A 144179-nucleotide genomic window follows, 5' to 3' on the forward strand; every position below is an offset into this window, starting at 1 on the left:
TTCCCCTGGTGCTCAACTCACGAAACGATCCATCGCCCCCTCTTCTCTCCCTCCTCCTGCTAAATAACCTTGAGGAGATTTTGATCGGCAGCTTGCTTCAGTCTTCCCACACAGTACGTGGAGCTCCCACCTCCACCCCTAAAATACACTTCCTCAGCCCCTGTGTTCCATAGATCTATTTCCCGTTGCTTGCTCACATTGAGATGGGAGTTTTGTCAGTCCCTAAAGGACCTCGTCTTTGTTCTTTTCCTTTATAACATCTGGCACTGTGACGATCAAAAGCTGAGGATGAAGGGAAAGTAGCATGACACAAGGCCAGAAGACAGCCTCAGTAATCAAAATTCAGTCTTTATATTTAAAAAGAAAAATGCAGTACTGTTAAATATATCAGGTGAAAGGAAAGACTGCACACCATTTTCTTTCTCCCGAGCATTTCTTCCAAAGTGGGACCCCTGTGAAGTGCAGCGTGGATGGGGATGGATGGATGGGGACTTGGACTGACCAGTAAGGCTGTGTGTGCTCCTTAGACCGGTGACACAGGTCCAGCAGCTGGATGGGGAGCTCCCTGGGTGAGGCCCGCGGGCGAGATTTTGCTGATGCCTTAACGTAGGTAATTGCAAGTGCCTCGCCTGGTATTCTCCCTTCTTCCCTGCCCAGTTCCGATGAACATCCAGTCCTTTGACTGTTCCGGCTCTTCCTCCCCACTTTCCTCAGCCACCACACAGGAGATACTGTGGTCTGATGGCACTGGCCTGCCACCTGGGTGGAACCGCCCCAGGCCTTAAGCCCAGCCGGAGAGAAGCTTAGAATTGGAATTCGGGGATGATGACTTTTGTCCTGAGGCTTTCCACTAGCACTCATTAGGGACTGGACACCAATGATTTGCAACTTAGCGCCCTGAGCAAAGGTTACCTGGTTTTGCATATTGACCATTGGATCCCAGGGCCTGTGTTGAGCCAAGGATTCTGAAACTGGGTGTGGGGGCTGATTTGGTTCCCAGAGGTCTTCTAATGACCTTGGAGCTAGGGGCTCAACTTCAAAGAGTAGCCCCTGGAGGAGCCCAAGTTCAGTGGTGAGAGAGGGGGCCATGCTTGTCATGCCAGTCCATGCAGCGCTAATTGCTTTGCATCCAGATGTTTTCTTCCTCAATGCCAGTAGTGAAGTGCCTAAGAGATCACGTTACAGATGAGATGTGAAGGAACTCGTCCAAGTTCATACAGCAAGTGAGTGGCAGAGGTGAAGATGATGCCACATCCAAACTTCACTCATTACAGCACTTTCGTTCCACTCGTTTCCAAAAATAAGTATAAATAAGCCAACTCTGTTCTCAACATGAAAATATGAACCTTTTCATATGAATAGGCCTTATATCCCCAGTTAGATTACCGTCAGGTAGTAAATCTAATATTGTGTTCTATTGTTGCAAACAAGAAGTGCTTTCTGAATAAATGCTGATTATTATAACAGCAAAGTGGTTTCAAGGATATGTTTTCAGTCCCGGCCACCTTCTAACTTTTTCTCCATTTTTCTACTTGAAAAAATTACGATGCCTGTACCTTATCATTGTGACAAGACACGGTTTATGAAATAATTGTCTCCCTGCCTCAGCTCTGCTCCATTTATTCCAAATAATCAGTGTTGTTAGTTAAGTAGTCTTCCACACTTATTTCCTATTTATCCAAGTGTATTCAAATGTATGGACAGATACACCATTTTCTGCTTTCTTATTTTTAAAGCAAGAAAAATAGCATTGTTATCCCATATGCAGTACTCTGTAGCTTTGTTTACTCCCTGTGATGTGGGCAAACGGGATATGTAACATCATGGAGAGTGTGATCCCGTTTTGGTTACAGATATCACACATATCTTCCCAAGTCAGTAAATACAAGCTTATGCTAATAGAATTCTATTAGCTCCTGGCTGCATAATAGTTTCCCTAATGAGTGAATCATAATTTACTCAATTATTCCCATATTCATAGATGTTCCAGTTCCCACTGTCTTCTCAATAGCTTCCGCTTGATCAACATGATGTGTGGCCTCTTCACACCTCCACGCCTGCTTTTACACCTGGGGTCAATTCATGTCTAAAAGGTTGTCATTTACTCTTTGGGCAAATGCCTCCTGAGCTCTAGGGAATTTGTTTTCTATAATTAAAATATATGAAGGTATCTCTTCTATTCCGTAACTAAGGTTAGAGAATGTCTTTTCCGTACACTCTGATCTTGTAGGTAATGTTTAGTATACAGAGCATGTGATCTTTAGAAAATGGAAAATTTTGAGTTTACAAAGGAATCTTACGTCTTGTGTGATCGTTTCATGTATTTGTAGCGTGTGACTTCCATCCCACTTGACTTGCAACAACAACAAGGATTTGAGGCTGCTTTTTGCTTTTCTTGGCTTTTCAAAATTGTTAAACTGTCAAAAAATGTAAGCTCCGTGAGGAAGAGCCTAAGCTCAAGCTGGTCTAGTTCTCTAACGTATCCCTAGCGTGGAGCCTGATGCCTGGCGTACACGTGGGCTGTACCAGTATTAGTCGAGTGAGTGACAATCCACTCAGAAATTTCACATACTCTGAAACTCACTGTGTTGGGTCAGTAACAAGTCATGTCCTAATTCATGTTGTAGTTCTCCTCTTCCGAATGACAACGGGGGACTTACTTAGTTGCCTGAGCTCAATTAACCCCTGAATCAACCGGGAGTCTCCCCCTGGGGACTGACCACGAGGGAGCCGGGAGCGGAGGAACACATTCAGATACCAGCTGAGAATACAGCTTCCAGAATAGCCAAGAGGGACAGGTGGTTTAAAAGCTGAAGCTCTCAAGGCATCATTTATCTCAAGGCCACAAACATATGCTTCTATTGGTTAAATCAAGCATAATATAGTGGAATACTATGCTGCCATTAAAAATGATGATGCAGGGGGCGCCTGGGTGGCTCAGTCGGTTAAGCGTCTGCCTTCGGCTCAGGTCATGATCCCAGGGTCCTGGAATCGAGCCCCGCATCGGGCTCCCTGCTCAGCGGGGGGCCTGCTTCTCCCTCTCTCTCTGCTGCTCCCCCTGCTTGTGCTCTATCCCTCTCTCTCAAATCAATAATAAAATCTTAAAAAAAAATTTAAAAAAAAATGATGATGCAGGAAAACATTGAGTGGCGTGGGCAAACGGGATATGTAACATCATGGAGAGTGTGATCCCGTTTTGGTTACAGGAAGTAAGTAGGTGTCTGGTGTATATGTATAAAACCAGAGGGTAGACACTAAAATGTTAACGGTATTTCTAGAGGGAGGTGTTTGTAAGTTTTAAAAAGTTTTGCTTCTCTTTGCTTCTCTGTCAAAAAATTTCTAAAAGGAAAACAAGCCCTGGAAAAAATTGTTTCTGTGAATACTACATCACTCTTATTTGCCGTCTTATGAAATCATAGCAGTTTTTTCTTTTACCTAAAACTCTTTCAACAAAATAATGCTTTGAAAAGAAATAGGGAGGGGTGATATATGTCCCCAAAGCCGGAGAACTAGCGAGCAAGATTCTAATTACTAAAGGAACTGGTAAACAGACCAGGTAAAAGTTCCCTCCACAAAAGTGTTGATAACTGTGATCTACCTGGTTATTATGCTGACAAGTTCTAGTTGCAGAAAAATAGGTGCAATTATAATAATTTTTGACAATTGTAAAGTAGTTTCCTTCACAAATCTGACAAGTCTTGGGGAGAAATATCTTACTTGCTTAGAAGTCCCCCACTGGCACAAAGGAGCTGCCGCGCACTTCAGGAGCGTTCAGATCAGGGCTCAGCAGCCTGGAAACATATTTTGCAGTGATTTGAGATTACACATGTCTCAAATGGGACGAGTATACTTGACGCCAAGTGGCTTTCCCGGGACCAGCCACCAGGTCGTTGTGCTGTTGCAGGATCCACAGTCCTCGCCGTTTGCACGAGTAACCAAACCTTGAGTTGTTCCTTCCTTCGTGATCCTTACAAGCTGGGAAACATTATATTCTGGAACGTCTGGTTTGGCGTCAAGTGTCAGATTAGTCCCAGATGGTGACACTTCATTGGAGAGGGCAGGAAAGCAGCTGGGAAAATGGCTTTGTGCTTTTACAGCTCTTGCTTAGGAGACCAGCTGCAATTAATGGCTTGGTGAAGATCCACGCCTCTGGTCTAGTCCTGGCACCCAGGCGTAGCTCAGTTCCGGCACGGGAAAGCTTCCCAATCAATATTTGTTAAATGAATAAATTTACTGTATAGATGTCCACATATAAGTCACACTGCGAATTCAGACTTTCAATCTCCCCTAGCCCATTTGCTTCGTGCGAATGCACTAAAATTGAGCCACCTCTTTGGGTGGTTCCTATAGAGTTCTGCCTAGAAAGGTCTCAAGTTGTTCTTGATCTCTAGAAAAATGCCCATGGATTTTGTCTCTGGGTTTTATTTCCTTAACTCTATTAACAAAATAAAAATGAATTAACACAAGTCAACATGACACACATGCGCACAACCTTGTGCAGTTAAACAACCTGCCAACATTATAATCCTTGCAGAAAGGCACACACACATACACAACATTAACTGGCAACTAGACATAAATAGCAAACCTCTAGAGTCTGTAATAATCTGTCAGTTCATTGGGAGATTTTTATAACGTCTGAACTCACTAAAATAATCCTCTTTGTTCTCTTCCTCCTTCTCCTCTACTTTCTCACTCTTTCAAAGCAACTAATAAGTAGAACTAAGAGAAGGTGGTAAAAGAAGACAAGTGGAAAGGTTCTATTATTAAGCATCTATTGTATGCCAGGCATCATGCCAGGCATTTTACATATAATGTGTCTTTTAATCCTCACAAACCCCTTACCAAGTAGATATTATTAACACTATTTTTTGCCTCAGAAAACAGAATCAGAGAGGAGAGGAGACTTGCATAAACTCAGACAACTAATAAATGAAGTGGAAGGGGACCCAAGTCTTTTTGTCTTAAAAACTTGAAGTCTTTGCTGTCCACTGCCAACAATGTAGAAATCTTCCGGCTCCCTAAGTGTGGTCTCCTTGGAAGATTATTGGAGACTCAGAAGGCTCAGCGTAAGAGTCATTTAACCGGTGCTATCTTTCCTTAGCCTCCTCCTCTCTGACTGCGGCGTCTAATTTTGAACAAGTGGCCCCGGAGCTTGAGCAATAAAATCCTGTGGTATGGGAGGCCCACACGGGTTGACTCAACCCTCGTCTGGGTCCGCGTCTCACTTAGTTCCCTTCCTCTTTTCACTTTCAGGCCCCAGCCCATGTCTGTGTCCTTTGCACAAGGAACAAGTGGCCTTCCATGCTTCCACGGGATGACAGCGCACGGTGTTTATGGTGATTTGTCTCACGATGTACGGTACATTTTTTATGGCACCAAAGATTAGCAGGAACTTGAGTTTTGTACATAGAAGTGAAAGATCGCTCCTGCAAGAACTGGCACACTCTGGGCATTTCCTTTAGCCTGGTTGCATTTTTATGTGTGTTCCTAACAGATGTCCTAGATTTAAATAACTGGTTTATTTTTCAGTTAGACTTCGTAATTGTTCTTCTGGTACAAATTAATTTGGATCAGGTGATGATGTCAGGAGTACACTGGGCTATTCTTTTATGTCCCCCTTTTTGCAAATATTTTATGAACTTTTACTCATCTATTTACTTGGGAGCTAAGAAGGTGGTACTTACTGATATATTCATTTGGTATCTGCAAAAATATATAGTCTTTCCGATATTCATGTTCCTGGTGTTCAGGAACAGTCTGAAAAGGGAAATGGGACCTCTTTAATGGCTCATGACCATCCTCATCTTCATCTTGTTTTAGTCGAACAAACTGTGGACGTCAGGGCCCATCTTTCAGGGGTATGGAGGGTGCAGTCCTAATGTTTCTATCATATCCATATTTACATATGGATGTTACAAAATTGATATCATACAGCGTATGCTCTTCTGCATCTTACATTATTCCCTTAAATACATTTCATAGCTATTTCCCCCAACTCAATGAATTTTTTCCCAAAGCACAATTTTTCTGGGTTGTGCACTATTCCTTTTCAGGATATGACAATTTATTTAACGCATCTCCTATCATTAGAAATTCTATTTGTTTCCAATTTCTCCTCATTATAAAAAATGCTAGAACTATATTTTTGTGTGTGGATTGGTTTACATAGCCATTCTGATTATAAATTTTTATAAGTATGGAACTGCTGAGTCAGGGGTCCACACTTTTAAGATTCTGAGATATTGTGAAAAACTGTGATTTTTGTCAGTTTTTACTCTCCCCACCAGTTTTATTTCCCCTCCATCTATGTTGACCTCATATCCTAGCACATGATTTGGGCTCATTTTGAAGCTGGGAACATTTTGTGTTCATTTTCTCCACTCTGCTGAACACCCACTTCTGTAACTTCCCCAAAATAAGCATTTGTGGAGTTGTAATGACTATGTATCTTTCATTTCACTTACTAAAATCTGTACTGAAAGTGAGATGATCCCACATGTGTCAAATTAATTGTTTACAGCTCTTTGTGAAGCCCAGTAACATGCCAGAGAGATTCTGTGGTTGATCGTAGATAAGTTTTCTCCTTCAGGTAATTTTCTTATTCTTCTATAGCATGGATGCTGTACTTTTCTTCAGATAAAATGGCTTAAACAAGGCATATAGAATTATGTTTTGGGATATATATACTCAGTATTCATCAGTAATGGTTTTAGACTTATTTTTTTTTCACCTGGAAATATATCGTATCGCTCTTACACCCATTTATCAGCTGGGATGCCTCTGCATTTAAGGATAATATCATTCATTTCTTTGTACTAGAATTCTTGTCTCTTTATTTCTTGGCCAGGTTAAAGAAATTCAAATAATGTTGGTATTGGGAATACAGTGAGACAAGTTTGGCATCCCACTAAGAAAATAAGTCTTCTCATTTGGTGCATACACAATGTTCTGAATGGCTATTATGATTAATTAACTTTTCCATGTTGATCTAGGAAGTTTTACTAGCTCTGAGAAAACTAGCTCCAACTAGCTTTTAGTCTGATCACATACAGAGAACAAGTCAAGTGAAAATGGAAAAAGCCAAGCAACTAATCTTTTAAGGAGCAATAGTGACTTTTTTTTAAAAGGCATCTCAGTCTAGTTAATAAATTGTTACCTCTCTTCCTGAACAGGATGTTATTCTATATGGGAATTACAAATATACATTTGAATATTAACTTTTCGCCTGCCATATTTGCTACTGTTTGTTCAGCTGGTTCAATCTCTGCTACAAATAATCCTTTTTTGAGCTCTTTCTGGAGGTGTGGCTTGGGAGTTGTTCACTTTTAGCTATGCCGTTGTGTTAGGGCAGAATCTAACCTCACAGAACTTGATTTTTCACTCAGTTAAAAACTCAATTCTATCTATGCAAGGTGGCTTAATGCTAGTGGACGGAGGTGGAGTTTCACAACGATAAACACTTCAATTTTGCAAGCATCTACTATGTACCAATACTTCATGTTTGTTATCCAATTCTCATGACACTGCTGCAGCTATTTGACAGATGGTAAAATAGGCTTAACGAGGCTAAGTCTCTAACTCAAGGTCACACAGCTAGTAGGTGGCAGTTGGGATATTCCAACCCAGCTCCTTTTAATTCCAAAGCCACGTCCTTTCTTCAGTAGGACACTTCTGAATCTTTTCTTACATCTGTTTATGCTGTTGTTCTGTGAGATGCAATGGAAGAAATCGCAGGTAAAAAGAGTATGGAGAGCTCATCTAGCATAGTCATTTCACACCGTGCTTCTGGAAACACTCCCTGCCAACAAGTGGCAGCCTTGGGTAGCACACCTGATTCTCCCCCTTTCAAACCAAATTTGAAGAAGGAGCAGAGCCTGAATGTAGGGTAATTTTGCTTTTCATTCCACACAGGTACCTTTTTCAGTATTCCCGAGGTACACGGCATAGAAAACTGGGAAACTACAGGGAAATTAAAAATAGCACAAACATTAATACTCACATATATGTGCCTCAGCAGCACACATGGAAAATACATTTGTCTTGTGTGGCACAGTTAATGGTAGCAAGGATGATGAATAAAAATGGTCTGTTTTAAAATTCAGACACTCTAAAATCTACCCGTGGTTTGTTAAGAATGCTGGAAACGTGATGTGTCCTCGTAAGAAGAACAATGGCCAAAACATATGGGCATTGAGAAGAACATTTCTTTTGCCACTGACTCTTTAAAATTCTGGGCAAATTGCTCATTTTTCTATATTTTAAAATAGTTGGGGGAAGCATTACAAAGACTATTTTTAAGTTAAATATTTACTATCAGTAATACATTTCTTGTAACTGCTGGTTCTCGGTTGCCTGTCCCTAGCAAGAGATATTTCAGATACAGTCTTTCCTAAGGGAGTCGTGATGGGCTAAAATACTCCAAGTTTCCCTGAGATAATAGTGCTCCTCTGTGCTAAGCAGAGGGCTAAACACTTTCATTTTCACACAACACCCCTTTGAGGTAGGTAATATTATTGCACTCGAGTTTCAGATGAGGAAACTGAGACCCAAAGGAGATTAAGTAACTTGCCCACTAATGCAGTAGGGAAATAGTGGAATCAGGATTCAGACTCTGGTGGTTGGGTGTCAGCATCCGGGGACAACTCAGGGAGAGCCAGGCTACTGTTTAGGAAGTTGATTTTTCAGTGAATACTGCTTTGTGTTCAAAGTGACAGAAAGGGTTCTAACCAGGGCTTTACAGACCACCTTCAGCAAGACGCTGAGAGCATAATGACCGAAGGGAGAAAAGGAAGGATCCTGCTTAGGATCCAGGCCTGAGGACGGCCAAACTCTTGAAGACTTACTGGGATTGAGAGGCCCTCTTAGGGATCATTTCTTGCACAGAGTCAAGGGAGAAGAAGGAAAAAAAAAAAAGGTCTTTAGCTGGAAAATTACTTTAGGCTTCATGAAAGGTTCACATTGTGAGAAGGAGGACTATTGTACACCATTCTGTCTTTGGAGTTCATGCCTAGGGTTTCAAAGATTTTTTTTTTTTAATTTATTTGACAGAGAGAGACACAGCGAGAGAGGGAACACAAGCAGGGGGAGTGGGAGAGGGAGAAGCAGGCTTCCCGAGGAACAGGGAGCCCGATGCGGGGCTCCATCCCAGGACCCCGGGATCATGACCTGAGCTGAAGGCAGATGCTTAACGACTGAGCCACCCAGGCGCCCCCTGCCTAGGGTTTCAAATGATTCTTGACTTTGGCTTCTGGCAGAGGCAGAGCCAAGCAGCAGACTCTCTTTGCCCCCAGCAGGGATCTTTCCCACACACTGTCCCGCCATATGGGGCCACACCCACATGGCGCTCCAGTGCTTTTCCCTTTAAAAACATGTAGGGGTTCACAGTTCCTTGGTCTTGCTTGGCCTATCCCCTGGGTGGGGCTGTTTGCTTCTCAAAGCAAAATGGCTTCTATCTTTAGGAAGCTCATCTAACGCAGGCAAAGCTGCTTTATTTAGAGGCTGATCATTAAGACCATAATTGGATCAGGTCTATGTGCCAGTCACCCTGACATATTTATGGCATGTACTTTCTCCAGATTTGTCCCCTTCCATTGTCCAGGTCACAGGGAAAGTAAGAGAAAAGGAGATTAAGTTTCAGGGTATTGCTTAGAGGTGATTTGCCCACAGGTACATTTTAGCATTGGCTAGGATACAGAGAGTCTTTACAAAAATAAAAAATAAAAAAAAAGTAGAATTTGTGCTGGGAATCAAGTACAATCAATCCTTTCTGGTTTGCTATTGCTTCTGATCTAATTTAAGGATTCTCTGGATTATGTATGTGCTTTTTTTTTTCCTCTTTTCATTTTGTCTCAATTCGGGGTTTATTTGTTTCAGTTTATGGCTATTTTTTGTTTTATTGTTTTTTTCATAGGATTATTTTTACTAAGGGGAACCACCACAGACAAAGATTCTTTAGAAAGCTTGACCTAGATCTTAGTCTTTGCTGTTGAGCAGAGTGACCCTGGATGAGTCACATAACTTTTGCATTTGTAAAATGTATTGTGTCATGTCAGTGATTCCCAAGCATGGCTCTCCATCACAATTACCTGGGGAGTGTTTTAAAATGAGATGCCTGGGGTCACCTGGGTGGCTTAGTCAGTGAAGTGTCTGCCTTCGGCTCAGGTCATGATCCCAGGGTCCTAGGATCGAGCCCCACATCGGCTCCCTGCTCCGCGGGAAGCCTGCTTCTCCCTCTCCCACTCCCCCTACTTGTGCTCCCTCTCTCGCTGTGTCTCTGTCTGTCAAATAAAGAAAATCTTAAAAAAACAAATAAAATGAGATGCCTGGTATAAAGCGGGGGGTGGGGGTGCAGATTTTGGGAGATGATGGAATTTTTCTATATCTCGATTATGATGATGGTTGCATGGCTACATATGTTTATCAAATTCTGAGAATGGCACACTAAGAAGGGTGAATTTTACACTCTGTGGGTTATTTTCATTTTTAAGTTTAAAAATAATTTTTAAATCCCCTGAGTATTGACATATTTAAAAACAATGCTTAGGCCCCACCCTGAACCAATTGCTTACTGAAGGTTATCTCTTCTTCTAAGCATCTCTGTACTTGTGAATCTAATGGGAACCAACCCAAATGTACTGCTGTAATGATCCCAGGTTTAGGTGTTTGTCATCTGTAGGCGTGACGTCAAGAGTAACCCGGGTGACCAAGCAACGTGGGTGCCTACAGTCATAGCATGTCTGGACAGGCCACTTAAATCACATGGGTAATGGAGGAAAACATGTGGCTAAGCTCTGTGTTTAATACTCAATTAGAGCATCCTTTATGATCACTGAGCCGATAACGTGAGAGCAGCCAACTTCCGATCCCATATTAGAAATCAGTGGAAAAAAAAAAAATCAGTGTAAAGATAGAGGATCTTGAACTTAGAACTGTGTATCAATGAAAACTATTGATTTTTTCTTAGCATTAAAAGAAACAATGCTCTGGAATGAGTCTAACACCAATCACGTAACTGTAGGTAAGTGTCCAGCAGAAAAAGGCTCACTGAGTTGAACTATGTGGATTTTAAGAGAGAAAAGAATGTTTATTAGGGCCAACTGATATTTTAAGCTCAGTGTCAACCTCTGAGAGAATTCTGCCCTAATATTAAGGAAATAGATATATGAAACCCTCAGAATTAAAAGTGTTTACTGACAGCATTGGGAATACATATGCTAGACTCCTAATAGGAAAACAAAATGTTGAACATATTTTGCCTTGTTTAAAGTCATGGAAGAATGCAGTAGGTATGTTTTAGGATGTGTCTCATCCAAAATACACTTCCTTAGGACCACCCCTCACCAGCAGGCCCTTCTGAAGCTGAGGGCTTAGGTGACCACATTTCTGTAGCGTAGCCTGGCTATTGCTAATGGAACTGTGGCAGGAACCAAGGTCAGCTTGATGGGGGATACTGACTACAGTAAGACCCAGATGGCTCTTTGGGGGGAAACCAGATCTCAAGGTGGCAGAGGAAAGGGGCTGCAGCTGTGTATGGCAAGCTAAAGCCGTGGGCAAATATGGAATCAGAGGGAAGCAGTAACCACAAGTAGTAATAACAGCAACAGCAACAATAATAATCATGGCTAATGCTTAGGAAATGCTTCTGGGCCAAGCATCCGGCTCATCCTAGCCCCTGGGAAATATCACTGTCTTGATGATAAAAGAGGAAACCAAGACTTGAATGTGATCACTTTCCTAGGGTCACGCAGCTGGTGAGTGGCACAGCTAGGAGGCAACTCAGGTAAGGCAATTCTCAAGCTAGTTCACGAAGTCTCCAAGAGTGCTCTTCTGCCTCTTAGGAAGTCCAGGAGGCAACTGCAGTGAGGAGAGTGGGAGGGATGTGCAGAAGCTGACCCATGAGGCACAGGGGAGCAAGGAGAAAGGGCAGAGCAATGGCCCCATTCTTGAGAACTTGTGGGCTTCCAGCTGCAGTCTGCATGTGACTTTTCTGTGTTTGGTGGAAGAGCTAAATTTTACATAATCCTGTCCTCCCTGCCTTTATGAAGAACTAGTTTCACAGGGATCCTCTGTTCCTTGAAATCAAAGAATGCTAAACTAGAAAGAAGAAGTATCTTAAGGGAGGATGAGGTCGGGAGGATATCTCTTATGTAGAGGATAGGGCAGAGAGAATTTTCATGACTCTCTGGTTGTGATACTATTTTTCAGGCATCTCAGGTTTAGGAAGATGAGTACCTGCAGTTCATTAAGGAAACATCTTATCAAGGAAAACTCCACAACAGGATACTAGGCTGCTGAGCAAGCTTAGACTTTCTCAGCAATATACTCAGTGTCTTGAATTACAGCTGTTGAATCTAGTTCCTTAAGATGTTTTCTTTTAGGACCTTTGCCCCAATTACTTTAATGGAATTATTTGTCCGTTTTTCAAAGGTTTTACCTGCTACGAGGTCCCTCATGCCACTCATCTCCTTTCTCTGATGTGAGACACGATTTATAAGGGCTGTGTGGTATTGTGACTCAGAGTAAGAAATACATATTTGATCTTTGTCCTAAGTGATGAGCGCAATAAAGATGTCTTTTGTTATGTTAAATAGGTGACTTTTTTGGAAAGCACCTAAGGATAGAGACTGGTTGCTAGGGAAACAACCTTGTGATTCTGAGGGTTGGAACATTCAGTCCCCCCCCAACCCCAACCTCAAGGGAGAGGAGGGGGCTGGTGATTGAGTTCAATCTCCAATGGTCAACAATTCAATCAATCATGCCTGTGTAATTAGGTCTGCATAAAAAAACCCAAAAGGATGGGGTTCAGAGCATTTCTGGGTTGGTGAACCCATGGAGATGTGAGGAGAGTGACCTTTAGGAGAAGACATGGAAGCTCCACACCCTTTCCCCATAACCTGCCCTGTGCATCTCTCCATCTGGTTGTTCCTGAGTTATATCCTTTTATAATAAACCAGTGATCTAGTAAGTAAAATATTTCTCTGAGTGCTATGAGCCACTCTAGCAAATCAATAGAACCCAAGGAGGGGGTTATCTGAACCCCCAATCTACAACCAGTTGGTTAGAAGCACAGGTGACAATCCGGACTTGTGATTGGTGTCGAAGTCTGTGTGTGTGTGTGTGTGTGTGTATGTCTGTGTGTGTGAGAGAGAGAGAGAGCCGTCTTGTGGACCAAGCCCTTAACCTGTGGGATCTAATGCTATCTCCAGGTGGATAGTGTCAGACTTGAGTTGAATTATAAAAATCCACACATTGTAATTGGACCAGACTGCCACTCTCCCTAAGAATAAAAATTTGGACTCCTCAACAATGTGCTAGGACTCCTAAACTTTTATGAGGCAGCTGTCCTATTGTGGAAACAAAATAAGCTGGCAACCTAGGTTAGTCATTTGTGTTTTCCGGGGAGGAGCAGACTAGGGGGTCATCCAGGAGCCCAAGAGCAGACACACTAGGAGCGAGCTTTTCTCTCTGATGCTCCAATAGAGGTCAGCCGGACAGACACAGAGGCATCCAGGAGGGGAGGTGCTCAAACGAGATGGGAAGCCGGCCACTGTGCAAATTTCAGAGTTGTGGGCACATGGGGGGTCAGTCTTTAGTTTTCAGGGACTTGAGAGATGGCTCCGTTTTTGTTTTTGTTTTTTCAATTATACTGAAACACATCAGCAAGGGAAAAATCCACTCTGGCTCACCTGTTTGTTTATTCTGCTCTCTTGTGATTTCCCAAAGGGCTTTATTATTACTGTATGATTTTAGCTCTTTGCTCCCCTGAAGAGAGGCTCGGGAACTGACAACCTTTCCCTCTAATCTTACCTTAGTGTTCTTTCTGAGTTGAGCCACTAAAGACTTTCTGTGTGAGGCTGAAAAATATTTAAGCAAGCAAAATATGTAAGTTCCAGCCAGTTTAACATGGCATCAGAGCTGTTGCTAGGCAGGGCATTTTAATACACGAGCATCAGCCTGGGTTGCCAGGTTGGCACCAAGTCATAGGTTACCTCACCTGTCCTCCTAGTTAATCTTGTTATGTTAATGGGTGCGATTTCCCCACCGTGGAGACTCAATGTTCTTGGCACCTGGACAGCGCCCTACGGCTTGACCCAGAGGTGTATAAGAACTTGTCAAGAACTTGGTTGTTGCCAGTCGAGGCTGCAGGCACTCCCTGACCAGTGAGTGGTCCCAGATCCACTGGAATGTGCACACAAGTGGACCGTGAAAGACTCCCTCCAGGAAAGCAACCTTGGAAGAAAGGGAGGGACTTCGGGAATTCCTTTGGTCCTCAGAGCATACTTCACAGGTTTTTATGGCATCTTTATGGTTCTTTTCCTTTCTCAGGGGAAGCATACGTTTTCACATTTGCCTGGTGCCCTGGATATGACATCCCAGCTTAAGCACTACTACATTCCTGCCCATCTGAAGAAGCTTGCTTCTGTAACGGGAACTTGATTCATAGCACACTTCCGGAACACCTAGTCTAACCAGTACATTCGTTATGTGAGAGGTCTGGAGAGCCAGATTTAGGGCCCCCCGTAATTATGTGGATGGAGCAGCTCCCAATTACGCTACCGTGTATTTACGAATTTTCTTGTTGCCTTGATGGGTGATCTTTACCTTTGGAGGGTGGTGGGCCTCACCTAGCAATTCCACACTGCTGGAAAGCCTGGGGATTTGCTGTTACCTCTTCTAGAGGTGGTCTGCCAAGAGCTGGAAAAATCCATTATTATTATTCTTGGCCTCATTTATAATCCACAATGTGCCTCGCAGAAAACTCACCTGTTAATGAAGTTTTATTTTTTGATTTAGGGTAAAAAAAGAATAAAGAAAGTTTGAAGCCTGTTTTTGAATTGTGTTGAAAAGTCAGATCATTGCTAAAACTTTGAACAGAGTTTTTATCAAATGGCGGGGGTGCGGGGGGGGGGGGGGTAGAAACTGGAAACTGACCAGCCCAGCCTGGCACACAGTAGGCTGAGAGGGGTCCTGCCCAGTCTTTTCGGTTGGAAGTTTTTAGCCATTCTTCTAAAGGAGGCATTGCAGAATCAGAATCAGTTTCCAGATCTTTCCAAAGAAGCCACTAAAAGAGAGTAAGACCTTTCAACCCTTTACATTAGGCGTACTTAAAATAAACTTAACATAATAAAACTCCTTTTTTTTTTTTCTTTTTTACATATTTTGCCTATTATGGGCTCTCCTGTCAAAGTTATGGGAACTGTATCAGGATAAAGGCACACACTCAAAACCCGGAATTTGTTGTTTCTCAAAATATCTTCGAGGAGGGAATTTATGGGGAGCCTGCACATGGTCACAGACTCATGACGTCACAGAACAAGAATCATGGTCATTCTGGGCCACTCCCCAGTTGGGAGAGGCATCACTCCTGTCACATTTGAGTGACAGCTATTTGACTAGAGCACAGATGATCAATACATTCATACCTATGGAAATGTACATGTCCATTAAAATCTTTGGGTGTACCTATTTTTGTTTAAAAACTTTTTCAGTTTACTTTTTTAAAAAAATAAATGGGATTTTCCTCTGTGTCCCCTAGGCTAACTATACGTCCCCTTCAAGTACCATGATTGACTCAGGACTAACCCCGATTCTAATGTATCTCCCACTAGGCTCTGCACTGATCAAGAGCACTGGGTTTAACTCTTCAGTTACTTCTTTTATTAGATGTGCAAGCTTGAGCATTATTCAGCCACCTTAGCCTTTGTTTCTTTTCTTCATCTATAAAACGGTGACAATATTAGTATTCATTCTCTGTTGTAGGTTTTTTGGTGAAGATTTAAATGACAGTAGAGAGCTTAGTACGGTACCTGGCATATAGAGAGAGCCCTATAATGGTTACTGTTATTATTATTGTGATGCCAGTATCTAGTGTGGTTGTTGACTCACATGAGACTCAAAATGCTTTTAAAAATTGATTTATTGTGGTTACACTGAGTCGTGCTTATCTAGCTCTCTGCTCACTCTGTGCTTTGGTCTACAGGGCTGAATGTGGCTGGAGAAGAGCAACAACTGTGTTGACTGGCTTCACTTTACATTCCTGACCCTTAATCTCAAGTGGGCACTTCACACTGCCCAGCACTCATACCGGGACTCTAACTCAGTCATCCTCTTACTGATGGAGGTGAGTAGTTCATACTTTCTTCTCCAGCGTCAAACCTCCCCCATTCCCACTCTTAGCTAATAATCATGCTTCTATTTCAATGCGAAAAAAAAAATGCTCCCATCAACCCCATACCTTCTCCCCTTCTAGAAGCCTGTGTGTTCTGTATTCTGCCCTATAACCATGGAGGGTGCTGTGTCCTTGGCTGAAACCACCCCCTTCACTAAGCACTATAATCTCCCCACCTTGCTCACTCAAGCACATTGCTCTAGCATTCTCCTCTCTCGGCATCATTGATTTTTCTCTTTCTACTGATTATTATCATTATAATACAGATATTTTATTTTTTCTCCCACCCTTAAAGATCTTATTTTGACTTTCTTCTGACCTTCTTTTCTCCTTCAATTATACCCCCATCTCTCTCATTCCCTTTAGTGCGAAGCTCCATGAAAGAGCTGACCATATAAGCTGTCTTCAGTTTCTCTTCTCAGTCTCCTTTTGCTGATTCCCAACCTCTAAATGTTAGAGAACCTCAGGATTCAGACTATACATCTCTTTTCTTCACTATCTACACTCACCTCTTATGTCCTTCCTAGTCAACCCTGGGAACCAGCAAAGTCAACTTCACCTGGTAGGGTGTTAGAAATGTCCCACCCCAGACTTGCTGAATCAGAATCTGAATTTAACAAGATCCAAAAGTGATCTGTTGCACTTTATTTAATATCTAGGATCACCCCAAGTGAGCCTGTCTAATGGCTTTAAATGGCATGTATTTGATAAGTTGACTCCCAAATTTGTATCTCGAGCAAAGAAATCTCCAGTGAAAATCAAAGTCATTCACCCAACTGCCTATCAACTTTTCCTCATGGGTGTTTTATAGTCATTACCAACTTAACTTGTCCAAAACCGAGCTCTGATCTTCCCACTAAAACTGCTTCTCCAGTTTATTCCCTTTCTTCATTAATCATGACTCCATTCTTTCATTGCTCAGGTCAAAGTCCTTGGAACTGTTCTTGCCTCTTTCCCATTACTGGTCTGTCAGGGATCCCATCAACTCTACATTTTCAATGTAGTCAGAATGTAATCATTCTCATCACCCCACTATCTTGGACCAGCCCTGCTTCTACTCCTTCCACTAGTCTATGCTGAACAGGACAGCCAGAACATATTTTAATAGATTATGCCCCTTCCAACATTCCCACCTTACCTTAAGGTATGACCCATGAGACCCCACGTGGTCTGTTTCCCCCACTACCTCTACTATATTCTTCCGCTATTTTTCTCTTTATTTGACTGCGCTCCAACCTCATGGCCTTTTTCCCTGTTCCTCAAACTCAGCGGACACGCTCATGCCTCAGGGCCTTTTTGTACTTTCAGTTCTCTCTGCCTGAATGCTCTTCCTCCAGATATCAGTGTAGCTCCCACCCTCCCTCCCTCCCTCCCTCCCTTCAAGCCTCTACTCAAAAGTCACCTTCTCCTGAAGCTTTTCCTGGCCTTGCTACCCACAATCTTAGCCTCAACCCCCTCCTTCCGCTAGACGCCCTTTCCCTTATTTATGTACTCATTTATCTATTAGCACATCTAACATTCTTTCCTCTCTCTCTTTCTCTCTGTATTAGAGTTCTCCAGAGAAACAGTACCAGTAGGATTTATATGGATATAGAGGAAAAGATTTATTATGAGTGGTTGGCTTACACGATTATGGAGCTTAAGTAGTTCCTTGGTCTGCCATCTGCAAGCTGGAGGCCCAGGGAAGCTGGTGGTGTAAGCCCAGTCCAAGCCCAAAGGCCTGAGAACCAGAGGAATCAATGGTGTAAATCCCAGTCTGAGTCTGAAGGTCCAAGAACCAGGAGATCTGATTCCCGAGACAAGAGAAGATGGATGGCCCAGCTCAAGCAAAGAGAAAGCAAATTTACCCTTCCTCTGCCATTTTGTTTTATTCAGGCCCTCATTGGATTGGATGATGCCCACTCACACTGATGTGGATGATCTTCACTCAGTCTATGGATTCAAATGCTAATCTTTTCTGGAGACATCCTCACAGACACACACCCAAAATTAACATTTTATCATCTATCTGGATATCCCTTAGCCCAGTCAAATTAACACATAAAATTAACCATCTCTCTCTCTCTCTCTCTAGATATAGATACAGATACACATATTTGTTTGTTTCTGGGCTTTTATCATGTTCCACTGGTTTTGTCAGTATTTGTGAAAATATCATGTTGTTTTTATTACTATAGGTTTATGGTAACTCTGTTCTTCTTTGACATTGGAATTAGCTTTTCTTTCTTTCTTTCTTTCTTTTAATTTATGTCAGAGAGAGAGAGAGAGCACAAGCACGGGTTGGGGTAGGCAGAGAGGGAAGCAGGCTCCCCGCTCAGCAGGGAGCCCGATGCAGGATTCAATCCCAGGACTGTGGGATCATGACCTAAATGGAAGGCAGATGCTTAACCAACTGAGCCACCCAGGTGCCCTGGAATTAGCTTTTCTTGTCCCTTTGCTGTTTCATATACATTTTAGAATCTGTTTCTTGAGGTCCATGAAAAATTTTGCCAGCATTTGGGTTGAAATTACATTGAACAGATTTATTAACTTAGGGAGAATTAACATCCTTATTACATTCAAATTTCGTGTGCATGAAATGGAATTTCTCTGTTTATTTAGGTCTCCTTTAATATTGTTTAATAAAAGCTTTATATTTTCTCTTAACGGTCATGCAGTTTTGTTATGTTTATTTCTATGTAGTATATTTTTTAATGTAGACGTTACATTACGAATTCTTTAATGATATTTTTTCTTTGGGGGTGATTTTTAGATTTACAGAAAAGTTGTAAAGATAGTACAAAAAATTCTCATATACTCCTTATTCAGTTTCAGTTTCCACTAAGTGTTATCACCTCTCATTATTGTGGAATGTTTGTCCAAGCTAATAAATCAACACTGGTACAATACTATTAACTACACTCCAAACTTTATTTGAATTTCCCTGGTTCTTCTACTCATGTCTTTTTTCTGTTCCAGAGTCATCCAGCATTCCACATCACATTCAGTTGTCATGTTTCCTTAGTCTCCTTTGAGCTGAGACAATTTCTCAGTCTTTCCTTATTTTTCATGACATTGACAGTTTTAAGGAATATTAGATATTTTGTAGAACATCTTTCAATGTGGGTTTCAATTTTTCTCATAATGAAACTGGGGTTATGGATTTAGGGAAGAATAGCACAGAGGTTACGTGAGCTTTCTCATTACATCATAGCACGGCATGCCTGCTAACCACGTGACATCGTTGGTGCTTTTCACCTGATCACTTGTTTAACATATACATTTTATTCAGTTTTTTTAAAGATTTATTTATTTGACAGAGAGAGAGAGAACAAGCAGGGGGAGCATCAGGCGGAGGGGGAGGGAAAAGCAGGCTCCCCTCTGAGCAGAGAGCCCGAGGTGGGGCTGGAGGATCATGACCCAAGAGGAAGGCAGACACTTAACTGACTGAGCCACCAAGGCACCCCCATTTTATTTATTTTATCTTGGCTTTTTTGTTTGTGTGTGTGTTTCGTTTTTTGTCTTTTTTTTATCTTTTTAGAAAGTGAAGTCCATAATTTCAATCTTTTTTATTCACTGATGATTCTCTGGTACTAGAACAGAGTCTGATGGATAGTAGGCCTTCAGTAAATATTTGCTGGATTTTTTCTTTTTCTGTTTTGTATTTATGATTCATAATATTCAATAAAATGTCAAACATTTCACATGAATATAAGACATAGGAAGTCATCATAACTGATAGTTGATCAATTGCTCCAACATGTTAATAGAAGTGGGTTAAATTAAACAAAAACAAACCAAAATGCCAATGGACAGCACACCAAAATCTCAAGACACAAATCAGAATATTATTAAGAAAAACTAGGTATATTTTAAATATCTTATTTTCACAGAAGTACAATGAAGCTATTCTCATTCTTGACATCTTGAGATTAAAAAAAAAAAAAAGAAAGTCTATTGGATGACTCAGACAATACCCTAAGTGTGTTGCTCAAAAGCCAAACATGAATGTATAATTTAAATTGGATACCACTAGTTTCATTTCTCAGCCTTCTCTCCCCTCCGGCTGCGTTCCTGGCATATGTACACAAGTGTTCTTCCCTCAGTGTGCCTTCCCTTATCTTCTCCCTTTTGTTTGCAGTCCTCCAACCCTCTTCTTGAACACGCCTCTTCCCATCCTCATTTCTTCACATGACTAATATCTACTCAGACGAACGACACTTCCTCCAAGATGACTTCCCTAAAACCCCTAGACAAGGTCAGGTGCCTCCTGAATTCACTTGCCTGGGGTCATCACTAGATTGGAATCTTGTTCACTTTAACTGTTGAACAAATGATTTGCTTATTCTCTTGAGTAAGGATCTTGTATATTGTGCCAAATACCAAATGTCAAGTAAATTGCCAGGACCCCAAAGATTTATTTATAATAAGTAAGCTTATGCATTATTTGGATTAAAACCAATTGTCTCATCATGCCACCTGATAGCAGCTTTGATATTATGTATAATTTTTTATTTTTTATTTTTTAATTTTTTTTTAAAGATTTTATTTATTTATTTGACAGAGAGAGACACAGCAAGAGAGGGAACACAAGCAGGGGAAGTGAGGGAAGGAGAAGCAGTCTTCCCGCCAAGCAGAGAGCCCGATGTGGGGCTCGATCCCAGGACACTGGGATCATGACCTGAGCTGAAGGCAGACGCTTAACGACTGAGCCACCCAGGCACCCCACGTATAATTTTTTAAAGCAGCATCTAATTTTGTAATGAAAAAAGACTTCAGGGATCAAGATGTGTATGTGGTCAAATTGTGTCTTCATACTTAGCTCATTGGATCTAGTCTCTTGGTGTCTGGAAACATTCTTGTCCAGATCCTTTTTCATTATCCATCACATTTATGGGTGTAATGTAAAACTGGTCAATATTTTCTATCTTAAACAATCTAACAATTTAGGCAAAAATATTTTTATCTCAGGATCAAATATTTTTTACCTCAGTATCTGCATAATGCATATGTTACACTATGACTGTTCAAAAGAGTGTTATAATATATTGTTATGAACTGAATGTCTGTGGCCCCCCAAAATGCATATATTGAAGACCTAACCACCAGTGTGATGGTTTGGAGGCAGGGGGTTTGGGAGGTAATTCGGTTAAGATGAGGTCACGGGGATGGGCCCTTCGTGTTGGGATTGGTACCCTTATAAGAAGAGGAAGGCGGAGATCTCTCTCTCTCTCTCTCTCTGCACATGCACAGAAAGCTATGTGAACACACAGCTGGATAGCAGCTGTCTCCAAGCCAGATAGCTCTTGCCAGAACCCAATCCTGACAGCACCTTAATCTTGGACTTCCCAGCCTGCAGAACTGTGAGAAATAAGCGTCTGTTGTTTAAGCCAACCAGTCTATGGTATTTTTTAGAGTAGCCTGAGATGACTAAGACACATATTATATGTTCTTCAAGGTGCTGAAGAATGTCCTTCAATATTTCTAGAAAAATGTAGCTAATGTAATTATTTGAAGAATAATATGGGCATACTGAAGATTCTGTCAGTAACTGGGGAAAGTTTTATTCACTTGAGTGTTCCATTATTTATCATTTTTGCCCACATACATAATTCCCTTAGATGGTAATAGGTCAGAAGGTGAAGTGTTGAAAGGATGGCCTCACCATGCCACCTGATAGCAGCTTTTATTTATTTATTTTTTATTTTTAGATTTATTTATTTATTTGACAGAGTGAGAGAGACAGCGAGAGAGGGAACACAAGCAGGGGGAGGGGGAGAGGGAGAAGCAGGCTTCCCGCTGAACAGGGAGCCCGATGCGGGGCTCGATCCCAGAACCCTGGGACCATGACCTGAGCCGAAGGCAGCCGCTTAACCGACTGAGCCACCCAGGCGCCCCAGCAGCTTTTATTTTTAAAAATTCCTATGCATGAGTATTATATGGAAACTCTTGGGAAAATCTATTTTAATGTAAATTACTAGTCAATATTTTTCAGCGTCAATATTGCCCGAAGTTACCCAGATTAGTAAGAAATTGACAACAGCAACTTACTATAAAAGGGTAATGTTTAATAAATAATAGAGATAATAGAGATAATAGAAGAATTACATTAAAGTTATTTTCTTATAACTTTTCCCATACCTCGGCCCTACCACCACCAAGGAGCCAAATGTTTTACTATGTCCTTCAACCAATCTTGCACATTTAGATGGTATCTTGAAGATTTTATGTCCTCTTGATAGCTCAAAGGATGTTCAAAAGTGGTTTCAAGTGTCCTGTGTACTTGGCATATGTTTTAAAAATGAAACTGAAAGAAATAATTTTAAACCAACTATTGATCTCCCTTTTGTTGAGGAGGAAGTCTCCAGCTTCTACCTGGGATTAGTATGTGAGACTTGGAGAGTATATTCATCCACGGTGCTTAGTTAACTTAGGTATCCAAGATCAACGTTCAGATATTACTCAGTTCACACAAGGGGAGACATAATCTTGAGGAGACTTACTCTTATATCACCTGGAATTTTTTTTTTTTTTTTGCAGTTGTATCAGTTAGGATGGGCTAGGTAATGTTATGATAGCAGCAAAAAAGATTCAATGACTTTACGTAACAAAAATTCATTTCTTCCCCATATTCATTCTTAATGTATGTCTGAAGGGAGCTCTGTACCCTACGGTCATTCAGGGACCAAGAATCATGGTAAAGGGAAAAGAACTTGGTAAATGATGCAATTGCTCTTAATGCTTTCATGCAAAATTTATATGTTCCACTTCTCTTCACATTTTATTGACCAAAGCAAGAAAAATGACCATCTTTTAGGATACAGAAGCATGGTTCAATTGTATCATGTATTCAGAAGGACAACAGGAATATTTGCAGAAGTTCATATATGGCATTACAACAATGTTGAAGAAAAACTCTCCTGTGTTCCTTCTCTACACTCACAGCAATATGTATGGGTGTTCTCTCTTCCAAATGTACGGGTGTTTTCCCCACACCAAGCAATTCTTAAATTTTCCAGACAGAAACCCTGGGTGTCTTATAACTCAATTCTGACACTGTCTACATGAAGATAGGGTCAGATCCCACAGGGTAAGGGCTCAGTCCCACAGGACTGCCATCACTTGTACCCACTTCAGATGCCAATTGCAAATCCAGGTTGTTACTTGTGTTTCTGACCAATCAGCTCTCAGTTGGAGGTTCGACAACCCACTCCTGGGATTCCATTAATTTGCTATAGAGGCTCACAGAACTCAGGAAAACATTTTACTTACTAGATTAGCAGTTTATTATAAAAGAGTATAACTTCGGAGCAGCCAGATGGAAGAGATTCACAGGGTAATGTTTGGGGAAAGGAAGTGGAGCTTTTGTGCCCTTTCCAGGCATGTTACTGTCCCAGCAACTCCATGTGTTCACCAGCTTGGACGCTCTCTGAACCTGTAGTTCAGGGATTTTTATGAAGGCTTCATCATGTAGGCAGGATTTATTGAATTGTTGCCCCTTCCTAATCAAGTCAATCTCCAGCCCCTCTCCCCTTCCTGAAGGTTGGGAGATGGGGCTGAAAGTTTCAACCCCATCATAGGGTTGGTTCCCCTGACAACAAACCCCAATCCTTAGGGGCTTTTCTAAAGTCACCTCATTAACATAAACGCAGGTGTGGTTGAAAGGAACTTGTTATGAATAACAAAAAGACACCTGTCTCACTTTTATTGCTCTGGAGCTATTTCAGGAATAGAGGACAAAAACTAAATATAACAAAAGGTGCCCCTGTTGCTCTAATTACTTAGGAGATTCCAAGGGTTTGGGGAGCTGTGAGTCAGGAATAGGAATGAAAACCAAATATATATTTCTTATAAATCATAATATCACAAACAATAACAGAAAATTAGAACTGGTATAGGGGAGATTACAACTATGTCAAATACAAATTTGAATAGATATCCGTAAAAAGAGACAATGTATCAGGTTGTTTTTTTTTTTTTTTTAAACCTCTTTCTGTTGAATCCCAGGAGATAAAGCTTAGATAAATCTTAGACCCATTGCAGAGCATCTGCAGTTAAGGAAAGTTGAGTAGTGGGTTGAAGTAGAATTCTGTGGAACACCGATGTTTGGATGAGCAAAGGAAGCAATGAGGGAGACTGAAGAGAAAATATATGAAAACTGGAAAACCAGAAGAGTTTGAGCCAATATAATAGAAAATTTGCAGAAATAAGGAGTAGTTGGTGTCAAATGCAACAGAACACTTCAGGAAACTAAGGTCTGAAAGAAACCATTGGCATAGGCACCATGGAGGTCTTTGGTGGAATAACCACAAAGGACTTCAGTGGACCTCAAATTCTGCCACAATTCTGAGTTAATTGTTCTTCTCTCCAATCATACTCTTCCTCCTGCATTTTCTATTTTAATTTTTGGCATCTGGCCACCAAAGCTAGAAAGCCAAGAATAATTATATGCTTCTGGAACACCCACATCCACTCAATTTCATGCACATTTATATTCCTGAATATTTCTCAGATCCTACTCTTCTATCCATCTGCACCCCACAGCCCAAATTAAGGCCCTCATTAGCATTTGCCTGGACTATTTTATGATCTCCTACGCGGTCTCTTTGCCTCTGGTCCTGTTTCTGTACATCCATCTGTATTGGTTATCTATGGCTGCATATCAAATTATCCTAAAGTTTGTGACTTAAAACAACAGTAAACATTTATCTCTCACAGCTCCTGTGGGTCAGGAATTTGGGAGAAGCTTAGCTGTGTAGTTCTGTCGGGGGGCCTCTTATGAAGCTGTAGTCAGGGTGTTGTCTGGGGTTGCAGTTTTCTGAAAGCTTGACTGGGGCTGGAGGATCCACTTGCAAGGTGGATCTTGCACATGGTTTACTGGTATGGGTTGCTGGTGGGAGACATCAGTTTCTCTCTGGTAGTCCTCCCCACAGAGTGGCTTGAATCACCTCATGGCCTAGCAATTCACCTTCCACCAGAGCAAGTAATACAGGCAGAGGCTGTAATTATTTTTATGATCTGGCCTCAAAAGTCACATGTTTTCACGTGCACCGTACTCTGTTGATTACGCAAAATCTGTTGGAGAGAGGAGACCACACAGGCCATGACAATCAGAAGGCATGGAGAGTTTAGGTAACTACCCCATGGTATTGCTGCCTTGGTATCCGTTTTGTGGCCAAGAGGCCTGCAGGGATCTTAAACTGACACCAGCAACTCCCATGAGCACATGTCCTAGACAGCAACCCCAGAGTCACAAGCAAATCTAAGTTCCTGATAGGACTTCCCCAACAGCCCTCATGATCAGCAGTCTCCCCTTCCTTTCAGTGTTTGTATATCTTATGTACCACTTAGATAAGACCCTCATGGGACTTAACAAAACTCCACTCTTTTGGTTTAAATTAAACAATCTGGTCCTAGCCTGGAAACCCCAAGCACTCCACCCATGGATCCTAATAAAGGCATCTGCCCCAGGTCCTGCTTTTCTCTCTGTCTGCACTCTGTCTTGACCTCCCCATGTGGTTCCTTAAGGCATGCAGTGTACTTTCTCCAGCACCTGAGACGAATAAACTCTATTTCAATTTCTTTTGTTGTCTGTTGTTGAATTTTGGTTCACCATCCTCCACTCTGCGCTTTACTTAACACATGTTAACTTAACAGCATCCTAATGGAAGGCCAGGATCATCCAGATCATCTTGGAGGCTGCCTACCTTCTCACATCCTGCTCATTGCTATCAGACTGTGATCACTTAAATTTGTACATGACAACTGAAAGTGGAAGTGGTACAGGTGCAGTGGGGGTAGGGACACTACTCAGAATGGTGAAGGTTTGGCCCAGTTGCAGGGAATGGGAAAAGAGCCACTCAGATTACTGTGAACAAGCAAGAAGTTTGTTGAGTGGCATTGAGTTCAGCTGAAGACCATTGAGACTTTAGCTGTAGTAGCAACAATCTGATTATTCAGACATTTTCTTTAGCAATGCTAAACATTCTAGCTGTGGAAGAATGGAGCACAGATTTTGGGTGTGATGTGGTTTTGGAACTTTAGCAGGAACATGCTGTATAAGAAGGGTAGGTAGCTGGGAGTTGGATTGTTGATGAAGAATTCAACTCATCTGCTGTGGTGCCAAGACTAGGTATGGAAATAAGTGAATTGAAGAAGAAACTGAGAAGTTGAGAGAAAATGGAGTTATCAGGAAGAATTGGGGTAATTGGGGGACCTGAAAGAGACACAGAGCACTAAAAGTAGATTTAAAGGCATCAGTGGATGTGAAATACTTCAAAAGATAGGAGAGAGATCAGAGTGGGCATTGGAGTTTAAGGTGTCACATTAGGATGATCTGGCTTATAACATGTCCATGATATGGCCATGGATGCAGGATGTAGAAGGTAGAGTGTTGGAAAAGTCATCTCTGTGGACATTGATGGATGTCAGTGTTATTCAGTATGATAGAAGAACATGGAATAGAGAAGTAAGCTATAAGTAGGGTACCAGGATGTAAGTTAAATATCAAGTGGCTGGTAGGGGCCAGCAATCAGGAGCATAGAAGGCAGAGTAGTCAGATGCCATGGAGGTTTGTATGCAAAGTTGGAGGAACAAGAGTTTAGAAGAAGCACTGAGCAGCTGTGAGAATCCCAGTACCATCTTGTGGCCACATGGTTGACTGATGGCATTGATATTTGGCCAGACTCTGCTGATGTAGAGCAAGGAAAAATTAACATCTTTCACTTAAGGTTTTCTGGGGAGAGAGATTGTAACTTTGTGAAGTCTATCCTTACTTAAGATAAAAAGATGAAGTCATTCTGAGAAGGTATGTTTAGGTTTGTGCTTATAGGAGAATTTAATTACCATGAAACAGGAATTTCAGAAAGTGTAGTTGAAAAATGTTGAAGAAAGAAAAGGGGTGGGAAAGTGGGCTGGTGAAAAGGATGTAGCTCTGAGATATCTGAAGGTGAGAGCATGGGAAAACAGAAAAAGCTTGCATTTCAGACAGTGACATGGGGGGACAGGATTTCACACAAGGTGGAAATAACTGTCCTTGTGGTTTCAAATGAAATCTGGCATGACATTTTGGCAGAGACACAGCAGAACTGACTTTGAGATTGTGAATTTGTGACAACAGCATTTAAGTGGAATATCTCTGATGGGGGGGGGTGGGTGGAGAGGAGGGTCTGAAAAGTTCCAGGTGAGTCCTAGAGGGCTCAACTTCAGGTTTCCAAGAGAAGAGAAACTCTCTCCTATCTAGAAAGGTATTGAAAGGTCGGGGAGCTGAGGAAAATTTAAATCAATGGGCAAGGAGTGTGGGTTTAAATCTGAATATGGTCTGCAGTCCAGTTAACTAGATTGTACAATGTTAAATTCCTGGTTTTGATATTGTATTATAGTTACATAAGATTTTTACCATAGGAGGAAGCTGAGTGAAGGGTACACAGGACTCTCTGTATTATTTTTTATAATTGTGAGTTGATAATTATTTCAAAATAAAAAAGTTAACAAAAAAGGAGGATGTAAGGCATAGTCTGAGGAGATCTAAGCCCCAAGAGGGAGGAAATATAGAGCAATAGACATTGTGGGACCCAATGGAAGTCTATGGGTGATTGAGGGAGATGTCTTCATGATTTTTTCCCAAATGACTGGAGACTAGAGGAATCTCATTCAAATGTCTGAAGATAGGACACATAGGAAGCTGATTCTAAATTTCATTAAATGTAGAACCGAAGGTCCTTGTGGACAGTGACTTTTTTGCCTACTTGGGCAACTGCTGAACTTCCAACACTTAAGACAGTAGGTATTTGGTGCATATAGGTGCTCTTTGGTTGAATGACTGATTGAATGAATGAATTATATCTCAGGAGCTAAGATACTGTGGTCTAGGTTCTGGAGGGTTATTTATGTATTTATTCATGTTTTCCAAAAACTTAAATTTACCTAACACAACCTTCATTCTTTCAAGAGAGATGAATAAATGACTTTTGGAACCCATCCTCAATATTTTAGAGAAATAATTGAAAAGAATACATGTGGGCAATAAGATTTTTCTTAAAAAGTAAAGGAGATGCCCTCTCTTTATGGGGCTCTAGTGTTTCTAATAAGCTCTTTAATAAAACTTCAACTTCTTATTTAAAAGAGAAAATTCACACAGTTCTATCTAGAAACCTATGCCCTAACAACCTCTTAGCTCTTTAATGGGAGGATAAAAATAACAGCTGCTATTTATTGAGCACTTGTATGGCCTGGCATTGTGATAAACAATTACATACATCATTTTATTTAATTTTCTCAACAACCCTCTGCAGTTATTAGCTCTGTTTTACAAGTTAAGAAAATGAGACACAGAAAGGTTATGTAACTTTCACATAGCTGAAATGTGGAGGAGCCAGGGTTTAGATACAGTCTGATTCCAAAGCCAGGGCTTTGAAAAAAAATTTTTTCCTATTAAGGTATAATTTACATACAGAATAACTCATCACTTTAAGTGTCCAGTTCTGTGAGTTTTGACTAATGCATACAGTAGGGTAATTACCATCGCAATCAAGATGTAGATATTTCCATCACTCCAAAAAGTTTTCTCAAGACCCTTTGTAGGCAACCTCTCCTTCCACATCCAGCCCCTAGAAACTACTGATCTATTCTGTCTCCATAGCTTTGCTTTTTTCTGGGTGTCATATAAATGGAGTCATAGAGTACATAGCTTTTTAAGTCTGGCTTCTTTCACTTAACATAATGCATATGTAAGCTTTCTCCATGTTGAGCCAGTAATTTTTTCTTTCCATTGCTGACTTTCCATTGCTGAATCCATTGTATGAATGTATAATAGTTTACGCATCTGTTCACTAGTTGAAGGACAGTTGAGTTACTTCTAGTTTTTAGCCCTTACAAACAAAGCTGTAATAAACACTCATGTTTAGGATTTGTGTGAACATAGTTTTCATTTCTCTAAGGTGGGTTTGGGAGTGGATTGCTGGCTCATATGGTCAGTGTGTGTTTAATTTCATAAGAAAGCCTGCACTTATGACCACCACAGTGATTCAAGTCATTCTTCTATAACTGTTCTGGAAAGAGCTAATCAGATCAGTATTAGACAGGTTGGAGGCAGAAAGATTAAATACTGAACTCCAGAAACCTGGTATAAATCTTGTATCTTATTATATTGTGCCTCATTCTAAGGAGTAATATTAGAAGAATCCATACCACATGGGTGTTTCATAAAATGAAATAGAAAATATATTGATGAAGCTTCCTGAATGATGCATCTCTGCTGACCCCAGACCTCTGCTTGAAGGGTGGTCTGCTCAGTGAATAAATTTACATGATGTAACTGCTCATGAAGGGGTTGTCTGGCACAGGACATGAGGAAAAAGTGTCATTCCTGCAGAACATTTCTTTTCATGACAGATGCTATAAGACTATGTTTATAGTTGTTCTCTTTTCAATTCTATTTCCTTTCTGTCCTTTAACAAATTAAATAAAAATAATAAATTAGATGTGATTATATAAAACAAAAAATCCAAAGAAAATTAAAATGAAAATGATTATGAAAGAAATGATTATGAAAAGTGATTATGGAAAAAGGAAAGGGGAAATAATATAAAGTGATAGAAAACTAGAAAAAATAAAACAAGAAAGAAAACAAACAATTCAAGAGTACAATGAATATATGTTATTGTTTTAAGCAGAAAAAATTGATAGGTTACTTTTAGGGACTCTAGGAGGTTCAGGAACAAAGCCAGATTTTATTTTTATTGCAATACGGAAACAGAGCAAGCTGAAAGTTTACTATGTCTGTATTATTTTGACCTTTTGCCATTCTTACCTTCTTCAAGACTTGAGATTTCTTGCAAGTACTCTCAGGGTAGAGCTCCTCCAATCTGAGAACCAGGCAAAGAAAAGACTCCTGACTTCTTCTAGAATATTCTGGTCACCTTTAATATTTCTCCCGTTTTAAGGTGTCTGTGTTGCAGATATAATGTGTCCACTTAGAGTTTGTTAAACTAGGCCTCACATCCTACCTACTTTGGCCTCTTTGTATTTTCAAATTCACCTGAGAATATAATCACAAGGTATCAGAATAGACATACTGCTTCTTGATCTGAATGGAAGGTTGTGGCAGTCCACAGACTTTTGAGTCAGATAAATGTGGATTTAATGTCTAGCTCCACCAGTTAAATACACTGTAGTTTTGATTTAGGCCTTGGTAATATGGATTAGAGATCCACCCAGGCTAGCTCAAATCAAGAGGGTTTATAGTAGAGATTTGCTGGGAGTCAAATCTCAGGAGAAAGCCAGAGGCAAACTCCACATGGTGCTGGGTCTTGTTGAGGCTGGCACTGAAGCTGTGTTGGATTTGGACCAGCTCAAGAGACCCTCTGGTTTGTGAACCTACCATTTTGTGATTAATGTGGCTCTGGTCCATTCCCCAGGTCTACTCTAATTACCTCTCTGATTTCTCATTGATTAAAATTGTCTTTGTTCCCATTTCAATTTTTCTAAAAGAAATGATCAGGTTGGCCCAAGTCATTTTGTTTTTAATACCAGTCCCTAAGTCAGCTTGCTTTCCTTTTATCCATCCTTGGTCTAATCATCTATGGCCAGACAAAAAGGGCCAGGGAGGAAACGGATCATGTGACACAAAATATGGCCGTATAGACTGCAGTGGCTCTAGGAGTGTTTGACAGAAAAGTTGTGGCAAATATATCTGTTACCCTGAGTCTCAGTTTTCTCATCTGTAAAATAAACATATTGACTTCTGGTTTCTGTTATGGCTTATAATCAGCTTGGAAGTTACCACTTGGTCATAACAAATAAAAAGCTGAACAAACTGAAAAATCAACAACTCCTTTCAGTTCTGTAAAAAAAAAAAGAGGGGTCACATGGCAAACTGCTGCCCCTAAAATTGGACAGGCAGATACAGAGAATCACACCTTATCAGAGAAGGCAAGTCACAGACTGGCAGAAAATATTTGCAGAAAATATATCCAATAAAGGACTGTTATCAAAAACATACAAAGAACTCTTAAAACTCAACAAAAAGAAAACAATCTGGTTAAAAATTAGGCAAAAACTTTAATATGTACTCCACTGAAGAAGATATACAGATGGCAAATAAACATATGAAAAATGTTCCATGTCATATGTCATGAAAAAGAAAAGCAATTAAAACAACAATGAGAAACCACCACACACTTATTAGAATGGCCAGAATCCAGGGGCGCCTGGGTGGCTCAGTTGGTTAAGCGACTGCCTTCAGCTCAGGTCATGATCCTGGAGTCCCGGGATCGAGTCCCACATCGGGCTCCCTGCTCAGCAGGAAGTCTGCTTCTCCCTCTGATGCTCCCCCCCTCATGCTCTCTCTGTCTCTATCTCATTCTCTCTCTCAAATAAATAAATAAAATCTTTAAAAAAAAAAAAAAAAAAAGCATGGCCAGAATCCAGAACTCTGACAGCACCAAATGCTGATGAGGATATGGAGTAACAGGAACTCTCATTCGTTGCTCTGAGAATGCAAAATGGTACAGACAGTTTGAAAGACAGTTTGATACTTTTTTACAAAACTGAACATACTCTTACCATATGATCCAGAAATCACTCTCCTTGGTATTTACCAAAAGGAGTTGAAAACCAATGTCCACACAGAAACCTGCCCATGGGGTGTTTATTGCAGCTTTATTTATAATTGCTAAAACTTGGAAGCAACCAAGATATCCTTTGGTAGGTGAATGGGTAAATAAGCTATGGCACATCCAGACAGTGGAATATTACTGTGTTATTACAGAGAGAAAGAGAGAAAACAAGCTCTCAAGCCATGAAAAGACTGGAGGAAACTTAAATACACATTACTAAGTGAAAGAGGCCAGTCTGAAAAGGCTACATACTGTATAATTCCAACTATATGACATTCTGGAAAAGGCAAAATTGTGGTTGCCAGGGGTTAAGGAGGAGGGAGGGATGAATAGGTAGAGCATGAAGATTTTTAGAGCAATAAAACCACTCTGTATGATACCATAAGGACACATACACACGCGTCCTTATACATTTGTACAAACCCATAGAATGTACACACCAAAAGTAAACACTAATGTAAACTATGGACTTAGGTAATAATGATCTGTCAATGTAAGTTCATCAGTTGTAACAAATGTACCGCTCTGGTGGGGGATGTTTATAATGGGAGAAGCTGTGCATGTGTGGGGGCAAGGGGTAGATGGGGAATTTCTGTCTTCTGTTCAATTTTGCTGTGAATTAAAACTGCTCTAAAAAATAAAGTCTATTAAAAAAATTCCTAAGCAAATCGAAAAAAACCAAACAAACATACTATCCCACTATTCAAGAGGCACTAGCGCTTCATGGCTAAGAGCAATCTCTGGTACCAGATTATCTGGGTTTGACCCTGGCTCTGCTGTTTACTGGCTGCAAAATGATGGGCACTTTCCTAACTTCTCTGTTGCTCAACTTCTTCATTTATAAACATTACTTAAAGTAGTGATGATGGTTACTATTGAGTAAATATCTGTCAACAACTTGGAATTGTGCCATTTAAAGTTTACCTGTTATTGTTATTTCCTTTCAGGATTGTTGTGAAAATTAAATGAGATAAATTAAGCAAAAGCACCCAGTATACAGTACGTGCACCATTGATGTACGCTTCCAAATGCGCTGCCTGCCTGCAAACCTGGGTCTTACACTCTGCTTTCAAGGGAACTCAGATGCAACCAGGCACCTAGTATTTGCCATCACTGTGCCTTCATGGAAGAGAAATTGAAGAAATGAAAACCCAATAGAAATGCATAGCGGTCTACTCCAGACAGAGACACTGATGACAGAATGAAATGTTGTAGTCTTAGTTACAGCTTTGTTTCTTTTTTAAATACAAGACTTCTTCATCTTCAACACTTGACCTTAGGATTAATAGCTCATAACTCTCGGTGCAAACAAGTATAATGCCTTCTACTATTGATAGAGTACAGTCTCCTTTGGTGCAAATATTGGAAAAGTCCCCAATAGAGCTTGTATGAATAGATGGCAATATACTGGCAAAGAGAAGAATTGTCCACACATAAAAGGTATATGGTGGACAAAGTGGGGCTGGGAGAATGAGAAAATTCTAAGTTCTCTTCTAATAAGTTAAAGTTAAAAAAAAAAAAAATCTTAGAATTTTGCCAAGTCCCCAAATCAGTGATACTCACTCAGCAAACCCTGTTGATTTGAAATTGATCTGAGAGTGTTCCTGTTTCTGCACAGCCAGTGGTGAATCCATGTGTTACTCTAAACAGTCAATAGAAGTATCTGTCAAATGGGCGCCTGGGTGGCTCAGTTGGTTAAGCGACTGCCTTCGGCTCAGGTCATGATCCTGGAGTCCCGGGATCGAGTCCCACATCGGGCTCCCTGCTCAGCAGGGAGTCTGCTTCTCCCTCTGACCCTCCTCCCTCTCGTGCTCTCTGTCTCTCATTCTCTCTCTCGCAAATAAATAAAATCTTAAAAAAAAAAAAAAAAAAGAAGTATCTGTCAAAGACCCCTATGGCAAATGACTCAGAAATAGCCAAGGGCTTAGGACAAGCTCTAAATCCAGAGGCCTACGTTAGAATGTCAGGCCCTGGCAGGCAGTGCATCACAGAGGCGTGGGGTTCCTTCTCACTCAGTGCCACAGTCAGTTTGGAGAAGTCCTTGGGGGTTTGAGGGGGGTGCTGCAAGATGAATTATCATCAGAGGCCCTCTGGCTTTCCAAACAAATTGACCTGTGTGTAAGGCTTAAGGCATGCATCAGAATCTGAGCAGGACGTTTCACTGCTAGAATACATCCCTCCTTGGGGGCCATACTAGAAGCTGCCCTTCCAATGTTATCAATCCCACTGCCTTCCTATCCAATGTGGCAGATGTTCCCATTCCCAAGGAGGTCAATCATGCCTGTTCTTGGGCTCCCAGCCAGAAGAAGACAGCAATGAAAACTGGAAAGCCAGCCCTTCAGTAAAAGAAAACTCACGTCTTATACTGCCCCCACTGACATCTCTTCTTCCTGACCCATACGGGTTGAGGCCTCTGTGTCCCAGTAGAACTAAGAGTCTCATGTATTCCCTTCCAATTCTGATCTTGGGACCATTTGGTAATTTATTTATTTTTCTTAAAGATTTTATTTACTTATTTGACAGAGAGAGCACAAGTAGGCAGAGCGGCAGGCAGACGGAGAGGGAGAAGCAGGCTCCCCGCTGAGCAGAGAGCCCGACATGGGGCTCCATCCAAGGACCCCGGGATCATGACCTGAGTCGAAGGCAGATGCTTAACTGACTGAGGCACCCAGGTCCTCCACCATTTGGTAATTTAGAAGTCAGAGTCCTGGTTCAGCAGACTCGGGATTATCTCCCTCTGATAGCTCCTTTTCGGGGGACTCATCCATTAAATGACGCTCAAAGTACCTGGGTAAGCTGAGCAGGGTCCCCAGTCTGAGAAGCTGGTGTCTGCCATCAGTGTCTCACTGTCCCCTACCTGGCCTTCTCCTCCCTCATCACCTGGAGCAATGTCCCCTTACTGCTTACATGACATTCTACCCACAGACCTGGCAGGTCTTTGTATGCGTGTTGTTGACTCTATGGGAAGAGGTCTTGCAGAGAGGACACATGGGGCCATGAACCAGCCCCTGCTTTCCCAGCCAAGATTGTTTCCACCTGGCAGTGTCATCACCTTCCAAAAGCTTTACAGCCAGAGCACTGTTTACGATTTCAGATAACACCTGCACCTCTGCTTTGCCTGGCCTGCCAAGCCCTGCCCTTGCCACCCCAGCCCCTAGTCCCAGCCCAGGCAGCCAGAGAGTCAGGTCTGTGGTGGGAGCACCAGACTCCTCCATAACTACCCCAGCATGGGAGAAAAGGGTGTCATGAGAACCCACCTTCAAGAAACTTGTTTTGGATTTCTATTTTTAGCCAAATTCGTATTTTAACTGTGTCCCATTTTCTTTTCTTTTCTTTACCTTAACACTGTATTTTTCAACTTTATTCAATACTACTGAATTCCTGTTATAGACAAAGATCTCAGCTAAGCCCTATGGATAATACAAATACAGAGAAGGTAGATATAGTGTCCTAGGAACTAGCTAACTGATGTTTCTGAAAAGTTAAATAAAAATGCAACTTTTTCCACATTGATAAACCTGATTTGGAGGCCGATTTATTAGGCTGGACTAGAGTTTGAGGTTGACTATGAATCAAGCAGGTTCTTGAACACCCAAATTAATCTTCTATGAGGAAAGAGAAGTTTTGGCACTACAAGGCCAACTGAATTACACAAAATAAATTATAAGTTGTCTGATTTTTATTCATTTAAACAGAAAAATAGTACCAGAATTTTGAAAAGGGAGAAATAATGCAGAAACAGGAAAATATTAAGAGGACAAAAAAAATTATAGTGGGGAAAAGGGATGCATGGAATTTTCAAGACTTTGAACTCTCCAGTGATAGATTGAGGTCTCTTGACATACAAAGGAATCTTACCTAAAGCAAACTAAGCCAATTTAACAATGAAAAAGATAATTACAATGTCTAACTAGAAAAGGCTCCTTTGTACCGTCCAGTCCTCTCACGTTTTCCCAGCGTGTGTAGGCCTGACCCAGTGCAGTCAGACCCAAGGTAGCAGTCTGTCCTTCCACACTTACTCCCACCTACGTCTTGGCTCACAGTCACTGAGGTGGGTCAGAACTGACTGATGTGGCATTATCTGCTTCATGCCGGTTTTTCTAGATTCTTCCATTCTCTCTTGGGATGAGCAGTGGGCTCTATGTATTGATTCTGATTCACAAAGAAAGGAACCGCCTGTGTCTCCCTGCTGAGACTGACCTCACAAATGTTTACTCATGAGGCTGCGTGGGCAGGACTCCAGCGCCCTTCTATTGCTTGTTTGTATGGGATAGTCCAGAATGTCCTTTTTTGACAAGAACATTACTCATGCTTTTCATCTCCCTGACGTAAATTCTGCCAATTTAGCGATCACTTGTATGAGTTGGTACTGAGCACTCCTACACGTTTTGGTCCTAGCCCCTAGTCTCCTGTGCCTTTTGCCACAGAACATTTTTTTGAAGTAGTGGTAAGTGTACTTCTCCTCCTGTCTTTATCTGTAGCAAAACCGAACTTGAGCTTGACTTGTGAAGTTGGGAAGAATAACAAGTCTCATTTAATCACTTGTGATTTAAACACACACACACACACACACACACACACACACACACACACACAGAAAAGAAGCCAGATGTATCGTCCATTTATCTCTCTGGGGTTGACAGGTTGCAGTGATGATCTCAGCATGATGACATTTTACAAATAACACATGACCTCCACCTCCTGAGACACTGCCGCTTTGTGATTTATTAACCAGCACGGTCTCTCTCACCTGTTATTACTCTCTCTTTCATGAAGAAATTTCATTTTTAAGACATGTGATGCATAAAATTAAGAGCAGCAACTTTCATTTTTTCTTTTATGCGTGGAGGTCTTTAGATGCCTGAGGCATCATCATTTCAGAGTGTGGCGTCAGGAGAGCCGGAAGGGGAAGGATGAAGCCCAGCATGGTGCCTGGAGCTCCACTTTCTGCTCCTTGGTGTGAAAACTGCTGAGCAGGGCTCTGCAAACCTCCTCCCCAGGCCCTAGCAGGAGCTGCAGGTCATGAGTTCAGACGCCAGGAGCGCCTGGGTAGCTCAGTCAGTTGAGCGTCAGGCTCTTGGTCTCAGCTCAGGTCATGATCTCAGGGTCATGAGATTTGAGCTCAAGGTCATGAGATTGAGCCCAGGAGTCGGGAGTCGGGCTCCGTCCTCAGCAGGGAGTCTGCCTGGGATTCTCTTGTCTCCTTTTCTTTCTCTCTACCCCTCCCCCTGCTCTCTCTCTCTCTCTCTCAATAAATAAAATCTTAAAAAAAAAAAAAAAGGGTTCAGACACTGAATGTTTTTCCAAGGAATAAACTACTGTTATCACCTCAACTTTCAGCTGGGTAACACAGAAGAGTAGGAGGAATCTGACTCTTCCGTGGCGGAAATGGTAATTGGAAATCTTAGCAACAGGGGATTGTTCAACTAGATTGTAGTATATCTGCTTGGTGGACTATTATGTAAGCTTTTAAAGGGAAAATTTGAAGACTGTGAAGTAACCTGGGAAATATTAGTAATAAAATTTTAGTATAAAAGTCAGAATGCCCAATTTTATCAAACTCTGATTGCAGCAAGTAGGAAGGCATAAGGGGTAAAAAAGGAAAAATGGGCAGTTTGTTATATATCTGGAACTGGGCGTTTGTTTCTTTTCATATACTTGCAATATTTGGTATAGTACAATTGCATTGCTTTTTAAAATGGAGCCTAGGCATGAATGAGTGTATCATTACATACTTGATTTTTTTTTAAAGCAGTGTTTTTGATAGAAGGCAAGATCCCTGAAAAATGTAATCCCTTTCCACTTCTTATTTCCCTCTTTTTTTTTTTAACCTCCAGAACTTCTGAGCAAGTGAGTTTATGAAGCATTGTAACTCCACATAATTTATAAGAGAATCTTTAAGTGCAACCATAACAGATCAAAACTACTATATTAAATTTTTTCATTAAAACAAACAAAAAGAATGTTTTATGTTCCTTTAAATAGTATTGATTTTTTAAAATAGATTTTACTTTTTTAGAACAGCTTCAGATTTATAGAATAATTGGGAAGATAGTATAGAGAGTTCTGATGTATCCTATAACCAGTTTTCCCTATTATTAACATCCTACATTAACATGGTTACAATTATAACAATGTTACAATTATCAAACTAATATTGATACATTATTATTAACTGAAGTTCATATTTCCTTAGTTCATACTCCCTTAGTTTTATTCATATTTCCTTCGTTTTATTCTTATTTCCTTTGCTTTTACCTAGTATCCTTTTTCTGTTCCAGGATCCCATCCAGGATATCACATTATATTTAGTTAGCTTGTCTCCTTAGGCTGTCATGGCTGTGACAGTGACCTTGATTTTTTTTTTTTTTAGTAGTATTGGCCAGGTATTTTTTAGAATGTTCCTCAAAGGTGATTTGTTTGATGTCTGTCTAGTGATTACTCTGGGGTTATGCATTTTTTGGGGAAAGACCACAAAGGTAAAGTGTCATTTTTACCACATCATATCAAGGGTATGTACTATCAACATGACTTACACTGTTGTTGTTAACCTTGATCACCTGGCTGAGATAGTGAAAGATCTTTTTATTTTTTTTTTTATTTTTTTTATTTTTATTTTTATTTTTTTTTAAAGATTTTATTTATTTATTTGACAGAGAGAGACACAGCGAGAGAGGGAACACAAGCAGGGGGAGTGGGAGAGGGAGAAGCAGGCTTCCCGCTGAGCAGGGAGCCCGATGCGGGGCTCGATCCCAGGACCCTGGGATCATGACCTGAGCCGAAGGCAGACGCTTAACGACTGAGCCACCCAGGCGCCCCAGTGAAAGATCTTTTTAAAGCATTGAGTGTCTGCCAAGAAAAAAGAGTTAAAATAAACTTAGCAAAAAAATACATAAACAAACAAATATGGCAAGACTGTACTCTGTGACTCCCAGACATTATTAAATAAGAAAACATCGTTCTTCACGTGGGTCTCCCTTCTTACCTTCCCCATACACCATTGCCTCCATCACCTCAGCTGTCCCTGCTTTGGCACCTCTATTTTCTTTTATTTATGCCTCGGTGAGATACTTATATTTATATCCTTTCAGAGAGTACAATGCCATACTCCTCCAGAACGATTTGGAGGCTCCAATCTTGAATTTTGTGCTGTGAAGACACAAACCCAGTTTTTATGTAAAGGTGGAGATTATGCATACAAAGTCATCTTTCCTTCACCCTGACTGAATAAATAAATTTCATAGACTTGTCAAATCAAAACCGTGCTTTCAGTGATGAGTGCCAACCATAGGCGCCTCCACAGGTCTGCAGGGGATGAGGCTTATGGTGAAAGGGGTCACTGGGAACAGGTGCTTTTAAGCAGCCTCAAACTGTCATTTCTCCCCATATCTGTCTGACCCACTGAGAATACTTAATAAAAATGTTGAATAAATAATTGCATATTTTCACAATGAGCCAAGATGATATTAGAAATGAAGTGTCCTAGAGTTATTGGTCACTGTCAGCCCTGCTGCAGGCCTTTCTAAGGAAGGTGCTCCCTTTATAGTCCTTGCTCCGTGAAGTCTTAAGTCATTCCAGGAGCTGCAGCCCACACACGCTCGGAGATTGGACAAGCTTGACCCGAGGAGAGCACGTTCATAGATTTACCATCAGGGGCTGGCATGCAGAGATGAGCTGGACCAACTAGAATCTTCCCCTTGGAAATCTGGAGTAAGAAACAAGGAACGAATTCCCAGGAAGCAATTTTACTGGAGTTGTCAGGTCGCCACAGGCCTGAGTACGTCAAAGGCACATGCAAGATGAAGTTATGAAGCGACATAGAGAAGAGAGAAAAAGCCGGTAGAGGAAGAATGACCTTGAGAGAGACTGAGTCAAAGAGAAGCCCTGAGAGGGTATGACCTTGATCTGTTCTGATGTGTTTGAATATTTTCAGGTAATACCACCCTTCTTCCCAGATGTCAAGTGAGTCTCTGTTTTTTGAAGTTCGAAGAGCACTGCCTAAAACAGTAAAGTTCTGTAGACCTCTGCTCACCAACAAATTTCTGAAAGATTTTTTCAAATTTGAATAATTCTCCTTGCAAAAAAATACTTTTAATGTCTTATAATGGTGTATCCTACCATCAAAATTTCCATTTACTGTTTCTTGAGAGGCTTTTTAGACATAGTGCAGGACAGAAGAAAAAATGGAAAGCGAACAGTATTCACACTCCCACCTTCCCCAAGGCTAACCTAGGCCTCTTTTTTCCAGATCACACTCATACTCTTCTGCCTCCTGGAGGGAGCCCATTGCAAAAGCTCTGAAGTCCATCTTTACAAATGCACATAATGATACATAAATCTCCTTTTTCCTGGAAGCTACCGGGCTGCTACCCTTAGTCATAGTATAGGCATGCATCTTTCCCATCACTAATGATGTTTTTATAAGATCAGTTATGTTATGTGTTTGTTGAGAAATAACACTGTATTTGTTTTTTTTATAACTGCAAAAACATGACCAAGGAATGTATTAAAACACGCCACAAGTAGAATGCTATGCATAGCAACAGATTTATAAAACACTAATTAAAAGATGATTGCTATTCCGACCAACAAAATATTTACAAATAATATTTGAATAATTATGCTTTCTTTGAACATCATCTCTGCTTCTTTTTCATAGTAATTTATTTGTTTCTTTTAAAGTAAGCTTACTGATACTTTTTTGGCATTCAATTTTCTCGTTTGGGAAAAAATTTTAAAAATCAACTTATTGAAAAGTATAATTGTGGAGTCTTCAATGAATTTTTAAAAACAACTCTTCTTTTTAGTAATGGACAAAGGTTGACACTTCTTGTGCTTCATGAATTTATTGAGTATGAAATTTGAAAAGGTTTTATTAGGTCATAGCTTTGCCTGAGAAGTAGAATTATATAATTGTATTAGAATTAGATTTATATAACTATATCAATTATATAATTGCATGGAATTAGAGTTTTTCTTAAGATCAATAACATATAAACAAATAGGGGCTAAGTGTGGTTGGCATTGAAATGGATTTTTAATTCAATTTTGGTTTTAAGTAAAGCCCGACCAAGGACCAGACCAAGATGTCAACAGATGGAGGGAGAAACTGGTAAAAGTAGATTATTAAGGGGCACCTGGGTGGCTCAGTCATTAGGCGTCTGCCTTCGGCTCGGGTCGTGATCCCAGGGTCCTGGGATCGAGCCCCACATCAGGCTCCCTGCTAGGCGGGAAGACTGCTTCTCCCTCTCCCTCTCCCCCTGCTTGTGTCTCTATCAAATAAATAAATAAAATCTAAAAAAAAAAAAAAGTAGATTATTAAGGTGAATTTCTTTCCATGTTTGAGGTTGAGGCTTTACTTAAACTGAAAACAAACTTCGTATTTTAACCACTAAAGTCTAAAAGAGTATTATTACATCTAAAAGCACAAAACATTTACATATTTTACTAGGATAACTCCTGGGATGGCTGGTAGTGTTGAGTGGAACATTCACTTTACATTGCACATGGATTAAGAAATGTAGGGGGAGTAGAATAGCAGCAAAGGAAGGTAGGGCTAGGTGTGTGAAATTTACAAACCATCAAAGCCAACAGCCATAATGTATTCACTGCTTTAATTATGTATTCAATAGTTCCCTTATAAAGAGATTGTAAACATTTAACTTGAGTTATTCCTGTGACTCCAATAACAGGGTCTGATAACAGCTCAAACTCCTTTCATCCAGAGAATGCCTTAGTCTGTATTTGCTTCGCTACACAAAGACTGACAGACACTTTATTTATAGGGGTGTGTGTAAGCCTACCTATTTCAACTGGTGAGGGTTACACCTGCTGGATATTGAAGTACTAAGTGAATAGACCCAAGCTCTATAGTTCCTTTCTTACATATATAAATAATCATATTACCAAAACAAACCTCTGTCCTCAGCTGTTATACATACCCACTGTATTTCCAGGCATTGTAATTTATGTTCGTTTCATCTGTGCCATTTTCTTGGAAGCTGCTAATGGGTTAAAAGTATGTCTTCTCCTTTCCTTGGAAGCTGCCCACAGTGCTCGAGATAATGTTGTGCCCACAGAGATGGTTCAGTGAGCACTGTGGTCCCTTGAGAGATGATTAAGTTGTTTCTACCCTTATAAGAATATGAGAAGAATGATAATTTTTAAAAACTTGTTTCAAATCAAGAGGTTGGTAGGTTGCTTTTGTTCCTACTTTGTGTAAGATGCATTATTTATGGCTCTCACCTCAGCAGCTTCTTTCCTATTTGCACCATTTAATTCTTGGAGCCATTCCTTTAAATTATAAAAATGATGAAAATCATTATGAATATTTCCGTGAAAAAGAAGATAAAAAGTCTTGCAAAACTTTACTTATGCACAAATAGCACTTGTGTTTTCTTCTTTAGTGCTTCTTAGACTTTGCCACCCAAGTAGCCCCAAATGGCAGGAGGTCATGAACACAAACCCAGAAACCCTCAATCTTTATGTAGAACTTGAAGCAAGCTGCTATAAGCTCAACACTTCTCCGACATCTTCTATTTTATCTTACTGATTTTTCTTTCTGCTTTATAATAAATATTCACATTTGATTTAATATAATTTCCTTCAAATCTTCACATAAATGTGAATACTCCCAGGAGGTATATTTTGTACTTCTTGTGAACTGTTGGCTGAAGTTTCATGTTGATGTGCATATCCAGTTTAAGGACAGCAGAAGATGGACTCTTTCGCTACGTTTTAAAGAATAAGTTATTTTACTTATGCTTTAAAGCATTAACTACATGTGGTTTTAAATATATAAACAATGATCAAGTTTATGGCATCCTATAATAAAAGCTTATGACTGAATTTTTGTTGAGAAATATATGATTTGTTTTTATAAGCTTTGCCTAGAAGTTTATTAGAAATAATAATAATTTAAAAAATCATCATAACGGCAACACTATGAGTGACTAAGGGCGGCCTCTGGGGGCAGGTTTGAGTCCTGGCTTTACCATTTACCTATCATGTGACCTGCACATGTCACTTTCACCTCTTGTGCTTAGTTTCCTCATCTATAAAATGGGATCAACAATACTACTTACAACGTCAGGTCGTAAGAATGACTCAATGGGCAAATATACGTAAGGCACTTTGAATGTTGTCTAGTGCTACAAAACCATTGGAAAAAATTTATATGTGTAAGTGAAGTTGATAATATATTGAGATTTGTTTTATAAAAGGAGTGGCATCAATGCAAGGTTAACTTCGGAGGACTGGTGGGTGGAACTCGGGCCCTGCACTCCCATAGGAGTTCGAAAACCAAAAGTTGACCTGTACCCCTCCTCCCACCATCGAACTGCCACAACAGCTCACAGCAGGCTACCTCCCCTAACTCTCTGGCTCAAAAGATAAGCCATGAAGCCATTGGAAAGAGGCCATCCATCATGACATCACTTGATATAATTATTCTTTAGAAACTCGGTCCTCTGCCTGAGGTGGAAGTGTGCTGGGCAGGGCTCTCAGGAAACACAGCTGAACTGGCTTTGTCTTTCTGGCGCTGTCTTGTCTCTGCAGATTATTGTTTCAGGGTATACATTTTTTTGTTTGTTCCCACATTTGGACTAGGAACCTTTAACCTTTTCAAAAAGACAATGATGAAGATGCTCGTTGACATTGACCTCGGAGACCACCTCTCAGTGGAACCACTGGCAATTGCTTTTTTTTTTTTTCCATCACCTTGGTCCTTTATAATAAACCTTATGTGAATATTTTTCATTGTGTTGAAAGCCTAGCAACCAGGCTTTGGATTTTGCATGTTTTACACTGTTTATACCAAGCCCAGTTTTCAGTTGAATCTGCTCGCACTATGGCCCTGGGATAATACTTCAGAATGGAAAGGGCCTCATTGTGGCTGTAAGAACATACAATAGAAATAGGTTTCATAAACAAGAGCAAAATATAGGTATTGTGTATGGAAAAGAACAATGAGAACAAAGCTCTCTTGATGATGTTTACACACTTGAATCTCTAAAGAGTGAGAAGAATTGTGATCATTCAGAGTTTGCAGAGCTCACTGGCACAAGAATGCGATTCCCATCTGAGCAGAAGATCACTGTGCTGTTTTTGACCACTGACTGACTATCTGCCTGAGCTCCAGAAACTGTAAGCCAAGAAGGGTCCATCTCTTAGAGTGCTTGAAGTACTTCTTTTCCCATTGAGCCCAGAGAGGTAAAGCCATAACAAAGAATTTATAAAATGGTGGTTGAATGACCCATTCATGAAAAAGAGAGCTGAGCAGTCTTTTACTGCAGAGGATCAATGTTTGTTAACATTAACAAACACATGAATTTATATTGAGCTGCTTGAAGTGTTAGATTGCTATTGCTCAAAGTTAAGGTATGTTGGGGGAAATGAGAAAGAAGAGAGCTGACAAAAACTATTTGAATTTAAGTACTGAAGAAGCAGGTGTTTCAAGCGTGTTGAAACTAATATGCGGCAATGAGTAAGACTGTAGGCTTCATTCCCAAACAGACCAGAGTTCAAATCCTAGCTCTGCTACTTAACATGTAAGACTTACGAAGTTTCTTCCAGTCTTGGTGTTGTCCTGTACAAAATGAGGAACTTTATAAGACTGTTGTAATGTTTTAAAAACTGATGTATATAAGGTTCCTGCATGATAGATTTTGAATAAATGATGGTTATTATTTAGCTATTAATTGAAGAGGATAGATAATAATTTACATTGTGATTTGATAGTAACTATAGATATAGGTTATATTTGGTAGAACTCTCCTTAATCAATTAATTTAAGTAAGCATTTCTAAAACCTCCACTATGTGCTACATCCTTTGCTAGATATTGCGGTAGAGACAGGAAGAAGCCATAACAGGCCAAGTTAAAACTTGGCACGTGTTCTCTTGGGGTTGTATCTGTTTTATTTTCATAATTACAGTTCCTAACATGTAGAGGACAATTAATGAATATTTGTGGTAAGTAAATTAGTGAATGGATAAATGAATTTATAATTTCAGATATGGTTTTTGCTCTGAAAGCAGCATATAGTTCTGGAGAAAGAAATACGTGTACACAAGTAATAATAGGGAGAAAAACAAGAAAGGGATTTTATCCCACCTCCAAGATTCTAACCCAAATGATGTTTTAAAAGCTTTAACTCAGTGGAGTGATGATGCTTGTGAATCCTTAAGAGAAGGCCAGCTAAAATATCAAATCAAGATAGTCTTACTTACGCCTATTACATCCTAAGCCCAGGGCTAGGCAGAAGAAACACAGAAGTGACGACTACTTAATTGGGATTCTTGAGGAACTCACAGTGTACTGGGATGGTATTGCTAACATCTTTATACTGCTGCACTGGGTTCGACCTAAGCCTTACTGGATAGAGGGCTTGCTTTGTATTTTACCAAATATAAACAAAGTCATGTCATATGCCAAAAGATGTTTAATGACTATGGTTGATAAAAACTAATTTTAGGAATGCACCATATCAGGATGTTACTCAAAGAAATATATGATGATGAAGTTATGTTTAGTAAAATTGAAATTATACCTTTTCTCATTTTAAATCACAGTGAACTCTGCATATTCAAAGTTAAATAAAAAGAGACACTTCTAATCTTTTTTCCTAATAATTCTTTTCATTTTTAATTATTGGTAACTATCACAACCATTCCCCATGATTCAGAGCTCATCCATATAGAATCTTCATTTTGGTCATTTCACTGGGGTCTAGCACCTTTAGGACAAATTTATAGTAAAGGGGGCAGAAGAGAAACTCAAATCAGTAATTTGTCATATCCATTAGCTGGTAACCTTAAAGGTTATATACAGGGAAGAAAAGTGAAATTGTTAATCACTTTGGTTGTATTTTTTTTTAAAGATCTTATTTATTCATTTGAGACACAGAGATACAGAGAGAGAGAGAGCATGAGCAGGGGAAGAGGGAGAAGCAGGCTTCCCACTGAGCCAGGAGCCCGATGTGGGGCTCGATTCTAGAACCCTGGGATCATGACCTGAGCCGAAGGCAGACGCTTAACCATCTGAGCCACCCAGGCGCCCCACTTGGGTTGTATTTTGAATAGTCAAAATGTGACCTTCCTGGACCTTTGGGGATCTATCTATTCCCCTTGTAAGGCCACATGACTCCATACTCATCTCCCACAGCGACCACAAACCCAAGCCTATTGACATATCTCATCCTCCTCAGTTATTATTTCAGGGATTGGCCCATGACCCAGGTAAAGCCAAGGAGATTTTTCTAGGACTTCTGGAAAAAACATCCTAGACCTTCCTTACTGGGCATGGATCTAAGAGGATAAAGCAGAAGACTCCACTGTTATTTCATGGGTTAGCTGAGACTGCAGGAATATAGCTGAAGGCAAAGGTGAGGTTTCCATGGTGTCATTTCAGGCCTGACTGCAGACATGCTGAAGCCGTCCCCTAAAACTAAAAATTGCAGGAATATTATCAGTTTCTTTTTGCCTAAGCTATTTTAGCCAGGATTTTGTGTCACTTTCAACCAAGAGTCTGCACACATCCTGATTTTCCAGAATAGTTTCTTCTTTGCAATATAGACGACTAGTTAAGTGTTCACTAACTGTAAAACTCAGTGTGCATTAATTTTTATACTATTGTAGAAATTTTCATATAAAGGGCTTTCCAACAAAATCTCCTCCCACCTTTTTGCATAATTTCATTCTCTTTTTGGTACAGAAAATATTGTTTCTTTATCTGTGGATATCAAAAATGATTCTGTGTTTTTCCATACGTGGGGATTTTTAAGACATTCAAGAAAAGCAAAAACACCAGATAGGAACTCCCTGAATTTCCCCCTACCAAACTACCAATCACGTCACATTTGTATGCATCTCCTCTGTTTTTCCTATTAAGAAGAGGCACGCCCTCCTATGAAAGGCCAATCCCTCTGCCCTTGCTTTGATTCTCATCCTTTCCTTTAACAAAAAGTTACAAAATCAACTTTCTCTTTTTCTCAGCCTCTGCCTCTCAATTTTGTCTAATCTTTCTCCCTGTGGGGGGGGAAAAAAAAACAAGGGGAAAAAAAAGACAACAAGAAAACCTATAACCGTATCTAAACAATAAATGAATAAATGAGTGAATGAATGAATAAAACCTCTCCCTCAGCTCCTCATACTTCTCTTTTTCAGTCAAACTTATAAAAATAATTATCTTTACTTATCATCTACATGTCTTAATTTTTCCATTCATTCCTTTATCCACTCCGAGCTTCTACCCCTTTCCTTCCATCAGATTCCTCTCATCAAGGTCATTAATGACCTCACTGTCAAGAAATCCTGTCATTTTTTAGTTCTAGTCTTCATTGTCCTTTCAGCAGCATTCACTTTGGGATCCTCATTCTTTTTGAAATACCCTATGCTTTTAATGTCCATGTCACATGCACTTAACTTTTCTCTAACATATTTGACCACTTCTTCATTTTCCCCAATAGACTGTCCTTTCTCTACACAGACATCAAATGTCAGAATTCCTCAAAGTTCAAGCCTACAATTAAAAACTTTATGTGTCAATATACTCTCTTCTTGGCAGACTCATTGAAACCCATTGCTTCAATTACCACGTATATGTAGATGACTCCATATCTGTATTTCTAACCTTTCACCTCATATATCCAACTACACATTTGACATTGCTCTTGAATATTTTAACTTGACCAAAGTCCAGCTCATTTTCTTTTCCATTCCTCCACGTAAACCTTCTCTTTCCCAGTGGTCCCTATTTCAGTGGATATCACAACCCTAATCTTTGATAATGTTATTTACCACAAACCCCTTATCCGATTGTCTAATTGTTCTATCAGTTGTGGAGAGAGAGGTGTTGAAGGCTGTAACTATACTTGTAGATTTTTCTATTTCTTCTTTCAGTTCTATCAATTTTTATTTCATGTATTTTGCAGCTTTGTCATTTAGTGTGTACACATTTAAGATTGCTGTGTCTTCTTGGTAGATTGACTCTTTCATCATTATTTAATGTCCCTCTCTGATCTAGGTAACTTCTCTGCTTTGAAATCTGATATTAATGTATTCTTTCTTTCTTGGTTAATGTTTTCATGGTATATCTTTTTTCCATCTTTTTTTCTTTCAACCTTCCTATATACAGTTAGGATTTTTAACATCTATTCCACCAATCTCTGTCTTTTACTTAATATATCTAGACAATTTACATTTAATACAATTACTAATAGGCTAGGGCTTATATCTTTCATTTCATTTTTTTGTTCTCTGTTTCCTTTGTTCTTTCTCTGCTTTATTTTTCCTGCCTTTTTGTGGGTTACTTGAATGTATTTTAGAACTCGATTTTAATTTATCTATAGTGTTTTTGAGTGTATCCCTTTGTATAGATTTTGTTTTAGTGTTTGCTCTTGGTAATTTATTTTATATAGTTATTACAGTCTACTATTGTCATTTTGCCAGTTTGAATAAAATATAAGAACATCATCTCCCTTTAAGTACCTTTCTATTCCCCTGCTTATAATATCCATCCATTTTGCTCATCAAAGTTTAGAGTTAGGGTCATACTTTCCTGAAGGACTATGTATTAGGCTAGCAAACTGCTCCGCGTCCTGTCCTTCTTGCTACTTTTCAGTGGGCAGTTAGTGGAAAACAGTGGTAGTGTCTGGCCAGGAGAACCTGACATCTTGGGATTCTATGTGCTCAGTGGAAGTAACCCCAACTTGCTCAAAGGAGACACTACTCTTGGCCAAGGCCATTACATAAATTCACCTTTCCATTTTGAATAAAGGAATAATTTGTCATACCAGGGAGTAATATTATGATAGTTAATTTTTAAAAATTAGGAATATTTTGGGTTCTCAAGATAAATTTGTTTTCTGAAGAGCTTCAAGTACTTTCCAGATACTTCTGTCTGCCATAACTTACCCAGAAAAATAAAAAGCTGATGGAGTTTGTGCAGAGTCTAGGAAAAAGAAACAGAAAAGGAAAGGAAGAGAGGAGAGAAGTGGGGGAGGAAAAAGGATAGAAATAAGAGAGGAAAAAAAAAGGTTTTCTGATAAACTTTCTTTCCAAAGTTCTAAAACCTTTGCCTGGGTCTCACAAGACTGATCTAAATGAGTAGCTTTTCCTTTCTCTCTCGCTCTCTCTCTCTTTTTTAGATTAGATTGATTGATTTGAGAGAGAGAGAGAGAGTGCACAAGTAGGGGGAGAGGAGCAGAAGGAGGGGGAGAGAGAGAATCTCAAGTAGACTCCCCGCTGAGCTCAGGGTTCCATCTCAGGACGCTGAGATTATGACCTGAGCTGAAACCAAGAGTCAGAAGCTCAACAAACTGAGCCACCCAGGTGCCCCCCCTTTCTCTCGTTTTTTGACTAGCTCATGGGCATGCTTAGGATTTGAGAATGATTGTATTTTAAAAGGTTCTTGACAAGGAAGTTTCTGGGAAATGTGTAAATCAAACTGCTGCAGCAATCTAGACAGTCTCTCTTCAGTGTCTCCCATTAATTCCATTTCTACAGGTCAATGTAGAAAACCTCAGTGCTTGAATGGGATGAAAAAAAAAAGATCTCAATCCTTTAATCTATTCCTAGTAGATCACTATCATTATCTACAATCAGTTCTATATATAATTAGAGGGTTTATTTTTGCATTACAAAAACTATCCCTAATTATGTGTTATTTGCAAATTGCTGTGCATCGACATTTATCTTTATGATGAAATGAGGGTCTTGCTCCTCACTGTATTACTATCACTTCTATGCTCTTTTTCTCCTACCCCAAATCTTCGATTTAGTGACCAGTTAAGTTCAAAATGTTTTTTTTTAAAACAGTCACCTGTCTTTCCAGCATCCATACAACATCCATCTTTCTGTGTCAAAACACCCTTCTGCATTTATCTGTCCTCTGGCAGAAGCAGATAGAGGTAAGTCATGATGGGTAAAAGCAGACACTGGAACAGGCTTTATACAAATGCTGCATTTGCTACCTTGAGGTTCTGACATAGATGCTTACTATAAGCATTTTCTTGTTCCTTTGCTTAAAAATGCCCAGCGAAGTTATAATAAGGGATATCCTTTTGGGGTGGACCTCCTTCTAGGGAAAAGAGATTCTTTTACACTAAACAAATTGGTCAAGGTTATCCTGTGGCTGAGTAGAGACAAGATAATGAAAAAGAAGTTGATTATTTCTTCAAACTTTAAGCACACCTGGGGATTCATGGACCCACAAGGTGAAAGAAATTTTTTTTTGAGAAAGAATAGTTTAGAAAACTAATGAATGCACAATTGGAGCAAATGATTTCATAGTCTTCAAAATTTATTTCAATGATTGACTAAATTATTGCTAGAAAATTGTCCTATAGACTAAATATAAGTCCTTTATTTTGTATTTCCTAACGTGTAAACAACAAAATCCTTCCAGCACCATTAGATTCTGCTCACTTAAATGTAGAAGGAAACTCAAGGTGTTAAACTGTGTCCCTATGATTATGCAAGGATTGTGGACACCAAGACTTAGTAAGTTTCTAGTATTTGCAAGTATCAAAACCATTTTCATTTTCAAGTCTGAGATCAAACTGAGACATTGAAGATGAATTGTGCAAAAAAGACCAGAATTTAAAATCTGCATTCTGATGCTTATTCTCCTTGGAACTAGCATTAAAAGCAGTTCTTCATATGGGAATCCATTATTTAACATTTACCTGTAAATCATATTTATTTTAAAAAATCTCAGTGTCTTCCATTGTCAGCAATGTAAAAAATCCAGGAGAGCTGAAATATTATGAAGAAACACCGCATTTTGTCATTAAATGATAACTTGGTGAAGTAGTCCTTCAGGACTTAAGTTCCCATCATCAATATTATTACAAAGAATATTTATTAAGAACTTCCCTGCATTTGCATTCTCTGTGTTAAGAAAACCTGGCACTCCTTAAAGAAACTGGGATGGGTTCAAATACTTGCCAGTCTCATTTAATCCTATACCTTTATCTGCTACTCATGCTTGTTGTTCTCCAGGATTCAGTATTTGGCCCGTAGACATGACACCTTCTTGGGCAATCTCACCCCCTTTGCCACTAGTAACTACTCTCAACAAGTATTACAGAAATGGGAGGACTAGACTAGCATTATGGTTAAGAACACAGGTTCTGGCCATGAATATAGGCTGCCTGAGTTCAGCCTCCTCTCTCACACTCACAAACCTCTTCAAAGTTCAGTTCTTCAATCTGTAATAATACCTATTTGATAAAGGTGTGAGGTTTATACATGTTAAGATAGTAAAGTGCTTAGAACAGTTTGTCACACTGCAAGTGGTCAGTGTTGGTTATTATTATCTTTATGTCATTGATTCTCAAATCTATATTTCCAATCTGTCACCAAAACTTTAGAGCTAAATGAATTCTCTCTCTCTCAAAAAAAAAAAAAAAAATTGTCCTAATAGCCTATACTAGTATCACCTGGGATGCTTATTTAAAATGCAGATTCCTGGACTTCATCCCATGTTGCATGAATCAGAATATCTGGGGATTGCACTCAGGAGTCTGTATTTTAACAAATGTCCTAGGCATTCTGATATAAAGTAAAATTTATAACCACTTTTTCTAGGTTTCTATTTATTGCCTCTGAGTCATCTGTACCAGGCTGACCCCCGAGCACCCAGAGCTGAACTTAACCCAAACTTGCTTCATTATCTCAGCCTCCGATGGTCATCCTTTGTCACTGGCATCATCTGTCCCATACTCACTAAGACATCCTAGAATTATCCTTGACTTCTGACCCTGTCAATTCCACATTTGATTCCTATGATTTCCATCTCTCCTAAATATATCCTCCTCTCCATTCTTATTGTTATTGACTTTAGTCATCCATTCAATTATTAGAGATTGAGCACCTACTATGTGGTAGGCAAGGGATACAACCATGTGTGTGTTGAGATTTCAATTTATTTTAGCTCAGGCCCTTATCATTGTTCTCCTGTATTGTAACAACTGCCTACTAGTTCTTTGGGTCTTTAGTCTTCAGTGCTTTCCAAATAACCCTTCACATTGCTAACTAAAATTAAGTCAGTCATATCAGTCTGTGTTTAAAGCTCTTTCACTTCTAAAATAAGGTTAACCTCCACATTGTCAGAAACAACCTATTCCAAGATGTGTTGACATCTCTGCTCTACTTCATATTACTCTCTCCATGTAGGACTTTTGCTCCAAAAACACTAAAAAATGTATAAGCCTCTCTCCCACACCATAACTGTGTCAAATGCTCGTATATTTAGCTTCTACTCTTTTCCAGATGTGTGTACAGAATTTTTTGTGAGATATGAGAGCATCGCTCAGTCTTGCAGAATTTCCTGCTTCATGCCTCAGTGTCTTTCCTAGTAGTGTTCTTTCTTGCAACTTCTACAATCCCCCTGTCCCTCTCACCCCAATTCCCTCGTTGTTAGCTTACCTTATTCATGCTTCAATATTCATCCTTCCCGGTCAATCCTTACATCCTCATGCCTAGCTTAAGTGGCCTTCCTGTGGTATTTTAAAAGAATCCTAAGCATTGTGTTCACCATGTTGGACTGTTATTTATTTGTGTGCTAGTCTTTCTAACCAGACTGAAAACTCCTTGAGAGCATAAAGCTTGATCATCCTTGAATTCCTGGCAGCCCAGTGTCAAGGCAACCATAGGAATAGAGGCACCCTCCCACCCTGACCCTCTGCTCTTCTTATCCCCTAGTTCCTTCATTCTTTTTTTTTTTTAAGATTTTATTTATTTATTTGAGAGAGAGAATGAGAGACAGAGAGCACGAGAGGGACGAGGGTCAGAGGGAGAAGCAGACCCCCCGCTGAGCAGGGAGCCCGATGTGGGACTCGATCCTGGGACTCCAGGATCATGACCTGAGCCGAAGGCAGTTGCTTAACCAACTGAGCCACCCAGGCGCCCTAGTTCCTTCATTCTTTATGAAAGCACATCCAAACTCTGTCCAAAATCCAGCCTCCTCCCTTTTAACTGAAATCAGTTACCCCTTGGCTGTCCCTTGGACAAAAAAGCTGACATTCCAGAGATGCTACCCAGACTTTGGATAGTAGTAGACCTCAGAGAGGCTGCACTGTCCCTAGAAGAAGGCTCAGGTCATCAGGGCAGGGAATTCCAGGTCCCAAGTGATAGGAGCATGGTCTGATTTGGGGATGGGACCTGGGTAGACATGTTCCCTTTACCTGATGGAGAGGGATGAGGCTGAAGGAGGGGATTCTCTAAAGCACAGGGTCCTGGGGAGGGACCCTAGTTATTTGGGTCTAAAGGCAGAACTGATCCTATGCTGAATATAGAACAATGGTGCACAACAGGTGCTCAATACATGTAGTCAAAATGGAACCTTGAATTATCATCTGACATAATTTTCTAACCTGCCAACCCCAATGTCATGACACACTCCCATGTTGCCATCAACTGTGAGATAATATGTACCAAGAAAATTTTGGATTTTGTTTTCATAAACAAATTATCACAAATTCAGAGCTGTCACTCTATTGATGTCACTCCCATTTGCAACTGGAGTGGCTTTATGGTAGGAGAGAAAATGGTGGTGGTGGTGGTGGGAGGGTTGAGAGCTGCTGGGGTGTTTGCTCCACAGCCTCAGCATGAGGACTCGGGAGTGGATTTCAGTTTCTATTTGTGCAGATTATAAATTATACTTTTACTTTTCTATAATTTTATTTTGGTGGGGGACTTATTCAAAATTTTAGTTTTCTCATGAACTAGATTGCCTACAAAATAAAGGTGCTTAAAAATACCAATGTTTTAAAGTTGCAAATACCTCTAAAGAGAGATGAATTTCTCTTAATTGGAGAAGTACATAGTAAAATGTCATGGACATTGAAGTTTCAGGTGTGGATCCCAATTCCAACTCTACCACATATAGGTTGTGTTTTGTTGAAAAAGTAGCTCAGCTTTCTGAGATTTAGTCTTTCCATAAAACAATGGACTAATGATACCCACCTCTCAGGTCTATGGTGAGGTACAAAAAACCTAATATATCTCAACTGCCTATACTCTGCCTAACATGGGCTCTCATTGGTATGTAAGGGGTGACGTGTAATAGATTTTTATTTTGATCTAAGGTCAGGGGATGAGGAAGCAATAAAAGCAGAACACAGATAGAACTAGGTGGAAAAATAGAAAGTTGACGCACAACAGAACTAAAATCCTGTTAGAGACATTCTTTTGACATTCCTGATAGATAAACACAACAGAAGACAAAACAACAACTAAACTATTCTATCTGCCTTTTCCAGAATTCTTTAGTGAATCAGGGATTAGAGAGAGAGAGAGAGAACCTGCACCTAGGAGAAGGGGACAGCCAGATTGGAGAAGAGCAGCCCTCGGGGCACAACCACTGCATACACAGCCAGGCCAGACATTCCTGGCTCAGGTAAGCAGGTGTCACAGCATAGTGACGGGCCCTTTGGAAGCCCAGTCACAAAGACTGTTTAAGAACAGTGCCAAGTCTCAGGGACGGGGAGGGCTCACCTGGAACTCAGAAGAATAACTCAGAGTGGGCCCAACCCAGAGATAGGTGCCTATGAGATCGGAGATCTGCTGCAAAGGGGCCCAGTGTCAGCAGTGTCCGAGGTCAGGCCAACTTGGCAGAAAGGAGAACTGAGGCTTGCAAATAAGAGCTGAAATTCACTTTCTGGGTCTCAAGGAGTCATTAAGTACTAAGACCTAAGAGTTTAAGTGGAACTGAAGAGTTTCCTGGGAGCTTGGGGAGGTAGAGAAGCAAAGGAGTGAAGCAAAAGGCAGCTGGTAGCTGATGTGCATAAATACTGATGTATATCAGTTTGCTGAATCATTTACCCTTCTTAGCTGTTACTAAACTTAGTCTCCTCCATCTTTTGTGCAGTTAGTTTTCCTAAATTCACTTTTCTGCTGTTTTTCCAGAATCTTTTGGACTCTGACAAGTAAAAATACCAATCATCTGGCACTTTCTTCCTACCCTTACAAAATGGCATCCAAACAGAAACCAGACCAGACCAGGAGAGTAGTTAAAGACCATCTTGTCCACTGATTTGGAAACTTCTTTTAGCCATGGGCAAACACAGTTTGGTACAGAGACACTGTATGTAAAAAAGACACAAGGGGAGCTGCTTTGGGTGCAGAAAGGGAATGTTTGTTGGGCACGGGAGCAGAGACCCTGGAGCTCTGCCAGATGGCTTGTCTCCCTTCCAGCACCCACATCCTGCTCAGAGAGCAGAGTTTGAAAAATGCCAATCTAGTCCAGCTCCCAATTCCTTATCCCCTTCTTTAAAATCCATGTCACATAGCTGCCCACGTGCAGGGAAAAAATCCCTCACTCTCTAAAGCAGCATGTTCTATCTTTGGCTAGTTCTTCCTTTTTTTGTACCACCACGCTTTGTTTTTCTGAAATGTCCACACATAAGCACTCTTTGGTACCACACTAAGACATTTTATCCTGAGATCCCTTGACTTAAATCAAGGATTTCACAAAACTCCCAACTTACATCTTTGGAGTATATCTGTGTTTCATTTTTATTGCAAATACTATACTGAAAACAGAAAAAGGAGTATTATTTTTGGAAAAAGGAGGGTCTGCTGGGAAGCAATCTCAACAGGATGTGGGAAATAAAGAGCATATAAATTAACCACGTATATATATAAACAAAAGCACAGTCCCTAAAACGAAATATCTAATCAATGTTGGAATGTCAAAATAAAAACAACTGAGTAACAAAACTCCTCAGTAATAAAGTCTTCTTGATTAAAGGGGGGAAAAAAGCAAAGTAAATTTATGTCACAAAAGCAGATCAAAGGCATACTTATATAAAAGAAGTGATGCATTGTTGACCTACAAAGAAATAGTATATATGGCAGGCATCATTTTAACTTATAATTCTGAGATAATATGTATCATTTAACCTCAAAAACAACTATTAAAGTGAAGAGCACTTTGCATATCATGACTTATATGTGGCACAGTTTTTGTATTCAGAACCTGTCAATATTAAACTTATGATTGAAAGCGGGTATACCAGGTGACATTAGGCTACACCGAGTTTCATTGTCATGAGGAAAAGAACTCTCTAGTTGTAGCTGACCAGCATGTGAATGCAGCCACCAAAAATGCTAATATGATTTTAAACTGTAAATAGAAATATTGGTCTGGACAGCAGAATCTAAGTTTGATATTTAAGACAAAGGGTTGGAGTTGCAATCTGCCTTGGACAGCTGGGATATCTCCAAATGTTGTGTATTCTTTTATTTTTTATTTTTTATTTTTTAAGATTTTATTCATTTATTTGACAGAGAGAGACCCAATGAGAGAGAAGGAACACAAGCAGGGGGAGTGGGAGAGGGAGAGGGAGAAGCAGGCTTCCCGCCGAGCAGGGAGCCCGATGAGGGGCTCGATCCCAGGACACTGGGATCATGACCTGAGCCGAAGGCAGATGCTTAATGACTGAGCCACCCAGGCGCCCCAAATGTTGTGCATTCTGAGTGGACAAAATGGAAACTACATCATTCAAGGAACAAAAAAAGTGGGCATATCCAAACTGGAGAAGAGATGACTCCTGAGGAATTTGATGGTTATTTCCAGGATCTGGAAGGCTATCATAGAAATAGCAGAGACATATCTCTACACATAGAAATGTTCAGAAATAAAATAGATAGTAATGGAAGAATTCAGACACCTGTAGGAGGGGTAATTAAAAAAAGCCAGGAGTCATTTGGTGGAGATGTTTTAGTTAAATGTTTTTCAAATATGGTTCAAGACCTATTTGAAAGTCATAAAATGAAACCAATTTAGTGGATTATTACATTTTTTTCCTTTAAAGAGAATAAAATAGGAAATATTCATGTTCTGGAACTGCTGAAAATGTGTATAAAGGCACATATTATCTTGTTATTATTTCATGAAACTTTTGCTATGCACACTTATGAGTTGTATTCGAGGTCTCAGTATAAAATTCAAGTAAGCTCTACGCCCAATGCGGGGCTTGAATTCTTAACCCTGAGATCGAGAGTGGCATGGTCCACCGACTGAGCCAACCAGGTGTCCCCTAAAATGAATTTCTTCTTCTGAACTGCAGTCAAGAAAAGTACAAAAATCACCGTTTCAGTTAACTTCATAATTCCCAGGAGAAAAATCAGGAACCAGACACACCTGGAGTAGCATCTTAGTCACAAAACTTATTTAGCCTCTCTGTGGTTAAGTTCCCCATTTAAAAATGGAAGAAACAATGACAGTTACCTCTGAAATTTACATACATGTATATATTACATGTTAAAAAGATACATCTAAATGCTTTTTATAGATTACGTAAATCATCATTTCTGCCTTTAGCTTCTTCAGAATTACTTTAAAGAAAATCAGAGGTTTTGTTTGTTTTCTTCATGTGCTGGCCCTGACATGCACTAATACAGGTGGCCTTGAGAAGAGAAGTCAATAGGACAACATCCCTGGAAGCAGGTTGTGGTGGCAGGGAAGGGTAGCAGAGTGTGTGCCCATCTCCTTAATACAATAACATGATTCATTCCCAGACACCCAGATGTGGCTCCTTTGCTTTCCGCCATGGCCTTGGAGGGAAAGGAAGCCTTTCCATTTTTCTTCAATGGCTCTTTTGCAACTGTTAACTTTGGCTGTGGGTGTCTTCCCAGCTGGGACTGAACATTCACGTTATCAGAGAACTGAACATCTTGGCCCCTCGTGTGTGAGCCCCATTGTCCGACAAGGGCTGTGGGGCAGGGTGCTGTACCAATGGTGTTTATTGCTGTTTGGGTAACAGGAAGAAACCTGGTACTTTTGTACTGTTCAAACACTCATCCTATTCATGGCCATTGTTTATGCCAGAGGAAAATGTTCTCACAGAGAAACCAATAATTTAGCAAATATTTGAGCGGGAGGTTGAATAGTTTCTATTGGTGTCTTTATTAGTGATCTCTATTTCTGAATACAATGCGACTCTGTTATAAAAGTGTTCTCTACTACAGATTTGGTTTATTGCAAGCCAAATCTTGTTCCCCATGTACAGAGTAAAATCTTTATCACCACAAGACAAAAAGCCTAATATGTGGAATTCTTGTTCCTGACTTCTAGGATAATAGGATGAACTGCAATAATATATATCGCTATATTTTTATATATGCATATATACATACAGCTCTTGTTTTAGAAGATGAACAAAGTAAATAAAATAAAACATGAGATGTCATTGTAGATATTTCAGAAAGTGTACAAGTGCTACCATTCATTTTCTTTAAACCAACAAAGTTTTCCAAATTAGAGTAGTGAATTGGGTAGATGAAAGAGAGTTTTGAGATTCTGAGGAATATCTAGAGGTTCATGACCTACTGACTCATCTTTCCAACTTTTGATTAGAATAAACCAGGACAACTGAGGAAGACCCAATTTTCTGAAATGTTACTTGTGGCCTTTAGTAGGTTAAAAGTCCTCAAAGTCAAGTGTGTAGAAATAACTTTATTTATCTGTAAATTGACTTAAGTTTTATTTCTAGCCTGCATTCTTCTTGGTTGTGCATATGTTCTGGGAGGGCCTAGCTCTGGCCAACTCTTCAAGAGCATAGTGGCATCTGGTCCTCAGATCATCTTTTCATGCAGGCATCCCCTGAAATATCCTTGGTCCTACTGACCTTTCATCATTGTTCCATGCAGATCCATGCTGGGTTGTCCTATGTTCCCAAATGTAAAGCCACGGGGCATTCAGCAATCTCTTAGATCCTACCAAGTCCCTCTAGGGGGCACAGGAGTCATTCAACTGCTGCTGGGTCATGCTGAGCCACGGAAAGCTCCCTGAGCCTGCCTGAGGTCAACCCACCTCAGTGCTCACCCTCATGTGCAGAGGAGACCTTTTCAGTCACAAACCACTTGGGGATGTGAAGGGACTATGAGGCTCCCTAAGGCCTGAACTCTTTTTAGATTCTGTTGCTCCACCCGCACTAGACCCAGGATGCCTGGAGGTCTAGGGCCTTCTCTTCCTATGCACACTGTGGATCTGTATCTTCTCTGGTCTTGCTCCTTCCCTGGGGCTATGCCAAAGAAGAAATCATAGGTCCCTCTAATCTCAGAAACCACATGCCCATCTGAGGCCTTGCTCTCATTCTTCCCAAAGTTTGGCCTTCAGTAGGGGACAAGGCATAGGATTTATCTTTCTCAGGGATACACAGTGCCTTCATGGCTCTCCTCTCCTTCTCTCAACCAGAGGTCTTGTCCAGAACCCTAAGAATTGGGAAAACTTTATTCTTATGCACTAAATATTCTCCCAGATATACTGTCTAATTTTTGAAACCCCAAAGCCAAGAACTGACTCATTTGCTCTCTGCTTTCTGTTGTGTTATCAATTCCTAGAGAAGATCTAACTGATTAAAAGGGAAGTGGTCAAGGGTTACAAGAAATAGGGAGAAAAAAACATAGCTTTCTCTTTTAAACAATTTCTTTTCACCATAGTAACTGTTTTTATTGGTTTTGTCGGCATAGCCGCCATTGTTTGAGGAGCCATGGGGCACTCAGAACTATGAGAATGATCAATGGATTGTACTAGCCTTGCTCTTTTTCTTCCATTGGAAGAATACTTAGGCAAAGTATAGTGAAAAACTTGGATCATTAGACCAGACAGAGGTATTTTAAAAATATTGTCTTGGGTCAACAGCCTATCTACCTTAGTAGTCACTTTTAACAGGAGTACCCAGGATCATATTATAAATATAATTTCTATGACCTCAAAAAATGAAAGCATCATCTCTAACTTCCTTCATAATTTATGAGTAAATTCATTCGTGAATTTATTGTTTTCTTTTGAAACAAGTTTATATGTCTTATTTGTCTATTATTCTAGGCTAACATATTCCAAATTCTTATTGTTATACAAAGTTGAATTTTATTTCCATTTTAGTAAGCGTCAAGATTTACCTTTAGTATAAAGAAATTAGGGAAATAATCCCCTCATTATAATATCTGTAGGAACTGATCATCCCCTTGTCTATTTTTGTGATTTGGATCTTAGAAGTTTCTGTTATGTTTTTCGTGAAGAATGGATGAAATATAATTCATAATGAGTAGACTTTTCAGTACCCTTTCAAATAAAGCCAAAGCCAAAATAGATAGATCATTTTGTTTCTAGGAGGATAAAGGACTACACACACACACACACCACACACACACACACACACACACACACACACACACACACACAGGTTGTGTTGATTCTAAAATACCTTCCTAGACATGGCCTGAATCTACATGTTATGAGAACCACTTGGGCAATTTTTGTGACAATCTCGAGTTGGGAGTTTAAAGTACATCTGTGGCTTTTCTGTTTACTCCCACAACTCTGAGATCAGGCAGGGTGTTAGAGAAAGACAATGGGATTTGGAGCCAAGAGACTGAGTTCTAATAAGCTCTCCATCCTTACTATCTGTGTGATCTGGGAAAATATTTCACTTCTCTGAGTTCTAATTTCTGAGGTATAAAAAAACAATAATACTTAGCTCTCAGGTTTGGTGGTAAAGAATTCTCTGCTGAGTAAAATGTAAACATTAATTGGTGGTGTTATCGGTATTACATTGAAGCCATTGACTTTTGGGGGTAGCCATGGAAAACCAATCCCTTCACCCCTGCTTTAAATGAAGAGTTTCTTTCCACCTAGGTAATATCAAATTGGGTTGGGTTTAATGACATATGTTAGTGACACAGAACAGTATCCTCAATTGCAGAGATCAGGTTGGGTAGTTGGAAGATTTTTACAAGAACCCATGTATGGCTACTGGACTCACAGGAGTTCCACTAATTCATCCACTCACTGGTACATTTATTGAGCACCAACTAAGTACCAAGCATTGCACTAAGCACTGAGGAATAGATCTGAATAAGATATGGTCCTTGCTTTCATGGTCTAGTTGGAGGTGAAGGTGAACAGTAATATAAGCATGTAATTATAATATAAAAATATAAGTTCCACATTAGAGGTATGTCTGAAGAATGAAGCACAGAGGAAGGAACGACAAATTCTGCCTGGGGGTTGTGAGGGCAAGTTTCACAAACAGTCATCTCAGCTCTTTTGACCAAAGAAGATTGAAAAATGGCGTGGGTGTGGGTGTGTGTATGTGTGTGTGATGGGGTTTCAATGTACACTCATTTGTAAAAATAAAATTGACCATATATGATCCCATTTCTATAAAATGCAGTGAGTGCCTCTGACCTCCTAAATCCTTTACACCTTCCCTTTTCCAGAAGATGTATTCATTTTTTTTAACAGGCCATATACTCTTAGAAGGGATTCATCAAGTTGATTAATGGACAGGCTATTTAATGTATTCAGAGGAATAATATGTCAGTAACTTCAATTCTGTTTTTGACATGAATTAATCATTTTCCCCCTTGAGTTCCTCTCCCACATAGTTCAGTTCTCTCCACCCATTCTGGTAAAGATTTTACATCAGTGGTTATCTGAGACTGGGGCAGATTATCTCTGAGGTGGTTTGTCTCTCCAAAGTGTCTAAAGGGGACTCAAAATTTCAGAAAACAAAAAGCATACATTCTCATGTAAAAGATGTAAGAAGGAGAACAAACTGGGATGAGCTGATAACTTAGACATCTCCTTGGTATGCTGAACAATTAGTGGTTACCCAATGGCTTTGGGACTAGTCTTAAATAGGTTTCACACCTCAATTTCCCAACGTTCTCTGGAATGAAAACTACCAAAGCAGATTTCTTAGCAGTTAACTCTTTCTGGAATCTATATGAAACACCAAAGGTGGGTTCTAAGAAGTGTATCAGGAATCAAATAAAAACATCTACATTCACAAATATATTTTTATAAAAATTTTAATTTAATACTCATCTTTTAAAAGTGCAGGAGGATGTAGTAAGCTAAGAATTGCATCCTGAATGCCACAGGCAAATTTATTTTTTAAGAGTATAAAAAAAGAAGACACACAGATATTCAGAAACAGATGAACCAAAAAAAAAAAAAAAAAAAAAAAGCCTAATGACTCAACGTTAACTTAACAGTGGGTTGACTTGGTTTTAGTTCCATGCATGGGCAAAGGTTCAAGTTGGATCTCGTTTTATTCAAACTGGTTTTCCCACCATCTTTAGTTACATCGTGACAGAACTCCCACTACTATGCCTCAAATACCAAACACTTTGCCAATACTTTTATTGGATTAAAGAAAAGAGATCTCAAGTAAACATGTTTTGATACCCCCAAAGAGCATGAATATCTTTTTCGCTTAGTGTCCCTTGTTTCTTATTTTTTTTCTAGATTCTTTCACCACACCTCTTTGCTGCCAGCTATTTTTGTAGAGAAGGAATCTGTAAAGGGCAAACGCACTCTGTTCATTGCTCAGTCAACCTCCAACAAGGCCCAAACCTGTTTAGCTGCAAATACAATATCATTATTTTGCACAAAACTTCTAGCCACTCTCCTTTAAAGTGGACTGCAGTTCTTAAAATTTGCATAATCCAAGGAATGCCTCAGTTTATTTGTCATAAAAAGAAAGAAAAGTGGCTTCATCTCATCTAAGAGCCCTAAGATATTTTACAAAGGCTACTGGATCCAGCAGGTGGGATTGCCGATAGATTAAAGCCACGAACTGCTCTGGTCTCCACAGTAATGACATGTACGACATCCCACAAGGTCTGGCAAACTGCATAAAGCAAACTGGGGTTGTTCCCATTTTCTTAGGCCTATGGGCTCAGTTTTTGATTAGCAAAAGTCCACTTTCAGAGAAAAATGTAAATGTGCCTATTTCCAAAATACTTCAGAAAATATTTACTTTTGCCTCCAGAGTGCCTTAAAGGCACCTCCATTCCCACCTCTGTCACCTACTTCTGTGCTCAGTGTGAACCATTTCTTCAAAATGGGAGGACTTAGATTCTCTTTTCCATTCCATAACATCAATTGACCTGAACAAATCATGTTTTTTTCTTAGCTCAACAGTAGCTTACCTCCCCCAGGATGCCTTCAAACAGTTACTTAAAAGGTTTTCATGGTTGGATTGGTCTCAGCCTAGAATAATTTAAGAGTCAATGGTAAAGGGCACAGGAATAAAGAGAGCCCCGGGCAGCTGGTACACTTGATTGAAAAGGAGTCCTACTTTGGGCCAGAAATTACTGTTTATGCTTGGGATACAATAGGTACTACAGTAAGTTATTAGCAATGTGTCTTATTTAAGACCAAAGGCCAGATCATAATCACAAAAACGTGCAGAGATTTTTAAAAAGAACATGGAATAATTTAGATCTTTTTGATAGCTTATCACCAAGTATTATACTGAATAAAGTGAATCCAGTAAAGAAAACATGAGACATCAGGTTCAATCAATGGTTGGTTATAATTATGTTCTGTGTGTGGCCTTGGAAGGCAAAGAATAGGATTTTGCCAGTAGCATGTCATTTCCTGCCCATTTATGCCCAGAAGGCCAAATGGGTTTGTATGTTGGTGGAAGAATACAAAAGTTTATTCTAACAATAAGCTTTAGTTTGAGAATGGGGACCAATTATATGAAGCAGTTTCCTTCTAAATAAGCATTCTGGAGATTATTACATCACTTAAAAGTGAAGTACTGCAATGTGTTAGTTTCATATTGATGAATTCTGCCTGAATCTGGAAAGGTTGCACAGTGCTCCTATTGGGCTCTCTATGACCTATAGCTGGTCTCAGCTTCAGTTCTTATCTGTATTATGGCCACAATGACACATGGATATTAGTTGTCTCTATATTCAATATACAGGGTTATACCTTTTGTTATTTTAAAGTACCAGAAAGATATCATGGAAAGGTTATATGGTGGGTGTGGGTAGGAGGCAGAGAGGTGGGAGGAAGGGAGTATTCCCTAGTAAAGCCAATTTACACCTTAAGTACATAAGAAAACCATCTAAAAAATATTCTGACCATTGCTTTAACTAGTCGTTGATTATAGAGTTTTCATCTTCAAGAAATGTGGATGTGCTTACATGGCAATCAGAATGACAGAGTCATCATTATGTCTACCAATCACATTGCCTTAGAATATGACCTTTGTTAATCAGATTGTTAAAAGTAGTATTCAGAGCAGTAATTCAGAAATTGTTCTTATCTCTCTCATAAAAGGAGATATAACCAAAATGCTACAATGCCAGTGAATCTTCAAGGAAATATTGGAGCGTGTTCTATTGATGTTTTTATAAAGGAAACAAAAGCAGACTATATTGTAGTTGAATAGAAGAAAGGTATTCTAATAAGAAATGTCAATGAATGTCAAGGAATGACATTTCTAATAAGAAATGTCAAATGTCAATGAATATAATAAACAATAAAGCAGTGTAATTCTTTAAGGAGATAAATTCATAAAGTAATATAGAAACAATTATTAAAAATTTTTAGTAAATAAAAATCTATTTGAAAGCTTTTGAAATTGATCTTATCATAGCACATAAGAATGTTGGAAAAAGAAGGAGTAAATAGCAATAGTCAGTAAAAATATGTGAAGAGGTTAACATAGGCATATTGCATTTTCTTTCTCAGCATGAAAGAATCAAAGTAAATGCAATAATTTACTGACAATACAAAGCTTTGAAATTCAAGTTGCTAACAAATCCAGAGAAATTCTTTCTATATTATCCATATTATGAAAGGTTGAAAACTGAGTTGGTCATTTGAAATGACTTAGATATTTAACACCAAATATCTAGGACTGGATGGATACACAGATAAGAACTAAAATTCTGCCATTGCATTCATAGGAAAGGTGATTCTGAGTCTCCTTCACTTACTAACATGTATAGTCAGGTTTTCTTATTTCTAGATAAATTAATACAAAAAGAGGATTCTACTTCGTATTTTTCAGATTGAAGAAAAAAGGAACATAGGAGTATGGATGAACAATTAGTTTTATCCTTGCTAGTTATTACCTTTCTTTTCACTTAGCCAAGTATTTTTAAATCATATGGAAATTATTCAACTAACATGATCTGAAATAAAAACATCACCACACACATGGCTAAAAAGTAAAGGCACAGGTGAAAAATGTATCTGTCAAAAAAACATTTTAATAAAATCAAGGGCAAAGGTTAACATGACTAAAGGTCAGACTAACCCTCTGGAACCATGGAGACTGCTTAATTGATTTGAAGACTGTAATTGTATTTACTTGTCTTTTGTTGGAACTATTCCTAAGCCATTCTAGAGGGGTAAATTTAGCATTGTCAAGGAAAGAAACCTCAGCACCTTTCTTAGGCTAGTGGCCTGTTAGAGATAGCCTTTGAGCTTCCTTTATGCCAAGAACCATAGTGATGGTTATTGCATCCCAGGTATTGACTGTGATCTTAGAAATGTAAGAAAAATACCCAAAACCTCTCACCTGTAGCCAAAACCTCTCTACCTGCTTTCTGAGTGCAGTATCTTAGCTACTATACCGTGGGAAAATGGGAAATCTTTCTAGATGGACTCTTTTTTTTTATGATTTATTTATTGGGGTGCCTGGGTGTTTCAGTCAGTTAAGCATCTGCCTTAAGCTCAGGTCATGATCCCAGGGTCCTGGGGTAGAGCCCCACGCAGGGCTCCCTGCTCAGTGGGGAGTCTGCTTCTTCCTCTGCCTCTGCCCCTCCCCCCTACTTGTGCCTGTGCTCTCTCTCTCTCTCTGTCAAATAAATAAAATCTTAAAAAAAAGATTTACTTATTTGAGAGAGAGAGAGCACATGAGTGGAGGGAGTGGCAGAGGGAGAGAGAGAATCTCAAGCAGACTCTCCACTGAGGGCAGAGCCCAATGCAGGGCTCCATCTCACAACCCCAAGATCACAGGACCTGAGCCGAAATCAAGAGTGGAAGGCTTGACTGACTGAGCCACCCAGGTGCCCCGAGAGGTACTCTTTAATACCACATTCCAGAGCACAAAGTCAGGAAGTTAAAAGCCAGGTATTTTTATGTGTCTTCACATAAATGGAAAGGAATACAAACTTTGGTTGATAGATTTTCTGACGTTCCCTGTCGCTTGTGAAACAGGACCCCAAAAAATGAATTGGACATTTTTTCTTTAGCTCTATGCCTGTGGTGTCCAATATGGTAGCCATTAGCCACATGTGGCTATTTTTTTTTATTTTTTTTAAAGATTTTATTTATTTATTTGACAGAGAGAGAGAGAGCACAGGTAGGCAGAGCAGCAGGCAGAGGGAGAGGAAGAAGCAGACTCCCCACCGAGCAAGGAGCCCGATGTGGGGCTCGATCCCAGGACCCTGGCATCATGACCTGAGCCAAAGGCAGACGCTTAACGACTGAGCCACCCAGGCGCCCCAATTTCAATCTAAGTTCCTTAAACTTGTAAAATCAAAAATTCAGTTCCTCAGTTATACCAGCCATATTTTAAACATGCTCACTAGTCACATGTGGTAATGCACATCACATTGAATAAGAAAGTTATAGGATATTTCTATCATTGAAAAAGTTCTACTGGACAGTATTGCTCTACAGTATAAATGATTATTTCTAACGTCTTACATTTGCATTAAGCAACCTCATCAGTAGGTTTGTACCATCATTTGTATTTTATAGGCAAAAAAGCTGTGATTCCAAGGGGTTAAATGACTTGTCAAGGTGACACAGTGAGTGGGGATTTGCAAAAAGCTGAGACTCACCTAATTTTTAGCAGGGTCATCTGACTTCTATCAAGTGTACTTTCACAGCAACTTCACACTCAAAACAGATGAGTCCCCCCAAATAATCGAAATTCCCCACTGAAGATTTCTTTTTTTCTTAGATTTTATTTATTTGACAGAGAGGGAAAGAGAGAGAGAGAGAACACAAGCGGGGGTGCAGCAGGCAGAGGGAGAGGGAGAAGCAGGCTCCCCGCTGAGCAAGGAGCCTGATGTGGGACTCGATCCCAGGACCCTGAGATCATGACCTGAGCCGAAGGCAGATGCTTAACCAACTGAGCCACCCAGGTGCCCCCCCCACTTAAGATTTCTTACACAAGATTGTCAAAGGTAAAGGGAGACTATCATGTGGTTATAGAAATGCATCACATTTCCTTCTCCTTGCTTCTAAATTATGTTGAACTTTACCCCCTGTGTCTTATTTCATGTTTTGGATCTTTCCGATTCATGGCCACCAATCCCTAATTTTTCACTTTCATTTATCTTAATAAATATTTTACCCTGATGTTTTAGTCCCTTCTCTGGATCTAACTCATATGGAAAAACTTTGAGCCACAGACTTGCAGATTTCTTTCGCTCATAGACTCTAAAGGGGGTCTATGACTGTGGCTGGGGAAAATGGATGCTAATGTCCAGGATCACCTGGCTCAGATTCTGATCTTGCAAGTACTATAGGCAATGAGCAAACCATAAGTTATAAACATAGACCATGTGATAGACCACTGCAAGCTCATTAGCAGTTTGGATTTCTGATGACCAATATGATCACAAAAGTCAACACTGTTAAAAAAAAATGGGCAGCAACAAATAGTATAAATGATTTGAATATATTATCTCTATTTTGCTAACTTCTTCATGGTCACAGTTAACACATGTATACTTAATAAAGATATCACTCACCCTAAAAATGTACAATTTTAGGTAAATTTCCTCAATGACCCAAACTTGTTTATTCTTCTTGATTTTCTATTTGTTTGATCAGTTATTGAGATGTTGATGTCTAAATCTCTGACTATATTGTGGATTTGTCTATTTCTTTTTATAGTTCTATTGGTTTTGTTTCATGTATTTTGAAGGTCTGTTATTAGATGCATAAATGTTTGCAACTCAATTAATCAGATATGTCCTGATTAATTGAAACCTTGATCATAATAAAATGAATTTAATTATCCCTGGTAATATTATTTGTTCTCCAGTATACTTTTGTGATATTAATATAGTCACTCTAGCTTTTTTTTGGACTAGTTTAGCCAGGCATACAAGTTTTGACTTACTTGTTTCTTTATATTTAACCAGTTTCTTATAGGTAGCTTGGGTCTTGCTTTTTATCCATTATGACACTTGATGCCTTTTAGTTGATGTGTTTAGACTATTTAGGATTAAATGCTATTATCGATATAGTTGAATTTAGATATACCATCTTGTTCTTACTTTGTTATCTAAACTTTTAATTATTTCTCACATATATTTTTCCCCATGTATTTTTTTTTCATCCAAAGTAACTGCTCTTAAAACTTCCCTGGAACATTTGTGTGTGTGTATTTTATTCTGTGCCATGTTATTACATGTATAGATTTGTGTGACCACCACCACAATGAAGATAAAGAAGAGTTTCATCTCAAAGATGCCTCATGCTACCTTCCTACAGCCCCTGCCACCTCTCCAACCTCTGATAACCATTAATCTATTCTCCATCTTTATAATTTTGTCATTTCAAGAAAGTCATCCTACATGCAATAATACAGTGTGTAACCTTTTGAGAGCATAATTCTCTTGAGATTATTTTAGGTTTTTCCCATATCAGTAGTTCATTCCTTTTAATGCTGGCTAGGACTCATGGCATATATGTACCATGGTTTGTTTAACTGTTCTCCCAGTGAAAGATTATTTGGGTTGTGTCCAGAAGAACAAAAACAACAACAGATTTTTCTCCGCTAAAGATGCTGTGAAGGGAATAAAAAGAAAAGCTACAGACTCGGAAAATATTTGCAAACCACTTATCCAACAAAGGACTTGCATCTAAAATATATAAAGAACTCTCATAAGCCAACTGTAAAAAACAAACAATTAGAAAATGGGCCAAAGACATGAAGAGACATTTCACTAAAGAAGGTATTCAGATGACAAATGAATATATAAAAATATATTCAGCATCATTAGTCATTAGGGAAATACAAATTAAAACCATAATGAGATATCACTGTACATCTAACAGAATGGCTAAAATAAAAAAAAGGGTAATAATACCAAATGCTGGTGAGGATGTGGAGAAACTGGACCATCCATTCATCACTGATGGGATTGCAAAATGGTACAGTTAGTCTGGAAAGATTATGCCAGTTATTTACAAAGAAAGACATGTGCTTACCGTATGACCTAGCAATAAAAGCTCTGGCTTTTATTCCAGAGAAATAAAAATTTAAGTTCACACAAAAACTGTATGTGAATGTTGATAGCTCTTTATTCATGATAGAGAAAAATAAAGGGATTTTATAAAGGGTATAAATTCAAAGGACAAAAAGCACTGGTGGATTTACTATGAAGCTTTAGGGTTACTTTAGGGCCTACTCTTTGCTTGCATGGTGCCTTCCAAGGCTTTAGGAAGGACTCTAGCGATGTGTTCAAGTGGTCATTTATTTTTGTAAGATTTACAAAGGTAAGCATTTTTTACTATAATTAGTTAAGATTGATGTGTATTTCCACTCTGACTTCTCCTTCATCACAGTGCATCTTGCATTGGATGGTGGCTATGGTCACTTTTGAGATCTAACTAAGGAAGTTTATTTGGGTGTACATTGAGTTTTGGTTTAGAAGAATATATTTATTTTGCATGCAATCATTTTTGTGAATAGGTATATTATCGAAAGCCATCCTAGGTTCTAGGAATATTTTTGCTACTCACTTTACCAACACACTAGGCATCACAATGCAAATATTCAAGGTCAGAAATTGTTTTGTAATATTACTGTTCCCATGATACCAGCATATCCACGTAGTGCCAAAGTAATAATTAAAATATACAAAGCCAGAAACTAATGTCTAAAAAATTTTTCCAAACATCAGATATATGAAATTGTAAGTGAATAATTTGGTGTCATATAGACCATTTTTTTTTCTGTTTTGATGAGAATTTTACAAACTGTGACTTACGAGATTTCTTGTATTTCTAGAACATAGAACAATATCTTCATATAGTATCAACTCTGTGTGTAAAGTCACATGTTTTGTGCATCCTGACTCAAAGAAAAAGAAAAAGGTTAACCATGCTAGAGAAAAGGTTGAAATACTGGTCTATTTTCTCCAAAGAAAGTGTTGTTACAAAATCGTCCTCATATAAAGAGACAAAGTGTATCTAGTCAGAAAAATTGTGGGAGAAAAATATTATAGAGTTGCATCAAGCCACTAATCAATAAAAATATTCAGTCTTTTAAAATTTTGTGATATCTGTAGTAGTTTTAAAAATTTGTTACTTTTAGGTCTTATTTTCTGATTCAAAATAAATATTCACTTTCAAATCAAATTTTGTATTCATAATTTTATCTTCATTTTCTTAAAGAGTGTATTCAAAACTGTACAAACATTTTTGGTACAATTTTTTGTACAAATTTTGTATGGTACAATTTTGTACAGAATTGAAACCTAGATCTGTCCCAAGAGAAGAGGAGAGAAGAGAAGAAGAGAAGAGAAGAGAAGAAAAGAGAAGAGAAGAGAAGAGAAGAGAAGAGAAGAGAAGAGAAGAGAAGAGAAAGAGAATCAGGAATGAAATTTGGAAGCTGGAAAGCAGAGGGATGAGTAACTTAGCCAACCAGCAAGTGCCTATGCAAACAGTAAGGGTTCTTAAAGCTTAAGCTAAAACCTAAGCTGGTGGTAGTAAGAAGCACAGAAACATATATAGAACCCCAGAAAGGCTCAGATAATCCAAACACAGAGGAGCATATCAAGATGAAACCAGGAAGACCAAGTAAAATCTGCTTAAGAACGAAGTGTTCATGACATTATATAACCATTGAATATTAATTTTATGAGCAATTGTTACATTCCCTGAATTCATTGAGAGAAAGAGGAAACTAAATGTGTATGAGGAGTGAGATAGGGGTATAAGCGAGTTAAGTTTTCACCATCCATAGTACTCAATTAATGAAGCTATCTAAATTGGAAAAATCAAGAAAGAAAAGCATAAACATTTTATTTAAAAATATGGAAGGAAATATCAAGAAAGTTATAAAAGGGTTGAAAATGGTTTTGTCTCAGGAACAGAGTAAGAGATAGAGAGGGAAAGGGACATGGAGGTAGTATTTTTTTGTTATAAGCTTTGTCCAAACATTTAAATTTAAAATTAAAATTTGTGAATATGCTTGCCTTTGCATTTCATTTGCTATGCCTTGGAGTTCTTCCTATAGCAGTGCATACAGGTATGTTTTTTTCTTAATGACTGCAGAATGATCTATTTTATTGCTATAATGTAATTTACTTAACCAAGCTTATATTGATGGACATTTAATTTGGCGTCAGATCTTTTAAATTACAAAGCCTCAGGGGGAAATCTCTCATGGCATATTTTTGCTTATATACATATAGGATAAATTCCTAGCAGTGTATTTTTAAAAACTATTTGAAAGAGGGTTTTGTTTTATCTTTTGCATTTTTACAAAGTAACATTTTTAGACTAGTTTCTTAAAAAAAATGTGGATATAGTACAGAGAGTTTTCATATACTCGTTATTAATATCTTACATTAGTATGGTATATTTTAAGTTAGTGAACGAATATTGATAAATTTTTATTAACTAAACTGCAAGCTTTATTCAGACTTTTTCAGTTTTTTTTTTTTTTTAAGATTTTATTTATTTATTTGACAGAGAGAGACATAGCGAGAGAGGGAACACAAGCAGGGGGAGAAGGAGGGGAGAAGCAGGCTTCCCCGCGGAGCAGGGAGCCCGATGTGGGGCTCGATCCCAGGACCCTGGGATCACGACCCGAGCCGAAGGCAGACGCTTAACGACTGAGCCACCCAGGCGCCCCGCAGACTTTTTCAGTTTTTAACTCATGTCCTTTTTCTAGTCCAGGATCCCATCCAGGATACCACATTAAATTTAGTCATCATGTCTTCTTAGGGTTCCCCTGGCTGCAACATTGTTCCAGACTTTCCTTGTTTTTGGTGACATTGGCAGTCTTGAGAAATAGTGGCTAGGTATTTTGTAGAATGGCCCTCAAATGGGATTTTTCTCTTGGTTAGGATGGAGTTATGTCTTTTTGGAAGGAAGACCACAAAGGGAAAGTGTCATTTTCACCACATTATATCAACGGTGCATGCAATCAACATGACTTCTCACTGTTGATGTTAACCTTGAAGCTCTATTTGTCAGATTACTGCACTGTAAAATCAAACTTATTTCTCACCCCTTTTCTACTACCCTTTTAACATTTCTTGCAAGGCAGGTCTGCTGTCAATGAATCCTCCCAGTTTTTGCCTGTAAAAAAACAAAACAAAACTTTATTTCTCCTTGACTTTTGAAAGGTAATTTCACTGGATATAGAATTCTAGGCAGGTTTTGTTATTGTTGTTGTCATTGTTCAACATTTTAAGTATTTCAATCTATCTCTTGTAGTTTGCATTGGTTCTGAGGAGATGTCCACAGTAATACTTGTTCCTCTGTAGATAAGGTGATTCTTTTTTTGCTCTGACTTTTCTCAAGAACGTCTCTTTGTTTTTGATTTTTCTGCTGTTTGAATATGATATTCCCAAGTGTGTGTTTTTTGGTATTTGTACCGCTTGGTGTTTTCTGAGCTTCCTAGATCTGTGGCTTAGTGTTGGCTATTAATTTTGGAAAATTCTTGGCCATTATTACTTCAAATCTTTCTTCTGACCCACTCTTTCTTCCCCTTTCTAGTATTCTAATAACGTGTATGTTACACTTTTTTGAAATTATCCTACAGTTCTTGGATGTTATGTTTTGTTTTTTTCTTTTGTTTGTTTTTTTCTTTCATTTGTTTATTTGCATTTCAGTTTGGAACATTTCTATTAACTTAACGTTAATCTCATTGGTTCTTCTCTCAGACATTTCCAGTCTACTGATAAGTCTCTCAAAGGCAATCTTCATTTCTACTACCACATTTTTTGGTGGTTGTTTTTTGGGGATTTTGTTTTTCAGCACCTAATATTTATTTTTCCTTAGACTTTACAGCTCTCCAGTTAATTACCCATCTCCTCTTGCATACTTTTCTATATTCCCTCAAATATTAATCATAGTTTTTTTAAATTCCCTGTCAGATCATTCCAACATCTGTGTTGCATTCAAGTCTGGTTCTGATGTTTGCTTTGTCTCTCCAGAATGTGTTTTTTCTTGTATTTGGCTTGTCTTATAATTTTTTGTTGGAAGCTATACATGTTATATTGGGTAAAAGGAACTGAGGTAAATGGGCCTCTAGAGTGAGGTTTTATGTTAATTTGCTGGGAGTGGATCTCTGTTTAATGTTTGAAGTACCAATAGGTGCCAGTGGCCTTGCATTCCTCAAGTTTCTTTGTTTTTGACTCCCCTCCTGAGTTTTGTCACTCTTAACTACTCCCCTTGGAGAGAATTTACATCTTTCAGCTCTAAGTCTGCAACCCCAACCAGTATCTCTTTCTCAGGCTAGACCATACTCAGCCTCTAGCAATTTGTCAAAGTTGCCATCTAAGTGTTCCTACTGGTTTGGCTCCACAGGCATCTGCTTCTGGTAAGCAGATCTCAACTTTGACTCTCTGGATTCCAGATTTGGGGGTGCCAGTTTGTCCTGTGACTTCAGTTCTCTGATGAGTCCAAGAAAAGTCATTGATTTTCAGTTTGTTCAGCTTTATGTTGTTGTAAGAATAGGAGTGACCCAGAACTGAAACTGTAAGTGTCCTAGCAGCAGAGATACTTTGATAGATATTGGCAAGTTGTCCTCCAAAAATTTTTCACCATCTTATGTTCCCATGATAATGTGTGCAATGACTTCAATATATACTTATTTTTAAATATCTTGACATCCACACTTGCTAATATTTGACCTTGAGACTGAGATGAACTTTAAAAGAGAGTAGATAGTGGAGAAAGTCTTAAAGATAACTTATTTTCAAAATGCAAATGCATTTTTGTTATGTATTCGCATGTCATTACATTTTATTATAATGGTGGTAGCTGTCTATTTTGATTTCCAAAGGGACTTATTAGCTTGACCTAAAGAAAGAGGAAGCTGGGGTGGGGTACATTGGATTCTAATAAGAACTCCTCCAGTTATGCTCTTTTTTAATTAAAAGAAATTAATAGGCAGGAACACTGATTTCGCTGAGAAATTGGTAGATTTGCATGCATTTGGATTTACACATACAAAATGTGTCAGAATTTTTTATAAGTTAGGAATCAAAATTGAATTTTCTGACCTTGGTCTGGCTCCAGGAGGGAGCATAGCTTAGTCTATTATGTGCATGCAGCTGACTTCTACACTAATCCTTGATAGTTTCAAACCCTGCCTCTTCTTTCTTTTTTAAAACAAAAATATTCTGTTAGAATTTCTCTTAGTTTCCTTGATTATTGCCAGGAAAGTAATGAGTGCTTTCCCCCTATCTCTCCTTTCATGTAGAGATGATGAAGCAGAATGAGTAGATTTTTTTCTTTTTTCCACATGAATGTTATTTTTCCATAAATGCTTTTCTGTAACTGGAAAATACACTTCAAAATCCAGTAAATGCTTTTTTAGTCGGCAAATAGCAAAATCCTAGCAAGCCAATGATCTTTCTGTTGGACATAACTCTTCAACCATTATTTTACCTCACTGAAAAATTTATCCTGAAAATAGTTAACCTTTGGTGTTAGGTAGAATGGACAAAAAGAAAGGTCTGATATTTCATGGCTAAAATGCAAAAAAAAAAAAAAAAAAAGAAAGAAAGAAAGAAAGAAAGAAAAGTCAAAGAATTTTGAATGATTAAGCCATCTTAATTCAAGCTTATTTTACTCCCAAAGTAAAAGACGTGGAGACTGTTTTAAATAGGTTATTTGATTATTGTGAAGAAGCACGGTGTCATTTCTTCACTCACTGATATAAATGTCTATTCATGGTAAATAAATTCTATATTCTAAGGAGTGTTAAAATGCTCCCCATCCCTGTAAACAATACGCTATGTAAAGGAAATGAAATATGAAACAAAGCCAAAACTCTTATTGCAGCTTTGTTTTGTTAAGTTCTGTGTTCGTAAGATATTGTCAGCAGTGATGAAATGTAGGACTTTACTAAATGTTATCTATTTAATGACATGGAGTATGAAAAAATAAAACAAGTCACACTTGATGTTGTGGTTGGGACAAACTGAAAAAGTTATTTCCACATTTATATGACAATATTGCTATAAGCAGTGTTGAAAACTGGCCAATATTCAAGTTTTTTAAAAAAATAATTCAGGTTCTACCCCCTCTGACCATAGAAGTATATGTATCTCGTAGTTTAAAGCATCATAAAACAAAAGTTAAAGCTTTCATCTGGATACTGATCTCATTCTTTTAGGCACTGTATTTTACTAAAAACAATTTTCGGACCTAAGGATTTGAAGTAAATATGAATTATTTTTTAAGAGATTATGCAGCCAATGAAAGTAAATTTAATTACCCAAATGAAAACTTACTATATGAACATAAGGCCTTTCACTCCCAAATCCCTCTGCTTCTGTTTTAACAGAGTTTCTGAGTGGGAGAATGTTCTGAAATCGCCCACTTTACAGCTCACTTTCTAAACCAGAAGCCTAGGATTAGAGGGATTTTATCCATGTACAGATAAGCAACAGTAGTTAAAATATCTTCTACATTTAGCCAGAATCACCTTTGTTCTGTTGTCCTTCCTCAAGTCAAAAAGAAGTTTCTCAAAAGGTTCTCAAGCTACTAAATGTTATATTTCAGTTTTTGTTTATCCCATCAAAACTGTGGCACCTAGAATTTATGTGTCTTCTCTTTTTCTTGACTTGAATAGAAAATATCATTCCAGAGAAAGCTCTCAATCCTAAAAACTTAAAAAATCTTTTGTATCATGAGAAAAATAATACTAGGAATAATGGTGCCATTTAGATGTACAGTCCTGCCAAATGAACTCTAACCCTAAGTTTATCAAGAGGCATATTGATGAGAATCTAGTCAATTTCATGATAATTTGGGGGCTGACATTTTGTTGGTGAATTTATAGACTAAAGATTAACTACTTTCAGTAAGTGATATATCAACTCTTTGTATGTGAGCAGACTAGGAACAAGGGTAGGGAATGAGAAGAAACAGGGAAAGAGAAGTGAGAAATATAGCTGATTTTTTACTCTTGGGAAGATGGGCATTTCATATTGACAATCTACTCTCAGATGCAGTAGCGAGGAGGTATCTAAAGTAACAACCAACCCATGTAGCAGAAAAGGTCTGCTGCCTTCTCAAGTACGTGTGTAGTAATTACCAACTCTTTCTGGATACCCATTGCCTCTCCTCTTTTTTCTTGATCAGTCTGACTGCATTTCAGTTCCTCCAACGATGGGTCACTGTTCAGAACCAATTGTTTCTTTTGCCTTTTTTTTTTTACTGATTTTACCTTTTTGAGCTCCTGTAGTAGCGTACGGTAACAGTGTGAACCTAGAGAAGCCTATATAGTTCAGCAATCTGTGTTGAAAATGTCCTATTCCTAGCCTGTTTGATGCTATCAGATATAACATCTTCTGGTGTAATGAAATAGGGTTCAGTGTAGAATAATGAGTTCCAGTGTAAGAAAGCATGGGGTTATATCCCATCTCTACCACTTTATAGGTGAATGTCCTTAGCAAAGTACGTTTATTCGCTGAGTCCTTATTTTCTCATTGGCAAGTGAGTGTAATAATAGCACTTGCTTCATGGGTTTTAAGTCATTATTACATGAGCTCCTGTCTCAATAGTGCTTAGCATAGAGCATGGGATATAACAGACACTCAGTGAATGTTACTGCACAAAAGAGGTTGAACAAAAAACATTGCAAATCTAATCTAACTAGAAGGTAATTGAGTACAGTACCCACGCCTTGTTTAAAGCAATTCCTTGGAACTGTGGTGAAGTGTTTAAGGTTAGTTGATACTCAGAACTCAAGTGTCGAGTGTGTAGCTTTCTGGATTCAAGCCACAAACTGGAGGGCACAGAACAGTGGCCGACTCTGATTCTAATAGCTGACAGAGCCTAACCATAATCCATTAGGCCTAAAGCATCAGATAAACTTGTGGCATTCTTAACATCAGTCATTATTAATTAATTTAAATATTAAAGCAGGGGTGCATCCCAAGGGGAGTTCCGGCCATTCAAGGAAGGGCTTATGGCTTTTATCAAACAAGGTCCAAAAACAGATGATCCATTTTGTGAAGCTCTTCCTTACAGGTTGACTTAATGAAACAGAACTTTCAAAAACTTCCCTTCTAGAATTATTGAGATTTGGCCTTTTAACTACACATCATGATTCAGAAAAAGAAAGAAATGAAAAAAAAAAAAAGCTAAAGAATCAATAATTACTTTCTAGCCAATTACTCCTTGCTAATTTCGAGTGGACTTGTGTTTCTATAATAAAGTATGACTTGGAATTTAAAAGATGTATGCTATGTAATATAAATATTGCTCTAGTTATTAGGCTCAGTGGCCCAGTTTTGTTCTTTGTGATCTCCGCTGGTTGTATGACATAGTCCTGGAGGGGTCAAAGTAGGTTAGTCATTTTTCATAGCAGTAGTTCATTCATTTGTTATTTTTTATTTGCTTTGGGTTACTCAACAATGCTCTTTCCCAGTCTTTGACATTTATTCCTGCCGGTCAGCAGATGGCATAAAAAGAAATTAAGTACTAAGTTGTAAACTGACTCTTTGTTATGCAGTCTGGTGGAAATTTTGACAGAAAAGCGGCGGTTAAAAACAACTGTTTAAAATAAAGTTTGTGAATGATGCATGGTTTCCAATAATCTATTCTTTCCTTTTTCTCCTGTACCACTGATTATCAAGATTTCAATAACTATAAATAAACTCTCCAGATGCAGAGGCTAAAACTGCCAATCAAAATTCTCTGCAGTCTTTTATGAGTTCCTGGATGAGTGCCTTCCTATTTTTTCCTGGTAAGGAAATGGGTCCAGCATGTCTTATGCTGGGTACTTCCATATTAACTCTTTCCTCAGGATCTTCTACTTCAACATCTACAAAGTCATAAATGTGAGCTAGCTGACATATACAAAAAAGCGATATTGATACTATTGCCAAGAAATTTCTTTAAAGCGAGTCACGTTCCAAGGCAGCGTTTGCCAAAATGGTGCCATTGAAATTCAAAGGAAGTAAAAGACACACTCTTTAAATGCCTCTGTGATTCCTATGAAAAGCCCTTCAGTGTCCTAGTGTCTTTTTGTTTGTTTTTAAGTAGGCTCCATACCGGGCTTGAATTCAGGATCCTGAGATCAAGACCTGAGCTGAGATCAAGAGTCAGACACTTAACCAATTGAACCACCCAAGGGCCCCCAGTAGCTGAGTGTCTTATACCCCACATTGAAGTATCCAAGGGTAACATTCAACCTAGTCCCTCTTGCACTGTCCTTTCCATCTTGCTCCCTTGTTGACAGGAGAGCCCTCTGGGCTTGAACTTTTCTTACCCCAAATGCAAGGCAGACAGTGGACGAGCTACATGGATCACTGTTATAGGATCTTGAGTGAGTGAGGTTAAAATTCATAATAGTCATTAGGATGTTAGGTCAAATCAATTCAATCTTCATTTTTAATATAATAAAAAGTCTTTGACTCAGGCAGCTAAATGATTTCTCCAGGTGCGGTTCCCTGCCATTGGTTAGTCTTACTGCCTTAGCTTCTATGAGGTTGAGTTATAAATTGCACTGTTATTAGTCTTATTGCCTTGTTTCTATGAGGCTGAGTTATAAATCGGGGAAGGCTTTGCTAATCCCAGAAGGCTTTCTGAAATAGCTTTGTAGTCAAATTAAGACACAATTATTGGGAAGAAGCAGTTTCTTTAGACAACAGTTAGGAATATTAGTCCATTGCTCCCGGGGCTGGCTTCATGAGCACACAAGTCTATAGGGGCCCAGCGGAGGGCCTCAGGCTTGCTTTCCGCACTGCTACTGCTGATGAGGGAGCAGAAGGCTAGCTGAGGACAAAGCACAAGCTGACACCCGCAACCTCCCCGCCCCCAACAATCCCGGATGGGATTTGTGTGACATTCTTCCAGGAAGCATCCAACTATCTTAATGTTAATGCATTGCTAGAGGGAAAAACAACCTTTAACTTGACAATGGCAAGGGCTCCAGTATCCTGTGAGTCTTCTTTAACATATGAAAATCCTTTTGAAACCTCCCTTTTCTTTACTTCCCCCAACTCCCAAGTATATAATCAGTCATTCCTCACAACCCCTGTGCAGTAGCTTTTTCTGTCCACAGGTCCTGTGCCTGTGCTTGAATAAAACCACCATTTTGCACCAAAGACGTCTCAAGAATTCTTTCTTGGTCGTCGGCTCCGGACCTCACCCCACCAAACCTCACCTATATTCCAAAACCACATTACTGCCATCTTAAGATTCTTAATAATTTTATCCTTGAACTCATGCTTTTAAGTGAAGTGAAATAGGGCAATGGAACGAACACGTATTTGAACAGATAAGATACATATGATGTGCATGATGGCTGTGATTCCTTGTTGCCCCATTCTCATATAATGGTCACAGTGACCCCTGAGCACAGCACTCAGGTGGACCCATGATGCACAGGAGTTCACTGTAACGTGAAGCAAATCAAGGCAATATTATTAGGTTTATAACTAAGTGGGGAAAGGGCAGTCCGACAACCCTGAGAGGCCCCTTTTTCTTTTTGAAAGGGAACTTGCTTCATAAGCAGATAGAAGATAATGGAGTTCTAAGAAACACAAAACAACTAAGGAACTCTGTCATATCTTTCCTTACTCATGTTACTTCCCTGTATTAGCCAATCACATATGCTAGAAATCATGATCCAAAGGAAAGAGAGTGATCCATGGTTACCTTTTCTGTTAGTCTTTCTTTACCCATCTGTAAGTTGAAGGTAGTGTTAATAGAATGTACTTGCATAGGAAGTGGAAATAAAAACAGTTGAGTTAGTATTCTGCAGCATTTCTGCCCTTCTGATAGGAATAAAATACATATGCAATGTATGAGCTATAAAATGCAAATTGTGTGATTTTGATGATTCTACATACAAGTTAAAGGACTTTATATTTAAGACTAGAATGTATCAATATAAAAATGAATGGTAAAATTCATGCTAATAATTTAAATTTTTATTTTTTTCTTTATTTATAATGCAGTAAGTAAAAATAAAAAAGACACGATGACAAGTCAAGAGAAAGACTGGAAGAAAGGGAAAAGTGTTCATTTTAATACCTCTAGTAGCATGCTATTTTCTGCTTTTTGAATAAGAGGTTCTACATTTTCATTTTCTTCTGGGCCCTGCTAATGATACAGCTGGCCCTCATGGCTCTAGAGTTATTTGGGTTTTGACCTTCCCCAGTAGGTAAGGGATGGAGTTTGGGACAAAAGAAGGGGAGGTGAGACGCTAACAACTCAAGCCCCTTGCTTCCAGAGGCCCTGTGGACTCTCCTCTTTATTGTTTTAATGGAGGTCTTTCTTGTCTTTTCGGGAATTATCTTAGTAATAGTAGTTTCTAATGGCTCCCCAACCAAAGAATGGTCCCAGTATTTCTCCTTGTTTCTGATTTTCTAAATACACAGAAGCTTAAGTGAGGTTTGCTATTGTTACTTCCTAGAGAGCAAGTTCAAATGCTTGCGTTCAATCATTTACTTTCAAAACCATTTCCTTTTCATTCCATTTTTAATCCCATAATTTGAGGTCACTAAAAGCATTTTACACATATCCTGCGGAGTTTGATTCTCTCCCTTGCCCTTTATTCTTCTGTTCCGATTTCATTTTCATTTATTCTTAGGTGCACAGCATTGCAGTCAGGATCCAGGCCTTTGTAGATATCCTGTTGGTTGCTGCTAAAGGCAAAAAATAGAGAGAGTCACATTGCTAATGCTCTTTAAAATTCTCCTAGGAGGGACACCTGGGTGGCTCAGTCAGTTGAGCATCCGATCTTGATTTTGGCTCAGGTTGTGATCTTAGGGTTATGAGATGGAGCCCACCATTGGGCTCCACACTGAGTAGGGAGTCTTTGGGATTCTCTCTCTCTCTCTCAAATAAAAAGTATAAATAAATAAATAAATAAATAAATAAATAAATAAAATTCTCCTAAGAGGCCATAACCAACTGAGCAAGATGTCAATCATGTTTTATCCCCACCTTCAACTCTAGTGGCCTTTCATGACCTTTAAGTAAATCTTTTGATTTCACCATAACCTGTTTTGCCTTTTCAGTTTCTCTGATACCCAACCTCACGCTGTCTAATTCCTAGAGTCTTAGTATCAGAAAGTGCTAAGGTGTAAATTCCGTTCTGATTTCTTTCATCTGTGTCCTAACAGAAGCTTCAAAGTTTCAGGACAGACAGACTTTGTGCCTGGCCCCCACAGATGTGCCCTGCCCTTACCTGCCTTACTCTAGACAGTTCAGAAACACCAAACTGCTTGTAGTTCTTCGAAGGTGCCCTATGTCTCAGACCCCCTTACTTGCCTCATGTGAGTCTTCCTGTCTAGAATCTTCTCCTCTATCTTCCTCACCTAGATAATTACTTTTCAAGCTCTAAGTACCATCTCTGGCACTACGCCCTCTAGAAGCCCTTCCTGTTCCTTCACAAGGTGAATTAAGAACTATAGGGCCTGTGTTAACCTGGCTGTCACACTACTTAGCTAATACTGTATTACACCAAAAACATCTGTTTATATGATAGCCTTCAGACCACACTGCAATGTGTCTTTTTATTTGCTGCAAGGTCTGAAGTCCTGGGCACACAGCAGGTATTTAGCATATATACATATTTTTTGGCCTAAAAAGTGAACTTAATAGATGTATTCTAATCTAATATGTGATATCTTTTCTGGATATTATTAATGTGGCTCTAACCCAGAGATCACCAATATATGTGTAGAAATTATATACATCAGTTGGGGTACCTAAGTGGCTCAGTCAGTTAAACATCTGACTCTTAATTTTGGCTCAGGTCATGTCTCAGGGTTGTGAGATTGAGCCTCAAAACAGGCTGCATGCTGGGCATGGAGCCTGCTTAAGATTCTCTTTCTTCCTCTCCCTTTGCCCCTTTCTCCCCCCACCATCACACTCTCTCTCTTAAAAAAAATTAAATTAAAATAAACAAAATAACTTAAATGCATCAGCATTATTCTTCCAGGATTTTTAAAGCCATAGGACCTTAAAATTAGAAGGACCCCCAGAATCTCCTACTTGTTGCCGGGATCACCTTTACATAGCTTTGGTCACTTGTTATCCATTTTATTTTGTCATTTAATTTAATTTAAATTTTATAACCGAAGTTGGGGGAAGAGGACGATTGAAGAAGAGAGTTTCTTGGGTCCTTTCTATCCAAAGCTAATCCCTAATATAAATTCTCTTTTCCAGAAGCCTATTCCAATCAGAGATGAACTACTCATATCAGAGGTAGGGGAAAAGTCACCAGAAACTTGGGCAAATCCTTTTGTAAGAATATCCAACAGAAGACTCCACAAAATTTCCAGGTATTCAAGAGTTCTATTATCAGCTCAGCTAAGAAAAGCCTTTAGAAAACAGTTTTGGGTCCTCTTCATGGGGTTTAGTCAGAATTTTAACTTCTTAGGACTTTTTCAAATCTTTCCTTCTGGACAAAGTTAATTGCCTTTGGTTGTCATTTTCGTCTGTATCCTGCATCACTTATAAGATTGACGTCTGTTTTTCTCAGACTAGAACAAGTACACTGGGTTCCAAGAAACAACATCCATGTTTTTCAAGTTCTCCAGTGTCACTATCTCCTTATATATCTGTCACACAAAACCACAGACTTTAGGCTTCTGGTGGTGAGAAAAGCTAGTCTTGCTGCTCAGATTGGAGACTGATCATTTGTCCTCGTATCTAGGGGCCCAGCCTAATGAAGAGGGCCTGGGCCAGAAATCTCACACGTGACTTCTCCTTCATGTACTCATGCAAGCTTTTTATGAGGCTTGAGGGTTTCTTACCTTGTTCTCTCTGCCGAGTCCCTCTACTGCCGAGATAGACACTGCCTTCTTAACTTTGCCAGCTTATTTTGAGAGGTGAGGGAAAAAAGTATACACGGAGTCAAAAGTGCCGTGGAAATGAAAATAAGGTGTTCACTCTCCTATCTGCATCGAGAGTTCATTTTTTATCTTCCTTTGCATTACAGACTGGTCAGTCCAGATGGGGTGGAGCAGAGAAGGAAGGGCCATGAGAGATGAGAGGAGGCATCCAGCAAGAAGAAAAGATAGACTAACCCGTGTTGACTTGTTTTTCCATGTACTGATTTAGACCTCTTATTAATCAGAAGACTCCTGGATCCAGAATGTTTTTCTCTGAAAAGAAAATGAATTGCCAAATTATAAAACCAGGACAATGAGATGGGGAGATTTCTTACCTATGATTTGACTGTGGGTTACCTCCTCCCCATGTTTGTCCTTTGAGAGTCAGAATTGCTCTGAAATTTAATAGATACAATAGATAACGGAGCCCAACTTGCTTCTGGGCAGTTCTATAGGGCCCATAGCACTCAGCGCCATAGTTAAGTACCACCCTGTGTGGCCTGTGGCATTGTGCCCACTGCAATAACGAAAGCAACCGATACTTCCTGCTCCTAAAGACAAAGCATGCGCGTGCCTCAGGTTCGTCGGAGCGCCCTTGTGTTCCTCCCCCAATGTAACTAGTGCTTCATCAGTGAGCCAGGACGGCGCAGGCAGGGATTGTTTTCTATTTTATTTTTAATGTTCCCTCTAGGCTCCAGACTCACTGGAGACATCCCGACACAGAATGCTTTGCCCAGCACAATGTGATGCCCTTTACCTAGTAAAAGAGGGAGTCTCATAAAGGTGCTGCCTTCCCCTCAGAACAAACAACGGAAATGCATCAGGAGAGCTCAGCTGCAGACAGAATGCACATCGTGGAGTGGGAGCCACCACGGGATTCCTCAGATGAAAGCCGATTTCAATGAACATTGTGCTTCACAGGCTGCTTCCTCTTGCTCAGTAAGAGCTGCAGAAGGAACATCCCACTTGCGTCTGCTGACACAAAAGAATGCTGTGGCTAGGAGATCTTATCAAGCCTTCCTGTGCCACAGTAACAGAGCTCCAGTTGTGTCTTATAAGAATTGCTCATTGTTTCCCGGGGATGACTGGCTCCTTGGGGTGGGATCTGATGGCAGGTCAGGGAGTGGAGGTAGGTGGTACAGGAGGGGGTCAGCCAGCCACGTGACCCAGATTGCTGGCTCTGGGGAAGTCAGCTGGAGGAGCGGGCTGCACCCAGGTCTGCTGAAGAGCTAAATCTTTGAAGTTAAAATATGCGTATGCCTTCTACTTACTAGTGTCTTCAACAGTGTAAATAGAAGTGATGGTCAGGGTTTCTCCTTGGTATACGCTGTTCCTTCTCCTTTCATCGAGTCATCTAAAGCTGTTTGATCCTGGTAAAATAGAAGAGAATAAAGGAGAATTGTTTTGAAAACAGAAACGTATTCACTTAAAACCATCTCTGGACAACTTCGATGCGAAGCAAACGTTTTAGGGCGTATGTTATGAAGTCAGAAATTTGTACTTGTTTTATGAGGATAAAACTCAGGTTTAACATCATCACATTTATGTTTAAGAGTACAAGTTAATAAATTGAATTAACTAAATTTGGCCAATTCGAGATGTTTCCTTTGCTTAGAAAGTTCATGGCTTCCCAGTTTAGGCTTTTTCTTTCTTTCTTTCTTTCTTTCTTTCTTTCTTTCTTTCTTTCTTTCTTTCTTTCTTTCTCTCTCTCTCTCTCTCTCTCTCTCTTTCTTTCTTTCTTTCTTTCTTTCTTTCTTTCTTTCTTAAGATGAATTGATTGATTAATTGATTTCAGAGAGAAAGAGAGAGAGCAGAGTGGGGGGCAGAGGGAGGAGAGAGGGAGAGAATCTCCAGCAGACTCTCCACTGAGCATGGAGCCTGACAAGGGGCTCGATCCCAGGAGGCTCCTGAGTTGAAACCAAGAGTCAGATGCCCAACTGACTGAGCCACCCAGATGCCCCTGGGCCTTTTCTAATAGGGAATATTGATAGTTACCTGTATCGCTATATGGAGAGTAGAATTATGTTTTGTTCTCTTTCTTCTTCCTCTTTCTAAAGGTTTGTTCCAGTAACCAGTACATACAAGAAATATATAACTGACAGTAAGACATGCCAAGGAAAAAGGGTGACCATGACTTTCCTAAAGGGACAATGTTTGAGATGAACATTTATAATTTTTCCTTTTATATCTTCATGGAGTACTTTCTGAAATGGCCTTTGCCCTAAATGTGCTCGTATTCAGTTACTTCAACAAAAAAAAAACAACTATTCTCCTCTTATTCTGTACAAGATTCTGAGGATCAAGGCATTACCAAAGCGCCATCTCTGTTCTTAATATGTTTATTATTAAAATTATCAAATGTATAGATTTGTTTTCTCTGAGTAAACTATGAGCATCTTGAGGACAGGAGCTAGATCATATTCATCTTCTTATCTCCTTTGCCAAGCACAATGTCTTGAACATATTAGTGTTCACTAGATACTTGTTGGATGGATAAATGATGGATAGGTGGATGGATGGACGATAGGTGGCTGGCTGGTTATGCTATAGTGCCTACAGTTACAAATGGGGGTTTGTCTACATGGTTCTTGTCATGACCACACCTGTTAATCATCCAGGACTTTATTATTCCACTCTTAGATGCGTAGAATAAAGAGACTTTTTAATATCACATAGTCCAGCTCTTTCAGTTGACAGCTGAGGAAATGAGACTCAGAGAATCTAATTTATTCACAGCCCCACGCTAATAAGTAAGTGCCAGATCTGGGTTAAAATTCAGATCTCTTGCTTTTCAGTCAAATGCCTGCTACATTATGTTGCTTTCCATGACTCATATTTGGAGGCTTTAAAGGACCCTGTGGAGCAATCTGTCACTCTTGGCTTATCTGTGAGAAAAAGTGGGGCTAGAGCAAAACAAGGTGAAAGGAGCCTAAGGGCTGCTGAATTCATGTGTTGATGGTACTGAAGAAAGGTAAGAACAAGAATGACTCATCTTTATTCAGGTGGATGTCATTCATGTTTTTCTCAGAAGATGCCACACTCAAAATTCAGTGGGCATTCTATTCCCTCCCTAGTCTCCTGGACAACCTTTGGAGATGATGCTGTCCAGCCCTACTCCACTGGCCAAAATTTCTGGTTGATGCAGAGTCCAGCCTTTCAAAACCCCTTCCAAAGAAGCTTATGCTGTTCACCTAACAGTGAGATTGACAGGATGATGCTATCTCTCGATCCTCCTGCTACTGGGACAGTCTCCCAGCATATCATCTCTGATTGCCTGGATTTCTGTTTCTCTGAATTATGCCCAGTCACACTGCATCTAAATGCTTGTGATTGACCTATTCTTAAAATCACTTCATTAAGAATTTAACCTTTTAGATTAAACTATTTTAGAATGAACATACAACATAGATGAATCTCGAAATAATTGTGCTGAGTAAAATAAGCCAGACAAAAAAAGAGCATATAATGTCTGATTCCATTTATATAAAACTCTAGAAAATGAAAACTAATCTTGAGTAAAAGAAAGCACATGAGTGGTTAGCTGGGGAGGTGGGAAAGGAGAGGCAGGGAGGGGGAGTGCGAAAGAGAAAGAAGTGAATTTTGAGGGTTATGAGTATTTTACTCACTTGAGTGTAGTAATGGTGTCATGGGTGTATGTATATGTTACAAGTTATCAAAATGTACAATTTAAATATGTGCAGTTTATTATATGTCAATTATATCTAAAATTTTCTTTTAAAGAATGCAACCTTTTAAAATTTAACCAAAATACAGTATTAATCAGGGTTCGATGACAGAAGCAGAAACACTAGGGTGTGTGTGAGTGTGTGTGTGTGTGTGTGTGCATCTGTACCTCATACATTTATCCCAGATCCAACCAAAAACACATCACTTTTCCCCAGAAGAGGATTCAAAGTTCTTTTTTTGACTTGGGATGATGGTTATTCTTAGTGTGATTCCTGCTGATTCACACTTCTCCTTTGCTATCCTATAACTTATATATTGAGATATTAAGTTAACTACTATTAACACATGTTAGATCATAAGGGGATGAGAAAGGACAACATAAAAAATAACTGGTTAAATATATATATATATATGCAAAAATATGTATATATAACTATATAGTCATAACATAATAAAGAAGAAACACTCATAACTATTACCGTACTTATATCTGCAAGTGGTTATGTGGTCATAGATGGTATTTATAACTACTTTCTTCCAGTATCCATTCCACTTTCCCTTTGTCTTTAACAAAGACCTTAGCTAGTTGTGGATCCTTGCCTGGTGGGGTGACCCAAATCTTCATTCCTGAAGGGTCTGGGCCATTAGCAGTCCTGCTAATTGAGTTGATGTAGCTTAATACAGGATGTGAGAATACCGAGAGATAACCCAGAAGATTTTTTTTTTTTTTTAAAGATTTTATTTATTTATTTGAGAGAGAGAGAATGAGAGAGAGCACATGAGGGGGGGGGAGGGTCAGAGGGAGAAGCAGACTCCCTGCCGAGCAGGGAGCCCGATGCGGGACTCGATCCAGGGACTCCAGGATCATGACCTGAGCCGAAGGCAGTCGCTTAACCAACTGAGCCACCCAGGCGCCCAACCCAGAAGATTTTTAACATCAGAGACATACTCTCCCTTACCTCTGTGCAGAGGCAGCCTGGGTTCAATCACTCCCTTCTTTGCCTGTTGATTCATGAGTCAACATGTCCAGGGGTTGCCAGTTCACTAGAATCATCATTGGATCCCCCAGTGGGAGCATTCCTCCCTTTGGAACTAAGACTTCTAGACCAGCAGAGCTTGATATCATAAGGATGGGAAGCAAAATTTAGTGGATCATTAGGGATAACAGTGAGAAGAACCTTTCCTATAACCTCCCTTTGCTCCCAGACCCATGAATCCTGGCCATGGGAGAAAAAGAAATATATATTGGATGATGATTTAGAGCATACTTTGCATCCTGGACAACTGACCATAACTAAGTCTTCAAAAGGCCATTCTGTCAATCTATCAAGCCAGCTTCTTCTGACTGGTGGGGGACATGGTAAGACCAATAAACTGCATGAGCCAATTGTTGTACTTCATTTGTTGTGAAATAAGTTCCTCGGGCAGACACACTGTGTGCAAGCAAGGCATATCTGTGTCCAGAGTTAGTGTCTATTCCAGTAAGAACAAAGCATGTCCTTTCTGTGACGGAAGTGATCTGATCTAATGCAACCAACCTGCCAATAGGTGACTAGCTGGTAGCTGGGAATGGTGCCATGTCAGGGGCTCAGTGTTGATTTCTGCAGTTCGCAGACCGAGCACTGCATGGTGGCTGTAGCCAGATGGGCCTTGGTAAACAGAAGTGTGTATTGCTGAGTCCATGTGTAACTTCCATCTTTGCTACCATTGTCACTGCAGTCATGAACCAATTGGGCAATGACAAGAGTTGCTGGGGAAGGAGGCTGACTGGTGTCCACAGAATGGCTCATCCTATCCACCTGATTATTAAATATTCCTCTATTGAGTTTACTCTTTGGTGAGCATTCACATAGAACACAGATATCATCACATGCCATGCCCATTTGGAGAGGTCTGTCAACCTATCTTTCCTCTAGATCTCTTTGTCACCAATTTTTCAATCATGATTCTTCCAAATCTCTGAACTTCCAGCTAAATATTAGCCATGGCCCATGAATTAGTATAGACTTGTACTTCTGGAGTACAAGTACATCTCCTTCCAAGCAAAATGAACAATCAGGTGCCTGTTAAAAGTCTCATACACTGGGAGTATTTCCCTTCACCACTGTCCTTCAGGGCTATCTCAGAGTGGGGCTGTCATGCTTCACTTGAACATTTTCTTTTCAGCTGTCAACTGTCAAGTGGCTTCTGCCTATTGTGCAGAGTCATGTGCAGACTAGGCCTGAGTTTTTTCTTTCTTTCTTTTTTTTTTAAAGATTTTATTTATTTATTCATAAGAGAGAGAGAGAGAGAGGCAGAGGGAGAAGCTGGCTCCCCGCTGAGCAGGGAGCCTGATGTGGGACTCAATCCCAGGACCCTGGGATCATGACCTGAGCCGAAGGCAGATGCTTAACCATCTGAGCCACCCAGGTGCCCATTGGCCTGAGTTTTTTCTTCCTCCATCACCTGGTCACAGGAACTCCCCAAGGGGTCATAGGTGCAGGTTAAGAGAAAGAAGACAATCAGGAGTAGGAGCCGTGGATAGATGGGTCACTTACTCATGCAACATACTTGTGCCTTCAGGTTCTGCTCAAGCCTGATTTTGTATATATCACTCCCAGTCGAGAACGAAGTACTTCTGCACATGCTCAACTTTATGGCTTGGTAGGTCAGACAATACCTAGTAATAGGCAGCTTAGGTCACAAACATGGTAACTTGGTGACCCATAGCTAAGCATTTAATTTCTACTAAGGCCCAGTAGCAAAACAAAAGCTATTCCATAAAGGAAGAATAGTTGTCCAGAAGATGGCAGGGCTTTATTCCAAAATTCAAGGATCTATACTGTGATACCCCTATAGGAATCTGAACAAGGCTCTAAACAACAACCCTAGCTGGATTATGTGGTCCAAGGGGGAGAGCTGCATGCACAGTGGTATGGACTTCTTATAGAGCTTTCTTGTGTTCTGGGTCCCACTCATAACTGATAGATTTTGGGTCACTCAGTAAATGGGTCAGAATGGGTACTTCAACATACCTCTGACTGGACCCCTAGACATTTCACTGAGGTTGCAGGCCCCTGTTTTTATTTTTTTATTTTTTTATTGTTATGTTAATCACCATACATTACATCATTAGTTTTTGATGTAGTGTTCCATGATTCATTGTTTGTGCAGAACACCCAGTGCTCCATGCAGAACGTGCCCTCTTTAATACCCATCACCAGGCTAACCCATCCTCCCACCCCCTTCCCCTCCAGAACCCTCAGTTTGTTTTTCAGAGTCCATCATCTCTCATGGTTCGTCTCCGCCTCCGATTACCCCCCCTTCATTCTTCCCCTCCTGCTATCTTCTTCTTTTTTTTTTCTTAACATATATTGCATTATTTGTTTCAGAGGTACAGATCTGTGATTCAATAGTCTTGCACAATTCACAGCGCTCACCATAGCACATACCCTCCCCAATGTCTATACCCAGCCACCCCATCCCTCCCACCCCCCACCACTCCAGCAACCCTCAGTTTGTTTCCTGAGACTAAGAATTCCTCATATCAGTGAGGTCATATGATACAAGTCTTTCTCTGATTGACTTATTTTGCTCAGCACAACACCCTCCAGTTCCAACCACATCATTGCAAATGGCAAGATCTCATTCCTTTTGATGGCTGCATAATATTCCTTTGTATATATATACCACATCTTCTTTATCCATTCATCTGTCAATGGACATCTTGGCTCTTTCCACAGTTTGGCTATTGTGGACATTGCTGCTATAAACATCGGGGTGCCCGTACCCCTTCGGATCCCTACATTTGTATCTTTTGCAGGCCCCTGGTTTTTATGGGATTTGTTTCCTACCCTCAGGCATGCAAATATACCTTATCACTGTGTCTAGAGCAGTTGCTGCTGCCTGCTCCCTGGGTGCAGGAATCTGAGAAGCTGAAGGAGGATCCAGGGGAAGATGGCCCCTGCCTTACCCCAGCATGGTGAGGGAAGCAACAGTGTGGGTGAGCTAAGGCATGGCTACTGCCTCACTTCCGCCCTGCACATCTTCCATAAGAATCTTTCCTACAGCCTGCCTGAACCAGAAACATACTGGACCAGGAATTCTGAGAAAGGTAGTTCATCCTAGCCAAGCTGACACATTGCAAAGTCACCACAAATACAATTTCTAGTAGATTGTTATAGTATATCATTATAAGGTAGAGAATTCAATAAAAAAAAAAAAAGATCCTGGCATGATCTTCTTTCCTGAAGAATTCATCTAACAAAATGATTCTTTTCACCTACAAGGCCTTGATTCCATGGAATATCTGTGTGTGCTCTGGTCCTGGGGAGATTATCAAAAGACAGCTGTTTTCAGAAACATATATTATAAATTAATGCTTAACAGTATGAAAATATATTCACAGTTTGAATGTATTTATCACTTGCTTTTCCAGAGAGACTAAAGTTTGTTTTGGTTTGAGGGTTTTTTTTTTTTTAATGTTTCGTCTACAAAGAATTAGAATTTGCTTTTAAGTTACAAAGTGTGATTCAGGCCAGCACAGTGTAATATGCTTTTGCATTTTAATGAAAAGAAAGCCTCAGAATTTGCTCTCCGGATGCCTGGAATACTGGTCATCCTGGTGCTGGTGAATGACCATTGTGGTTTCAGAATGGGCTCTTCCCGGAAGAGGAGAGAATCGACCGTCCCAATCTGTGCATGTGTTTTGTACAGACAGCTGTCTTTTTCTTTTGTTTCAGAAGTCTGTGGTCTAAGAGAGAGCTGACATCAACTTTTGTCTCTTACCATAGGCATCTATGATTTTCTCTTAGAAAATGGTAAGACAATTGCTCTGTGCAAGGAAGGAGTGTGTATGTGCGAGTGGATGCAACATGGCAGGTTTGCAGGGACTTAACAGGACACAATTCACAACAGAGAAGAGCTAAAGGAAGATAAAGTACAAACGAGACAAAGGGAAAGAAGGTTTTCAAATCGCCCTTCCTTATCTCAAGCCAATTCATGACTTCTTGAGGAAGATACTCGTTGGTGTAAACACAATTCCCATCACACGATAACTGTCAACCCCTGTGTCCGACATAGGAGTCGGGAAGGACCACAAGTGGGAAAGATACTTAAGTGCACAAACAATGTTACCTTCGTAGTGACAAAATTGGTCATCCCGGCTAATTTGCTGAGTTGAAGGATTTAAAAAAATGGTATTTGGTGTCTTTGACATAGTATTGGCTGAATAATTACTTAACAAATACAATTGAATGTTTGACGAAGTAAGAAAAGAGTCACATTTGCTCTTTATATAGACATTTAGCAAATATTTGGTCCTATCCCAAAAGAATTCTGATTCCCCCCCCCACCACCATTTTGGTCCTTGAAGCTTTAAAATCTCAAAGAAAGTTGACCCTTACAATGAAAGCATGTTAGGATCAGAACGGACAGAGACCCCGAACAACTGGACAAAGGAGGGAGGGACAGAGTACAGAATGGAAAGAATTATGGAAATTCTCCACCCATGGACCGGACACACCCTTGTGCAAACAAAGCTTTTGGGTTAAGGCTGTATTTTAGAAAAATGTGATAAAACTTTTGATAAGCCCTAAGGGCCCTGAGAGAATAAGCAATAAATTCTTCTTCTTTTTTTTTTTAAATCCTCCAAAACTCAGCACCACATCCTGAGCAGTTGAAGGGGAAAAACCTTTCGTCAAATCTGTTTCCAAATGTCTATTTCCTTTCTGGAACCCCAGAAGTTTGAGCTACGGTCAAAGCAAGAGGCCGTGTATCAACAGTTCTGCTCCTGGGTCCATCCGTCCTTGTCCGAACCCCGTGTCTCCGCCACCACTAACTGGATGGTTCTGACAGGAGGCACTTGGCTGGTTGTCACAGGAGAGCTGTTAGGCACGTTTCTCTCTGGGCTGATGCTGTTTCTCCAGCTCTGCGGTTTGCTCTGTGTCACTCAGGACAAGGCAGAGAAGGCAGACGCAGGCCCCTCTTGAGTTTGCTCCCTGCAGACTTCTCACAGGGCTTTGAAATGGGGAACCAAATGACCCAGGTGGCTTGAGAGTGCTTCCTTCCCCCAACACCTCTTTGTTGAACCACTTTGTCAAAAAAAGTCTGTAGATTTTTATGATTATGAGACTAAAATAAAATTGCTTATGCCTTGTTGCTTAATATTATGCACTCAGATAATCTCAAAGGTGGTTGTAAACATTTGGCTACGGATAAGCTGCATTTTTTCTTAAAAATGGAGTGACCCATCTCCTCCATATCCTTTTGTGTTTGACTTGGGACTGCCAGGCCCAGGAAGGGCATGCAGTTTACTTGTGGTCAAATGTTATATGTTACTTTGGTGCTTTATAGCTTTCAAAGAGCTTTTACACAAAAATGATCTCATGGGGTCTTCAGAGAACCCTGTGAGGTGGGTAGGGTGGATGGATACTCTGTCACCATTTCTCACAGGAAGAAAGAAGAGTAAACAAGTTATGTAACATGACCAAGGTCACTCTGCACTTCAGAGGTGGAAGTAGATTCCAACAGAGGCATCTACCTTTTTTCTTTTTTTCAAACTATTTCATCACCCCAAGCCACCTCTGAAGGACAGGTCCATGCATCATCCTGATTCAACAGTCTGGTTACATACCTGCAAATTTGCAGCCCCAGTGTGGTGTCTCAGTAGCTATGCTTAAGAGGGGACAACTGTTTCCATCTTTCCATATTCTTTTTTCCCTACCGCTATTTTCATTATCTTCCCTTGCCCGGATCCTGTTTCCCATTCATAAAAGCAAAAACATCTTCTTCTATTTCTTCTGGTTCTTTTCTCTCTCCCTCTTTTTCTCTCTTTTTGTCTTCCTCTCTCCTTTTTCTTTCCCCATTTCTTTCTCTCTCTCCCTTTTTTAAATTTAATTTTGTTTGCTCATATATTGGGTACTGAAAGTAACACATTACCAGGATATAAGAGAACTAGGTTTGAGATTTTACAATTTCATATCACCTTTTTAAAAAAGATAATTTATTTATTTGAGAGAGAGAGAGCTTGCACGTGCATGCGTGCACACACATGGGAGGAGGGGCAGAGGGAGAGAGAGAATCTCAAGCTGACTCTGCATTGAGCATGGAGCCCGATGCAGGACTCGATCTCATGACCCATGAGATCATGACCTGAGCTGAAATCACGAGTTGGATACTTCACTGACTGAGCCACCTAGGTGTCCCCAATTTCATATAACCTTTATAGATCACTATTGTTTTATTTGTAAAATTGTGTTTCCTAAAATAATGATTTTTCTGCAGCAGTAAAAAATAGAAAAGGGAAAATGTGATTTTTGTGCTAATCAAAAAAAAGCATATGGTTAAAAAACATTTTTTTAAAAACCTAATTTGTAGGTTTCCTTATTTTAAAGTTACAGCTAAAGTGATCAAACCTGGCTCATTGGTCTATAATTTAAACATTTAGTGATTTTATTCTGTAGTTGATTTCCATTAGCCCCATCAATAAGCCATTTTTCATATGAAATACCAGACAGATTATCCAAGATTTAGGAAAGAGAGAAGTCAGAGTTTTAACAAGATGATCCTTGCTTCACGATTATTAATACCTGATAATTTCTCACATTGATGGCGTTATTTTAAGCTCAAATCTAATAGTCAACAAAAAAGCAACAACAAAAGAAAAGAGAGCCAAGATGGTCATCCCCGCATTCTATTTTTCTGGTGTTCTTTGTGAAGCTCAGCCATAGGAGGAGCTGGGGGTGTTTAAGTACTGACTAGAAATGAGCTGCATTTAGATGCTGTCTACAAAGGTTTCTCCTAGGATGAAGCCCTTATTTAGCGTTAAACCCATGGTTCTGTAGACTTCTATGCTCTGAACACAGCTGCATAATTAGTAATCATCATTAATCATTTCTACTTCTGTACTTCTATCACCAACAAAATTACAGCAACCTATATTTTTAGTAAATTTTAATTGCAAGTTTAATTTGATAGTTATTTATCATTTTAAGAAGCAGTTTGCCGAACTGATTATACAAATCTAAAATGATGTTTCTGAAGATAGAAATAAAGCTTCTCATCAGGAATAAACACGATTTTCGAAAGAAGAGTATTTTCCCCTAGGCAAAAAAAAAAAAAAAAAAAAAAAAGGAACTAAAAAGAGGGGGGAAAAGTCCCTAGAAAATAAAGCTCCCAGGCTTCTTCTACCTTTAATGTGAAAATGAGTATTAACGTGGGACGGCTTTGGGACTACCTTTTGGAAAATACATATCAAGTAACAGATGTATAATTTATGGAACTGATCTCTTTAAGCAGAGAAGTTTAAAAATGAGTTTTTGCAACTCAGGTGGTTCTCATGAGGCAAACACACCTAATTATTCAGAATTGAAACCTGTCCATGAAATATACAACAAAAAGGAAAAGAAACTTACAGGAATGTTTGAGAAGTAAAACATTCCTCCTCTCAGGGATGTCTGGGTGGCTCAGTCAGTTAAGCATCTGCCTTCGGCTCAGGTCATGATCTCAGGGCCCTGGGATGGAGCCCCCCATCGGGCTCCCTGCTCAGTGGCTGTTCCCGTGGTGCTGTCTTGGGTGGATGGAGGAATGCACGCATCAGCTGAAACTTAGAAACATTCTCTCAGCCGGGCCCAAGACACAAAGGAGACAATGGCTTATTTCATTTATGAAATCGCACCATTAATAAACTCAAGAACAAAAGTCCAATGAAGATGAATAACACAGAATTACCACGATCAGACTTATATTGTGTCCAAAAGAACTGGATTAGGAAAACTAAGCCACGTGTTGTCAGCATCCTGGGGTATGCAAGGAAATTCTCTCAAGAAGGTCTGTGTGAAAAATGTCCTGAAATGTAATCTGACACCTGTTAGTACAAAAGGGCCTTCAATGTTCTTAACTGGTCAGAGGAGGACGAGGGGAGAAGGGCAGTCTTTAAGGCAGCTAGAGACTTTCAATCACATGCAAAAACTGGTGGTGATTTAAAATAAACAAACCACCAAAAAGAGTACAGATAAATGTCACAGCAAATCAAGTTTAACATGATAAGTCAAACTCCACAGAACAAGGAGTTCCAAGGAGAGATGCATCAGGCTTCTCAAATGTTCTACAAGGAGCAACGCATCCCTCACTTCCCTCTTATTTCTTGTTTTTGTTATGTTTTGTTTTGTGTTCATTTTAGTGTTTTCTTTGGAAGACACAAAATTTTAAATTTTCTCCAATTTAAAAAGAAACAAAAATTTAAATTTTTTTCCAATTTAAAAAGAAAAAGGAAGGGCCCTTAAGAATAGAATGGATAACAGAGAGTAGATAGTCTATAAATAAATTAACTATTAGCTACAAGTAGCAGCAACTTGCACGAATCTCAAAAAACATAATATTGAGCAAAAACAAGTCAGAAGACAACATGATTCCATCTATAATAATATGATTCCATCTATATGAAGGTCAAAAGTAGGTAAAATTAAACAATATAAGAATTCATGCATAGGTAGTGAAACTATAAAGAATAGCAAGGAACAGCTAACATAAAATTCAGGATTATTGTTTCTTGGAAGGAAGGAGTGAGAGAGGGACACGTGATCAAGGGGAACCTGTGTGGGGTTACGTCATGTGTGGGACAATGTTCTCTTATTACTTATGCTGGTGCTGGGTGCCTGAGTGTCTGTTTTATTATTGTTCTTTAAACTGAGTATAAATGTTCTCATAAACTCTCACAAATGTATGATTTACAAATTTGATTTTTTTCAAAAGAGATGGGTCCATTATTATCATTTCATTTCACCTCTTGAAATTCTAACATTCCTATCTTCTGGAGATAGCCTTTGCCTGGAGACAGCAATGAAGAACCTCAAGATGCAGAGTTTCCAGACTCAGAGACGATGCTGCCATAGAGGACAAAATAAACAAATAAAATAAAAATCAGGGGAAAAAAAATGCCATGGTCAAATGATTTTTAAAAGTTGGCATCCATACCTATGGCCTGCCACGGCCTGACCACTCAGGGCCTTTTACTAGCTGAATCCAGTCTTTCTAAGAATATTCTTCAGAACTTCCCCATGGGCCTCTTTCCGTGTTAAATAGGGTTCCCTAGGCAAGCCTACATTTTCCGTCTTCGTGCTTTTGGTGATCTCATTCCAGTTACCTACATTTTCCACTCTCTTGACGATTGATCCTAGTTTGACCTCTTCTGGGAAACCACCGTGATAACCTCATAGCCTCAATCTGAAGTGTTCTGGCCTTTTCCTGAACTCTTTAACAACTGCCTATTTAATTCTTCTAGCAATTAACCTGTGTGCCTTCTAACACCTGCATTTTCACTAACCGGATTCCTTTCCCTCCTGGGCACGGAGCTGGGCGGCAGTTCCTACCCTCCCTTGCAGGTAGCTGCCACCAGGTGATGGTGTTCTGCCCAAAGAAATGCAGACAGCAGGAGCATCTGCCTTGCCTGGCCTGGCTCTAACAGTCCCACAGAATGCTCCACGCCCGGCCCGATTTCTTCTCTCATTAGTGATTGCTTAGCGCAGTCCCAGGGAAGCACTTTCAGCGTTCTGGGGAATTGCAGACTCCTATCAGGAGTCAGCAAACTTGTTGTGTAATGGGTCAGATAAATATCTTAAGGCTTCTCAGGTATCTAAGGTCTCTGTTGCTGATGCTTCTACAACCCTTAAAAAATGTAAAAATCTTTCTTAGCTTCCAGAATTGAGCTGGATTTGACCTGTGGACTGTAGTTTCCTGACCCCTCCTCAAGGTGGAAAGAGCCTGAATTTCAGAATGTCTATGTAAAGCAGAGTCTTCCTCCCCACTGCCTCCCATCCCCCAGGCTCTGCAACTGACTCACTTGGATTATGATGGGAATGTTTGTTACTAGGCTTAGCTTTCTCTGAACTATACTTATGGGACCTTCCAGGGTCAAATGCAGTAAAGAGATAATATCTACTTGGTTAATCTGAACCAAGTAGAGTTCCATATTCAAGAAGCTGGGGCCCATTCACTCCAGTCAGTCTTCTTCACTACGGTATTGCTTACACTGGAAATATCTTAATTGCTACTCCACTTGGTGTAGTCCTTGTCTAGGAAACCATCATGACCAAACCAATCTGCCTAGAGCAGAGCAGCCCGCTTTAAAATCACGGCTTTGAAATCTGGCAGAAGAAATTGCCAAGTGGGAGGGAGAATCAAGAGGAGAATTTGAAAGAGTAAACAAAGAAAGAAGATGTGTGCTTCACTACATAAATTGAATCTGCAACACTTATGGAAACTTCAGGTATATGTGACTCATACATAGTATTAGTGTTTTCTCTAAGACTCATAACCTCCCTCCTTCTCTTCTCTGCTTTTCTGAAATAACCCACATGTATGAATTTTTTTTCTTTTCTATATTCTCAGTTCCTATTGATGCATAGAACTCACTAGAATTGACATGCCCAGGTAGCCTTGGGGAGCAAGTCAGAGTGGTGTAATGAAAGGTTCCAGGAGGAACACACCTCACCACAGCCTGGTTCCCTTAAAAATGTTGCCAAGATGGTGTAGTTCTCAGGTGAAAAAGCCCTCCTTCACTTGTATCAACAAGTCGTTCCTCCTAAAACAGCAGATTGCGTTTGTTTCGACCCTGAGTAAGTCGCTATTTCCTTTCCTTTGCTGACATTTTTTTTTCTTTGCTCCTTGAAGCTACAAATTACCTCAAGGGTAAAATTTTTTTTTTCTACACACACTAAGTCTTCATTAATTGCTCATGTATGAAATTTGAGAGGCCCAAAAGGAAAAACTACCACCAAAGAGCCAACAGGCTCTCTCGTACCTGTTTCTGTAATGCACTTCTAGAACCAAAGAAATGAGGTGTCTTTTTGATTGTGATATAAAAAGAGAAGAGAAAAGTGGTAACTTTCCTACAGTTGTCTTAGGAAAAGGGTCCTCTATGTTTTGGCCTCCCATCTTCCTACCACTGGAAACATATTCATACCCATATCCTTTCCCTGGAATAAGCCATAGAATAAATCATAATTCTCAGCAACCACAAGCAATGGACTCTGAACAGCTTATTTATATGTGAGCTTTGACCTTACCAGTCTCCTTTAATTATCTGATCAGCTAGTATTAATAAAATATTCATAACTCATTTGTTATGGGAGATAGCATTTCACTCAGACCTCTGAAAATTGTCACTGTGGGACTTTAAGAAGCAACAGAAAACCCAACTAAATACAAATTGACCTCCTTTCTGGAGGAAGATCACACTAGATCACACTGTCCTGGTAGGCCACTGTCCTGGTAGGTCACACTAGATCACACTGTCCTGGTAGTAGCTGCAGACCTCATGGTGCCTGTTCCCCGGGCTAGGACACAGGATGCCCCAGGCTTGAGTCAAATGCCTCCAGAAACCACAGGTAGGGGTGGTAAGGGGTGGGGAAACCATGAGGACTAGCTTTTGTCATCCCACAAATGAATGAATGCTGATCCAGTTTGTTTAGGTTAGTCCAGAATGACCTAAAAGGGTAGAGTAGACTTCACTTTCTGTTCAATCTTCTAATGTTTTTCTTCTAATGCAATTATTTGAGATATAACTCAATGGAAAAGAGTCAGGTTGCTAGAAGTTTCTTGAAATGTTCATTTCATAGGAAAGTTTTTCTTTATTTGAATAATTTTTGGGGATTTGTAGCATGATATTCCTACTCTCCCACCACTCCAAAAAAAAAAATCGATGAAAAGATGAGCAGTTTTAAATTTTTGAGTATCTGAAGAAAGGCCTTGGCCCTTGTGAAATTTTGCTTGAGGAAATTCAAGGAAAGTTAGGGGAAGCAACCATGTCCTTAGAAAGTGCCTTATTCGAGACTCAATTGGGTCAGTTCGGAGGTTATTCTGGGCGCTGGGTGCATTTGTTCTCTCTTTGAATCGCAGATTCTGACATGTGATTTTACAAGTTCTTGGCCGTTTTCTAAAAATTGACAGGCATATGGAAAAGTTAATAATTCAGTGAGTAAAATATGCTTATGTCTGCAAACAACAGAGATTTAAAAAGTGCCCTATTTTTACTGTGAATCTTCCTAGGAATATTAAAAATGCAAACCCAAAATTGACATAGAAAAGGTGCAAAAGATTTTGGCCCTTAAATCTTCTCTGCAGTTTTTCATTGTCATACAGCGTTTTCATTTTCCTCAAGAGGAAACAACTTGGAGCCCAGCTTTTGATCACTATGCCCTATACTACAGAACCTCCCAGAATTTAAAGAGGGAAAGGCGGTTTTTAGAAAAACGTGGCTTTTGTGAAATATAGCCATATTTCACTAAAATAGTGATTTCTACATTACTTCTGTCTAATTTAAAGATAAATTTAAGGATGATTGTCTGATAAATGATAGCAATGTCTTTTATGAATGCACGGATGCAAATCAGATCTGACATCTTTTAAGGAGTCATGAGAAGGACTTACCTATCCACTAATACTTTCCCTATTTTCTATAACTCTTCGCAATGATATTCCAGTTATATTTGGAAAGTAATTGTCAACCTATACAAATAGCCTCATAGCCCATAAAAATTACGCCATCTTCAAACTGAAGGTGAATACCTTTTTTTCAGAGCATGAAAAGTCCCATTGCTAGGATTGCTGGTCCATCCATCCAAAACTGAATAGAAAACTACCTACCAGAAGCCCAAACGTAGGTAGATCATTTTTGAAGGAATACATAAATTCACTGAAAGAAAGAAAACCATTTGTGCTGACAGACTTTGCTGTGAGCAGTGGGACAGGAACAGCTTCTTTCCCCCCTGGGAGCATGGCTTTCCTTTGCTTATAATCCTTGTTTCTCCATCTTTGCATGGCAGCTTCCTTCCTGTGGGGAGCTCAGCTTAAAGGTCGCCCTGGAGTCATCTTTCTGACCAATCAATCCAAGTAGGTGCCCTATTGTATAATTATCTATGTAGCACTCATCACCAACTGATATTCTTGGGTTTTGTTTGTTTAATGTCAATCTCCTTGCACTCAAAGGGCATGCACTTTGTTTTATCCATGGTGTAATCCCAGCATCTAAAGTACCTATTAAAGCAGATGTTGCAGGTTGAATTGTATTCCCCTCCCAAAGGTGGGTTGACATCCTAACCCCAACACCTCAGGTTGACATTATTTGGAATAAAAGTTGTTACAGATGCAATTAGTTAAGATGAGGTCATATGGAGTAGGGTGGGCCCTTAATCCCAAAAGACAACTGTCTTCTAAGAAGAGAGAGACAAACACACAGAGAACATGCTATGAAAACATAGACACATGGAGAAAATGGTTATGTAAACACAGAGGCGGAGATTAGAGTTTCGCTCCTACAAGCCAAGGAATGCCTGGGGGTACCAGAACCTGGGAGAGGCGAGGAAGGATCCTCCACTAGAGGCTTTGGAAGGAGCATGGCCCTGTCAACACCTCAATTCTCTTTTCAAATGATGGGGGCCGACTTTCCATCCCCTTAACCAGTGGCCAAATATATACCTGAAAAATGAAACTAAAGAAAGATGGGATTTTTGCAATAAAAACCTTCTGTATAGCAAATAGGCTAAAACATACCATTCTATTGCAGTTCTTGGGCTTGACTTGAAATAATATTGTTATAATTTCATCAGAAATATTTTGAGGAAGAAAGAGTTTTACCATAATTCTGTGCTCATGTTACTATAAATTTGCAAGTTTCAGCTAGCATGATTTAATAAAATAAAAATGCGTTACATATGTATATATACGTACACATATATTTGTTTTTTTTTCTTTTTTGTAGCAATAGGAGCATACCTTTGGGGCACTGGATGGAATCTGATAGCTCAACTAAAGCCAATTCCAGTTTTGTTTTTTTTTTTTTAATTTTATTTATTTATTTGAGAGAGAGAATGAGATAGAGAGAGAGAGCATGAGAAGGGGGAGGGTCAGAGGGAGAAGCAGACTCCCCGCTGAGCAGGGAGCCCGATGCGGGACTCGATCCCTGGACTCCAGGACCATGACCTGAGCCGAAGGCAGTGGCTTAACCAACTGAGCCACCCAGGCGCCCCCAATTGCAGTTTTTAAGAAGAAATTTTCATGGCATTTCCAGATAGGCAAATTAAAAAACAGTATGAATCGGTGTCAAAATGATGAAGAAAGATTATTAATTTACATTATTATTTGGATTATAATTTACATTATAATTTGGGTTATTAATTTACAAGGTTTACATGGCCAAAATGGGTAATAGCTCAGAAACACAAATTCAAAATTTACTCATTACTGATAACTGAGTTTTAGTGATCAATTTTTTAAAAAATCTGTAATCACTTGAAAACCAATCACATATGTGTATATACGTATAGGTAGGTGTGTGTGTGTGCGCGTGCCCGTGTGTGTGCATGTGTGTGAAATCATTACCATTTGGGAACTAAAAAAATTATATTATGCATTCCTTTGTGAAGCTACAATAGCCTTACCATTTATACTGAATATCTCTTTATTAACCCCATGGTAAGCGTCTTTATTGATCCCTTGGTGCTATAAGAGCAATTTCCTTTGGAGGCATATTGTCCCATTGCATTTTTCTCTCTGTCTCATCTGGACACAATGCATAGCCTTACCCACAAAGAAGCATATGGAGGCACTGAAAGCAGAGTCGTTTGCAGGGTCTGAGCGCGTTTCCTGTCTCACAGGAAGTGTGCACATCATGACTTGTCATCTCTGCTGTCTAGCTTAGTGTCTCCTCACTTCCTGGAATAAAACCAAACTAAGCAAAACAATAAAAATGACAACTTTTCTGTGTCTGGGAATTCCAAACTCTTATTACTGGAATGTTAAATCTTTCAGCTCTATTGTTCATTTTGCTCTCCAGCATTCACAGTGGTTTTACGGTATGCTTTTTCAAATGTATTGCTGCTAGGTACAGCCCATATATTACAACTTATTTTATTTTATTTTATTTTATTTTATTTATTTATTTTTTTTTTTATTTGAGAGAGAGAGAATGAGAGAGAGCAAGCACATGAGAGGGGGAGGGTCAGAGGGAGAAGCAGACTCCCTGCCGAGCAGGGAGCCCGATGCGGGACTCGATCCAGGGACTCCAGGATCATGACCTGAGCCGAAGGCAGTCGCTTAACCAACTGAGCCACCCAGGCGCCCGTTATTTTAAATGTTATAACAAAACTCTGCTCGTCCTGTGTGAAGAGGAAAATATTGACTTATTATTCAAATTACTTCAGTTTTCATTTCTGTAAGTGTCTTGCACAAAACTCATTCTCCCTTAAATATTAATTGAGTTTTAGATGTAGGCAAATGCAGGGAAATAAGTGATATGAAAACAATTCTTAGTTTATCCTGTAAATTTACCATTTCCTGCCCTCTACTTGTTGGTTCAATGTTTCTCAAACCTGATGCATAAGTTTCAACTTGGCTTCTCTAAGAAACCATCCCATATAGAAATGAGGTTCTATTTTATCAGCACTATCACCACAAACTACATGACCACCACCGCTTTTCAATTTGTCGAAAATCCAGCATTATCTGCCAAATTGGGAAGATGTGAAAAATGCATTGATTTGTTTTAGGGAGAATCACTTGTTCAGTTATAGATGCGTTTTAGGGTCTCGGGTCTGGGAAGAGCTTCTGTGTCAGAAGCTTCCACATTGCATAGATCAATAAAAGGGTACAGATACAGAGGCCTGAAAAAAATAAAAAAAAAAAACCCTCTGCTTTTCAAACCAAGCCAAGGGTGCCCCTTCCAGTGTGCCCTTGTGGAATATGCAACCACGCGTGAGGTATGTCGGGAGGAAAGGAACAAACAGGAGCTGTAGCATGGGGTCAGGTGACTGTAGGTGGATGTGTGTGTGGTGGAGAGAGGTTTCGCTAGTAAATCATTTAGTAGCTACTTTTAAAACATCCAAACAAATTCAGACTATGGAGGCAAATGCAAAATTATCATAAAATTTAGGATGAAAACATTTTAAAGTCATTTTCTGTTTGGAGCATAGAGTACAAATTCATTCAGCCTGCAAGAAACCTCTCAGAATTCCTTAGTCCAATGTCTTCATTATACTGGTAAGGAAATAAAAGTGACTTACCAAGCGGCTGGAATCCAGATTTTCTGACTGCGAGGCCTCAGCTCCCATTCATAGCTCTTTGAGGAAAGAGGAAATTCAGAATTAACACCTATGAGATCGCATCCATGGGCCAGATACAGTGATAGCTGCCAGGCATTGTCGCTGTGGTTAAGGGCAGGGCTCCTGGTGAGAATCCCTCAGTGGGAAATTGGTTCTACCTCCTGTTACCTGTGTGACTTTGGACAGGTCACTTATGTTCTCGAGTTCCTAGTTTCTTCATGTATAAAATAACATCATAAATGAACCTTCCTCACTGACAAGGATTAAGTGAGATAATCCTTGCAAAAGGCTTAATAGTGCTTGGCACATCAATGCTGGCTCAGTGAATACTGAATTAAAAAAAGAGGAAGAAAAACCTTTGCCTGTTACAGGGGTGGAGAGGATGATTTTATGCCTCTTTTACAAAGGAGAAAAATTAGGATCGAGTAAAATTCAGTAATTCTCTGTTGAGTTGTGAAACCAGAATGTGAGGTTGTATCTGTTTGTACCAAAACTTCAGGCTGTTGTCTGCTCTACCGCGATGCCCGTATGAGAGCCACGAGGAGCTGGAAAGAACGCAGAGACCATCCACCTTGAAAGCCGCTTGCTGTGCTCATGCTGAGTTCTGAAAGCCTTCTGGCAGATTCCCAGCAATTCTGCAAATCTGCGAAGCTCCGAACTGGGTGCTGCCCATTGGTGGAGGCCAATGAGAATATCCAGGTGATCGCGCAAATATCACTCTCCGTTGAAGTCTGGAATGTAAGCTTGGCTTCCTTTAGCTAATGACCAGTCCGTTCTCAGGAACAGGTGCTGTGTCCTGCTTTCTGCGGAACGGACTCACCCCGTGCCCCACACTGTAAGCTCGCTCTGTCAGCTCCGCCAATAAAGTAACCTTGCCCAGGTCACTTACCTTTTCAAGGCTGGATTAGGACGGATCCTCAGGCCACACCCCCACCCAACTATCCCAGACTCCTACAGTGAGACCCTGAAAGATCCACTTTTAGGCAAACTTGTCACTGAAATAAAGCTTTTATCAGAAAAGAAATGCAAATCCCGTAAGCATACAGTTCAACTAATTTTCACCAAGGGAACACAGTCTCAAATTCAGTAGTAGAGCATTCCGGTCCAGAAGACAATCCCTTCTAGGTCACCACGCATCCTAGTCACCGCTCTCCCAAGATAACCACTATATTCTGACTTCTAACATCATAGCTTACTTTTGCCTATTTTCGAAATTTATATAAATGGAATCACAGTGTGTGTTCTCTTGTATCTGGCTTCTCTTACTCCACAGTGTGTTTGTGAAATTCATCTATGTTATTGCATATAGTTTGTTTTCATTGCTACGTAGTAAGGGGAGGTGGGGGAGTCAATGTCCTGTTTTGTAAATAAAGCACTGCCAGGCTAATTTGTTGCTGTATTGTCTACAGCTGCTTTCACGCCACAATGGCGGAGTTTAGTTGCAACAGAGACTGTGTAATTGTCAAAGCTGAAATGTTTGCTATCTCGCACTTTACAGAAAAAAAAGTTTGCTGACCCCTGCTTTATCGTATCCTTTTCTTTATTTGTTCTATTCTTGAAGGACATTTGAATTTTTCTAGTTTTGAGTTACTACCAACAGGGCCACCATGAACATTCTTGTACATGGCTTTTGGTAACATATATACACATTCTACTGGGTGTATGGCATGTGTATTTTTTAAAAAATCTCTGACTTATTCTAAGGTACAGACAGGTTTGGAAACTGCTTTAGAGAGGTTTAAAGAGTTTAAACCCAAAGTGTTTAGACTGTCTGGCCCCCAAAGTCATGCAGGAAAGAATTGGCAGGGCTGAGATTGACAGTCAAAACCCTGTTTCTTAGAACAGGTCTGGTTTTCCACTATGGTTCCTGTAGTCCTTATCTCTAGAACATTAACTTAGAAGCTTCTTACTTATCCAAAATCCTTCACAAATATGACTCTTTTCTACCATATCTGTTGTACATTTTCAAGAACAGGACACTCACTGCCTTATGAGAATCCCAGAGAAGGGATTATATAAATTACTTAACTCAATCCCCTCATTTTATAAATTAGTAAATCCAAGTATAGAATACTGATAATTTGCCCAAAATAAACATTTTGAGTCTTTTATAATTTACTACAAAATAATTTTGAACTTTCTGTTTTTTTCTTTGCATTTCATGCTATTTCAGTTGATTAACTTACAAAAATAATATCTACTAATTTGAACTATTTAGACATTACAGAAGTATCTAAAGTAAAACTAATACTTTCTCCTTCCCCTTACAGCTGTATAGTCTCTTGCCCCTTGGTGATCACTCTTAACAATTTGTATTTTAATTATCTGTATAGAAATGTATAAACATGCCTGTAACTGATATGAGTCCCCAACTTTGATAAAGAAGACATATAACAATTTTTCTTCAACTCAAGTTAATTTCTAGTTCGAGACTCCTTCGTATCAGTTAGATGGCCACTCAGCCTCAGTTAGTGTGGACTATGCTCCTTTTTCCTGTAGTTATGTCTACATTTCAGGGGGTTTTATATAGTACCAAGGAATTGAGTGGGAAGTCGAGCATGGACAGCATCTGCTCCTTGGTAACCATAGTAATATTGAGACATCGTTCACTCTATCTGGGCCTTGGCCACCAGTCCCCACAGGTGTGTTGGTCCCTGTTGTCAGACCCTGTCAGGTGCGGTGGTTCAGTGCCTGAGCCATGGCAATCTCTGCCAGGCTGCCTGAGGCTCTACCAGCCCTGGCTCTCTACAGCCATTTCCTCCATGGACTCTTGCCAGCTTCCTTGGCCTCCACCCAGAAACTGAGGCCCAATTTTCCTCTGGTCTTAGATCCCACCAGCCTCACTGGAATTTTCCACTTGCCCAGGGTCTATCTATGGCTTCTGGCATCAACCCTGCTCTTCTGGGCTCACCTCCAACACTCATCACTCTTCTCTCAATACAATCTTGTCTCTCTCCAAGCTGGGTGCATCTCCTCTCCAACCTTCCGTGAGCATCCTTGTACAGTGTTTCATATGTTTGTATTTTTATCTCAGTCAGGCAGTGTGGAGACCCCCTTCTCTTCTCAAAGCCTCAAATGTTTGCAAATGTGATTTTTTTGGAAACTGGTTGCTGAGATGATTCTTCTGTCTACCCATACCTCATTGGGTACAACAAGCCCAGAGCAGCCCAAGGGCTTGAATGGGAGTAAGGGTAGAAGGAGGTAAAAAGTGAACTACTAGAAAAAAAAAAAAATTTATGGTCAATATCTCAAATTATTATCTTATCACAAAAATAAGCACGTCTGTAGGGGAATTATTTAATTTTGCTTTTATTCCAAAATTGGGGTTATACAATATATCAAACTGTAACTTGCACTTTTTTACTTCATATACTTCATATAACAAATACATGCATACATACAGATATGTTTCATTATTCGTAATGGTTTCATAGTAGCATTTGTTCAATTATGTTCCTTGTTGACGGACGGCCAGGTTGTTTTTGTAATTACAAATAATAATAATCATAGCCAATGTTAATTATGGTCTTAAAATTACTAGACAATGTTCTAAGCACTATCTCATTTAATGTTAAAACAACCTCCATAAGATAGATATCATTTTACAGATGAGAAAGTTGAGACATATAAGGATTAAATAACTTACTTAAGGTCACAGCAAGTTGGGATTTGAATCCAAATGAGTCCATCTGGAGACGCCATGCTCTTCCCTACTACGCAGTTCTGTCTTCCCTCCCCTAATTAGCATACTTGTACATATGTTTATATACTTTATTTTTATTGCTGTCCAGTAACTACCCAGAACTGAGAACGTGGGCAAAATTTCCTTGCATTTTTATATCTTAAGATATGTTGGCAGATTACTTTTGGACTGAAGCAATTTACAGAACTACCCCTCGTATTCAGGAGTAATGATTACCCCCCAAGCCTTACCAACACTAGACCTCGGGACTTGTTTGAGTTAAATCATGCTGGCAGGAACACTGCCCCTTCACCCCTAAATGATGACCAGGTGTTTCAATTTTCATTCCCTCATTACTAATGTGAATGTCAAACATCTTAGGCTTATTGGTCCTTTGTAGTTCCTCTGCTGTGAATTGCCTATTCACTACTATCATTTTCTAACTAATTTCAAGAGCTCTTTGTGTACTAGGGATATTAAGCCATTGTTTTATATGCGTTGTAAATATTTTCTCTTAGAAGATCATCTGTTCTGTGCTTTTTACTACATGAAAGTTACACACATTTATTTAATTGACCCTTCCCAGTTTTTCCTTTATAAACAAGCTACACAGCAATCTATAGTATAGTTTTTAAAAACATGTATTCAGTTATTTACCTTCAGTTTCCCATCTTGCCAAAGAAAGCTTTCCTCACTCTATAGCTATACAAATATTTTCCTAATTTTTCTCTAATATCTTTATGGTGTTCCTTATTTTATATTTAGTTTCTTAATATGTCTCGAACTTACTTCTGGATATTTATAAGACAGGAGTTGACATTATTTTCTTTATGTATAGTTACTTATCCCAATCCCACTTATATTTACTTTGAATTGTATGTATAATTAATATTATAGATCCTTCCCCAATGACACCTACTCCCAGATAGACTTGGATCCACTTCAGAACCCTATTCTTTTTCATTTATCTGTCTGTTTTGATTCTGCTCTGATTCTAGTCGCTTTATAGTGAGTTTTGATATCTGTTAAATGAACTACTTCCCCCCACTTCTGAAACAGAACTATAAAGTTCATTAGACATTTCTCTTCTCCAGATATTTAATAATATCACAGTAGGCCATGATGCTACTTCTTATAAATTTTTTTAAAGATTTTAATTATTTATTTGAGAGAGAGAGTGAGAGAAAGAGAAAGAGAGAGAGCCAGTGAGCACAGCCAGGGGAGGGGCAGAGAAGCAGACTCCCCTCTGAGCAGAGAGCCTGACATGGGACTCCATCCCAGGACCCTGGGAGCATGACCTGAGCCAAAGACAGACGCTTAACCAACTGAGCCACCCAGGTGCCCTAAATTGTTTTTTTCATGAATAAAGAAATGCAACTTTTTTAGGCAAATGAAGTTCTTTATGTCGAAAACTTACATGATCTGACATCGTTCAAATTTCATCAAATGAATTGACCTTGAATTTGTATTAAAATTAGCATTTTTTTCCAGCTTTAGATATTGTCCAAGGTCCAGACAATAGGAAAATTAGCTAATTAGGGAAAGAAAGCTAGCAGATTCATGACTGATAAAGATCATTATTTTATTTAAATAGAAAACAATTGAGTTTAACAATAATTTAACAGAAAAGTTAAATACTTAACTATTCTTATAGTACAACGTTTATCATTGGTGTCTCTTCTCCCCCCACCCTGACCTTTACCAATTTGCATCCAGCTTTAATTTGAAAATGTATAAAGAATAGAAAGAATCACATGGTTTTTATTTCAAGCTTCATTAAGGACAAGGGAAAGTTGAAGTTTATTACTCTTTTTAATGCCAAGATCTTAACTAATTTTATATTGAACTCCATGGGTGAGTCGGTACTTATAATTTTTGACTAGGCCATCCTTGTTTGTAAATGCAGCTACATCAGCATATTTCTCTAGATATAATATATATATCTATGTTCAAGTAATCAAAATAGAACCATTCTGCACATAGCATATTACTAATCTATAATCTGGAATTGGCACAACAATGATTCATGTGTTGTAATACCCATTACTGCTTCCTACAAGCTTTGAAAAACTTTATTTTGGGCATAATTCTGTCTCAATATCCCCCACAGTAGATTTTTGCCCTCATTTCCTTTGTATTTATTCTGGGTGGTGTTTGCAAGACTATGAGGATCTATTTTGGTTGGGGACACTGTTCTCTTCCTAGAGGAGGAAGTGAGAGTGCTGTGCTTTGTCTTCAGCTCCAAAGCTGTTAGACAGATCAGACAGGGAGCTCTGTCAGCCAGGCTCCAGGGAGGCTTCTCTCTTCTGATGGAACAACTAAACAATTGTTACTATTTACAATGGGCCAAATGGAGAAATATTCTTAGAACAATAAGAAAAGGGAAAGTCTGCCACTAGGCAGGAAAGAAGGCTTTCAAGCAACATCAAACTTAGAGAATGTGAATATCTTTTAAATGTAAACAGTTTACCGTATCACTTCTCCAAATAACAATACCAAGAGTGCTTGCCATGTGCCCAGCACTTGACAGACACCATTATCTCTCATCCCATATCAACCATACCAGACAAGTATTCTCCCAATCTGACATGTGAAGAAACCAAGGTCAGAGAGGTTATAAGAACTTCTCCATGGCTGGTAAATGTGGAATTCAAACCCAAACTTGTATGATACAATAATTATATAAGAATCTACCTCTTGTTTTAAATTAAAAAGTCGATGAAAAGTTTGCAATTCTTGGTGAGAGAATCTATAATCTCCTTATAGAAAGCACAAGGCATTGAGGGGTTCATTAATAGTTTATGTTCTTTTCCTTTTGGGTTTCCCTGAATACTACCAAGGTGATGGGAACCTGAAGAAAATTTGGTAAAGCTGTGTGTGGTGGCAAAACAGGCTCCTCCTTTGTCACACACATAATGATTCCCCCTTGATCACTCTCAAATTCTGCAAAGGACACAGAGGATGAACTCTTACTTGTTTACAGTAACTTCAAATCTTACAGAGAAGTATGTAAAGATCTAAATTATTAATAACTATCGTACTAATTTTCAACACCACTATTGGGTTATCTGCTGTACACATACAATATATGCAACTGAAAAATAATGGTCTATTGTCAAATAATTAGTCTTCTTTCCATTGGAGTTTTAGCGTTTCACTGAATGTTTCTTTTAAGTGCCAGATCAATGAAACAATTCTTTATCTTAATTTCACATAATTTACAATAGGTGAGAAGGGAAAATAATGGATCTAAAAGTGAGGTATCCATTGGATTGCTTTTGGATATGTAGTAATATACTAGAACAAGTCAATAATTGACTTAATGAGTGCCTTATAATGAATGATGAAGTTACTAGTTGTCTAGTTACTTCAAGAATAAGAACACAAATGATTTTACAGTTCTTTGCTAACTTCTTCTTAGGTTCCACTGTGCCCAATGTGGGCATACTTGACATGTAGGTGGACAAAAGGGTTATTTATATGGTATTATGGGTAGCTCTTTTTCTCACTGCCCAGCACCACACCCCCATTGGAGATTTCCTGGTCTTCAACTCTTGTGTTGGCCTGCCCCCAGTTTTAGAAGTATCCACCTCATGCTCTCATTAGCTCTAGTTGATAACGTTTTCATGGATTAGTTAGTCATTCATTGATTAGCGTCACAGAAAGCAGGATTCTGGGTAAAAAAATGAAAAGGAAGACAAGAGGTGTGCTGTGAAGCTAGGAGAGTGAGGCTGTGGCAATGGCATCTGGAACTCTGCTCAGGGCACTGAACATGAGGACAAGGACAGAGTAGAATGGAGGAGAGAAATAAAGCATGAAAAGAGAAATGATTCCCCAAAGAGAGGGTAGAGGGCTTCCTCATCCTTTTGCCTAAGGTTCCCTGAAGTCGACTGCATCTATTAAAATGATCAATTTACAGAACACACCAGACCTTGACATGGCTGCCATGCCATGCCTATAGTCTCTTCAGAGGGAAACCACGAAATCCACAGCACTTGCTGAGGAAGTTACTCTAGGAAGTTCCACAGGCATAAGTGGCCATGTTTTCCTCCACATCAGCCTGCTACCCACAGACAATTGGACCAGGGTGGGAGCGCCTGCGTGGCTCAGTTAGTTAAGTATAGGACTCTTGATTTAGGCTTAGGTCATGATCTCATGATAGAGATAGAGCCCTGCATCAGGCTCCACGCTCAGTGCGGAGTCGGCTTGAGATTCTCTCTCTCTCTCTTCCTCTGTTCCTCCCCCTGCTCTCTCTAAATAAATAATAAATAAATAAATAAAATCTTAAAGAAAAATTGGAACAGGGTATATCCCTAACCCAAAGGCAGCCAATCTAGTCAGACCAACAGCCTCTGCGGTGGTCTGACAGCAAAAGCTCCGCCCTTTAAGAATGGTGGTGATTATTGGACAACCTGATGCTCTCTCTTGAGACGTTGAACACAAGTTATTTTGTGAAAATAAGCTAGATGGTAGTAGAATACAGCTACACAGAGAGAATACTTGAGAGAAGGCAAGGGAATAATCTAGTCATTAGAACCATGTAGAATCCTGACTCACTTTTCAGAACATAAACTGTGTTCTAGTCTTCGAGGGAAACTTCTGTTCTTGTGATTCTTGGTTGTGAGGCTTCTTTTGGACTCTGGTTTAGATTCTAAATGTTTGAAGAAGAAAGCTGGTCAAGATTCCTGTTTTCCTCACTTCCACAGGTGTCGTTCCACAGAGTATGATACTCTGTCCCAGTCTCTTGGGGTAGAAGAAGTAAATCTCTCTCTTCTTTGCAACCAAAGAGCCGACATAAACAATTACCTAAAATATCTCATCTGCGTCTTTTTTATTTTTCTATGTAAGGTGTCAGGTTATATAAGGTTTTATTAAATGGAACTTTTCCAGTTGTTTTAGTTTAACTTAAAATCCAATGATGAGAAAAATAGGAAATAAGTATACTCACATTCTAAGGAGACATGCTGGGTAAATCCATGTTAGAAACACTGAAAGAAAGCTGAACCAACTGAACAGCCACATTTGGACTAAGATGTCAGAGGAAAATTTGCTGGCCTAATAGGAGGTACTGTTGTTCCATCAAGGAACCCACACCAAGTACAGGGAACCCCCAAGATAATAATTGTATTAGCTAATGTTCTCTAGTGGTGGGCTAGCAGGCTGGAGACTCAGGAAAGCTGATGGTGCACATGAAGTTTGGAGGCAGTCTTCCAGAGAATTCCCTCTTGCTCAGGGAGACTGGCATTTTTGTTCTGTTCGGGCTTTCAGCTGATAAAATGCAGCCTACCGACATTATGGAGAGCAATCGGCTTATTCAAAGTTCACCAATTTAAATGTTAATCTCATCCAAGACACCCTCCGAATTGACACTTAAAATTAACCACCACAATACCTGATAAGGATTAGAGTGGGGAGAGGACCTTTAGTAAGGAGGGACAAGCAAGCAACTCCATAGCTGGCTGGTATTTGTTGAGCTGCGGAAGCTCTATCACCAAGGTGGAGCAGGGCAAGAGAGTCCTTAGGAGAGCTTGACATGTGTCTCCTGTGTTTGAGGTCATTGCAAGCATGGAGTTTAGTCTTGCTTTCTGCTTGAAGAATTCTGCAGGAAAACAGTCAAAGGAAAGCAGGCTTGGGCCATCTAGACTTGGATCATTTGAAGGGCAGCAATAGTCTTGTAAGACATTCTTGTCTTTTCTCTGGTATATTGTTTGCATTTCAAACAATCTTTCTACACTTCAACTGTAATCTCATTATTCCTCAACCTGTTTGTGGCTCCTGGGTGTTCACAGAATAGGGCACTAAATGCAGCAAATGGCTCATGAGCCCTCCATGACCTGTAGCTTCTACCACTCCAGCCTCACTCCCTTTCCCCTCAGCTTCCCCCTCCCAACCCGTTGTGCATGCAGTGTCTCTCCCATGTTGGTCAAATGAACGCTTACACTTACGAAATTCACCTTGCACCACTTGTACAAAACTTACACTCATCACCCTCAGGTTGAGTTGTCCACTCGCTTTCTTATGTTATACTCTTACTGTAGAACCAGTAACACCCTTTTGTACGCATTGGTTTACTTACCACATTTACCCCTTCTAGACTGTAATTTACTTCCAGTCAGAGAACTCTGATTCATCTCTGTGTCCCAGGGCCAGGACACAGAAAGCTCTCAGTTATGTCCGTTGCCTGAATGAGTTAACGAAGTGTCTAGAAACAAAGACATTCAGCTGTTTGAAGAAATATCTGGGAAGAACGGAATTTCAAGACTTCTCAGTACTTCAATATTTCCTACTTTTTATTTCTTCTCCTTCCTAATTTGTAATTTTTCTTTCCCTATGGTAGAAGGCAGTGGTTCTCCAAGTATGGTCTACAGACCCCTAGAAGTCGCCAAGATCCTACTAGAAGGTCTAGGACGTCAACGGTATTTTCATACATTAGGATCTGCTTTTCTCGCTGTTGGACATTTGCACTGAAGCTGGTGCAAAGGCCGTGGTGGGTACCTTCACGTGATTCAGAGTGGTGGAGACAAACTGTACACCATCTGTCGTGGCAGCATCCACGTACTGCCATCCACTCATATTTAAAACAGGAAAAAAAAAAGCCAGTCTTATTTAAGAAAGTCCTAGATGAAGCAATAAACGTTATTCATTTTATTAAAGCTCCACCTTGGAGACCATGTTCTGTCCGAAACAAGAGTACGCGATGGCATTAACGCTGCCCACTGCCATGTGAATTGTCTCAAGGAAAGGCCCCTGGGAGATGACTTGCAGGCTGAACTAGCCAGTCTTTAAATGGAACACTATCTGTACTTGAAAGAACAACTGACAGACAAACTGTGGTTCTTCAGACTTGGGCATCTGGCAGACATTTTCTTGAAAATGAACAAAGTATGTCTGTCATTTCAAAAAAAGACTTGGCAGTATTTGTTGTGAATGATAAATTTGAACTTTCAAGTGAAAATTAGAATTTAGCAAAATTTGTAGCTGCCATTTTGAGCTTGACAGCTTTCCAAAACTCACATCTTTTTTTTGTTCTGATGAGATTGGTGATGATGTTAACAGATGTCATTTTCTTGATACTGTATAAAGACATGCATAATCATTTATAAGATCTGCATATCTCTTGAACCAAGTTTTCCAGATGTCCGATACTTAATATTACAAAAGCCATGAGTAAAATGTTTGTTTAAGGTGCAAGATACATGAATGAGTGTTTTTTAGATGAGCAAATTTTAATGTAGCTATGCAAATTTCATTAATGTAATTTCTGACTTCATGTTGCAACTAACCTTTAAGGAACTACTTCTTGTTGAGTTTTGATATAGTATCAAAGAAGAATATCCATAATTATCTGAAAAATATATTGAAATATTCTTCCCTTTTCCAAACATATGTCCGTGTGAAGTCAGATTTTCTTCATATACTTTAACCAAAACAACATAAAGCAACAAATTGAATGCAGAAGCAGATGTGAAAATCCACCTATTTTCTTTTAAGCCAGACATTAAAAAGATCTACAAAAAAATGTAAAATAAAGTTATGCTTCTCCTTAATTATTTCCATTTCAGAAAAAATAATTAATTTTCCGGAAATATATTACTTACGTTAACAGGTAATAAGTTTAACATTATTTTAAATGCATTAATAAATAACTTTTAAATTGCTCAGTTTTAATTTCTAAGATGGTAAACAGTAATTGACATTATCCACATAAACAAAAGCTCTTTGGGTTCCTCAACAGTTTTTAAAAGTAAAAAGGCAGTTTGAGACCAAACAGTATGAATTACTGCCTTTACCCTTGTCTCTTCTTAAAAAAGGTAGGTAACTCTAAAGAGGGACCATATTTTTGTCTTCAATGAAAAAAAAAAAACCAACAACCAAAAGAACCCCCCCAAAAACAAAAAACAGATACAAAAAATTAAGAAATGCCCAAAGGAAATTTCTGTTTTAAAGTTGAAATCAAAGTTGCAGTTTACATGTTTGAAAAGTAAACTAGAGATCCACATATCCAAAATACTTTCTGGTATATTGATATTTTAGCTAGGAATCCCGCATAGCATATGAATGCAGAGTCAGCTATTAGGTTATATTTAAACTAAGACAATAATTGCATAAACACGTGTAACCATTAAAAGTGCAAAATAAGTCCTCTGATTTGAATTAAGTGAGAGACATTCATATTCTGAAAATACGTGTATTCTTTAATGCCTCCAGATTCAGTTATAAAAGGACTAGGAATTAAACAAACATCTTGTTTGCACTGTTACAGGTCATATACAGTATTCAGATAACAAAAACAAAGCTAAATTTTGAAAAGTCATGCAACAAGCAAGTGCTCACCATTTCTTCAGAACATTTGATAGTATGAGGAAGATTATATTTGGGTGAGAGTGGTAGCTTAATTTTCAGCTCAGTTTCAGCCAAATTCTATTAATTACAATAAGTTTCAACAATGATTGACCTCAATTATTGAGCTTCCAAAATTTGTTTTGTCAAATATTACTCAAAATAGGTTATTATCTCTGACTTAAAATAACTTCATCATTAAGATTTTTGTATATATATATGTATTAAGATTTTGAATATATATATACATATATATAGTGTGTGTGTGTATATATATATATGCATTAAAAGAAAATCGACCTGTACCTTTTGGGTTTTGGTTCAATATTGATGAATGCTTTTCGCTAAGAAGTGTCCTTCAAAGAACAGATATCCTCACAGACCTGAGGTGCTGACCTGTTTTTATTACTATAGTTATATTTCTTTTTTTAAAAAAAGATTTTATTTATTTATTTGAGAGAGAGAGCACAAGCAGGGGGAGCAGCAGAAGGAGAGGGAGAAACAGACTCTGTGCTGAGCAAGGAGCCCGAAATGGGGTTCCATCCCAGGACCCCGGGATCATGACCTGAGTGGAAGGCAGACGCTCAACCAACTGAGCAACCCAGGCGTTATATTTCCTATATATGAGTTATATTTCTTATATAAGGGAGAAACTAAAATTAATTTGTAAACCAACTGCATTAACCAAATTCAATAAAATCCAAGTCAACTAGGCTAGTTGAACAGGATCAATGACGCGGCTTTGCAGAAGTTAAACCACTGCTATCGCTGCCAGCCCGTCGCTCCCACTACTCCAGCAGAGCTCTTTCGGCTCGATATGCCCGTAGTACTGCTATTAAGCTGTCTGATGGCCATCCTCATCCGTGACTTTTTGTTTTAACCTAACTGCCCCAAAACCATCCTGTATACAGGATGCTAGGATATCACTATTCTTTACTCACATTCCTATTAGCCAGAACTCTTGAATTCAGTGGGCACTGGATTCCTGTGACCATTCTCATTTTGACAGTGACCGCCCAAATGATCAATTATTTTTATTATCTTTAGGAATGAAAACACAAAAACTTAACTATTTTGTAGAGAACTTGAGTGACCTCTAGAGTGTGCCTTCAGAGTCCAATTTAGGAACCCAATGTTTCAGATCAGAAAGCTTTGTCTGAAGCAGTAGGAAGTACCCTGCCTGCAGAGGAGGTGCTCAGGGGTGATTTCATTGGAAATACACAAGGTTTTCAAAGCCCTCAGAGCTGGCCTATTGAAAGGTCGCCGGATGGAAAGCCACTCCTTGAAAGAAGATCCTTTTTTGGGGGGGGAAGTGAAATTTTACACACTGATTTCCATTTTTCTAAGAAGGAACTGTATACCTTTCTTCATTAAAAATAGAGTCTCCATGTCAAGAACTCTTTTATTTGCCAATTTTCTATGAAATCACTACTTACTATTTTGTATAAAATATTGTTGTTTTATTATATTATTAGATTATTTATTTTATATATATTTTTAATTTTACATAAGATTCTGGCCAACATTCTGGCCTACTCTGAAATCTAGAGCAGGAGTCAGCAAACTATACCAACTGTGAGTCAAATTTAGCCCACTGTCTGTTCTTGTATAAGTATGAGCAAAGAATGTTTTAAACATTTTCAAAGGGTTGTTTAAAAAAAGAAAGAGAGAAAGAAAGAAAGAGAAAGAAAGATACCCCAATATGAAACAGAGAACGTATGTGGTCCATAAAACACAAAATAGTTACTATCTGGCCCTTTACAGAAAACGTTTGCCAACTTTTCCTTGCGAAAAGCATTGCTTATTTTTAAAAAACAATATTAGTCATATCTTAAGGAAGCATCGATAGCATTCATTTTCTGTCCTCGTTCCCCTTGATCCTCTTTTATTTTTTGTTTACCTGTTCCTCACTATCATATTGAAGGCTTTTAATATATTGCTACATTTGTTAAATGAATTCTACCATTCAGTTTTTATTTTAAAAACAGGTGAGAAGGTGGGTTGCCTGGGTGGCTCAGTCAGTTAAGCAACCAACTCTTGGTTTCAGCTCAGGTCATGATCTCAGGGTCCTGGGATTAAGCCCCACGTCCAGCTCCCCGCTCAGTGGAGAGTCTGGCTTGTCTCCCTCTCTCTGCCTCTCCCTACCCCGCTCATGCTCTCTCTCTAAAATAAATAAATAAATCTTAAAAAAAAAAAAGGTGAGATAGAAAAATCAAAACCGTAGGGGTGCCCGGGTGGCACAGTTGGTTGAGTCTGACTCTAGGTTTTGGCTCAGGTTGTGATCTCATGGGCTGTGGGACTGAGTCCCGAGTTGGGCTCTGCACTCAGCAGGGAATCTACTTGAGAGTCTCTCTCTCTCCCTCCCTGTGCTGCTCCTGCTGGTTCTCTCTCTCTCTCTCTAAAATACATAAATCTTTAAAAAAAAAAAAATCAACACTGTATTTCTATAAACTAGCAATAAATTAGAAATTGAAATTTAATAAAACTACCATTTGCAATTACACTAAAAACACGAAATATATAGGTATAAATCTAACAGAGTAAGTGCAAAGATCTGTATACTGAAAAATACAAAACATTGATGAAAAATATCAAAGAAGATCTAAATAAATGATTATAATACCCAGCACAGACAAGGATATAAAAGAACTGGAACTCTTATACATTGCTGGTAGGAATGCAAAATAGTAAAGCCACTTAAGATAACAGTTTGTCAATCTCTTATAAATGTATGGTTCCATATGTCCTAACAATACTATTCCGAAGTATTCACTCAAGAGAAAGGAAAACTTATGTTTATACAAGAACTAATACATGAATGTTTGTAGTGACTTTATTCATAATTACTCCAAACTGGAAACAACCCAAATATCCTTCAACTGTTGAATGAGTATTTTATGCTAAAACAGATTCAAATAGGGTGATTTGATTCATAAGGCATTCAAGAAAGGGAAAACTATAGGCACAGAAAACTAATGGCTGCCAGGGGGTAGGGGAAGGGTTGACTACAAAAGGGCACAGGAGAATTTTTTGAGGAGATGAAACTATTTTAAATCTGGATTTTGGTGGTGGTTACACATCCGTATGCCTTTGTCAAAACTCCCGGAACAAGACTCCAAATTTTATTGTACATGAATTTTACCTCAATTTAAAAAAATTTTCCAATAAAAAAAAAAGTACGGGATGTAAAAAAAAAAAAAAAAAAGGTGAGAAGGTGATCTATTTTAATCCTCCTATTTAAAAATAAAACACCACTAAAATGAAATAGTTTGATTTTTGATTCATTTTCCTGTAGGTCAGTAATTCTTGAAAAAAAAAACAACCTATTTGCCTTAAATGCCAACGTTCATTCTTCAATGTCTTTGATTTGCGTTCTCATTCTTTTCTTTAATAATTAAAAAGTGGTCACTAATATTCACGAAGTTTGGCAATGACTTGAGGAATGTTTAACCTGAGCTCAGGGCTTCCCAGATGGAGTAAGTAATTGTTAAACTCAGCGAAAGACGTCGGAGCATTAACCTGATTTTCTGAATCTCTTTTCTCAGGAATTAAAGCATGAATAATATTTGTGTGGTAAAATCTAAATGGCTTAATAATCTCTAAGCCTACAGAGAAATTCACTTTCAGAGCTGCAAATGGTTTATAAGCTTTGTTAATAGTCAATTTTAAGTATGATTAAGTGCTTAGGATATTGTTAAGTACCCACGAATTACTTGTTGGTTAACTATGATGATCTCCTTCACCTGACTCAGAGAACACATTTAAATAGCCCAAGAAATGTCATAATTGCTCACTAAGGATATAAAATGTGGTGGGTAGCTATCTGGATTCTTTGTCATCCTTAACAGATTCTGTAACAAAGAACATCCGAAACTAAGTCCTCGGGAAAATGCTATTGCTGGGGAAGGACCGCAACACAGATTGCTGGCGGCAGGGTTTGGTCATGAACATCGCCTTTGAAAGACTAAAGTGAATTATGTTTTGTTCCCTGAAGGCAGATGGGTACTCGTGGAGAGCTTCCTTAAGCAAAAAGTTAGGATCTCTGCCACGTTCTCCACCCCCTCAATGTCTCAGTCTCTTCCATTCCAGAGTTCTCGGCAGGAAGCAGGGGAGGGTCACCAGGAGAGGGAGGCTGTGGGGCACCCTTGGCCGTCTGAGGACTCGATCCACATTAATGTGCGTGTGCCCGCCGGCCCAGGTGGTGAGCCCATCATCACCAGAGACGCCTTGCCCCTTAAAGAGTGCCGATCCAGGACTTAGCTCCAGAAGCCCTGGCAGTCACTGGGGCCGCACCCCACACACCCCTGGCACATGATGTGCCACACCTCCTTTGGCACTAACAGTTGCCAGCTAACAGCTCTGTAAAGGACTTTGGGGGCGGTTGTGCCCTCCTGGCCTCTGGTAAAACGAGTGATGCTCTCTGAGGACATAAAGGGCATTGCCTTCCCCAGCATTTGCAGAATCCTACTGCCCACCTACTAATCCTTTTCTGCAAACTCAAGGCATGATGCCCAGGGCCCCCCGTGGGGGTGGCTGGCAGCCCTCGCTGGCGTCAGGGCAGGGCCTGCTGGGGCTGGCTCTGAGCTCCAGTCTTGCCCTGACTCCTCAGGCCAGCTTGGACCTGAGTTGGGACACGCCCGGCCCCTCAGACTTTATTCCTCCAAGTGTGCATGAGTCAGGGCAGCTGGGATCTCTGGGTCTCAAAGCACCCTCTACTGCATCACCCCCACCCCCACCCCATGACCACACCCCCACCTTGGCCTCTGATGGATCTTGACCTCTGGCGCCCTCCAAGCAGCCAGGCAGCGTGAAGTCTGAACTTTGGCTTGCACCCCAGGATCTTGTCTCCCCCTCAGGCTTAATGTTCCTACATTTGTTTTATAAACTTCCCCTCCGGCTCTGAGCTCTTGTTGCATCCTGGCCTGCCTGTTACCTTGGCCACACAGCCAGCCTGGCAGAGTCCCTGAACTCAGTGTCTTCTTGCCTATTTCCCAAGTTTGTGGCAGCTATTTGAATGCTCCCACATGGGGAAGGTGAGTAAGCTGAGCAAGACAAGGCTTGGTGATAGAGTTATGTAGATATTCACTGGAAGTGAGACAGGCCTGAAAAAAGATCATCTCTTTTACCTGGCTCCTTTCGTAGATGAAAAAAAGGAGGACCAGAAATAGTAACTGACTTGGCCAGCATCATTCTGGTTAACACAGAGCAAAGTTGGAGCCAGGATCTTGCTTCCTTGCTGAGTACAGTCATTCTCCATCTTCATTCATTCAAAGAGCATTCTCTGACTGTCTGCCTTAGGCCACATTATTACAATTCAACAGTTCTTGGATATATAACAGCTGTTAGAAAGATACAAAATAAATACAATAAAAAGATGTTTTAAGGAACATTGATCTGATAAAAAAATAATAAGAAAATACATACTAAGTGTTTTTAAATAATCCAAGGTTATTTATGCTTATGTGGTAATAAAAGTGTAGAAATTTTCATGCAATTCAGAAATAAGGACTATCCATTTGGGTTGTGATTCTCAGGGAAGACTCATGTTGGATGGTACAGAAATTAAACTGGAAGACAAGGTGGTTTTTAGATAAGTTGAAAGTTGTGAGAAGGGTTTTCAAGTAGGAGAAATTGAAGTTTTTTGGTTGGAAATCTATACGAGAAGGTTGTATAGTTTGCGCAGGAACAAATTATAGAAAGCCTTGGGGGGGGGGGAAGAAAACAATTATCAAAAGTATTCAGCCAGCTTTGGGGAGTCACCCAAGTGTTTAGCAGGAGAGCATTTACCAGGAAGGAGATTCAAGAAGATGGATCCAGTAATGCTACTTTGGGAGGCAATAGGAATGAAGAGAGTGAGAGCCCAGAATTGGTAAGGCAAGTTACCGAGCTATCAAAAAACCCTCAATTATAGAAGATTCTTAAAGAAAATCAAGTATATCGTTTTCAAGTACTTAGAATAATGTGATCTCATGATTTAAACATAACTGTCTCCTTCCGTCCTGAGAAATCCGCTGAAGCAAAGAATTTAGATTGTGTGTTCCTACCATGAGGCTTTTATAGAAATGCATGAAGGTAATGCTCAAAAATAAATTGTTCTCAGATTAAGCTATCCACCTACTCCCCAAACACAACTTCTTTTTTATCTATAATTTGTGTTAACATTTCTTTCACAGCTGGTACAAAATTAAACAAGACTGGTTTATGCTCCCATCACGAAAAATTCTCTATGAGTACATTCTAGATTAATAAGCGTTTGCTCCTCTATTAGGGGTTTAAAGATACAAAAAAACATTAAAAACAACAACAAAAAGTACAAAAATGAAATTCACTCTCAGCCCCATCACTGCAACACCAACTGTTTTTCCTTTTCCACGTTCTTTTCTCCAGGCTTTGTTCCTATGCTGCTTTGTCTCTTTTCGTGATGGTGAAACTAAGTTTTCCCCATAACAAGAGATGTAGTAAAACTGACTATCTTTGTCCCTAACATAGCTATAATTATCTTATTAAATGAGAAATGCTGGTTGGTAGATGGCAAGATGAAGTAGACAGACAATTGGCTTCCTTGCCTTTGAGCTCTTCAATGTAAAGATCAGGATTGTGGTATTTCCCGCAGAAAGCCGGACTCAAGCCCGCAGAGTGGTGTGCAGTTAATTGTCTTCTGCTCCAACTAGCTGACTAAGTGACAAAGGGCAGCAGCTGCAGTACTTTCTTTGTGTGTGTGCTTGTGTGTCTGCATTTTAATTGCCAAGTTAGACGCTAATCTCTCTAGCGAGTTGAACATGAAGTAGGTTTCTATGTTTTATGGAAAACATAACCTACAACTCTGCATATGGATTTTAAAGAAATGAAACCCTGGCTATCTACTTCTAAGATGTTTCTGGGATCTAGTCATCATTACTGGAAGGGAATGTTTTCATATTTACTCCATTAATATTTGAATACGATTATGTTCAGAGTCTTGTTATATGGACTGTAATTGTTCACTTATTAGTGATCAAATCATTATCCCCAGTGAACCAGATTTGCCTGCCTGGAGGCCATGTTCTAGGATGTACTGCATTTATTCAGAGGTTTTGGGTTTGTTTATTTTAATAGCCCTTATTAGCAAAAGCTGAAACTTGAAAGTTGTCCAAATTCACTACTAGAATGTAGCTAGAGCTCCAATCTGGTGATGAAAGCATAAAGAGGTCTTGATTCCCAATGACCTTTTGTATCTTGATTTACATAAATTTACACATGCGTCATGGTTTTTGCTTAGGAGTTACAGAAGCTGAAACGAAATGAGGTAATACTGTTTTCAGCAACTGAATACATGCTATGAAAACAAAAATGAATTCCCCGCAAAAGCTAAAATTTTAAAGTGCTTGATATAATTCCATTACAGCGAAGGTCTACTACCATCATATCTGTCAAGTAGTTCATTCCACTGCCCAAATGACTTTTGTGATATTTTTAAAAAACTAAGATCTGTTTTCATAGTTCCAGCTTTTATTCCATTAACTGATACTCCATTTGATGATTACTCCACAAAAAACAAACCAAAAATTATGTGTGTAGGAAGATTTTGTTGTATTAATGGTCTCCACTGAGTATTAAACTGCTCACTATCTTCTGTCAGATTTTAGGAGGAGATCAGCATTTTATACAGAAGAATTTTTTTTTGCCACAAATTAATTTTTCTTGTGCCTTGCTTTTCTAAAATTAAATACTCTCTGTCCAAAAATTGTTTCTCAAGAATAATGGTAATAATAAAATAATTTATATTAGGGAATTTTCCACAAGGTAGATCTCAGTATATTCTCATAAAATCTTGTGAGGTAGCAAGTACTGTTTTAATTTTTGATGGGTCAGGACATTGAAGGTCAGGTGATTTAAAAAGTCTTTTTAATTCTTATAACAAGTCAATGGAAAACCCATAATTTGAGTTCATGGCTGGCTTCCCAGTACATTGTTCTTTTCATCAGCCTTGTATATCATGTGTTGATTGCAATGGAGCAATGATTGAAAGTCCCCCCAAAGGTTACCTTAAAATCGTTTTATTGCTTCAGCCAAAGTGTTCTGTCAAAGTCAAATGTGGTGATTTGTGCTCATGTGCTTACTCTATGTTAGTCCACCAGCAGCTTTGTTTGGCACAGTTTTAAAGCCCTGGCTTGTAAGTGGAAACATGTGCCTTCTCTCATCTCCTGTATCCACTCTCCCCTCATCCAGTATCCTCCCTCTCACCCGGATCCTGCCATGTCTAATGAGCTTACAATTATTTTTAAACTTCTTTCCATGAGGTGGTATCTGCATACAAGCTGGGGGAGAGAATGCAATCCATCCTGCAGAAGTTAAGCCAGGGGTCATGTGAAGAGCAGGAGGTGGTAAGAAGGGGCTATTTGATGGAAGTCCCCATGGGAATGTCAACCTCAGTATCAATGTCTATCTGACTCCAGATTTTAGAGTTCATAATGTTTGTGCTAAAGCCAATCAGTGGAAAGAGTTCCAGTTTGGAAAAATTTTTCTCCCAGATTAACAGAGAAAGAGAGAGGGTTGGAAGGAGAAACAGAGGGGTGGAGGAAGGAAAGGGAAGAAAAGAGATGAAGCCCAAAAAAGAAAAGGAAAAAGGAAAGGAAAGGAAAGGAAAGGAAAGGAAAGGAAAGAGAAGAGAAGGGAAGAAAAGGAAAGAAAAGAAAAGAAAAGAAAAAAGAAAGGAAAAGAAAAGATGGGACAGCTGGGTGGCTCAGTCGGTTAAGCGTCTGCTTTTGGCTCAGGTCATGATCCCTGGGTCCTGGGCTGGAGTCCCACATCAGGCTCCCTGCTCGTTGGGGAGCCTGCTTCTCCCTCTGCCTGTCGCTCCCCCTGCTTGTCCTTTCTCTCTCTCTCTCTGACAAATAAATAAATAAAATCTTAAAAAAAGAAAAGAAAAGAAAGAAAAGAAAAGAAAAGAAAAGGGGCACCTGGGTGGCTCAGTTGCTTAAGCATCTGCCTTTGCCTCAAGTCATGATCTCCAGTTCCTGGGATCGAGCCCCATGTTAGGCTCCCTGCTCATTCGAGGAATGTGCTTCTCCCTCTGCCCCTCCCCACCGCTCCTGCTCTCTTTCTCCTTCTCACTCAAGTCAATAAATAAAATCTTAAAAAAAAAAAAAAGGAGAAAGAAAGGGAAAGAAAGGAAAAAAAAAGAAGAAAGGGGCAGGCATTTTGTGCATGCATATTTTCTTGCTCTTAAAAATACATGGCTTAAATAATTTAATTCGTTTGGCTGTTGAAGATGGTTTTGGTTAGAGAATCAAGCAGTTTCACCTGGCCACTGACCTTAATTTGCAAATTCATATCAGAGTTGTTACTGGGTGAATAATGGTTTGGCCAAAGAACTAGACAAGAGTTTAATATACTCCTGTTGAAGCACAACAAAATTTCACGTGAAAAAACAATGTGGATACCCACTGAACATCACATACTTGTTAGGAGCAGGTGGAGTGCACATGCTTTAGGTTCTATCCAAGGGAGGGAAGGAGCATTACATAGCCCACTCCTCTGATTCTCTCCTCTCAGGAAGCACCACCAGCTAGGCTGGTCCAAGCTTAGGACCCACTGATGCCCCTTACAACTTCTATGCCAGCAAAGGGAAGTAAGAGACTACTTGGATGCTGGATGCGTATGCCAACTTGGTGCTCTTCATCGTTCACCTCTTTCTTAGCTGCAGCTCTCTTACTTCAGGCACTCATTCTGTTTTGCCAGTATATTTGCAATGGCAGCTGGCCTCCTCCTTCCTCCCTAATCCTGCTACCTTGATTTTTCTAAAACACAAATATGTTAAGGTCCTTTGCTTAAGGAGCTTAAAACCCTTGAATGCCCTGCCCTTGACTCAGGATAAAATTCAAAGACCTTCACCAAGCTTATAGGACCAAGCATGTGAGTCAACCCCCACTGAACTCCCCAGTCCCACTTTTCATTCCTTTGCACTCGGCCTGCCTGTTGAACAAAATTACATGCCATTCCAGAAAGGGCCATGCTCTCATCTGTGCATGAGCTTCTCCTTCTGCAGGATGATCTCCCTCACTGTTTCACCTGCCCAGCTTGTTTAAAAAGAATTTGTCCATTTTATCTAAGATGTTAAATATATTGACATAAAGTTGTTTACAGTATTCTCTTATGATCCTTGTAATGACTGATGGATCTCAGTAATATCCCTTCTTTCATTCATAGTCTTGGTTAGTTGTATTTTCCTTTATCAGTCTTGCTTGGACTTTATTAATTTTTAAAAATCTTTTCAAGGAACCAACTTTGGACTTTTAAAGTTTTCTGTATTGTTTTCTATTTTATGTATTTATGCTCTTTAATATTTCCTTTCTTCTTGAGGCTTAATTTGCTCTTTTTCTAGTACTTCAAGACAAAAATTTGGATTATTGACTTAAAATCTTTTTTATTATGTAAGTCTTTAAAGCTTTAAATTTCCCTCTAAGTACTTATTTAGCTTCCACCCACAAATTTTGATATGGTATGTTTTTAATGTAATTCAGTTTGAGGTTCCCCCACCCCATTCTGGCTTTATTGACATGTGATTTATGTAAAATAAATGCGCCCATTTTAATTGCACAGTTTGATAAGTTTTGGCAATTCTATGTAATCATATAATGACCACCAGAATCAAAATATACACTCTATCACCCCCAAAGAGTCCCTCCTGCTTCTTTGCAGTTAATGTCTTCCTTCAGTTCCTGGTTTCAGAAATCATTCTTCTTCTTTCAGACACTAGAATTTTGTGTTTTCTAAAATTTAATATAAAAAGAATCATGCTATATATAGCTTTTTGGTTTGACTTATTTCCCTTAACGTGATGTTTTCAGGCTCATTCATGCTATGTGTATTAACACTGTGTTCCATGCTAGTGCTGAGTATTTCACAATATGGACTTACCAATTGGTGAGTTGTTGTTTCCACTTTTATGAATAATGCTGCTGTAACATTCATATAAAAGTCTCTATGTGGACATATCTTTAATTTCTCACTTCAATACCTGGGATTGGGATTGCTGAATCAGATGATAAGTATATGTGTGAAGAAAGGACACTGCCTTACTCTTTTCCAACGATACTGTGACATTTTGCAGGTCGACTAAAACTGTATGAGAATTCCAGTGGTTCCTCATTCTTCACCAGCACTTGGTATTGCCAGTCTCTTTAGTTTTAGCTATTCTGAAGGGCATGTGGTAGGATATCATGGTGGTTTTAATTTGCATTCCCCTGATGATAAAGCTGTTGAGTATGTTTTCATATGCTTACTTGCCACCTGTATATCTCCTGTGTGAAGAATTTGTTCAAATCTTTTGCCAAATTTTTCATTGTGTTTGCTTACTATGGGACCGTAAGAATTCTTCATAGATTCTTGACACAAGTCCTTTGATACACATACGCTTTGCAAATATTTTCTCTCAATCTACAGCTTGCCTTTTAATTTCCCTCGTTGTGTCTTTCTAAGGGCATTCTGTTTCGATTTTGTTAAAGTCCATTTTATCAGTGCTGTCTTTTATAATCAGTACTTTCTGTGACTTATTTAAGAAATCCTTGATTAGCTCAGTGTCACAAATATTTTCTTCTATGGGTTTATCTATGAGTTTTATTGCTTTTATATTAAGGTCTATGATCCATTTTGAGTTCATTTTTGCTTATAATTTGAGGGAAGGGTCAAGGTTAATTTTTTAAAAATCTACAGAGATATACATACAATTGTTTCAGCACATTTTGTTTAAGAGACAATCCTTCCCACATTGAATTACCTTGGCACCTTTACTGAAAAACAATTGATCATAAGTGAGGGTCTATTTCTGTTCCATTGATCTAATCGTCTGTCTTTAGACCATTACCATTACTGTCTTGAATACTATAGCTTTATAATAAAATTTGAAATTGGGTAGTGTAAGTCCTCCAACTTCGTTCTTCATTTTCAATATTATTATTGCTCTTCTATACATTTTATTCTCCTTGTAAATTTTAGAAGCAGATTATTAATTTCTTCAAACAAGCCTATTGGGACTTTGATTGGTATTGCATTGAATGTATAACCAATTTAGGGAGAATTGCCATCTTAACAATATTAAATCTCCTAATCCATGAATATGTATATCTCTCTGTTTATTTAGGTCTGCTTTTATTTCTCTTAGCAAGGTTGTGTAGTTTTTAGTGTAGAGATCTTACTCATCTTTTAATAAATTTATCTCCAATTATTCTTATGCAAATTATAAATGAAATATTTTTTAAAATTCAATTGTTCATTTTTAGTGTTATACACAACAAATGAATCATTGAACATTACATCAAAAACTAATAATGTACCATATGTTGGCTAAGTGAATTTAAATAAAAAAAGAAATACAATAGATTTAGTTTATTGAACTTATATCTTGCAATCTTATTAGATTCACTTACTAGTTCTAGTAACTTTTTGTAGATAATTTAGAATTTTCTATGTATACAATCATTATTTATATATAGAACGAACTTTGCTTCTTCATTTCCAATCTATATGTTTTTATTACTTTTTCTTGCTTACTACCTTGGTGAAGACTCCAGTGAAATGTTGAATAGACACAGTGAAAGTAGTCAGGCATCTTTGCTTTCTTTTTACCTTAAGAGAAAGCATTCTGTTTTTCAATACTGAGTATGATGTGATCCATAAGTATTCACAGATGGTCTTAAATCAGTTTTAGGAAAGCTACTTTTTCATAATAGATACTGAAATTTTATGAAGTGCTTTTTCTGCATCAATTAAAATAATCAGATTTTTTTGTCTTTTTTTTTTTTTTTTAATTTATTTATTTGACAGAGAGAGACACAGCGAGAGAGGGAACACAAGCAGGGGGAATGGGAGAGGGAGAAGCAGGCTTCCCGCCGAGCAGGGAGCCCGATGCGGGGCTCGATCCCAGGACCCTGGGATCATGACCTGAGCCGAAGGCAGACGCTTAACGACTGAGCCACCCAGGCGCCCCAGATTTTTTTTTTGTCTTTACTCTGTTAATGGTGAAATATATTTATTTATTTTCAAATGTTCAACCCCATTTGGTCATAAGGTATGATCCTTTTTACATATTTCTGGGTTTAATTTGGCAAAATTATGTTAAAGAATTTAGCATTTCTGTTCACATGGCATATCAAGGTGATATCTTCTCTTGTGATGTCTTTTGTTTTAATGTCAGGATAATGCTAGCCTTGTTAACTGTTGAATGTTTTCCCTTTGTTTTCTGAAAGAATTTGTTTAGGATAGTCTTATTTCTCCCTTAAACATTTAATGAGAATCACTAGTGAAGACTTCTGGGTCTAGAGTTTTCTTTGTGCAAAGGTTCTTAATTTTGAATTCAGTTTCTGTAACTAATATAGAAATATTTAAATTCTCAATTTCTTTTTGGATCAGGTGTGGTAATTTGTATTTCTTAAGAATTTTTTTAAGGGGGTGCCTGGGTGGCTCAGTTGGTTAAGCATCTGTCTTTGGCTCAGATCATGATCCCAGGGTCCTGGGATTGAGTTCCACATGGGGCTCCTTGCTCAGTGGGGAGTCTGCTTCTCCCTCTGCCCCTCCCCCTGCTTATGCTCTCTCTCTCTTTCTCAAATAAATAAATAAAACCAGCAGGCAGAGGGACAGAGGGAGAGGGAGAGAATCTCAAGCAGACTCCTTGGTGAGCGTGGAGCTGAATATGGGGTTGATCCCAGGATCCTGCGATCATGACCTGAGCTGAGACCAAGATTTGGATGCTTACCCAACTGAGCCACCCACAGGCCCCTCTTAAGAATTTTTTAAATTTCATCTAAATTGTCATACTTATTGCCGAAAGTTGTGCATAACATTGTCTTATGATCTTTTAAAGTATGACTAATTTTTATTTATTTATTTAAAATGCTTTCCAAGGGTGCCTGGGTGGCTCAGTCGGTTAAACATCTGCTTTCAGCTCAGGTCATGATCCCGGGGTCCTGGGATTGAGCCCCATGTTGGGGTCCTTGCTCAGTGGGAGCCTGCTTCTCCCTCTCCTCCCTACTTGTGTTCTCTCTCGCTGTCTCTGTCACTATCTGTCTCTCTCTCTCAAATAAATAAAATAAAAAATCTTTAAAAAAAATAAAATGTTTTCAAGTTTTATTAAGCTATAATTGACATATAGCATTGTATTAGTTTAAGATGTACAACATAATGATTTGATGTAAGTATATATTGCAAAATAATACCTCAATAAGTCTAGTTAACATCCATTACCTCACATAGTTACAGTATGTGTGTATGTGTGTGTGTGTGTATGTGTGTGTGTGTGTGTGTGATGAGAACTTTTGAGATCTATACTCTTAGCATCTTTCAAATATACAACATTGTTAAGTGTAGTTGTCCTGTTATACATTACATCTCCAGAACTTATTCATCTTGTAATTGCAAGTTTGTAACTTTTGATCACCTTCCCACATTACTCCCACCCCATCCCCACCTCCCACCTCTGGCAACCCCAGATTTGTTCTTTGGTTCTATGAATTTGGGTTTTTTAGATTCCACATATAAGTGAAACCATACAGTATTTGTCTTTCTCTGTCTGACTTATTTCACTTAGTATAATACCTTCAAGATCCATCCATGTTATCATCACGAATAGCAGGATTTCCTTCTTTTGTGGCTTAATACTCCGTTGTGTATTATATACTCCAATAATACTCCATTATTTATATATATATCTATACATACCATATTTTCTTTGTCCATCCATCCCTTAGTGGACATTTAGGTTGTTTCCATGTCTTGGCTATTGTAAATAGTGCTGCAATGAACATGAGGGTAAGATAGCTTTTTGAGATAGTGTTTTTGTTTCTTTTGGATATCTACCCAGCAGGGGATTATTGGGTCATATGGTAGTTCTATTTTTAATATTTTAAGGAACTTCCGTACTGTTTTCCGTAGTGGTTACACAATTTGCTTTCCCACCCATAGCACACAAGAGTTTTCTTTTCTCCACATCCTCACCAACACTTACCATCTCTTGTCTACTTTTATGGTAGCCATTCTAACAGGTGTGAAGTGATATCTCATTGTAGTTTTGTTTTGCATTTTGATATATTACATTTCCATTATCATTCAGATATTTTCTAACTTCCCTGTGATTGTTTTCTTTAATTCATGAATTATTTATTAAGATATTTGATTTCCAAATATTTGGGGGTTTTTCTGGGATATCTTATTCCTATTGGTTTCTAACTTAATTCTGTCATACTTGGTATGATTTCATTAATCTGAAAATCTGATTAGAACTTGTTTGTGGTTGGATATATTCTCCACCTTGGCAAATGTACTATACCGTATTACATTTGAAAGGATGCATCTCTCGTATTCTTTCAAATATCAGCTGTAGGAATCTATAAATATCAATTAGGTCAAGATGGTTGATAGTCTTATAAAAATCTTCTATATGTTTCTGATTTTATTTTGTCTAGCTTTTTCTTTTAATTTTTGAGAGAAGACTATTAAAATCTCCAACTATGACTGGGGAATTATAATTTTTGTTTACAGTATTTGGAAATTTTGATATTAGGCACATAAAGGTTTATTACTCTTAAGTGTTTCTGATGAATTGGCTGATTTATCATTATGTAATGTCCCTTTTTGTCTCTGGTGATATTTCTATCCTTAAGTCTTTTTAAAATCTTATTGTAATTTTGAATGTTCCCTCTATTCCATTATTTGTAAGATTTTGATAAAGATTATCATTAATTATTTTTTTTTTTAACTGTTTGGGTGGAATCCACCAATGAAACCATGTGGTCTTGGGTTTTTCTGTTCTGGGAGATTTTTGATTCCTAATTCAACTTTCATTCTTGTTATTGGTCTAAGAAGATTTCCTTTTTCTTGTATTCAAGATTCATGATTCAATCTTGGTAACTTGTGCAGTTTTAAGAATTATCTGGGTTTTTTTTTTCTGAGATCTGATTGTTAGTATATAATTGTTTATAGTAATCTGTTATCACACTATGTATTTCTGTGGTTATCTGTTGTATTGTTTTCTCTTCCATTTCTCATTTTGGTTTTTGAGTCTTCTTTCTTTTATTTTTCTTAGTTAATGTAGTTAAAGCATTGCCAATTTTATTTATTAAACTTTTGGAAAAACTGGTCATTATTTTCAATGTCTTATTATTGTTTATTATGGTCTCTTTTATTTATTTCTGATTTTTCTTTGTTATTTCTTTCCTCTACTAAATTTTAGCTAAGTTTAATCTTAAACCATCTTGTTTTATAGCACAGCACATCCCCTGCATATTGTAGTATGAGACTATAAGAATACAGTTTACAGCTACAATAATAAATACAAAGTTATTCTGAAAAAAAATCTTATTTTAATATAGCCACTGCAGCCTTCTTATATCTCTGTGTTCATGGTACATCTTTTTTATCTATTCACTTTCAATCCACTTCTGTCTTTATATTTAAGGTTCAATTTTCCAGATAGCATATGTTTGGGTCATGCTTTTTTTAAAAATCCATTCTGACTATCTGTATATATATTTTTTAATTTAATTTAATTTTATTATGTTATGTTAGTCACCATACAATACATCATTAGGTTTTGAAGTAGTGATCCATGATTCATTGTTTTCGTGTAACACCCAGTGTATATTTTAATTGAAGTGTTTAGACCATTAGTATATTTATTAATATGTTTGTAATTAGATGTGTCATTTTATTATTTGTTTTCTATTTGTCTTTTCTGTATTTTGTTCCTCTGTTCCCTTTTCCTGATTTTTCTTAAATATTTTTTAGAATTACATTTTATTTTTCTTATTGGCTTTTTAGCTGTACATCTTTGCATGATTCATGTTGGCGTTTGCTCTAGGGATTGCAATATATATATCCCTAACTTCTCGTAGTTCATGTACATTTATGTATTAAGGCTTCATATAAAATGTAGAATACATACAACTGTATATGGCCCATATTAACATATCCCAATCCTTTATCTTGTAGTTATTATACATATTACAGCTGGATATGTTACCAACCACACAAGATAATGATATATTTTGCTTTAAACAATCATACTGATTATAAAGAAATTAAGATAGAAAAATCAAGTCTTTTCTGTTTACTCAGACTGATGTTCTTCTGTGACCATTTCTAATGCTCTTCATTCTTATTTGTGGATCCAAGTTTCCATCTCTTATCCTTTTTTTCCTTCAGAACTTCAGCCTCAAGGACTACCTTTAGGGTTTCTTGTAGTGAAGATCTGCTTGTACCATAATCTCTTAATTTCCCTTCATCTGAGAATGTCTTTATTTCTCCTTCATTATTGAAGGATATGGAAGTTTGGATTGACAGTTTTCTTTTTTCTTTCAGCACTTTAAAGATGTTGTCTCACTCTCTTGAATGGTTGGAATAATTAAATTCTAATCTCTTAGCAAGAAACGATAATTACATAATGTGATAGAGGTGCTAATTATCATCACAATGGCAATCATGCTACATTATATAAATGTATCAAGTTAACATATTGTACACCCTAAATTTATACCATGTTATATGTCAGATGTATTTCAATTAAAATAAAAAGATGTTGTACTTTCTGCTGGCCTCCATGGTTTCTCAAAAATGTAAGCTATTAATCGAATTAGTGTTTCTCACATTTAAAGTGTTATTTTTCTCTTGCCACTTTCTAGATTTGCTCTTTATATATGGCTTTCAATACTTTGACTCTGCTGATACCAGGTTTTGCAAGATTGGCTTTGGCAAGAAACAAAGCTTTATGCTAAATAACAGCCAATGTTGATTCCTTTACTGGCTAGAAAATAAAACATATAGGGTGCAGTCAGGTTTCAAAGGAGAATTTTATTAAAACTTTAAAGAACAGGTAACTTAAATGCTATTGATATATTGTCCAAAGCAAAATTCTTCAGATGAAGCAAATATAATATTGATACCAAAATCTGATTTAAAGTTTACATAAAAAAGAAATTTATAGATCAATATCATATATGATTGCAACCAGAATCCAACAATATATTAAAATACCCCATCATAACCAAGTTGGTTTTACTCCATGAATACTCAACATAAGGAAATCAATTAATATAATTTGTCAAATTTAATGAGATTTAAGGAGAAATTTCACAAGTCATTTCTGCAAATATTAAAGATATTCAACACCTCTACGTTTGTAACAGCATTATTTACAATAGCCAAGATATAGAAGCAGCCCAAGTGTCCATCGATTGATGAAAGGATAAAGATGTGATATATGGAATATTATTCAGCTATAAAAAAGAATGAAATCCTGCCATTTACAAAAACATGGATAGAGCTAGAGAGTATTATTTTAAGTGAAATAAGTCAATCAGAGAAAGATAAACATCATGTGATTTCATTCATATGTGGAATTTAAGAATCAGAGCAAAGGAGCAAAGGGAAAAATGTGAGAGAGAGAGAGAGAGAGAGAGAGAGAAACCAAGAAACAGACTCATAACTATAGAGGACAAACTGATGGTTACCAGAGAGGAGGTGGGTGGGGGGATAAGTGATGGGGATTAAGGAGTGCACTTGTGATGAGCACTGAGTAATATATAGAAATGTTGAATCACTGTATCGTACACCTGAAACTAATGTAACATGGTATGTTAACTGTGCTGGAATTAAAATAAAAACTTAAAAAAAGGATATCAGAGAATACCAGGTTTCTCAAAAAAATATATTTGATGTTATATCATATTGCTTTTTTATTTTTAAAATTCAATAAAATGAAACTTGATAAATAATTTCTTAATATGAAAAAAATATATTTATATATAAAGACCAGAACACAAGAATGCCTTCTGTACCACTAATATTTAAAATTTCATTGGAAGTATTAACTTATGCTAAGACAAGAGAAGAAAAGCAGTGGTATAAAAATTGAAAATGAAGAGATAAAACTATAACTATTTGCAAATTATATTGTTGTATGTGATTTTTCTCTCTTAAAACACATAAGAAAATTGACTGAAAAAATACTACAATTTAAGACAGTATTAGTAAAGTCGCAGGATTTAAATTAATATACAGAAATCAAGACTTCACATTTGCAAACAATATCCAGAAAAAAATATTTTGCCATTTATTGCTATTGCAATAGCAATAAAAAAAATACTTAGCATAAACTTAACATGAAATGGGCAAAATATGCATGATGAAAACTTGAAGGGAAAAAAATACAGTTAAACAAGTGGAAATATATATCATGTTCCTTGATACAAGGACTCAACAACATTACAACATTTGTATTCTCCAATTTAATGAATTTAACAATATCCAAGCAAAAATAGCCAGTGAAACTTGGAAATTTCCAGATATTAAAATATAATACGAGCCCTTATTTATTGATTATAACATTATTCTATCAACCTTTGAATAGACAGGCCAGTGGGACAGAGTAGGAATTCCCAAAATAGATAAGCACAAACACATGTAGGAATTTGAACTGGTGAGGATAACATCTCAAATAATGTTTAATAAATAGCATACAGTCAACTGGGCAAAGGTAATGCTGGATCCATAGTCCACACCATACTTTAGGACAAATGCCAAATGGATCAAATATTTAGATGTAAAAAATTAAGCCAAGTAAATACTACAAGAAAATATAAGTAAATTTCTTTATAACATTATAATGGGGAAGATCTTTTTAAAATTTAAATTCCAAAGCATAAAGATAAAATAATGATAAAATCAAGTACATAAAAATAAGAAAACTTAAGCATGGCTAAAAAAAAAAACAAAATCCAAAGACAAAAGAAAAATTGGTCAAAATATTACAATTTATTATTGCAATCATATAGTCTCATCTTCTAAATACATAATAGCTCCTAGAAATCAAGATTTAAAAATCAGCAACAATAGAAATGGGCAAAGGACATGAACAAAAAGCTCACAGAAAAAATAAATTTAAATGTCCCTTAAAGATGACAATATATTTTCATACTCATGATAAGAGATCAAATATTAAAACCAAGATAACATTTGTCCTCTATTGAACTGGCCAAATCCAGATGTTTGATGCACACTCACTCAACAAGGCTATAGAGAAATAGGTACTCTTACACATTACTGGAGGGAGAATAAAATATTACAATTTTTTTTGAAAAAAGATTTTATTTATTTATTTGAGGGAGAGAGAAAGAGAGCCTAAGCAAGGAGGAGGGGCAGAGGGAGAGGGAGAAGCAGGCTCCCCGTTGAGTGGGGAGCCTGATGCAAGGCTCAATCCCAGGATGCTGGGATCATGACCTGAGCTGAAGGCAGATGCTTAATTTACTGAGCCACCCAGGTGCCCCAATATTAGAGAAATCTATCAACATTATAGATGCATTTACTTTTTAAACCAAGAAAACCATGTTTCAGAATTTGGCCTTTAGTTACACCTATACACAAACAAAATATCATATGCAAAAGGATGCTGCTTGCAGCATTGTTTGCAATAGAAGAGACTGTAGAGCAACCAGGAGATTGAATAAAATCTAACACATTTACCCAAAGAAAAAGAAAACACTAATTTGAAAAGATAAATGCACCCTTATGTTTATTGCAGCATTACTTACAATAGCTAAGATATGGAAGCATCCCAAGTATCCATGGTAGATGACTGGATAAACAAATGGGGTGGGTATATATATACACACCCCATTTGGATATATATATATATATATACAATGGAATCAATAGAATAAAATAGAATAAAACCTTGTCATTTGTTACAACATGGATAGACCTAGAAGGTACCTTGCTGAGTGAAATAAGTCAGAGAAAGACAAATACCATATGATTTCACTTATTTGTAGAATCAAAAACAAAGCACAAACAAAAAAGAAATAGAAACAGACTCATAAATACAGAGAACAAACTGGTGGTTGCCAGAGGGGGTTGCTGAGGGATGGGCAAAATAGTTGAAAGGGATTAAGAGGCACAAACGTTCAGTTATAAAATAATTAAGTTATGGAAATGAAAAGTACAGCATGGCGAATATAGTCAATAATATTGTAATAACATATGGTGACAGACGATGATTATACTCACTGTGGTGAGCACTGAGTTATGTATAGAATTTTCAAACTGTTATATTGTACACTCGAAACTAATATAACATTGTATGTCAACTATACTTCAATAATTAATATTAAAAAATAAACTCTAGATTATTGCTTATTAAGAAAAACCCTAGGGCGCCTGGGTGGCTCAGTCATTGAGCGTCTGCCTTCGGCTCAGTTCATGATCTCGGGGTCCTGGGATCGAGTCCCACATCGGGCTCCCTGCTCCGCGGAAAGCCTGCTTCTCCCTCTCCCCTCCCCCTGCCTGTGTCTCTCTCTGTCAAATAAATAAATAAAATCTTTAAAAAAAAAAAAGAAAAACCCTGATACATTCATATATTAGAATACCATACAGCTCTCAAAAATGAGGAGGATTTCTACATACTGCTATGGAGAAATCTCTATAATACATTGTTAAATGAAAAACAAGCAAGGTGTAGAACAGTAAACCCTATCTTTTTAAGTAAGAAAGAGGTATGAGAATATTTATTCATATGTGCATAATGAACTAATATAAACAGAAATTCAGTAATGACTCAGAATGGGCAAGAGGGCAGGGGTGGGTGGCGACAGGAAAGAGCAACGCTGCTCAGTGTACCCTCTTATATAGTTCTGATTTTTGAGCCATGTTCAAAAACATTTTGAAGAGAAATAAATGCAAGAAGATCCAAGGAAATAATAAGAATGATGTAATCTGGTAACATATACAAGTTCTGTCCTGTGGTTCTATGGGGTGGTAGCATGTGGGGGAATCTTGCCTGCCAGGAAGGTGGGGCAGGGTCTAGGGGGCCAGTGTTCAAAGGGGCAGCAGCTGGGCACCAAGCCATTCAGAACAGTCAGAGCATTAGCCCAGTTTATCTTGGCCTCAAGCATGGCCTGATTCCACTCATTGTCTTGGCTCTCTATGGTGGTTGCTCAGGTCAGGGAATCGCCTTGGGAAAAGAAGTAATAGGTTATCCAGACCAACTTCCTCTCTGTGTAACCTGGCCCTGTGAAGGTCTCAGGGAAAAATTAGCAAGTGTTTCCACCACTTTTCTTTGAAAGGCCTTTCTATAATTACGTTTTCTCTCTCAGGAAGGCAGTTCCATTGCACCTCATCTAAATTTGGGTTTCCTAATTCCATTGCATATTTTATGAAAATAGTTTGGACAACGTAAATAATTATCCTCTTTGCTGATGTTTCAGAGAAGGAAAGATACTTAAATGATTCCTCTAACCGGAGCTTAAGTTGGAAATGGAGGCACTCCCACAAGCATTTCCCTTGGTAAACTCAAGAGACACAGAGTAGAGGGTTTGCCTGTGTTGCGCTTGCTGAAGTGTATTGATTTTTCTGGACAATGGGAGTGAAGAATCACTAGTTCTGGAGTCTCCCTTCAGCTTTGAGCCCAGCATCACCTTTTGGTAGACCATATCCTCTATTATCCATAGCAACAGAGGGCAGCATTAGCACTGACAAAACATATAGTTGTCCCAGGGCCAGGAAGCAGATGTCCCCAGGGCCACATAAAAGTGCCATCCGCCTGGACTCAAACTGCAGCAGAGAGAAGAGGGACTTCCAAGGACAGCTTTCCCACATCCCCTGCTCTCTCTGTGCCAGTGGTTTGAGGGTAACCGTGAATAATATACTTATGGTGTAGAAGTCTGGAGGCAATTGGTTAAGATGACTTGAGTGTGACAGGCAGAGAGGGGCCCCAGTATCATTTTTATGAATGTTCCCTCAGAACATATGACCAGAGGTAGGGAGGTTCTTCCCTAAGCAACTGGATATGAGACCTAGAGAATAAACAAGGAAGGGCAATGAAAATATATGTACAGGTGCACAAGGTCCCTCTGCCTCCCGGTCGCCGTGGCCCCCAGCTCCTTGCTACTGAAAGTGTGGTCTATAGGCCGGCAGCCTTGGCATCACTAGGGACCTTGTTAGAAATGCAGAGCTTCAGACCTTCCTCCAGATCCACTGAGTTAGAATCTGCATTTTAACAAGATCCCCAGGTGAATTGCATGCATCTTTTTTCTTTTTTTAAAGATTTTATTTATTTATTTGACAAAGAGAGAGGGAGCAACAGAAGGACAGGGAGAAGCAGGCTCCCCAGCTGAGCAGGGAGCCTGAGGCGGGGCTCGACCCCAGGACCTTGGAACCATGACCCGAGCCGAAGGCAGACGCCTAACCGACTGAGCCACCCAGGTGCCCTGAATCTCATGCATCTGGAAGCTGGAGAAGTGCCTCTCTGACCTGCAGGTCGAGGCAGGCGGAGCCTCACTCTCCCGGAGCTCTGCCTTTCAGCCACTCTTGTACTTTAGACACCTCCCTGGCTTGGAGTCTTGGTCCACTCCATAGGAGCACGTCCCTGTATGGGACCCCCTGAAGCCACGGGATGGGATAAACCTCTCTCTGTTGCCATCCTGTCCACACAGTTGGCCCAAAGCAGAAACACCAGACGTTTAAATAAAGCAAATGTCTTTATTTTAAACATCAACTTTATTTTAAACATCAACTTTTTTAAAGTGGTAGGGTAATGAAGTACTATCTAGAGAAGTGAAGAAAAGGACTGTTTGCATAATATAATTATGAAAATTCTAATTCAAAACACTCCCTAAAATAGGAGAGAAAAAGTCACAAACTCTTACCTTCCTAAACTGCACCTCTTTTGAGATTCTCCCCTACAATTCTGTCCATCTCCAAAGACATGAGGTGGGAGGCTCCCCTCACTCACAGGGAAGGTCTTATTCTTCACACCGTCTTCCCTTTACCTTTGCAACGAGCCAAGTTTGTGACATTCTTTCTAAAGTTGTGGATTTCAGTTGACCAGTGAGTGATGTTAGTGACACAAAGTCCCCTTGTCAGTGGTGGAGATGGCAATTCCTGATCTGATTTGTGGCTTTGCTTTCACACAAATGTGAGCTGCAAACAGATGGGGCCTCTAAGTAGGGGTCTTATTAAAATAGTCTGTCTTGGAGGAGGCAGTTCAGTGCGAAGGATAAGAGCACAGTATGGAGCTAGACCCCCTGGGGTCCAACCCTAGCTCGAGTTAGATCAGCACCTGGTAAGCATTGGATAAGTACCTGCTATCATTATGTGGGTGCAAATAATTTCTGGAAATGTTTCAGAATGCTGTTGCCTTGTGAATTCAAAGAGCAATTTGTCATGATTAGCTTGGAGTCTGGTGCAGATTCACAAGCGGGAAAAGTAACAGTTATGCTTAAGAGCTCCAAAACTATTTGCACTGTGCAGAAGAGACATCAAGATTTCTTGGTGCTTCCTCCTCAATCCCAATCTCCTGACTTCACATGGAAGCATCTGAGTATCTTGATTTGCTTAGAAAATCGACACTGCTTTCCCATTGTTTCAATTCTCATTATTTCACGGACTATCACAGTGCTCTTTTCCTATTGCAAACATTTGTCAAATGGGGCATCATTGTTAATTTCCTTTTAAAAAATGATGGCGGAATAGAGGAGTTGGCATGAAATGATTTCCATGTAATTGTATAACTCTAAGGAATAGAATTAAGGACTCAAAAGAGCTATATACAGAGGATTTTAGCATTGGTGTTTCTCTTTTGAAAGATATGCTAATTGTAATAAGGTCTTTTTTGTTCAGGGGTATTTAGAATAGCTCTCAGTAAATTTGGGATCATTGAGAATAATATTCCTCGAGTCACTAGATACTCTGTGTGGTTAGTCAGTCCTGGAATGGGGTCCTGCACTGTATATCTGCTAGCATGGCTTCAGGAATCATTGCCAAACTGTTTGATTTGGTCCAGATATTAAGAAGATGGGAATCTTATTTTGAAATGTGCCAAAACTTATAAAAATAGGGAGGTTTTTTTTTTAAGATTTTATTTATTTATCAGAGAGAGAGAGACAGAGGCAGGCAGAGGGAGAAGCAGGCTCCTTGCTGAGCAAGGAGCCCGATGTGGGACTCAATCCCAGGACCTGGGATCATGACCTGAGCCGAAGGCAGACGCTTAACCGACTGAGCCACTCAGGCGTCCCAAAATAATTCCACCAGGTGGAATTATTTGTATGCCAGAACTTACAAAAAAAGAGAGAGATCTTTATCATATCAGGTAAAATTTTTGTGTGGGTTTAGAAAATTTTTAGATTTTCTATGAAATTTAGGAAGTTATTTTTTGTCTTTAAAGTCGTAGGGTAAGGAAGTGCTATCTAAAGATGTAGAGAAAAGAACTATTTGCATAATATAATTATGAAAATCCTAATTAGAAGAAACTTAAAAGATCATCTACTGTAACATTTCATAAAATGTTGGCATCCCTTTGCTGGAATCCTTGTTGGAGATTGCTCTGTGATATAACAGGGAAATATATAGGCATAGGAGCTGAATGGACTGGGGCTTAAATGTCAGACCCATCACTTCCTGTTTATTTGACCTAGGTCAAGTTGATTAATTTATATTAGCCTCAGTTTCCTCATCTATAAAATGGTACATAATACCTACCCTAAAGGTGCTGGTAAGGATTAAATGAGAAGATATTATTATTATTATTTATTATTATTGCACTTAGTGCTATGTCTAAGTGTATCATGATAAATACCATATAAAGCACTTAGCCAATAGTAAGTGCTCCAGAAAACTCAATAAAAGTAAAACCATACAAAACTCATAGTTCTATGACCTTTTTTCTTCTCTACCTACTTTGAAGAGTTGTTATTAGAAATATATTTATAATATTTAAGGCACCTAGCACATGGTGGTTGCTCCATAAATTATAAGGGTCATTATTATTTCTTCCGGATTTTCATTCTTCAAATATTTATTACTGTGTACCAGTGTTTGAGGGAATCCAAAGAATAATACACTTATGTTCCTTGTCCATTTGGAAGCAGTTGGTTTGAGGTGGTTTGAGAGGGATAAGCAAAGGGAAGCCTGGAGTTTGGGGGCTAAATAACAGGTAGATGGTGGTATAATTAACTGGGCTAGGGCAAGGTGAAGATGACAAGATTTGGGTTGGAGGATGATGAAGGGAGATCAAGAATTCTATTTTCACACATTAAGTCTGAGATGTTCATGAAACATTCGAGTGAAAGGTCATAAAGATAGTTGAATATATGAGGCTAGAGATGATGATATTTGGCTGAGAAAACAATGGATTCATTAACACATATAGCCATTTAAAACAATGGAACTGGATGACATGCTATAGAAAAAGTATGTATAAGGAAAACAGCCCTAAATTAAAATCTGAGCAGCCCTAACATTTAGAACTTGGTGAAGCACAAGTAGCTCAATGATACCTAGGAAACCAATGTCATTGTTAGATGGCTCAAATGTTTAGGATGTTTCATTTTGAGTCTGCCCCTTTGGAATTTCAAAATATTGGTCTTTTTGGAGCAACACAGAACACGTTTGTTTCTTTTCAAGTAGATGAAGAAGTCTCTGTGTATGTCTTCTATTGGACTTCTCTCTTTTAGTCTAGAAATACCCACATGTCCTAGAAGATGGCTCAGAAGCAGCCATCACCCAAACCTTACTTTCCCAGTTTGGCCAGCCAGCCATCTGCAGGACTTCTAAGCAAAAACAGAGTGAGATGGAGTAAAAGGAAAACAGATGAATTACTTTCAAAATCCACTGCTGTGGTCTTAATGAATCATGACTGTGGATATAACTAAAGCATGAAAATGGTCTTTTAGAAAATACCATAAGGCTAAAAGGGCACATTCTATAGTCAGTTGTGCTTCCAGCAGCTTAAAAAATATGGAGTGGGAAGGCATTCTCTGGCGACATTAAAACAACTATACACCAGCTGGATTTCCACTGGAATTAAGACAAGCTGTTCATGTTTCTTTGAGTTCATGACTCCTGCTAACTCATCTGTCTTTGTCCAGTCCTGGTTTTGATTCCCATTTCACAACTCTGATTTAATGCATTTGTTACTCAGCTATGTGATCTTATATTTTGGAATCCATTAATTGACTTTGGCATCACTGAAACTCTGTACTCAGCTCTCCATTTTAACCCAACATTTGCTTACTACTTTGTTCAGTACTTAGGCACTTACCCTAAGTTTTGGTCTTGCTATCTCCAGACATATATAAAGTCATATGCAAAAACAAGTCCTGTGAGTAAAAACTCCAGCCATTTGGCAAAGGTCAGATTTTCCTCTCATACTCTGTATAAAACTGAAGATTTATCTGCTTTAGCTTATTTTTAGACACTTCCACATATTTAACAGTGCTGTTACCCAGTAATTTCTTGACCAAGAGGCAGATGACTAAACAAGTCAAAACCCTTCCAACCTACTGGGTCTGTGTGGGTACTAAGTATCTGACTAGATAGTTGGTTGAGGTGATTCTTCTCAGGTTACCATGACTCAGAGCTGAGTATACCTCCCTTTGTAATGCCAACCTTCTCCCAAACATAGGACCATAAACTGGGTCCCCTTCTGGCTTGGGTCTTCCCATTGCTTTTCCACGAATTACTCTCTCATTGACCCTCCTCTTAAGGACATCATCTACCTCCTTCTCTAAGCAATGGTTTTCAAATCCTGGCTACATCAGACTAATCAGGAAGAGCTTTTAAAATATATGTAGGATATTCTTTAAGAGATTTTGATTCAGTAGGCCTCAGGTGAGGCCAGAACTCTACATTTTCTAAACCTCTTTCTGAAGTTTTCTGAATCTGAGTAACCAGGTTTGGAAACCATACTTGCAAAGAACCCAAGTCAGGGGCATGAATGAGGTCATGGGTCACATCTCTCTGGTCTCACTCTATCTCGTTGACTACTATCCAGTAGTTGTGTTGGTCAGTTTGTTCCCACTTTGACTATTACTACTCTTTGGACTGTTCTGATTCTCAGGTCTTAATGGATTTACTGGTTTCTCCAGATTCTCTGATCCCGGTAATCCTTTTGATTCCCTGTTCTAGTTCACTGAGAGAGGTATAAATTTTGTTTCTGTAGTTTGATATGTGACAAGGTGCAGTGACTGCACGTATCGAATATCCATGTGCTCTGGATATTTCTCAGCCTTCCACCGCCCATCCCATATTACTGGTTCTGTCCAAGGGATTGAGAACTATAGAAACACATGTAATTTGGGGGCTTAGGCCATTAAGAATTGGTGTGACTTTACATCCCTCTTCTCCTCTATAGCAGCAATCTTGGAAGCCACATATTGAGATGGCATCATCACAAAATGGAAGCGGGGCTTGCACGGCTGAGTCATGGATGAAGGGGAGTCCCCGTCAGTTTCCATCATTTCTCTGTGTGAACAGTAAATGGATTTTTTTTTTTTTTCTGAGCTACAAAGACTTCAGGATTAATTTGTTACTACAGCACTGCTTACTCTGTCCAGGACTAAAGAGAAACCATGACTTCTGGGTAAAATGCTGCCAAGAGAACTGAGTCCAAGCCATCACCACACACTGTCCTAATTTCTTGTTCTCTTTCCTTTCCAAATAGCACATATACATGCATTTAACACCACAGAGGACAAATCATGCTAGTTACATGGGATAAAACAGCTGTGCTGAATAGTGAAAAAAATGTACCTCCCACTTACACAGTGATTGTTATTTCAGAAAAGTCACTTTCAATCATTTTTAACTCCCTTAATGTTTTTCTTGACTCTCATACATTCCATGCCAAAGGTGGCATACTCAGCCAGGAAACCGAAATGCATGAAGTAGGCAGATATAAGACAATGGACAATGGTGGGGCCTTGCACATGGGACAGAACAAATAGAAAAAGGTGCTTGATCACCTAAAGGTATTCAACACAAATCAAAGAAAAT

At 38.9% G+C, this 144179-nt stretch overlaps 1 protein-coding gene and 2 long non-coding RNA genes across 18 annotated transcripts; 2 read left to right on the forward strand and 1 right to left on the reverse strand.

The window, feature by feature from the left end:
* Window positions 1-6522: 6522 nt before the first annotated feature.
* Window positions 6523-18817, forward strand: LOC118539107 (uncharacterized). Of its 2 annotated transcripts, none has more exons than XR_013440897.1 (3): window positions 6523-6592; window positions 15983-16123; window positions 17722-18817. It is a non-coding gene; the product is annotated as an uncharacterized LOC118539107 (long non-coding RNA). The 2 variants fall into 2 exon arrangements; XR_013440896.1 differs by lacking the exon at window positions 6523-6592 and adding an exon at window positions 14149-14290.
* Window positions 18818-43801: 24984 nt separating this feature from the next.
* LOC118539105 (uncharacterized) lies at window positions 43802-118367 on the forward strand. Of its 2 annotated transcripts, XR_004918969.2 has the most exons (6): window positions 43802-43977; window positions 97333-97533; window positions 97656-97806; window positions 100091-100157; window positions 103863-104101; window positions 113383-118367. It is a non-coding gene; the product is annotated as an uncharacterized LOC118539105 (long non-coding RNA). The 2 variants fall into 2 exon arrangements; XR_013441108.1 differs by lacking the exon at window positions 100091-100157.
* Window positions 79626-103969, reverse strand: LOC118539103 (uncharacterized). Of its 14 annotated transcripts, none has more exons than XR_013441100.1 (7): window positions 103532-103671; window positions 103325-103380; window positions 87248-87403; window positions 83873-83971; window positions 83359-83576; window positions 82524-82874; window positions 79626-80405 (listed from the first exon to the last, which is right to left on the reverse strand). XR_013441100.1 is itself a non-coding variant. In XM_078054705.1 (6 exons), exons 4-6 carry the CDS (start codon window positions 83508-83510, stop codon window positions 80312-80314), a joined length of 324 nt encoding a protein of 107 aa, XP_077910831.1. In that variant the 5' UTR covers window positions 83511-83576; window positions 83873-83971; window positions 103325-103380; window positions 103532-103671; the 3' UTR covers window positions 79626-80311. The 14 variants fall into 14 exon arrangements, 1 of the variants encoding a protein (XP_077910831.1); XR_013441098.1 differs by lacking the exon at window positions 103532-103671 and adding an exon at window positions 103852-103969 and having other exon boundaries at window positions 79695-80405; XR_013441103.1 differs by lacking the exon at window positions 103532-103671 and adding an exon at window positions 103935-103949 and having other exon boundaries at window positions 79695-80405.
* Window positions 118368-144179: the final 25812 nt, after the last annotated feature.

This window comes from Halichoerus grypus, chromosome 9 (assembly GCF_964656455.1).
Source record: "Halichoerus grypus chromosome 9, mHalGry1.hap1.1, whole genome shotgun sequence".
Lineage (NCBI taxonomy): Eukaryota > Metazoa > Chordata > Mammalia > Carnivora > Phocidae > Halichoerus > Halichoerus grypus.

What these genes read in the sequence shown, in the direction of transcription:
- LOC118539103 (XM_078054705.1), bottom strand. Translation starts at nt 83,510, where the DNA reads ATGTTCATTGAAATCGGCTTTCATCTGAGGAATCCCGTGGTGGCTCCC. An exon ending in GAGACTCCCTCTTTTACTAG is followed by an intron (nt 82,875 to 83,358) that starts GTAAAGGGCATC and finishes TTTTCTTTTCAG; the next exon opens with AGAAAAACATTCTGGATCCA. An exon ending in GGAAAAACAAGTCAACACGG is followed by an intron (nt 80,406 to 82,796) that starts GTTAGTCTATCT and finishes TTTTGCCTTTAG; the next exon opens with CAGCAACCAACAGGATATCT.